We start from the raw sequence: 144,179 nt of genomic DNA, 5'->3' as shown, positions 1-144,179 counted from the left end.
AGGATAAGTCATGCTACATCCTTGTGTGATAATTTCATTTCAAGAAAGGGCTTTACAGAGTTGTGGTATAAAGAGTGCCATCATTTATTCCAGTCATATAAAACTCTTTTGTTCAATTTTTTCTTTTTTCTTTTTTTTTTTTTTTTTTTTAATCTCTGCTTTTGGAGAAAAACTCCAAAAACAACAAAATCACCTGCTGTTGTAGCTAGCAGTTTCATCTACCAGAAGTATTACACTGCATTTCATAGGTTATTATATCTTTTATTTCTGATAGCATCACATTAACATAGCACTATTGTGTTAAGAAAAATGTCCTGCACATGAACAAAGCTAAGAGAGCAGCGCCATATGTCATTCCAGCTTGGAATGAGTATCTGTTTTCACTGGTGATAACAAACGTAGAGCCTGCTCAGTCTGCATCCCAGGATAGTAGCTGTAAAGGAAGAAGCAGCTTTGTAAATGCTGTGAAATGGTTTCTGATTCTTTCCAGTGAATTTCACTGGAAATGAAGGCACAGGTTTTTTTTTTTTAATGGGTTTCAACAGTGGTCATTGGGTCAGCCCCTAAAACCAAGTTTTCTTGGGGGAAACAATTTCTTGAACACAACATGGCTCTGTCAGCTTTTTGCTTGCATTAGTTATTCTGGTTTTAAAGTTTAAGGTAATAAAGTAGATTGGGGGTTAGGTCTGTATCTGCTCAATCTATTTCATAATGAATTTTAAAATAATTTGGAGTGCTACAATGACAAATACTTTACCCCTTCAGAGAGACCTAGCCTAATGTACTTTTCAGGATTGATAAATAGAGTTTGCACTTTTTGACATCAGCCTATTCCCTTGAGTGAATTTTAAGTTGCATTGTATTCACTATGGGGCCATCTTCTGGTCAGTTTGCTGCTATAAATAAGCACATTATTTATAACTGTATGGAAGAGAAAATCTGCATTAGAAACATTTATGGTATCTACTGGAAGTGTTAATTAAATTATATGGTGAATATGTGCCTCACTGATTTAAATATGTTGAACAGTTCACAATATTATTTTAAATAAATGAACATATGCTCTCTTCTCCCTTGCTACCACTCTTCATTATCCTGTTAAACACCTTAATTTTAATTGACTCCTCCACAAAGGCAAACAAAAAATATAAAAATTCAAAGCTCCATGAAGAATCTGTGGCATTCCAGAAACAAATACCATCTTCTGTAGTCTTTTATTTTTTCTTGATCAGTTTTTCCCTTGGTAAAAAAAAAAAAAAAAAAAAAAAAAAAAAAAAAAAAAAAAAAAAACCATGGTGTATACAAAGCAAACAGTGAAATATCATGTATGCCATTAAATAACTGATTTTTCTCCCCTTGTCTACCTGGTTTTTCTTTTAGTTTTCATGAATGGAAAGCTAGTCAACAAAATGAAGCTATTTCTATGATACTGTACAGAGAAGAATGCTCCCTTGGTCTTAAGAGATACTTTCAAACTTTTAGAGGTCACAAACATGTCAGTCACAATCCATTACCTGTCCTTATTATCCATGAAAGCTATCTAAGAGAAAAGTTGTTTTCAGTCTTGTCCTATGTTCAGTCAGATTTTTACCCTACAACTATTGTTTTCTGTCTGTAAAACCAGCAGTGAATGATATTGCAAACCTCCAAAGCCAGGGTCTAGATTGAGGTATTCATATCTCTCAAAGGCATATTTTTATCCAAGCATGTGCAATAACTACAGCCTGTTCTTTACTCCTATATGTGTTCATCTGTGCACTTTCAGCAGAATAATCATTTTTAATGCATGACAATTTTTTAAGGGTTAAGATGTTGATTAACAGCATTTTCCAAAACTTGCACTGGAGTCAAAGTATAAAACACTGGAGGGAGTGATTCCTGCCCACTCTGTGCTTTGGGTTCAGCCAACAATAACTGGAAGAAGTTTAGGATAGAGGTAGTTACCTAGGCAAATGGCCTCAAGGTCATGATGATAGTGGGTTATGATGATTATTATTATTATTGCCTGTAATTACAAGTGTTAAATCAGCAGTGATATTACAGGTGACATGCCCTGCCCTTGGCCCAAGGAAACACTGATAGAGCACAAAGAGTAAATTCCCATCAGACATTGTTTGGAGAAAGGCATCAAAATAAGATGGGTTCTAAACATTCAGCCCTGCTCACTGGGGAGGTGCTGCCATCAAAGCTGTAGGGAAACCACTATAGATTGGGGTTTGTAGCTTGACTGAACAATCCTTTAACTACAGGCTTGCTGTAGGAGACAGAAGGTGACAAAACCCTCCACAGCTGGATTAGGACCACCTAGATTTGAACTTTGTGCTCTTCTGTCCCTCTTACCATCTATTTCCTTGGCAGTCCTGAATTGTGTAATCCTGAAGTGTGTAATGTCTTGATTGCTCCTTTTTTTTAGTTGTTTGTTTGTTGGTTTGTTTGGGGTTCTTTTGCAACTTATAGCAATAATTTTGCAGGGATAAAAAAATAAATTATAGCATACCTGCTTTCACCTGCTTTCATTTCCTCATGGTGTTTTGTAGGTTGTGTCTAAGAAGTACCAATGATCACATTATGTGTTAGGATAAATTAGCACAACAGCTGTGTTCCGAAATAAACAAGAAAAAACTACTGCACTTGATAATGCATTAGTGAAAGAACACTGTGGAGGTGCAGATTACAATAATCAGGATGATTGGAAAATTAGGGGGATCATGGTTGGTTTACATTGTCTGTATAGATTTCCAATTTACAATGTTGGTTTTTTGTGCTCCATTCTTATTTTGAATGAGATTGAGATTTATCACTGAATTCAGTTCTGCATTTGGGATTTCTTTCAGACTCCAAGCCATTTGTTCTTTCTTGTTGTCTCTTGATTTTTTGGTGTTGCAGCTGAAGTGTTTTTTCTAGAAAGGATTTTTACCTGTTGCAAAGGCTGATCCTTTCAAGGAAACTGTTGCCAGCATAAGCATAAAGTGAGGTTTTGGGCATTTAGTGAACAAAACATGGACAGGGTTTTTTATGCCACAAAGCAGAGGAGAAAATTTGTGTACAGGCAAAACACTTGCAGAATGTCTGAGGGATAGATGAAGTTCTAAAGACTTTTGTTACAGAGTGCCTGGAGGCAAATGAGAAGGTGAGGAAAGGAAAGAGAATTGAAGTTCCCAAAGCAGTGGCAGTTCTGGTGTTTTTTTAGCTAGCACACATCACTATAAAAACTTAGTGGTGTATTTATGTACCTGCATGCACACATGGAGGTGCTGCAATGGAGATTTAAGCAAACACTATTGTACAAAACAATAGCATAGGTTATTCTTTGCTGGATTATGCTAAAGAAGCATCTTTATTTATTAAATGTTGGGAAAAAAATAAAGAAGCAAAAAGGACCTTTACCTCATAAAGGAAATTGTAATTCTCTCTTTCCACGTGCAGCTCCATGTCCCTTCTTGAAATTTTGGGGAAAGCCTGGGAAACTCTCTGTGGTGGACAATTGTGCAGGTGCAGTAAACCTCTTTTGGGGTCTTGTATCAGGCTTGGTGCCAGCACTGCCACTGTTAGCACAAGAGGGGGAAAATTGTTAGAAAGTGGGGTATGATGGGCCCAAAATCTTGTAGACTTAATATCCTGTAGGTTGTAGCCACCCATCTTTGAGAAGAACATAATGTTGGCAGTGTAAACAACATCTGCATGGTGCTAAAAGCAATAAGGAGGAATGATGATAACCCATTATGCTGTGGGGTTTTTTGGTTGTTTGGTTGGGTTTTTTGCTTTTTTTGTTTGTTGTTTTTTTGTTGTTTTTTTCTTTTTTTTTTTTTTTTTTTTGGTTGTTTGTTTGTTTGGTTTTTTATTCCTGGCTAGAATCACGCAATGGTACAAAATTAAAAAATATTTATGTTTATGAATTTCACACTCTTACGTCAAGAATGCTCTAAACTATGATATATGTACATTGTGGCAGGTCCCTCTCAAACACTGTGTTTGAACTGTTCTCTTCAGGTAACCAGAGGCTGAGATCCAAGGGTCCCTTAACATCTGTAGAGCTAAAAATCTCTTCTATAAATCACTGTCCATGACCCAGTGGAAAATTCCCAGGTTACACCAATTCATCCCTGATGAATTCAGTTTAGGGACACTTACTCCTAAGTGCTCAGGGGCCGTATCTGCTAACAGAAGTAAACAGGTGTGTATCATAAAGAAGTCAGATATTCAGCTGAACAAAACCACGTGGAGTTCCAAAAATGGAAAAAAATATGACATTACAGTGTTCAATATTTAATTGACTTTTTTTAATAAAAAAGACCTTTGTCCTTTATATCTGCATAGAAGCCACAAAGGCTGAAAATCATAGAAGAAAACTGTTGTAGATGCAGATTGTTTCCATGCTGATATCTCCCTTTTCCTGCAAACCTGGCTGAAAATACATGGCTGAGTGGTGCTGTGTTTTTCATTTTCTCCAGAGAAGTGAAATTTTGGGGTCCCCTCTTTGTCTCTGATTTCTGAGAGGCTCTGTGGCCCCCACTGCAGTGCCTGAGCCTTTCAGCAGCATAGTGAGAGATGTCACTGATGCCTGTAACATGTCTCATCCTCTCCCCTCTTCACTTCTTGGCTGGGTTTTATTAGATTTCTGTGTGGTATACATATGTCCAATTCATTAAGACAGGTTGAAATCTGGTTTTCTCTTGGAAGTCTGCAGAAAATGTTGGAGCTCGTGATAGAGTCGAAAGTGTTGATGCTGCAGGGTTGTACTTCACAGCCTTGTAAAAGCCCCTCAAGGAAGTCTGTCTCCTGCACAAATGAGATTTACCCTTTGCAAAGACAGTTCCTCTCTGCTTGAGGAGTAGCAATGCCTGTGATCTTCCTCTCAAGTTCTACATGCCACCACCCTCCTGGATATCTTTCTACAAGAGCCCCTTTTTGCATCCATGGCCTAATGAATCTCAAATCTTCATATTGTACCCTGGCAGTGCTCAGACAGAGGAGGATGACTGCTGCAGGCTATAATTTCCTCTACATATGTAAAACAGGTGAGCAGCCTCCAGCCAGGCTGAAAATTTATTGCAAAAAGACTTCAGTAATGAGAAAAATTTCTCCTTCCTAGTGCTGGAGACATTGGAGCCATGATCAGTTACCTCTTGTTTTTAGAAATAACACACCTCTTTTAATATAAACTGGGCAAAGTGTTCTTTTTGATGTGTTGCATGTAGGAACAAAGGAAAACACAAAATTAAGCATTCCTTCTGGTTTCTTCATTAAGAGCATTGAGCACTGTTTTCATGTTTTATAGTCCATATAAACTCAGTATAGCCCTAAAACTCCCACTTACTATAAAAAATTATAGTGTTAACATACATGAAAACACTTATTCCCCTGAAACTCTGGGGCTGCATGCTTCCCTGCCTATGGAAAAGAACTGTCATTCTCTTCCAGGAGCCTGTTGCAAAGATTTGGATTCCACCTCCAAAATTCAATATGTTTCTTTTTTTTGCTCACAGATAAATGTACCAGCCTAAAAAGGTCTTGGTGGTCATTACATCCCCTGGGCAGCCTCTCATCTGCACCTGAAACACTGGGACAGCCTGCTGGGGTTAGAGATAGGATTGGTGTTAGGTTCAGGGTTAGGATTAAGGGTTAGGGTTAATGTGACATTTAGGATCGGGATCAGGGTTAGCATTTGTGTTAGAGTTAGGGGCTTAAGTTTCTGTTTCCTAAGAGAATATATTTTGAAGCTGGCTTCATGGGTCACCTTGATTCAGCTTGAACTATATCCATTTAAAAATATTTGCTGTACTGGCCATTTCAGCTTCTTGCAGTCTTACTTTTCTTGCTGTGGATATTGCTCTGTTTGCATGGATCATTGAACAGAGAACAGATATGCCCTTTGTTGCTCTCCTCTAATAATCAGTGAGGACGTTGTAACTTATGTTTCCCTGTAATGAGGTTCTGAAAAAACAAACAAGTGAACATGCAAACAAAAAATTTCTCTGTAACTCATGGGAACAGATGCTCTCTGAATTATCTTGCTGACCCATTCTCATTGTAAATGCTTATGATTCAAGTTCCATGGCATTAAATCATGGAATGGATTCACATTTAAAATTTGCATCTCTGTTGTTTTCACTTGCTTATCACTGTGCCTTTCATCCTCTTGAATACTGTAGATTCCAGTTTTCGTGCCTAAGAAAAGAGGACACATGGAAAAACAAGTTCTCATGTTCACCTAAACTTATCCATATCAAAAACCCTTATGCTTTTTGTAATCAGAATTGATTCTTTCCTTCAAGATCTTCATATAGCAATGGTGGCTCTGATGATACTTTCTTAAATAGCAAATAATACTTAATAGCTCTAATGAAATCTCATCAAGAAACTCATCCCTAAAAGGTACTTTCCTTGGTGTGTGCATGTAAAAATAATCCAGTTTCAAATCAAGCAAATTAGTTCATATCAATTCCTTTGATGTTACTGTGTTACTGAGAAATATAAAACCCTCAAGAACTGGCATATCATTCTTAGTCTGTTTCCCTCTCTAAAGAGAGGCACTCCTGTCTTATTTTAAATACTGAAAAAGTTTCTGTTTATGGGCATCGTTGTGGTGTTCTGCACCACTGTGGGTGACATGAGGCATCACATTGTTCCCTCAGATCCCTAGCCTCTCCTCTAACTGTTTCCATAGCACTAAAGGTATTTGCTGAAAAAATTAACTCAGATATGACAAATAGAACCATATTAAGAGATTGCATGAGAAATTAGTGATGCAGCCATCAGTAGGCAGCTTGTGTTTCCACCCCTTGTGTCTCCTTCCAATGAACAGGGCAGTGCAGCTCAGGCTTCCACAAAAATTTGCAGCAGACTCTGACAACACTTCTGTAGTTCAGAGTGCGGTATTTTCAATAGCTTTGGAAACAGGACCTCTAATACTGGGTTAGAATTTATCTAGATGGACAAGTGCAGAATTCACCTTCAGGCACTGAATTTAGGCTGATGGCAGCTTTCACTTTTGAGGTCACTCTCAAAGCTCTCTCTTCTTCAGGGATAGATGATTTGGCCTAGCTTAGCTTAGCAAGCTCTAAAACCACATCAGTGGGAGCTATACAGACCACTTCTTATAGCAGCAATCTCAGCCTTTTCCTTGCCCTCTGCACTTTGTTTCCTCTGGAATAAGTGGGAGTAATTGAGGTGGAGTGATTCTTCTTGTTACAGAATGAATGCACTACACAGGCTTATTTCTGTAGAGGGAAAAGCTTTTGTGTAAGGACCACCCTGCCTGTGCCATAGCAGGTAGTGGTGTTCAAACGAAGTTCAGCCTTTTGAACAGTCCTGCTGTCTGCCCAGGCAGAGCTGCAGTGCTGAGGGGCCACCTTGGGAAGTAGGGTTGTCCCTCTGAGCTCCACATGTCCCTGGATGAGCTAGTTCCTTTTCCATACTGCTCCTTGCAGCAGTGAAGCACAAAAAGTGAATGTCATGCTGGCTGTTCCTGCAGCTCTTCCCTAGCCAGCAAGCCTTGTGGCAGCAAGCTGTTAACCAGGATGGTCAAGTACTGGAGGAGAGGGAGCCAGCAAAAGCAGCTTTCCCCTTGATGCTGTACCTGGGAGCACAAATATGCTGTTTGCAAGCGAGTCTTCTTTGGAAAAAAAGGAGGAAGAAAACTGGGGAGGCTGAAGGATAACTGCTGTAAGAGAGTGAACATTGCAAAGATTCCTTATGGGGCTTTTTCTTTATGCTGGCTCACAAGCTAAGACAGAGGGCTTTTTCCCAGTCCAGAAAGCCAGGACTCATTCCACTCCCCTTGCCCTACAAAGGCTTGGTCATTCCTGAGCTTCAATTCATGCACAGGTGGTGCAAGGGGAAGTGCTCAGACTGCCTCATGTGCAAAAGATGTCCTTCCCCAGCTACTCCCTTTCTTCTCACAGCATCTGAAATCTGGCCAGGACTACACGTGAATTATTGTCATGGTTAAACACCAGCCAGCAACTCAGCCCCATGCACTCAGTTCCCTCTGGAGGAGCAGGGGAGAGAATCAGAAGAGTAAAAGTGAGCAAATGGGCAGGTTGAGAAAGAAACAGTGCAATAACTGAAATAAAATTAAAATAATGAATTTTAAAGAAAAGAAAAGTTGCAAAAAGAGAGTGAAATGAAACCCCAAAAAACAAGTGATGCAAATGAAAGATGATTTCTCCCCATTGGCTGACCAATGCCCAGCCTGTTCCCGAGCAGCAGCTTTCCCACAGTTTACAGGCTGAGCATGATATCATATGGTATGGAACATCTTTTGTCCATTTGGGGTCAGCTGTGCCCTCCCATAATCTTGGGAATCCCCAGCCTGCTTGTTGGTGGGGCAGCATGACAAGATAAAAAGTCCTTGACTTTTTCTAGGCACTGCCCAGCAACAATTAAAACACACTATGAACATGCTATTGGCATCCAAAATCCAAATACAGCTACTAGGGAGAAAAATTCCCTCTGCTTCAGCAGAAACCAGGACAGTATCCTTTAAATAACACCAAGAGTAGGGGTAGGAAAATCATAGAACAGAATCCTGGAAGGCTCAATAACAAGATTCGCTTTTGGATCCATTGTGGCTTTTGCCAGGCTGAACACTCTGGGGTCAGGGACAAATTGGACTGGTTTTGCCCTGAAAATATTATGGCTAATGACATAATGACCAAACCTTACTAGCAAAAAGCTTGATTTCTCTTTTAAACTTTACTTTTTTTATCCTCTCTCCCAGCTTGCTGCACATTCTTCACCAATAGTTCAACTGGAAGACAGAACAAACAAAGCAAAACCCAAAAGGGCTAAGCTTTTATGGTTCCTTTGCTGTAGCAATTAAATTACTGCAGCACTGTATTGCACCAAGTGATGTCAACATGGAGACTGTGGTGTGAACCTTTCTTTTGGGAGTAAAACTAGAAATATAAATCTTGATGAGGGAAGAGTTCAAGTCATCATTATCTGTCAATTTTCACTGAGAAAATGAACAAATATTGTTATATGTTTCATCTCAAGGTCTTCCTAGTTTAAGTGATCCTGGCTTTTGTAACATAAAGTGTTCTCTGAAAACAATAAAAAAAAAATAAAAAGAAAAAAATCTCTAAGCAAACAACAGGCTGTTATGAAAGGACTTTGTTCCATTTAGACTTTTTTTTCCACTGCTATTACTTTTTTTCTATTAAAATTCTTCAAAGCAAAAAAGCATTCCTCACTGCAGCTCTTCCCTTGAAAAAGCAGCAGTCAGACCATAATTGGAGGTAAAATATTTGGGTACTAATTCAATATAAATAAAAAATGAAGGCAAGGAACGCTGGGTTTACCACCTGCCTATCAGTTTTTCCATCAATCATAAATACTTGTTTGTGTTCTGAATTATAGCCCACAGGTAGGGAACTGACTTAAGCATGACCTGTGATGCAAAATAAGAGGAATTCATCTAAAATCATCATGTACCAAATATTCCTGCCAGGCTCAGGGTACAGCCTAAACCAATTAGTCCTTGGTTTCTGCAGCTCTGGCACCCATCACACCAGTTTGTATTCTAAGAGTTGGGATTGCCCAGAGCTGCAAAACCTAAGGTCTCTTCACACTTACTCATTCCTCTCTCAAGTCATTCCCTTCTGACATCCAGAGCACTTGGAGTGGAATACACTAAATCAAAAATATTTGTCCCTTATGTGTCTTGTCATTTTCAGGTTTTGGAATTGTCTGAGCATTTACTAGGTCTGAATATTTCATAAAAAATGCTGGGTGAGGTGTTTTCCTGCCTCTTTGCTTTTTTGTTTTTTTCATCAGGTTTCATTTCATGATGTGCTTTTCATCTGGGAAAATTACACCGTTTTAAGTTTATTTTCATTTCTGAGGCTGTTTACTGAGTGACAGTGAGTTTTTGTTTTTGTCTTTCTTCCTTCATCTTAAAATATTTATGTTACAAGCATGGTTGGACATATGCCTTAATTGTATTGTATAAATAACAAGACTTCTCCCATAGAGGAAAACATAATGCAGAGTTAATGTACTTGCATATTTTCACCCCAGGGCTACATTTGATCCACGCTGTTGTGACAACCACACTGGCCTTACCAGCTAAATGAGTCTCTTCCCCCTGAAATGCAAAATCCTTGCTAGCCATTTCAAGATATAGCAAATACCAGCCATGATTCTGCAAAAATATATATTGCTTCCAGATTATTGGTGTGTGTTGCATAGGCACACCAATCTCAGCCTTTGAGGAGTGTATTATTGAGGAATCTTTGAGAGAAAAGAATCAAGGAAGGAATGAGCACACAGCCCAGGGCACTCAGTTTCCCCTGAGGACTGGTCAGTGCTGAGCTGTGCCTGGGGAGAGGGGGAAAGCAGCCCTCAGGATCATGGCTGGGGAGAGCAGACATGTGCACGTGTAATTATCCTGCATCATTTTTCTCCTCCTCTCCTATAACAGACAAGGCTCCTGCATAGTTCTTTCAGTAAAGTATTTGATGGAAGTTTGGTTGGGTTTTTTTTAATCAAGTTTCTGAAGGCAGAGGCAAAGGCTTCAGCCCTTTCCGGTTCACATTTTCAAGTTTCGTTGCAGTGATGAAGGGGAAAAAACTTTTGAACAATATTTTTTTTTAAGTGCTGTAGTGGTGCCATTGGGTCAGCAGACTCCTGCAGAGCTGGTGGACACAGAGAGATTTCTCTGCAACCAGGAGGAGCCAGGAGCACATGAGATCCTCAGAACATTTTCAGACAATCTCACCAGGGTGGTTTCCTCGCTGCTGCACACCTGTTCCTAGTCCAGGGAATGCTCCACATCAGTAAGACTTGCTGCTATTCACAGGATTTCTTTAGAAAGCAGGAAGGAAAAACATTCCTATCAAATGTGACACTCCTTTAGGTCTGAAACCATATTCAGCCACTGTAGCTTTCCCCATCTCCTGCTTGTTTGATGTCAGATATTTCACCTGCACTTTCTGATCTGAGGGAAATATTGTATTCAATCAAGGTTTTGAAAAGCATCCTCCTTCACATTCCCCTCAAGAGGTCTCATCTGAGCCTGTTTCTCTCTGCTCTTTTGAAAGCATGAATGTTCTTAAAAGCCCCACTAATGTGAGGTTCATTGGTGCACTCTATGTTTCTAGTAATTTTTTTTTATGGTAAATTAGACTTCCTCTGTAATCACAGTGAAAGAGGGAAGGAATGGACTGTAAATGGGGAAGGTTGTCTGTGCCAGTTTATATGTCTGGATAGCTTTGCAGATGGTACAGGGTTTAAAAAGATCAAGAACATTGATCTTCATTCTAAGCCCCTGAAAAAAATGAATCTGATTTACGTCTTGTGGAAATCTCCCAAGTCAAATAACACAGAAATAAAGGGAGAACTGCTGCATTTTCTGCAACCTTATTTTGCTGAGAGAAAGCCATGGGAAGCTTTTTTTTTTTTTGAGGGTTATTTCTTGGTTGGTTTGTTTTTCTTAGCTTTGTCTTGCATTTACAAAACTGTTGGGACGGATTGCTGTAATGTGTTTTATCTTCTCATCTACATGAGAAATTTCATGCAAGCCAAACTCAGATAACAGAAAAGTGATAGCAGATTAGACCTGCTTGTTAGGTTCTGCTTGATTCTAGTATTTGACTAAGGCTTGGGACAAATTGTGTTAAAATAACTTGCCTTTCCATTTTAAATTATTGTATTATCCACACTGGAAATGTCAGCACCCTGCAACAATGCTGGGAAGGGCAGTGTCAGCACTGCAGGTGGTTCTAAACAGAAAGGGACTCAAACACTTTCACTCCTTAACCCTGCTGCCTCGTTTCTCAAGGACAGTCTTCTATGATCTCTCGCTGAAATCAGGTTTATCAGAGGGGCAAATAAATAGATTTTTCTGCACTCATGGCAATTCAGCACATTTTTGCTTGGTTGCCAAACTTAGGTTTTACTGCTGGTAGACCATTGCTTGCTGTGCCTGTGCACCTGCACTGCTGCAGGGAAAAGCTTGCACTGTTGTCATGCACAGGTCCTCCGTTTTCAGGGCCACTGAACTCCAAGCATCTCACTGGCAACTTCGACCACAAGTTCAAAAAATAATCTGTATTTCAAACTATAAAAAAGATGTAATCTATCTCAAAGCCAGAAACAAAATGCTTTCTAATTACTGTCCATCTTTCCTGGGGTTTGTTTGGGGCATTATTTTTTTTATTTAAATGAAATTAAATTTTATTGTTGAGAGGAATCTGGTGGGGGGAAAAAAAACCCTTGTAAAAATGGTATTGAAGAAAGCAGTGCTGAACATAACAATTTATTTCTGCATAGCTAGGGGGGGATTAATGTATTTGCCTTAAGCTCTTGCATTAGTATTCCCAGCTACTGAAAAACAAAAATCATAGGGCCTCAGTTTGGTTTGGGTTTTTATTCTTTTGAGCATTTTGCCTAGCCCTGGGTGATATGCTTACTAGTTAGAATTAAAAAAGCCATTAATTTTTACCTAATTTATTTCTACCCCTCTAGGCTCTTACTTTCTCACAGGAAATGAGGAGGGCTCTTAGCAGCCTTTATTTGGAAGCATTATACATATTTTCTTTTTTTTTTGCTCCCCAAGCATGCTGAAGCTCTAGTGATTGGGCACAGATCCTGACTCTGGACCCAGACTGACCCATTTATTACCACAGACTCATGCAGGTCTCAAAAGCCTTTTCTTTGTTCTGGTACGTGTATCAGTAAATGCAGAAATTTTGGCATTACTATAGGGTGAAACTAGGTGAATAAAACCTTTTTTTTTTTCCAGTAAAACATACGCCCGAGAAAAAAGAGAATCAGGTGTCTTGTGAGCACTATTTTCTCCCCTCTACATAACAATTGCAGCATTTGCTCCCTGAATTTCTTGGGGGATGTTTTATCACAAACTGCTGCTGCTTTCCAACGCCAAAATGGGAGTAACTCAGAGAATGCTGAAGACAAAATATTTCCCACACAATATACAAGATTTTAGGCTAGCCCAGTATTTGGGTTCCCACTTGAGACAAAATGCAGAGGCTTTTATTTAACAGGAAGAAAAGTGCTCATTGTGTCTCCCTGTATGCTTGTGCTTGTCGTGATACACATAATTCCTACTAGGTTTTGCCTTTCTTTCTTATTCTTTAGGCTAGGGAAAGATGAGAGTAGAGCATTTGTGAAGGTCTACACAAAGATGATGTGTCTGCTGCAGTGATCTGGTGTCTGCTGTTTCCCTCCTGTGATCACAGCGGGTGTGATGCTGGGAGCCCTGCTCCCATCCAGGCGTAACAATCTGAAGAGAGCAGGGTGAGAAAGGGGCTTAGCACTCACCTGTGCAGGTGGCAAAGAGACAGACTGAGACACCCATTGCCTGCTCCTCTGGGGAGGATTAAAATTCCTCTGGTCACAAACAGCTCAGATGAGCAAGGATGGAGCTGGAGAACTGTTCCAATTTTGCTGCTTCAGCACAGCAAGGAGGTGTGGAAACAGCTTACCCCAGCCTGCTCAGCAATGCCAGGATAAGCCACTGCAGGGGCTGTAAGGCCAGTATCAGGTTGCTTGTGGGCTGGGGTTGGTTTTGGGAGCATGCTGGTGGTGCATCTGTACCCTTGGAAGGCACTTCTGCCAGATGATCCTGCTATGAACTGCATTATCCAAGGATTTGCATCAGCATCTGGCCTTTGGCTAGAGACTCTGAGCTGTTTGTTCCTCTCTTGGGAATCAAGAGGCAGTTTTCCTTGAGAAATTTGGGTGACAAATTCATAGGTGCCAGCTCCCTCCTTTCTTCTCTGCCTGACTCCAGTAGCAATCCCAAATTGGTTTCCTTTGGAGAGATATTTTTGGCAGTATGCAATACCAGAAGCTCTTGTTTGTACTGGGTAAAATTCATCCAACGTGCTTTGAAACCATGGATTTGATGGTTGTCTGAGTCTGGAATGCTCAGGGAAGTGGATATTGGTGGATATTGATTGCTGCTTGGCAACCACAGCGTGTCCACACCCTGGAGCACGAGGAGCAGTTTTCAAAGATAAAATGGTGTCCCCCCATAGTGTCTTGTATTTGTGACATCAAGTTCTTGGACATGAGGCATTACAGGTGCTTCTTGTGTCCTAGGAGACAGTTATAGTGCAAAAATTGTACATCCTGAAGGATGCCAATCTACTAAGAGAAATATTGCCTTTAAATATAAGGATTAAAGTGAATGACATGAATCCCTAAATTATTGTAACATAGTTAATAAGATAATTGTGGCTGTTTATTTGTATTTTTAAGAGGCAGCAGGTACATTGGATGTATTTTATTTCAGGATATGGTGCATATAAACTGAATAAATTTGTGCTCTCTATTAAATCTAATTCACTTTATATTTATTTTGCTTTCCATTAGCAACTCAACTAATAAAGATGCAAACAAGCTAAACAATTAGAAATATTTATGCATCTATTCTACCTCATTTACTCAGACCTATTCAGGTTCCTTTTGGTGCTACCCTGAGATTTACCTACCTTCACCAAAAACCCACCAGAAGAAAACTTTAACCAGGCTCTGACCTTGAATATTATTGTTTAAGTCCATGGAGAAGAAGCCTCTGTTATTATTAAAATGTTCTTTTTCTGTAAGGGTTTCCAATCAGGAAGGGAAAGGAGTCCATCTGGAGAGTTTTGTGTGGGAGGCAGCCAGTGACAATGGCATACACCTGGTGGCCTCTCAGGTCTGTCACTGCTTCACCAAATCAACTTCTGGTACTGACTCCAAGCCAAAGAATTACCAGTCCCTTTCCTTCCTGGACTGCCATACACAAATAATGCTGCAATTTAGCACACTGCTCTCGTCAAAATGCAGTTTTACTTATTTTCTAGAAGGGGAGCTTCTACTTGCTCTCAGATTGACTCTCACTAAATTGTCTCAGCTGCCTCTGAGTAGCCAGCAAACAAAAATGTCTCTCCTACCAAGTGAAGGGCATTGCTTCAGAAACTACTCATTGAGAGCTAGGTCAAAAAGTGCTGATGTTTGACACTCTTGTAGCATATTGCCTTTTTCTTTTTTCTTTTTTTTTCTTTTGTTATTGTAGCTGTTGTAACTGTTCCATTTTCCTGGTAAATGATTAAGCATGTACTTGTTCTAATTTTCAGTGCCTGCAGGTGGTAGTGAGCAGAGCTGTCTCCAGCCCTGCTCTGTAAACAATACAAGTATTATTCTTCATGAAAATCACAGTGTAGCTTTCTATAGCACAGAAAGTAGCTCTAGGCACTAAGCTTTGAATTGTGAAATAACTTTATAATTTAAATGTGGGCTCACATTAACAAAAAGAAATACCACAGTCAAAGTGGCTACTATGGCACAAATTGCTCATTCTGACCAAGGAGGCATCTATAACTTGCATTTTTATGAGCTGATAAATTCAGACTGGAGGTGGTTAATGCCTGAAAAGGTACTTGAACCAGCAACTCTTTTCCTGCATGTCTACTATGAACCCCCATTTCTGGGCTACTAGGGGATGCCCTTTGGTTGCTGAGTTGGTTCTGCTCACCAACTTTCATGCGAAGGAAAAGGCTTCACAGCTGTACCATGTTCACTTCAGGATTGCACTGCTGTACTTTGCATTGGAAACAAAGGAGGAAAATGTATCTGAACCTGGGACTACCTTTCAAATGCTTTATCAGCCTGTATCATTGGTTATAATTAAATTGTCTCATCATTTCAGCAATTAAATATAGTGGTGGTGGTAAAAATAACTGAATCCAAGAAGTGGTTGTTGTCTTCACAAATGGTTTTCAAAACTGCAGCTCCAGAGTTGGCACAACAGCCTTTCAGCAATTAAAGATGAGTATAAAACACACCCCCTAGACTATGAATTAAACTAAATAGGGGTAATTTGCTGGGCAACAAACAGATGAGGAGATAAGTGTAATCTTGCCTGTAGCAGCCCTTCTGGATTTTCTAGCTAAGGACTGATAAGTGCTTAAAGGTAAGATTTGTTTTGATCAGATGGATATTACAATTTTATCTGTAGATAAACAAGTAACAGTAAGAAGGAAAATCAGCAGCTATATGCATCAATTCTGCCCAAACTGAGATGTGTGTGATCTGAATTCTCTTTTTGCTCGTATTCTTCTGATCAAGGTTTGTAACCACAGCATCACTATCACACAGGAGTGGACATCTGAGAGACAGGACAGTGCAGAGCCTTTCACTGCTGTAGCTTTGTGCTCACAAGATGGGATATCCCATGGACATTCATTCCTCAAAGTGAAGGGATTTCTTCCCCATAACTTTGAAACTTGTATATCTCTATGGAAACTATGCCTATTCTATTAAAATAAAAAAACAAAGCAACAATGCTTAAGTCTGTTATAATCATCCTTTATCTACAACAAAATAGTAGGCATCACTAGAGAAATTCTCCTGTTGTAAAAACATTAAAATATTAATCTCTTTTTACCTTTCAAGGGACTGTGGGAGGGAGAGAATGAAAACCAAGTGTTTAAGATGCCTGTGCAAACAACTTTTTAATAGAATGGGATCTTGTCTTTGTATTTAGTGTAGTAACTTTAGACTCTTAGCCCTTGCTTCAGTTAATGTTCATTAATCCATGCACTAATTACTGAGTCTGACAGTGAAGATGTATAAATAGTGAATGCAAAGTGTGGACAGATGAAAGTGGAGCTATCTGTGATGTATTTTCAGGTGAGTAATAATTGATTAAGAGATTAATAGTTTTAACTTTCCACAAGGTGTCAGAAATGGGGCGAAAGTGATACTTATCACAGGGTGTTAGAGACTAACTGGTGTAAATTTCCTCTTTCAAGAGGAATTTGCTCTGACATTGAGACAACAGATCAGCAAATTATTAGAAGCAAACAATGTAAATTCATTGACATATTTGCAATTCTTTGCAGATTCAGCAGTAACTTCTGCGCACAAAGTTATCTCCACACATCTCTTTGACATTAAGTATCTCCAATGACAAGCATAAAGAAAACATTCACTCCTAAGTCAATTTTTTGTGCCTTAGTGCAGACTAGTGCAATGCATTTTCTACCCAGTGAATTACTTTTTTGTGCTACATATATCCATAGCGTAATTGTTACAAATAGCAGAGATTTTTCTTATGGTACCTGGTCTGAGAATTCCACCTTGATATGCTTTGTTCATTTATTTAATTGGAAAAAGGAGATGGGAATTTAAAAGGGTACATTTTCATCAGTTGCACGTTGCACATGGACCCTACAGAAACACTGCCTCTCCCATCCAGGTCTGGTGGCAGAAAAGAGCTCACGAGTCCTCTCCATTGCTTCAGCAACTCTATGACAGAAATAAGATTTTAAACCCTACTTTCTGTTTTAAAAGCTATAACATGTCTAATAACTAATGTTGGTCTTGTATATTTTGTGATCAAGAAATTAAGAAATGCCCTATAATCCAAAGGATAAGAATTGTGAGAAAGTCAAAGGTTGTATATTCCCCTTCTCACCAAACTGCTTCCTTGGGGTGGGATAAAGTATTAAATTTCTCTAGGAGTGAACAAGAGTTTTCTCTGTTAATCCCAAAATGCATAAAAAGCTTAAATCCATTTGGGGTAGGGGGAGGGTCGAAGAGGCTCAATAGTACCAGAAAATTGCAAGCAACATAAAATGAGGTTTGAACAGAAATTCTGAAAGCACTGTGAAAACCAAGCCAGGCATATAATCCATCTAATAAGTCTGAATAATTCTTTTTTCTAAAATATGATGGGGTTTTTCCCCCTCAGTGCCCTCTAGGTACCTGGAATGGCAATACCTCTCTCCTATCCACAGCCCAGCAGGCAGCAGCCAAAATGCAGCATTTTCTGAAATGTGTTCCAGTCTCTCCTTCGAGAAATTAAATGTTACTTAAGAAACTGTGAGTAAAGGTAAGGGCTCTCACCAGGCTTCAGGAACCTTTTGAATATCTTTATTTGACAGAAAACCCAACTACACAGAAAACATGATCAAGCTTACAAGGCGCAGGAATGAGGATTAAAAATGACAAGAGGGATTAGCCCACTGAGACAAGAGATGAAAGTCACTACTCGTAACATGGGACTTCAAGTAATGATTTTTCAAAATCTACTGCTGCTAATGGATTGTTGATGTATGGCTCCTAAAAGTCCTGGCAGTTCAGCAGAGGTATTGACAATGTTTGGTTTGTATTGAAGTCATTACACTCAATTTCACTTTTTTACTCCTTATCTGTTTCTTTTTTCATCTTCTTCATCTTTTTGCGTTAGCAAGTGGCAGTTTATTGAGCTCTTTCTTTTCTTCGGACACTAACTAGACCTAGGCATACTGACAGAAGACAGAGCCATGAAGCTTCATAGTGTTGAGCCATCTCCAGCTCCTGCACCTTTAGACTGATGAGTGGATGGTTAAATGTGAAATGCCCCTACATATCTTTGGCAGGCAGCGTGATTTGGCTTTGTGCTGCACTGTGCTGGACTATATCAGAACTCACTGCCTTTTTCTTTAAGGCCAAAACATACCAAACAGATGACAGTGTTAGTGTTCCTGAAGCTGACAAGGGAAAATAGTGGTAAATATCCCATTCCGTGTAGGCTGTGCATCATTTTTCATCAGTGGCAGGCTCTAAAGAGACTGGATGTGGCACTAGGTGCCATGGTTTATTTAAGGTGTTTGGGGCATGGGTTGGACTTGATCATCTTGAAGGTCTCTTCCAACCTGGTCATTCTGTGAATTCTGTGATTGCTGTATTTAAATACAGAATACATGGTGTAGCTGTGTGACCAGGCTCCTTGCTTTGTTCCACTGTGAGGACAGACACCAGCTGCACTCCAGCTCTTACCAGACAGGAATCAGCTGGGTCAGCACTGGGTTCCTGCAGCCCGACCCTCGAACAGCAGGACGGACCCACAGCAGGAGCTTCAATCACAAAAGCACAGGAGCTTGCCCCTTTCTGTAAGGACAATAATTGTGACTGAATATCCATGGGAAGGCTCCCTGTGCCCTGTAACTCCCTGGGCTGGCGGCTCACACCTCCCGTGAGTGCAGCACTGTCTCCCTGGGAAGAGGCTCTGAAGATGAAAGGGAAACTTTAGGGAGCTGAGCATGGCACACTCCCTGTGATGAGCAATCTGCAGGGAAATAAATGCCTGGCTCTGTACAAACCACTCGTGCAACTGTACTATTGTGGTAGCCCCCAGTGGGTATTTTTAGAATTAAAGGTGTGCTCTCTATCAAGCAATCTTTCTTTATCCCAGACACGTTTTTTTTTTTTTTTTTCTTTTTTTGGATGTCAATCTCTCGTTCCCCAGAGTCCAAGCTCTTCTATCCAGCAAAGAATATGGTACACTAGCTGAAATCTTCTGACCTCTGAAAGGCCCACATGTGAAATATAATACTATGCACCTGACATGGTATTTTCATTATTTGGATAAAAATCCCACTGGTTCAATGGAAGTTATGCTTCAATAGGAACCCAGAAACAGAGAAGTTCCTGTCAACTCCCACCAGCACACAGGACATCTGAAGGAGGAGTAAAGGCACAGCCAGTGTCTGTACTAATCCTGTAACTTTTTGTAAACAACACAGCACCTCCTGGCTTGCAACTGGGCTCACCTCTCCTTCTTCTAGACCAGCATTAGAAGAGAAATTAATAGGAAAGCTAAAAAAAAGAAAAAAAAAGGAAAAAAAAGAAAAAAAAACCCAAACAAACAAAAAAGCTCCCCAGAACTAAGGGGAAAGGAGAGGGGAGTAAAGGGATTGATCAGATGAGAGGTAATGTCATGAATCACATCTTCATGGCAAAATTAGCAGCTGGTGCCTGTGGTCAGATGTAGCCCTATTAATCATCACACCTACCTGCTTTCAGGAAGGTGTGTATTGGAAGGTCTCCATTGGTTGATACCTTAAAAGATAGGAGAAAATGTAAATTCCTGGACCAGTCACTTCCTCCATTTTCTGTGGCACATAACTTACCAAAACTCACTTAATTTACTGAACCTCAAATTTCCAGAGTCACTGAGGTCTCATTTCAGCACAGTATCTGTGCCAAAAGAAACACCAGATTTTTGGTAAGCTGGTACTTACCCTCTATTCTGTAAATATTCTCTGAAGTGGATAATTCAGGAGACAGCTGCATTACATGATATAAAAGCAGCAATGTAAATGTCTTTTGAATTATGTTCTTGCAGTTTTAGTAATTAAACTGGCCTAGAAGAGAGGACGGAAAAGAAGGAATGCTGCTGAAGTTTATATGCAGACCTCTAGGTTTCATTAGCAGCATCAATTTTATGCAAACTTGTCAAGAATCCTGAAAATTCACCAACTCTGTAGGAGCAGTTTCACTGAAACCTAAGCTGTAAGTGCAGTTTTGATTTTAGGGTTTTTTTTCAGTTATGCACACTTCAGACAGATAAAAACTCACCCATGTCAAACTAACATGAACAGGCTATGACAACAAAAGCCTGCATCTTTTAGAAATAGAGCCAGTTCTCTTTCAGCTATACTTTGAACCTCTTGGTATAAATTAAGAAGAGTGGTGAAAACATCCTGAAAAACTTGGCTCACCGGGAGAGGATTTAACACCCTAGACGCTGTTTTTAAAAGGTGTTCATCTCAAGTTGCGTGGCCTAAGGAGGAGAATGTAATGATATGTGGAAAAAAATAATTTAGAAAAAGTTTCTGTTAGTGCTCTGTGTATTTCTTTGTTTTCTGTTTGCTCTTGGCTGTTGAGGCAAATGAGTAGTTAAATCACTCTCTGGGCCAAGCTGTCTGGTGACAGCTTTTCCTCTGGGTGAAGACTGCATGTGCTGGCTTGGTCCATTCTAGACACCAGACAAACAATCAAGAAAAGGGTATAAAGAGCCTGTCCTGGTGTGTGATGAGTGAAGGCTAACAAGGAGGGGCAGGCTGGAATGGAGGCAGTGAGCTGAATTTGTGTCTGTGTGTGCCAGGATACCTAATGGGTGATGGATGATGACAGCTGATAAGTGCAGCATATAGGGGAATTTTTGGGGCGTTTATGATTTACTTTTTCTTTTAACTCTTTTTCTGTAATACACAGAGTGACACAGAGCTTTCTGAAAGGCAATGGGGGTCCAGATTTTCATCCCTAAAGCCCCTTGAAATTACACAAAAGGAAGTATTGTGCCAAGGTCAGCTCTGTGGGGCAACTCCAGTGTGTCACCAGGGACTAGAAAGGTAAAATCTCAGACCTGGGGAAAAGGAAAGTGATGATCCTGGCAAGAGAAGGATGTGTTTATACATGGAGGCACTAATAGGAGGCAGAGAAAAAAAATTTAACCATAAATTATGGCACTTGGGAGTTCTCTTAAAACCATGGTGAGTTGCAGTTTTACCCTGAAATCAAAAATTAGGAGAGGAAGCCTATAATAATAATCAGTTTTACTCAAAGCATGGTAATTTATGTGAAGTGAGCATAAAATTTTGACACTGAATCACACCCACGATTCAGTAGGAGAGGATGGTTCATTAAGTCAGGGCAACCCCATCCATAAGTTGATAGGGCCCAAAATATTCCTTTTGAAGAAGATATCTCATTATTTTCTATGGCACAGCAGCACATGTTTGTCAAAGAGCAAAAGCTGGTCTCAAGAAGGGGAACATCTCCACCTGATACTTCAGCCCTTAGAGGCTACTGGTTCTCTGCTTATAATTAACACCTCTCTGGTGTGTAAAACACATCAGCACAAGTGTGGGGTCAAGCATTCAGCTTCTTGCAGCTCATCTTATTATCACCCTCGTGGAGCACCTCAAGCCATGTAAAAAAAGCACTGAGACCGCATGGCCCGTGGCAGAGCGCTTTGCTGCAGATGGGCTTCACAGCCCTGGACTTGTGCTGCCAGAAACAAAGCAGCATCAAATTCCCTTAACCTCTTCTCTTCTGAGACTCAGGGGGTGAATGGACTGAAACAGTTCTCATTAGTTTGGTAAGAGTAGCTCTTATCCAAAAAGGCCTCTAAACTGAATGCTTCACATTCGGGTGTCTGATGCGTTGAGGGTGATTCTTCCCTGAAGGCTTCACTGTATCAGAACAAACACCCTCAAATCAGCAGACAACATTCACAATTAAAATTCAAATGTCTCACATTCAAACTCTCTTTAAAGCCAAGATTTTTTTTTAATCATGTGATCAGCTGCAACTTTAATTATTATCAGCTGAAGACTACTATAAAAAATCCTCTTATTCTTTCTTCAGCATCCTTGTTTTGAATCAGCTGCAAGGACACAAAAAACTGAAGAACAAAACATGAATAGAAATTTAATGTCCTCAGCAAGGGAACATGCAGTACAAAACTGAAACTGAATGAAGAAGAGAATAAATATTAGAAGGCAAATTATTTTCTTCACCTTAATAATGCAAAAATATACATAAATATATATACATATATAAATATAGAACCTTTTTGGACTAAATGCAAATATAGATCAAGAAAATTTTTACTTATCTACTAAAAAGCATGTGTTTAAATGAAAGGTATGCTAGATTGTTTCTAGACCATTTCTCCTGTCAAGTATATTGGGTTTTACTTGGCCAATTTAGAGCCTTCCTGACTTCCACTGCTTTCCAGCAGATGAGGTTCTGACATGTATAAGTCTCTATTAATTCCTCAAAGGAATTCATCTCTTTTTAAAGTAAAATGCAATAAAACCAATCAAAAAAATGTGTGAAGGCAGCCAAATTTTTCTAGACAAAATGTGTCAGCAAAAGGACACATCCTCATCTGTGACCAGACACATGCCTGATGCTTTATTTGTTGCTGTGTGCTTGAATTTAGAAAAATATTACAGTGGAAAAGAATGACTTATTCTGAAATCAAAAGTAATTAGGAAAATTACAGATTTTGTCCTCATACATGATAAAGTACTGCTTTAAGTACCTGAAATACCAGGAAGAGTAAAAAATTAACAATTTCAGGACTTCAGGCTTAATATTATCATTTTATCATTTCTCCTCAGATAGAATATCATGGTTGTCCTCTTAGTGGGCCTTAAAGCTTCTATTTGAACAGAACTGGAATCTGATTCTCTTCTCTCCTGGTAATGGGCTCTGGCTGATAATCTCTCATAAAATGCTTGGTCTAATTTGAGTTTTCAGTACAGGGCTCCTGCCAGCTTGTCTGGTCTAATTAGCTCCTTCTGAAAACCTAGTCAAGAAAAAGCATGTGCTTTTAGTATGTTGAACTGGTTGATTTAAATCCTTTTAAAGAGAGCACAGTCATCTTCAACTCTGCTATGTGGCAAATTCATACATTTTCCTTAGTGGAAGAAAAACTTTCCAGCAAGCAGCCAAGTGAACAGCTCTCTGCTGTGGCCTGTGTTGGATGGGATGTGTTTGCTGTGGGGCAGGGGGTGATGTGGCACAGCCCATAGGTCTCACATAACTCACTGCCAAGTCCTGGAGAGAACAAATCACTCTCATTTTTTACGAGGACACAGCAGGATTGAGGAGAGCCACAAGTACTCTTCACTTGGTCTCTCTGGCTCCAGGTAAGCTCCACAAGGCACTCTGCTGCCATTAGGGTTTTATGGAGGTGGCAAAGATGCACTTGTGTTGGGAAGAACAAGCTGCCCTTTTGCAGTGGAGCCAGAAGCATCTCTCTGCTGAGGGAGAATTGCATACAGCTGAGTTTTACCCTTCAGATCTGCTCTCTCACATCCAAGAGCAGATGGCTGCTCCTGCTCTCCCAGTAAAATGGGACGGTCTCCTTGAAACACCACGACAGGGCAGCACAAACCTATTGCTACACTCCCAGAGGGGAGGGGGAGAAGGAGAACAATGCTCACACTGCTGCGCCAGATTTGCTAAATGAGGGGACAAAGTCAAAGCGACAATTTTGTATCTGGCTTATTCTGGGTAGTGACCCCAACACAGTGAGTACTGCAAGTCTCTTTGCACAAAGGGATTTGCCAGGCCCTGAGGAAGGAGAGCTGTGAAAACCTGAGCTCTCCTTGTATGTGTGAGCTCCCTCTCCCAGTGCTACCCAGTATTACCCCCCTCAGCTGACAAGTTCCCCACCTCAGGAGGATTTCTGTGTCTATCTCTGCCTACTGATATCAAGCTGAAACTGATGGGGCAGACACCCAGGAAAGGTATGTCTGATAGCTTGGTTGCAACTTAGCAAGCTGCCAAGTTTTCCTACCTATAGGGGTAGGACAGAGTTATTTAAATGGTTAAAGACCTCAGCCTCAAGATGTTCTTTCCCTTCAAGGGCATCTGAATCTCTGTGAGAACAGGCTGAATTTCACCAGGAGTAAAGAGTTGCCACAGATGTGAGTTGGTTCTTGTTTTTTCTGCTTCTCAGCTTCTTCACTGACCTCCCTTGAAGGGATACCACAATACTTGTGTGCCTTGGCTTTCAGATCTCCATCACAGCTTTTCCTGATGTTCCTTCAGCTCCTTCCAGTGCTGGCCTGTTTGGAAAGATCTTCCAGCCCTGACTGTGCACTGGCTGATTCAGCCACCACATCTAGCAAGTTCCCAACTTGTAGCTGCTTGCACTTATTGGAGCCTCCTGCGAGCCAGAGGTGTCCTGGAGATCAGCAAAGTGACAGGATTTGTCTTCTCTTGGCCAGGAGCCTTCTCTCTCTCTGTGTTTGCTCACTGTCAGTGCTGGTGATGCCCAGCATGCAAGGATGAGTTTGTTCCCTGAGTGTACTGAGAGGAGCTATGACTTTTGTGCCCCTGGGATTTTGGGAGACAATCCCTACCAGTACTGCAGTGATTCATATGGGGATAGAAGCCAGCCACATGCTGCCCACAAAAGTTCTTCCCCAGCTAGTGCTGATCCCAAATGCAAATATGATGCTTCAAAGCAAAGACTGGGAAAGGATGGATCATTTTTTTGTCCAGTTTTGTGACAAAATTGTATATATATATACCGAGCAAACTGAATTTTGCTCTACCAGCACACATCACGCTCTTCTCTGGAGAGAGATACATGTCATTAACCAGTCCAAGTGTTGATTCAGGGCTGCGAAAATCAAGATGGTCTGATTCTAGGTCCAAAGATTTCTGCCCAGTAATACTACACTGAGCAATTGGTTTTTTCAGTATTTTTGGCTTTTTCTCCTGAGGTCTCTGTCGAGTGGTACAGGAAGGGATAGGAGCTGTTTCTGCTGCTGATGCCAAGTAAAGCACTGAATAAATGTCAAAATATTTGCATCCCAAATATGCTGCCCATTCTTATTTTTCCTGAAGAGCATAATTATCTTTATTCCAGACAGGTTCTCTCACTCCATCAAGATCAACCTGGCCTACTTTATACGTAAACTTAAGTTTGCCTAGCTAGATGCTAATATATTTTTATTTTAAAACCAAATTGGAAAATCTGTGAACATCCAGGAAGAGTGAATATTGCAGAATGTGATTCTCCTCTTCTCCTATGCACACTTCCTTAGTCCTGTACAAAGTGGACTTAAGCTTTGCCAATCTGGTCTTCTCTGAGAGGATTTACAACCACACAGGGAAATAATCACACGAGTCACAGGCAAAACAAGCTGTCATCTTTAGCAAGAAATTGCCAGTGTGCTTTAATCCCCAAAGAGTGTTGTCTTCCTCCCCAGATACGATCAATTCACTCTCTTGTAATTGTTAAATGCAACCACGGCTGTTATTGTGCTCTGAATGATTTCTGTATTTTCATTATTTTGCTGCTATTACTAATGCAGATTCACTTGTTCCTGTGGAATTGCTCTTGGCTTCTATGCAAATACCTGTCATCTTTATGTCTCAATCAATCTCATTAGAAAGAGAAGGTAAAAAAATAAAATAAAAATATGCTTTTCTTCTTCATTTTTTGACAAGCAGATGCTACATTTCAGCTACTGTTCTTTGGTAACTAAGTGTTATAAAAATGATCAAAGAGATGGTGAAATATTAAGTAGTTACTTTCATTGCCTCAAGGACAAACCCAATGAAGCTTTAGTGAGCTGCTGGAGTGAGTTATGCTACTTGATATGCAGTTTAGTGTTTACCAGTTCCTATTCAATCAGATATCTTTATGAGAGGTAGCCTGCAAACCCTAAAAATATTGCTGGGTCGAAATGAATTCCTGCATGACATCATGCAATAATTTTCATTGGACTCGTTGCCAGATGAGGAGAAAAATGAAATGAGACCAACTGATGAAATAAGCTAAGAGTGAGGATTTAGATTAATGGCATAAAAAATCAGGCGCAGGTGGGATATGATGAATCCCGCAATTTTTCAGCATTAAGACAAGGAATCAGAAGAATCCTTCGAGAGGATGTACATGATGTTTATTTGTGCAAAATGACCTTGTGAGCCAAAAGCCATTAATTTGATAGCACAGATCACGATCGCCACCCTGTGGTTGGTGGGAGAATAAGTATTGTAAGGTGTAAAGCATTGCCTAATTAAAATGGCAATTAATCCTACCTGCTGCCTATAACAAAGGGTTTGCATGCGCTTTTTGGGAGCTTGGACGGGATGGAACAGTGCTGCTTGCTCCCTTGGGAGTGGAGGTTGAGAGGTAAGTTTCTAACATGGCAGGGAAGAGAGGATTTATTTTGAAGGTGGAAGAGTCTTCCCTCTGTGTGTGAGCTATATATTTTACAGGTTCCTGAGTTGACAGAATTTGGCTTGAGTTTTGCAAGATGATGAAAGACACGTCCAAGACAAAAGCCATATGGGAAAACTGTATTTTTTCTGTAATTCTACATCAAAAATTGCCTGAACATTTTTCTTAAAATTTCCCCTGAAAATATAAGCATACTATAAATGCCTCGAAGGACTATTAACAACATTGGCCATAGCTTAATAAGAAAGCAGCCTTACACTGCCTTAAATTTTTGAGAGAAAGCCCTGCCTCCCAAAGGCAATTTTATTTGCTCTGTATTGTAAGCTACTTTACCCGAGAATTCTTTATTTCTGTAGAGGAAGAGTGAGGAGATTGTGTTCCCACCCTGGGAGTGCTCCTGGCCACGCTGGATGAGTCTCTGACCAACCTGGTCTAGTGGAAGGTGTCCCTGCCCCTGGCAGGGGGCTGGAACTAAATGATCTTTGAGGGTCCTTCCAAACCATCCTATGAGGCACATCTAAACATTCAATGGATAAACATCCTATCTTTAAGCTTCAGATCAGTTTAACAAAATTATAAGCAACATGAAAGGAAATTCTCCAATGGGAAGTGTCAGGCGATGTTTTTAATGGACCTAGCTTCCAATACTGTCTGTATTTTTGTGCATGCTTGGTGTTCATGGGAGGGACCCACTATTACTGGCCAATAAAGCCAGGTGCAGTGCAGACAGGTGGGAAATTAATTTTCCACAGAGCAAAAGCACATGGGCAGTTTGAGCTGCGTGGGGGACACTTGGGCTTTCTGAGGCTGTGGACAATCTCCACATCTTGTGGTCCTAATCTGCAGGAAATTTCTGCAGTGTGGACTGCAGCTTCAGTGAAGGAGAAGGTTTTGTGGAGCTTAAAGCAACATCTGTTTGATGCTGCTGGATTGGCTTTCTCCATCTTTGCGCTGGATGATAAATATCTCCTCTCTCTTAAGAACTGGAGTTGGTCTCTTCTCAGAATACCTCTCTAGTGTCCTACTGTTCCTAAGCTATTCAGAGAGCCAACACAAGAGTGACCAGCACAAACTTTACTCACTTGTAATTAATTTAGAACTGAAAGACTTTAAAAGTTAAGTGAATGGATTTAACCCACTGCACACTTGACCTTCAACGCAAATTAGCCACTGTGGACTGCCCACCTTACAGTGGGAGCTTATGCTAACATTTTTCTTCTAGCAAATGCTTTTCCATCATACTGAGATCCTGTAAAGGACAGGAATAAATATAGCCACTCACCTCAAAATCAAGATTGGAGGTGAAGAAATATAACAGCAGTGCAGTGTTACCATAGTAACAAAAGCTCTAAAGTGATCTAATCTACTGTTAAATTCCAGCTCAGAGATGAACAAAAATCAACATAACAGAATAAATGTTATATTAAAAAGGGAACGAGGATATTTTGAGACTGATATTATATTTGTGTCCAAAAATATAACATGAAAAACATATTTGAAAAGAGAAGAAATTTTTAGCCATTTGAGTTGCACATTTACCATATTTGTTTCTAATTTGGACTGTAATTAATCTCTGGTGAGGTTGGCTGTCAGATGACTTTTTGCCATACTGCCCAAGTTTACTCGCACAGATATATTGCTTTTCAGAATATTCCCCTCCTGCCACTCCTGTAACGCAGATGGTGAACGATGGCCCATACGCTTTATGTCCCAGATTTTTCCAGCCATTAGAGCCTCACACCCATCAGTGCTGCAGGATCTAAATGAGTTCAAATGCAGAATCTCTTCAAAAATTGGTTTGGAGCATGAGGAGCCTCTGAAGGGTCTTGCATTGCAAGGCAGAGCTGTTTTCAGTGTGTGTTTCTCTTTCTGGTGAATGTTGGTATGTCAATGAGTGTTTTCACTGTGTTTCAAAAAAACCCAAAAACACATTATTAAAATTTCCCTTGAGGTTCATTACCTCCCTCTCCCAAATAAAAAGTCACTTTTGAAAAAACAAAGTGGAAGTTCTAAAATATGGCTATTTTCTGCACCTTTTCATGGCATACCACTCTAAGCATGGACACCATGAACAGGGTGACAGTAACAATTTTCTTTCAAGCTTTGCTTCAATAGCCTTAAGCACACTGGAGCTTTAGCTGTTAGTGAAGATTCACTCATTTTGGTCTGGGGAAATGAAGATAGAGGTTTTTTTATGTTAAGCTGTCTCTATTTGTGCTGCATGTTTGAGATTTTTAAATAGCTACTATTTAAGCATTTCCAGAGTAGATAAGAAATTCATATCAGTAGTCCAGCTGAGTTTGATGTAATTTTGACATATGCATAATAATGGGAAAGTAAAAAGAAAACTATCTGAACCAAGACCAATATATTTGAAATAATTTCTGAAGGAATTTGATAACTGATGTTTTAAAATGTTCAAGGTAAAGAAAATATATTCCAATACAAAGTTTGACCAAAAAAACCCAGTCCCGTTCAATCTAAGCACCTGGCATATATTTCATAACAAGGCATGTCTTCATGATCAAAGACACCCCAGAATCTCTCTCTGCTTCATACTGAAGAATAAATTAACTTTGTGTATGTTTTAAAAGTAGGTCTTCAAGTGTATTTCATCAGCAAGAAACAGATTAAAATAGAGTTTGCAGAGCATCACTTTCAGTCTACCTTAATAGCTCACAAACAGCATGTGAACAGCATGCTTTTCAGTTAAGTTTTCCTTTTCTAATGGGAGGAGATATGCTCTTAGAAAATGACAACTCATTTGCATGCAATTTGCACACTGCTTTTTTGCAGGAATACATTTGACTTTTTGCACTTTTCTCTAGTGGTTGCATTTCATTTTCTCAGTGCAGAATAGAAGCGTTAAGATCAGATTTTAACTCAAGAGCATTATTTGCAAAGACAAGAGGCTGCTCTTTCCAGCTCTCTCTTGCAAGCTGTGTAAAATCCAATTTTTTTTTTCCTGGTATCAAATCATGTATGTGTTTCTTTCTCCTTTATACCATGCACCAGACACTGTCAAATCTTCCATAAAGTTCTTGCCTCGTTATTGAGAGATAGGGAAAGTAGAGCTATTTCTGAGGCAATAATCTTTGCTTTTATGGTCTATTCTCCTTCACATTGATTGCTTGAATTTGAAACTCTTATGGCATTTTGCAGGCAATAAAAACCAGAGAAAGAATGTGTTTCTTTTTGCCAGTGTATTATTATTAAGCCAGGCAGATCTGCTTACAAACTTGGTGCAGTCACTGCCACCAAATTCAGGAAAATGAGGGAAAAAAGAGCAATTTCCATGGAGGATGGAGCTGGAGCTTCTTTCAGCTGATTCACAGGTGCTCTTTGCTCTTTTTTCCTTTTTTTTTATCTTTTCAGAACAATTTGCCCTCATTCTGTTTAGATGAATTTGAAAGCATGAAATTCACTTGGAAGTAAAAATAAGATCATTCTCATCTCTCAAGCTGGCCACTGAACCAATATTCTGAAGTCCAGTGCAGTTTCCAAAGGGACTGGGAAGGCTAGCGAGTCTCTGCCCCTCTATGTGCATCAAGATATGTTGCACTCTAATGGACATTTTTGAGGTTTTGCTGTATTCTTCACACTAATGCAGCCATGTAGAGTGCAAGATCTATATTGATCAGAGGAACAGAGTCAAATTTATGGTTCAATTTTCAGATATATTTCCTAAACAGGGAAAATCAGCATTTCAGTATTGCATGTGGGAGTCATAAAAGGATGCAAAAAAAACAAATCTTGCTTCTTTATATGTATATCTATATCTATACATTTATAGATAGATATAGTGTAGATTCAGGTAAATGCAGCAACATGAAAACAATCTTCTGGGTAAGCACCACTTTGACATCTTTTTCTCATCAAACCTGAATCATTATTTTAGCGACATTTAAGGGTTCCATCTACCATTTCAACCCCTATGCTTTCTGCATTTTGAAATCATATTTTAAATGGAAAAGTCAAAAATTGTCCGCTGGGAAAAGGAAGATCTCAGTGAGATTTAAGAGATCTGGGTTCACTGCAGAAGTAGCAAATGAGTTTCTGATGCCATGACAGGGTGCAGATGAAGCCTGCTCTTTTGGTCACACCTTTCAGGCCATCACAGGTCATTCTTTTCATTAATTTTTCTATTGTTTATGTGGTGATGGCTTACCTGTTTGGATGCTGCTTCCAAAGTGTCCTTGGCAATTAATTTTGACATTTTAGTTATAGATTGTGGTCAAAAAGATAAATCTGCTCTCTTTTCCTAGATATAATCTGCTGTCTGATAATGTTTAAATAAGAAACATCAAATCAAACTGGGGCATAATGAATAACTTGTTTTCTAAACTCCTTTGCAATGATAGTCTTTATTTTTACATAAATTCCTCCTACTTTTCCTTGGCTGTTGCTTTCCAAGTTTAAAAAACCTTAGACTGTGTGATCCTTCTTTGTATGGATTCTGTTTTTGGGGTTTCTTTTGGTTTTGTTTTTTTTTTTTCTGGGACTGTTTGATTGTCTTTATTTGTTTTCTCTGCTCCTCCATCCTTTTAGAGGTGGGGTGCCTAGAAAGACATGCAGAAGTCAAGCTGTGGGAACACCATGGGTTTATAAAGTGGCGTAACGATGTTTTTGCTCTTGTTTTTCATCCTTCATTAATGATTCTTGCTGCTCTGTTTTCCTTCTTCACTGCTCCTGATCCATGAACTAACATTTTCAGAGAACTATCAATAATGACTCCAAGATCTTTCCTGAAGGCTGGGGGTTAATTTAGAGCACATTTATATATATATTTAGACTATTTTTCCCTCAAATGTTATGCTTTAAATTTCATCTGACATTGATTGATTGTCCCATCATTCAGCATTGTGAGATCATTCTGCTGCTTCTTGCAATCAGTTTTCATTTTTAGTGCCCTGAATAATTTTGAATCATAAAGAAATTCTGTCACCTCACTATTTATTCCTTTCCTGAGCTTTAAATGCATTGGAGGCGATTCATATGGGCTCATAGTTTAATTTCCCTACATTATGAAAATTACTATTTATTTTCATTCTTTACATTCTGCCTTTTAATAAGTCATTTATCCTGGAAAGGACCTTCCTTGTAGTTCCATACAGTTTAATTTTTTTTAAATCCTTTCATGAAAAAACTTGTCAAAACCTCATTGGAAATCCAAGTATAGATGATCAATCAAAATGGCCTTGTCCCCATTTATCATCTGTTTCAGAGAGCCTGAATACCCTTGTGAGATGTGGCTTTATGTCCTGGCTTTGCTGTGTTGCATTTATTTGTCTGTGTGCTGGTTATTTCTTTATTGCAAATTTTATTAGTTCTTCTGGTATAAAAAGTGAGATTTGCTGGTCTAGTTTTCCATTGATCTGTTAAGGGATTACTCAGGACTCTGTATGTATGAAGCTTGTATGTATTTAAGCTAGGAGTACTTCCATGTGTGATTTCTTTCAGGACTCTTACTGAAATACTACGAACTTACTCTTTTCTGATCTAAAACCTTGCTTGTTTACATTTTGGTTTGAGGCAGTTGCTCTGGCTTTTCTCCTGAAGAGAGGCTATATATCATCTCTCAATTATTTCCTAACAGCCACTGACTGCATTGATTTCAATCCTCTAATAAAGCACAAACCTTTTGACTAATTGCTGCTTCTAGAAACTCTTCGACAGACGCGCTTCTATTGATAGATCATTTTGGAAGCAAATCTTTCCTTTTTGTACATTGATCCTTGACATCTCTTTTGCCTGTCCATACTATGATTTTCAGTTTTGACTCCCTAACATGCCCTTTACCATTTTCTTCAGCTGAGCATGGCTTCCAGTTCTTGATTTGTTGAGTTTGCTGGAAGCTCGAAACTAGGTTCCAAAGTGATTTGTTATCGTCCTTCCCTCCCTCCATAAGAAAAAATGAAATGGTTAACAGTATTGACGTGTGAATTATCTCTGCAAGACACTCAAATCAATCCTGTGCTGAGGGATTTCACATCCCCCCACCACCCTCTAGAGACTTGATGAAACATGAGGATAAATGAAGACGCAGCAGCGTGGGCTTCAGTGCATTGCTAGTGCATTGCTGGCTGAAGCCAGTGCTGCTGGATCTTCAGTACTGGCACTGCTGGAGATGTGTAGATTAAAGCTCAGCAGCTCTGCTGCCTTCTCTCTTGCCTGCAGTGCAGGCATTACTCAAGTATTTTGTACAACAGCACCTCTTGCCACCCCTCTTGCCAGAAACATGTCAACTTAGAGGGACACTAACTCCAAACCCAGACACCGTAATCAAAGTTCACTTTGTCTGCAAGTTTTCTACCAAATATCTGAGTGTGCTCTGCAATCAGTGTCATGAAAGAAGCTCCATGAAGGTGCTTGTTATTAGTGTGCCTCATTTCTTTTGCTGTTAATATGCCCTGTGCTGCTACAGGGCATCAGTAAAACCTTGCAGAGAAAATGCCCCGTTAAAAGGAGTCTCTGCATGCTGGCTCACCACCTCAGAAATACCAAGGGAGAATGCTGTAGGTGCACACTCTGAATGTGCAATCTCTTGTTCCTCAGTTTTGAGAAGAGGAGACTTTATCAATTCTTGGTCAGAACATGCAAGGTCAATGACAGGTGGTGGAAATAAGGGAATGTTTCTACAGAAAAAGGTTTTCCTGGCAGCAATCAGATTTGAGTTTTCAGCCAGTTCATGAAAAACCAACCCCAAACCAAAGAGAAGCCAAAAAAAAAAAACTCCTTCCCAAACCAGGTTTCATCAAGAAAATATTTAAGGATAGACCACATATTGAGCTTCTCTGGCTGAGATACTCTCTTTGCATGTATTTAAGGTTTGCTTCCTCTCCTGAAAGATCTAGCACTGCTTTTTAGATAGAATATTCTGCTGAGTGTCATGACATCTTTGTGATGAGGCACCCTGCTGCCCGCCACGTCAGCAAACCTTGACCTTAGAGCATTTAAGCTTCAGTTTCATGTCCTAAATGCAGGTATTATATCCACATAGCTAAATTTGCCTCAGATCTAGAAGACACAGGAGTTGCTAAGCTCATGAAGGAACATCCAGCATGTTATTCATGCAAACTCAACTCTGTGAAAAAGCCTTTCCAAGAAGATATCTAGTTCAAGAATCTTGCAAAGTTCAATAAGGTATTTGGGTAATAACATTGCAAAATTTTAAGAATGCAATGTCTGACTAAATTAGGAGTTTCTGATAAAGAAATAATATACCACTACCTGGATGCTAATAAATGCAGTACTTCAGTTTTCAAGATCATGTTCTGTGAAAATATTCTCCCACAGTATTTAGGGACTGTAAATTTGGAGTTTTTCAAAGGTTTATAAGAGTTTGTCTTGTACTTTCTGTTTGACACTAATATAAGTTGCTTTTAAAATGATTAAACAATCCTTACTAACTGAGTATGATTTCTGTAGTCTTGGATTTCTACCAGCATTGGTATCTTTCCATGTTATAGTATTGACATTTGTTGGCTACCTGTCATTTTTTATCAGTTCTTCTATTCACTTCAGCTTCACTTCTGCCTCACTTCTGCCTCTGAAAGATAATAATAGGGTTGGAAGAAATCTCCAATGGCTTATTTAATCTCCTTTTAACTCCAATAAAAGTAAGTTCCCCACTGCAGACCATCTCTAATCCATGGATATCCTAGTCTAGGATACTGCCAGGATATTATTAATTTGCATGATAACTTATTCCTAATGTTATGTGTTGCTGTCTGCATTTCACTGTATCTCTTCACAATTTTGATGACAAAGTGGGTATGGGTGCTTATGCACCTGGTCATACATTTTCTCAAGGACAAGCGGGGTGTAATTTAATAATTTCTGTAGTGTTTTAGGCTTTTTTTTTTTTGGTGCATCACACAGCTCTAATGTAGTCTTTGGACTGGAACATTGGTTTGCATTTGCTGTTGGCATTGAAGGTAACTTTTATTCCTTATCCTACTTGCACTCTCAAAATCTGATCCACCTATTCAGAAAATGCATTTCTTTCTCATAGTTTTTAAGATCTGCAGGGCCAACCTTGTGTATGGAATAAGAAAAAGAGGATTATTTTTACTTTAAACATTCTTTTCAAATATCTTTTCTTTAAACTCTATTTCTGCTGGTCTTTTACATATTTATACACAATAATCAAATATGTTTTTGAAATGTAAAATATTTTCACATAACTTTGAAATTATTTCCTTTTCCAGTAAGATATCTGGAACAGCTGCCACTTGTCTTTTACTCAGCCAGGGTCTTTCTCACCTCTGAAAGGAAGAACTTTGATACTTTGTTTTTGCTACATCTAATGTAGCTCTCTGTCTATGCACCAGTAGATAAATAGAATATAAATGTTGAGATCTGTGATGCAAATGTCACAGAAAAGGTTGCTCTAAAAGCTAGTAGGGAAATTACTGGAGCTCTATAAAACTTCCAGCAATTTATATTAATAATCTGACTTTGTGGGTAATTAAGCTTTTACCCTGTCAGCTCAATATGAGACTTTTTTAGCAATTTGCATGTTGATCCTTATCCATAAAAGACATAACACAAGTAATGATCTAAAGGCCTGTCTTAAGATGATAATGTTTTGACTACTGCACCCTTTTGCACAAAGTTAACAGGAATTTTTATGAATCTGGAGTTCTCCTCGAGTAACTCAATCATAGCACAAATAAGCATATGATCCAATCCCATTCAGGGAGAGAAAAGCAGGTTATGCTTGCACTTTTCTCTCTGTTGGGAATACAGAGCAGGTTGGTTGCACTTCTTTTTTACTAAAATAAGCCCAAATTTCTGTGTAATGCAGAATTCAACTCGGAGCATTCGCATACAACAGAACAAGCACTGTGTGCTTCAGAAAGCTGTAAATCCTAGTGCTGAGCTGAAACACAGCCCAGGGGAACGCAGCCTTGGCTGGCAGTGCCTCTTCAGGCTGACAGCTCCTCTTCTCAGAGAGGAACAAGCACCTTCCCCTGTTTCTCCTCTGGTTGTAAACTGGTGCTAGTTAGTATGCTGCAACTGTGCAGATTTTCATTTCTGATAAAACTTAGCCTGAGAGGTATTTGTTGATGATTGTCAACAATCAAATGAATTATAGATGATGTTGGTAAACAAAATGCCGCCTTGATGAATGATGACTTGGCTATACTATGACACAACTGCTAAGTCATTCAAAGCACTGATTAAACCCATTACAGTAAAATAATCACCATCCATTACCTTTAATGTCGTGAACTGACAACCTAGTTAAGGCAGCTGATGGTGTCAGCAAAATGATTTGTTGGTCCTCATGTCCAATGACAATAAATCACTTCGATAAATCAATGAACAGTAGCAATAAAACAATATATTTTCATTTTTCTTGACATTCAATTACAGAGTGTGTATACAGACTTATTCTTAAACATTCAGTGATATGGCAGGATTCAGCATCCACCAGCAACTAATACATACAGTTCTTGAGATCTTGTTTTGTCCAATTGTGTTTTACCCTTGGTTTTGTTTTCTGCTGCATCTGCTGCTGTGATACATCACTTGTCTTACACAGCCAGATTCATTCTCAGGTATAAGGGCAGAATTTTTATAATCCTTTTCACTTTGTTTGAAGAAGTTTCTTCTTCTAAATTGGTTTCTCTAAGTATTGCATTTTTTGCAAGACTTCAAGGATAATGTTCACATTCCTCTTTTTTCACATTTCTGTATCACCTCTGGGCTAATACAGTCTATAATTTGGCTCACAGGTTAAACTAAAAGTGAACTTAATCATTTGATCAGCCAGACCTGGGCTGAGGCTCCTGTGCTGCTCATGAATAAGCAGTGGATGAACACTGCTAAAAGCCTATTCAGCCAACAGGCACCATCTCCTCCCTGTTCTGCTGTCACTGGGGCTGTGCTGAATGCCAGTCCTGGCACACAGACAAACAGATTTGGGAGCACTGGATTTTATCGTAGAAGTATACATCTGTATCTACCCATTTCTCTCTCTTGTCATAGAGATGTTCATGAGGGGATGTGTGAGCAAATTTTGGGCATGCAGAGAAGTACCAAGCCCTAGAAATGAATCTTACCAGGAATTGTAAAAGGCAAGACACTTCCCAGATACTTGATACATACCTATCTCAAGACTGACAACCTCAAAATCTTTATTAATTCTTTTTGTCTAAAGAAAATGAAAAATAATTTTTTTCTCTGGGTTTCTTCCTCTTCCTCACCTACGAGCACACACTCCCCCAGACTTCAAAAATTCCCTGAGGAATTCACAGGGCATTACTTTTTAACATAATTCAGGTTACCTATTACCCAGGAGGGTCATAAGAAGGCAGAGATGGAAAATAAGATGGCTCTGGATTCAGTGGATTGTCTTTTCTGAGCTGTCCCACCACTCATGTGCCCTGAGTCTCTACCTTCTTGCACTGAGCTTGTTTGTGTCATTCTGGCATTTTAAGAAGTTTGCCGTTCATCAAGAGCAGGTATTTTCCACACTTGTACAAAGTGAAGATTCAGTTTTGGTTTCTGGTAGTGACTTAACATGGGATCTGTTTCCTTGAGCATTTGCCTGCTGCAGACAGAAAGAGCATCGAGATGAATCTTTTCCATGTGGCTAAGTTGCAAGGCATATGAAAGATTTTTCTCATTTCTTTCTAAAAATGGATCTGTCAGTAGAGAATGATTGGTCTCAGTGGACATATGGGCAGTTAGAACTAGGAAAGCTGAATGTCACTATTGGAAGGTAAAAATGAAATGTTTGACTGTAAATTATTTTTTATGTCATATTTAGATTACAATATAAAAAATGCAAGTAGTCAATATGAGTTATGTAGCAGACATGAGAACGTGTCAAGAAATGCTCCATTTTTGATGAAAGTGAACTATAATGGAGACTTGCAGCGACTTTGCAGGAGACATAAGCTGATCCTTATTCCAAAAGTAATATGTGCAGCAAATGCTTCTGAAACGGTGACTTTCAGAACTTTGTGGGCTATGTGCTGTGTAAGAGTTATTAAGAGGTCATTTTTGATAACAATCATCAATTTGGCTCTGCAAAACCTCAGCAGCTGCTCAGAAGAGAGGCAGTAAAACAGACTGCTGTCCTGTGTTGAATTGTCTGCGTGTGAGGTCTGTACAAGAAGTTAAAAGTTTGTAAAAGGAGGAATGCAAGGACCTTTTGTAGAAAACTCGCGTATTTTCAAAGCTTCTGTTAAATGCAAGAGATTATCTGTGCTACCATGAGTGAGAACTGCATTTTTTCCTGTAACAGTGCTTCATTTAGCTGATGACATCCCACCTCCCAAACTCCACACACCCCTGTATGTTCAACCTCATGGCCTTTTCCAGGAACTTCTTGACACTGAAGCCTTGCCTTGCAAAGCAGAGCCAGTGCCTTTAATCACTAGGTGTGCTTTCATCTAGAAATTTCTGCTTTTGGAGCCTGTTTTGGCTGGTTCATACTTTCATACTTGTTCTTAGTTTATCAGCTCAGCATCAGCATGGTCAGAACAGGGCTGGGAGCACAGCCTGGAGACTGAGTTTCCTTCGTAGCTATCAGAGGACCACCTGGGCATTGTGGATCAGTCACTGCTCCCTCTCCATGTCATTCCTGCTGTTGAAGGGACAGGAAGGGAGCAAGGCCCTCCACAGACCCTCTCTTCTCTTGACTAAAGCTTGAACCAAAACCTGCAGGACAGCAAGGTAAGGTGTTCCCTCATGCCAACTTTACCTGAAACATGATGCCAGTGGCTTCTGGCAAGGTAGCTGATATCCAAGCTGAAATCTGAGGACCCCAGAAACGTTGAGATGAGCACGGTGCTTGAGAGTCCTCACCAGAAACTGACAACACCAGTTTCCTCAGCTCTGGAGGAAAGTTAAGATGGAATTTCATTTTAACCTGGGTCAGCCTGGCCAGTTCTTAAGTTTGACTAGGCTAGGTGGTATTTCTGCTGGTGTAGACAATTTATTAGACAGTCTGCCCGTGGGGAATGAGAGGATCTAGTGGGCAATTTTCAGGATGTGCTGTTCTGTACCTTGTTAAAATTGCAAAGGACAAGAAAATGTGTGACAGTAGATGAACTTTGAAAATAACATTCATCTGATGATTCTTTATAGGATCCTAACTCTGTCTGAGAAGTTGTGTAATGTTTGGTTTGGTTTTTTTTAAGTGAATTCATCATGTTTTTTACTGTCAGTAGCTAAATTATGAGATTCTTGTAAAATGGTGGTACTTACTGTACCTTTGGAAAACATTCAGCACTGTGTACTGGCTCTGTCTGAGAACATATACCCCAAAGTGTTGTTTCAATGAGGCAAAGAGGCAAGTTGTTATGAAATTTGCTTTCCTACATTCATTTTAAACTTTTGAGAGATGACACTTCAATATTCCTGTTATCATCACCTTGAGATTAACTGGACTATAACAAAAAATATTGATGCAAAATGTGTATTTTTACTTAGGTATTAACATTTTATATAGTTTTAAAGTTTTCTATAAAACTACTTTTACTCAGTATATCTATATGATGACAGCCTATTATATGATGGTCTGTGGTCCTCCTTAACTCAAAATAAGATGAATGCATTAACCTTTCTCAAATGTCACCTATAAAATCTTTGCAATGAAATAGTTAAGCACATAAGCCTCAACACAATCAATATTTCTTGGTGAAACTGGCTCTGTAGCATATCTTTGCCATCTCTATAAACATTTGTATAGCAGCTTTAACATTTGTGTCTGTTTCCTTTCAAAACTGATGCAGACTTCCTGAAGGTGTCCTAGCTTGTTAATAGCATCAAATATTGAAAGCTGACCCCGAAGTTTCCTTCCCAAAGTCCTTCTGGTCTTGCTCATGGCTGCAAGAAATGAAAAATTAAACACTGAGAACACACAGATCCTGGTATTCAGCTTGAAAGCCCTAACAAACCCTGGTGATCCCTGCAGTGCAACATTATGTATTGCTGCTTGTGGCACAGAAGAGACTGGGCAGATTTGGCTCATTAGGGCAAGTACAATTTAAAGGCCTTGTCCTAAAATGGGAGGAGAAAGAAAAATTAATGCAACCACCATCAGCAGATTGATAGGGGATTTAAAAAAAAAGGGGTGGGGGCACTGAACAGCATCTGAAACGTAGCTGGTATTAGCTTTTTGGTCACATTTCATCTCTCCATGGGCCACTGTCACCATCAGAGCAGCAGTGTGTGAAGTCACTTGTGCCACAGCTGGCAGCCAGCAGTGCCTCAGGGCTCAGGCCAGCAGGGGCTCTGCCACTGAAGCATCCCCAGAGAATGAGCATCTCCATGGACTGGGACAAACACCAGGATCAGGGCAGAGAGAGGAGAGGGGGAGAGAAAGAACATCCAATTTTTACAACTCTCCCAGTGCTTTTCCTTTCTCTTTGACACCTGCCCTGGAATACACACAGCACACTGCTGATTCCCATCTTGTCACTGAGACCAAAGCAATGATTACATTCTGATAAGAAGGCAATTTTATTTCACTCTTGCCTAATGACTTACAGCAAGTAACTGCATGATAGAGATTATTTTCTGGGGAGAGAATGAGAGGTTCTTTAAATTGTCCAGGTTTTTTTAATACCTTCCCATTGAAGCCTCCAGATTGTCATACTATAGTCCATTACTAATATTAAAAAAAAAAAAAAAAAAAAAAAGGAAAACAGCAAAAAAAAGCCCCCCCTTTCTGTTTTCTACTTTGTCAGGTCAGCATAGGATGTTCAAAATCTGATAATTGTTTGTTTGTTAATTCTAGTAGGAGCTCAGGTAGAAAGATGTAAACAGCTTTTAAAAGCATTCTTCCCATGACTTGCTGGGAAAAAGTGCTGAAACTTGCATTTCATCATTAAGTTTGCTGCTTTGACTAAAATGTTCACTTCATTACCTTGTAACTCTCCCCCATTTACCAATAATCTCAATTTATTCATTTCCTCCATAAGAAGAATGTATTCAGGACTGGAAATGCGGTATAAAATGAGGCTATATTTGTATTTGAATTTTGAATTGGTAAATTGCAAATATATCCCAAAATATTGGCAAGATTCAGAGCAATTTAATGATCATCTGGAAATACAGGGTTAAGCAAGTATCTGTTTATATACAACCTACCTTGCAGAATGTCTTGCAGAATAGCTTTTCTATTAGATCTGTATTGGAATATCTCTGGTAATGGAGTTTAAGAGCACATTTACCTTTCTCACAGCTGTAGCCAATTGGTGACCCATAGTCCCTATGAAGTAAATTATGTTCTCGTTATTTGCGCTGCTTCTGGCAGCGAGACATCATTTACTTTAAAGGCAGGAGGGGGAAGGAGGAGAGCTTCAGAGAAAATGGTGAGTGAGCTCTCTGAAAAACATCCTCCAGCAGATGCAGCTGTACCTGGGTAAGATGCTCCTGGCTGGTTCTGGGTACGTGGGGTGCTTGGGCAATGCGACTTGGAAATCTCATTTCCATTTCTTGAGCCTCTTGACTTTGTTGATGCTGAGAATTTAAACTCATCAGTAAGTTAGTGTTGCTGCGGCAGGGACACGTGTCCCACTGAGCCATCCTTCTCCATTTTGGTAGGAGGGGCACTTGTGTGACAGCTTTTTCGCAGAGCCTGGAGCCTGTCTTGGCCCTGGCTCGGAATGTGGTACCTGTGAACAGCTGTTGCCAATGGGGCTGCACACGAGGCTCCCCTTGAAACCTGTGGGTACAGAAAACTTTTTGCTGGTATTAAACAAATTGGTGAAATGAGCAGACTGATAACCATTTTGTTGGCTCCAGGAATGGATCTGGTTCCCCTTGTCTGAAAAAGAAGGTAAAAGGTTGGTAGAAGGTTTTATCAATATAAGGAACTCCATCAGTAAATTCCCTATTTTTATACTATCCAGAGAACAAAAATATTTGCTATTTGTTAGGATTTTTTCTGATTTTCTGATTTTCCAGTGGTGCTTAAATAATCAGCACAAGTCACAGTATTTGTGTCATTACATCGTTCCCAGCACAGCCTTGTCCAGTAGAAAGATTTACAAATGTTATAAAACACAGGGGCTCTCAAGCCAAGCATTTATTTATAGAGGGAGCCACATTATCTGTCTCCATTCACACAGGATATGTTTTCCTTCTCCTGGTGGCCATTCTGCCATGCCACTCCCACAGCAGGAAGCAGCCAACAGTCAAAGCAAACAGGTCACAGATCAAGTATGGGTCCTTTAATAGCATATTTTCTTCCATATTATCTGAAAAATATTTGCAGACACACTCAAGAACAGTCAGGCTTGATTAGGAAAACTGTTTGTGTCCAGATTCTGACATGCCATGATTGAGGGCTGGCAAATGCAATTAAGATGTGTCCCAGCTATCCAGCAGGTGTGTTTGAGGATTAAAACCTTTAGGTTTTTGTTTCTTTTCTTGTTTTTCTTTAACGATTATGAACTGCATTAGCACAAAGAGACAATAATTGTAATCCCTTCACTCCATCTGACCTGTTTTGTGTAATAATTGAAATTTCAGATAAGGAATTAAGTGCACTCATGGCAGAAAAGAAGCATAGTGGTTGAGGAAAGTCAAGGAGTTTGATGTTCTTTCTTTGTGTTTTGGTTTTTTGTGTGTGGGGGGGTTTTTTTAATGGATAATGTGGATTATTCATTGCATCCTTTGCTTTGATGGTTAACAAAACACATTGTGCCCCAAGGAACACCATGGGATTAAATGGCTTTGTCAGAGGCATCCTTAGTTCTCATGAACCAGAAGTCCATAGGTCTCCATGCAGAACACCTTCACAGGCATTAGAATTTAATTCTTTTTCACATATATTTGTTTCATTTTGTTGTGCCATAGATATTTGAATTCCTCATTGTCTTAAAGCTCAGTTACAGAGGGTTGCTGTGTTGAGCAAGGGTGGAGAGCTCTTGGGAACTGAATTTTAAAGATGTTTCTGCTGCAACTACCAGGAACAATTTACTGCATGGCATTGAGAATGGCAAGTTACAGCATGAGAGGGAGTCCAGAGCCAGTGCAGAGTGAAGCACACTTCAGCAAGCCTGCCAGCCTACGCTGTCCTCTGATGTCCTTCCTGCCACACAACAGGAAGGCAGCACTGCTGATGTTGTGGTTTAATGCAGGAGTCTGAGATCTGCTAAACTGGTTAAAACCAATCTGTACCATGCAAACATAAAATGAGATGTAAATCCAAAGTAAAATGGTTTTTGATTCAAACACATACCCTCAAAGCAAGCTCATGAATATTCAGACTGAAGGTACTTATCCAGCTGTCTTGAAAGGCCCCTGAGAGTTTATGAAATATTCCAGCAGTGACACCAGAATGGGCTGAATCCTACAAATCCTATTTCAGAAATTACAAAGACGCTGCAGCAAATTGGTAGCATTATTTATACTTGGTCTTATGGCATTATGGTTACACATGCTGTCTTTATCATTGGCTTTAAGTTCTGTAGAACTGTCTCTTTAATCTATCACTGAAGTACTTTCACCATCCTCCTTCTATGACTCCATGCTAGGTCTCACATGCATTTGATATTTAATGAATGGTTCCTTTAGTTAATTATTCTGTGAAAGGTCTGTGATTTGTTTGTTTCTTAGGTACGCAATTCCTGTGGTTCTCAATCAACAAAGGGAGAAATCTGGAAAAAAAATAGAAAAATAGAAAAAAAGAACAAAATCCTGCAATTATAAGGTATAAGTGAGGCAGTCAAAAAGCTAATGAATGCTGAAAGAAACTTTAGTTGTATTTATTGACAATATATAATAAAAAACTGTTTAAATCTCTGAAATACTACTAAGATTACATCCTCTTCCATAATAAAAGGGATTTAGGACCAGTGTAAGACACAGTGCAAAATTATGCTGCCCACCCTCCTGCAAGACGGATGTGCAGTGTCAGCAGTGAGCACTCCTGCACTAAACATTGGTCCTGTTATTAGCATGGTCCCTGATACTATTATGTTCCTTTGGCACATAAAACTAAACAGGCTGTTTGTGAAGAAATCTATTTGTAAAGATGCCACAGCTATAGTAAGTCAGCCTGGGAATGCTCTGATGCCTCTTCCTTTCCAGGAAACTTCTGCAGTGAGCAGTTGTACCACCATGACAATCTTTGTACATTTGGGGCCAGTTTTTGCCTGCCTTTTCTTAATTGCTCATGTGAACATTATAGTTCTTGCACTGTGGCTGTGGACATCTTCACATCCTGGTGACTCTTAATGCTGTGATGGCAGCAGGTACTTCTGCACAGCAAGTGGGTAGGAACACTGCCTTGTCCTCTGGCAGGGTCTTGTTGGTCCTGGTGAATGGACCATTCACATCCTTTCATGGCAATTCCTCTATCCAAGTTTAAGGTCTTCCATGTTTTCTTGCCACTGATGACATTCACTCAAATTTTTAGCTAAGGAGCACAAGGATTCTAAGACCTCCACTGCTGCCCAAAGTCTGTACCTGTCTCATATAGACCAGTCCCTTTGTAGTTTCCCTTTTGCCTTTGTTTTGAGCAGCTATTTGGACCAGACCGGAGCTCTGCTCAGTGTGCCCAGTCATTGACACCTCTGCAGAAAGCTGCTTGCTTCACACAATACTTCTGCAGACAAGTGTAAACCCTAAACAAGATCAGATTTCATTTTGTGCAGCTTTTAACCACAGCCTGCTGCTGCCAGCTGGCCTCAGAAGAATTATTTTCCATCACCTGCAGTTGGTCACACTTGCCCAGCCTAAGATTGCTGCTTATCACTGTTGTTTTAACAGTATTACATCTGGCACCACAGCCCAGCTGGAATCAAAACATTCATTTAATAGTACAGCTGCAAATCTGGCAGCTGAGTGACAGGTGCCTGGCTTTGGCTGTGCATGCACTCCCTGCTTTTCCTGGAATTGCACTGCAGACATCATCCTCTGAACTCAAGCCCTCTGCATCCTTGGGCTGTGCACTCACTGCTCACTCCTTCCTTCCTGAAATAGCTGCAGCACTGGGGATTACAGATGGCTCTATTTCACATTCTCCTTGCACCTCTCCCTTTCTCACGCCTCACGGCTTTCTTTAACTTAAACCTCTTTCTTGTGTGTGTGTGTGAAGATTTTTGGGGGTTTTTTTGGTTTTTTTTTTAATTGTGTGGTTTTGGGGTATTTTTTGCCACCAAATTACAATTTTGTTGTCTTTTCTAATCACTTGAGTGGTCCAAATGGGGTGGTAATATTTGGATGTGCCTCTCTGGAGAGAAAGGACTCAGCAAACTCTCCTGTGGCTGGGTTCCTATATTGGTAGGGAGTCACCTTGAAAATTACAGGTAAAAAAGAAAGTTTAAAATTCTTGCTATTTATTTTTGTGTAAGTACATGATAGGTCTCTTCTGGCTTAATTTTTGGGGGGGATCATAAGGCTTATGCAGCATTTCTATCAGATGTCTGGTGCTACTCTTATTGTTCTTAGCAACGTTTTTTATCTTAATTTTCTTTTTTATTCCCTATGTGATCATTAATACATATCTTCCTTCTGGTTTTCAGCTCTTTATCTTTATTGCATCTATCACTAGATCTGAGTAGAGACTTTGCTTTCCCTGCATTTCTGTTTGTGCCAGATTCTCTTTGTTAGAAATTCAGCATGGCCAATGATCTCAGTCGCTCTATGCTAATCACCTTCCCTGCCTTCCTGGGCATCTCCCTGGCCTGCCTTCCCCACATTTCACACACCACACGTTGGCTCATAAAACAAGAGGGTTTCATGCTGGCAAATCTAAGTGGCTCTTTATTTAGCAGCTTTTTTCAGGGGTGCTGCAAATGCAAATAGGTGGATGTCATGGTTCTTCCCTCGGCCTTTCTCCTTTTTTGCACTTCAGGTCTGAACAGGGAGGATATCTCTAGGGCACAGACAGTCGTTTAAGCTCAGATTTCCATGAGTGTTTAGTACTTTTGCAAGCAGCATGCTTACTCTTTCTAGAAAAGGCAGCTCGCAGTGCATCCAACAGCCTATGCCAGACAGGCAGTCATCTGGAGCTGAGTGTGTATCATTTTCCTGTTCTGGAAAAAATTCCCCCTTTTTTCCACCCACTGGAAAAACTCCACTTTTCTAACAGGAAAAGGGTTTTAAAATCTGTTTGGTTCATTGGGTTTCCTTAAGTAAATGGTGAATTTAGTTATGTTGCATGCACATTTTTTAAATTGTAGTTGTACAGTTTATGTATATCTTAAAATGAGAAGCTTAAAAGAGATCAAGAAAAGTAACAGAGTTGTTGACCTTCTGACTGTTCTTATACATATTCTGTGTTCAGTGAAGTTATGTTTACCTATTTTCATCTTTGTTTTCCTGGAGAATTCTCCTATCTTATTCAACCTTTTATGCTAGGTTGTTTTTCTTTTTTATTTTGACTATTAAAAAAACTTTTGATACTGCTATCATAGAAATGGATGTAATATAGCAATCTATAAAATTATAAACTTTTGTGCCAAAGTAGCACAAACTGTCAGACCTGGCAACAGGTCTGACAAAGACAAGAGAGTGGGTGTAGCCATATGTAGAGAGCTGCCAGGGATTCATCATCTTCAACAATTCAAATCATTATTCCTCACTGTGGATAATCAAGGGTGGGGGGAATTAAGCATGCAGTTTTATTTAACAGAAATGTTTTGAAGATGTATGGAATTCTTTCTGAATAATTCATGTTCTTTAAGATCAGAAGCACTGAAACAAAAAAAAAAAAGGTGGGCAATTCTGCTGGGATGTGCCAGTTTAGAAACAAAGCAGCACTCTTGCCACATGTAAATGCAGCTGAAACAGAATGGCTGTAACATCAGGGAAAAAGTTCTTTCCTAAAAAGTCTGTAGCAATATAGATGATCTCTTCTTCAGAAAGTAAATTATTCATTTTGTCCTTGATCAATTGCAGTTAACTTGTATTTGTGGCTCACAACTGTTTCTGCATAACGTAGAAGTGGCTCACAGGGGAAAAGAAAAGTCATGCTTGGGGGAAAGAGCATCAAGAAAAGCCTGCCACAATGAAGCCTTCTCCATCTTGTGCCCCTACCAGGCATCTCTGATTAATCAACCCTTTCAATGACTTTGGCACTAACAAGTTATTTAAATTTTCCTTGCCTCTCCCAGTACATTGCTCTACTTATTTTTTTCTACAATATTAGATACAGAACGGAAATTGAAAAAGGAAAAGAAACACTGGAATGTGCTTTTCTTTAGGACAGCTGGAAAGCAGCAGGTGCAGTGTGGGCTGTTAGGGTGAAGCCCATGAGGGACAGGTGACAGCTCTGCAACTTCACATGAACTTTCATGTTCTCCTGCTCTCCCTTCTCTGAGCCTGCACCAGCAGAGCAATATTGGTATATTTTTTTTTTTTTAATATCTCTACATCAAGTCCCTGGCTTTGCAGTGCAAACTGAAGTCAATGGGTGGTTGCTGGTGCCAAAAAATCATTGCTTCTTGTTTGAGGAACTGGGACTCTGTGGCGCAGGAAAATTATCCCCCATTTGGTCACTGCAGGCTGCTGGGCAGCAGGGCACTGCTGGGGAGCTCCTGTCAGAGGACAGCCTTGGAGCTCTCTTCCATTTGTGGCATTCCAGCAACACCTGTCCTTCCCATTACAGGGAATGCATGAAGCAAAGTGTTCTCCAGGACTGATATTGCTGCCTGGTTTTCCCAGCGCTTTGAGGAACTTCTGTAGATCCATTTTATCTAGCATTTTAAACCTCTTGGGAAACTGGATGCAAACTGTTTGTGTTCAGTATTCAAAAGCTGAAATACCTCCATAAATTTTCTTGTGTACAAGCAGAATCCTTCTTTCCCCGTGTATGCTGGCTATGAGCATATCTCCTCCTCAGAGATGAGAAGATGACTCTCAGGAGAGGACACCTTTGGCTACACAGACATGGGCTTAGGTAGAAGCACAATGTGCCCAGTTACACCCTAATGTCAGGGCATTTTCACTGCCTTGGGTACAAAATGATACTTGTCTGGAGAAGCCAGACAGAACAGAATGCACCAATCTATTAAAACACTCCTTTTCCACCTCTTTGCTACTTTTTCCAAGCAGAGACAAATAAAACTGTAGTTTGGTGGTAAGGTTCAGCCAAATCAAAGTGTCTGAACACCGAGCTGTTTTTGGAACTGCCGCAGTGTGCCCTGCACCACTTCTTTTCCATTTTACATGCATGCACAGAAGGTCAAGCAGTGAATTAGCAGACACCTTTGATGGTGCCAAAGACAACAACCTGCTTCAATACATTATCAAATAATAGACTATAAATTATGTAAGCACTGAAATGCCAAGCAGAAAACAGCATTTTCAGTGCTAAATAGAATCACCAAAATGACTAGAAACTCCTAACCCCGATGATGCAATTTTTTTGAGGATTCTGAACATTAACTCTTTGTCACCACCATTCCTTTTCTTTCTGCCTCTCTGTCAGATTTGATTGTTTTTGATCACAGTCCCTTGGTATGCGATTCTGTGACACTGTGTTTCAATTCATGTTCAGACCAACTGCATAAGCTGACAGAATTCTAAGGCAGCTCGGGAGGAGCACCACATAAGAATAAAAATGTTGAGTATGCAAAGCTAGGGAGCAAAATCCCTGAAAATGGAGCTGACAACATGGAGCTCTGATCCTTTGCGTGCTGCTTAGCTCCCTACTTTCCATAAGCAGAAGATGGAGAGGTGAAAAATCCAGAGGCTGTGCATGCTTCAGTGTGGTACCTCCTGAGATAGATCCTGCAGCCTCTGGGAGATGGGAATTGCAGCCGGCCAGGGCTTTCAGCATTCATGGTAGTGAGAAATCAGAAAAAAAAAAAAGAGAATGTAAAAGACAGGTTTTATTAAAAATTCAGTTATAGTTTGGGGTTTTTATGGGTTCTTGGTGTTTGGTTTGGTGGTTTGTTGTTTTTAGATCTTTTTTTAAATGGGATTGATAGAAAAGTACTGAGCACCTTGGTTTCAGGGAACACAAAAACCTTGTTACTAAGAGCTTGAGGTATTCAAGTAAAGGGAGTCTTCTAGAAGTTGAAGCATCCTTGGGAAGGGAAGAATTTTATCTGCAAACTTGTTTTCAGAGTTTCCCAGAGGCTGTGGGCAGATAGTGTTCTGCTAATGCAGTTTGTTACACAAGGGCAAGGAGTGCCACATGTGCAAATGACCATCATCATTTATTGACAAAATGTCTCATAGGCTCAAAGAACTAATTAAAAATTAGGTTATAACCATACCCAAAACCTAAGGTAAATATTAATGTACAAAAATCCATAGTCTAGCATGCTGCTTGGTCCCTGTTTCAGCACAGCAAATGTGATTGTTGGGTGCATAGCAGGACTCAGGCAAGTGCTGAGGTCTGGAGGGAAATGCAATGGTTCACAAACTCTTTCTATAAAGGCTGCTATCAATATGTTATTTTGGAAATCCACAAAAATTCATGGAATCATTATCAAAGGATAAAGAACATTAAGTTAAAATACATCAGAAGTTCCAAATCAAGGCATTTGCCACTGAGCCTTTTACTTGCTAAGGCTTTTTCTTTCAGAGAGCTCTGCAATTCCTAAAAACAACTCTTTCTTTTTCATGATCACATATAGCTTTTAGGACCAAAAAAAGAAAAAGCATCTTTCTTTGTGTTTTATCTCAATATTTCACTGAACAGTGAATGTTTTTTTAAAGCCTCCAAAGCAAAGACAATTTGCAAAATAATTTCTCTACCACTTTGAAAAAAGAAACCATCGAAAGATCATGCCATGTCCTGTGCTTCTCTGAGAGAAGCTAGGGTAGGGAACACATGTAATTAGGTGTTTCACAGCTGAATTTTGCTCTGATTTCTGTATTTGTGATAATTTGCTAGTAATGCTGCTTAAGGCAGGGCTGCAGTTGTTCTACCTCCTAGTTCAGGTGCTCTTTGTTCCTTCTTCTGCAAGCAAACTTGAAGTCAATGATTAAAGAAACAACTTTTCTCCTTTATTTACTCCATGCAAAAAAAAACAGGGGGTCTGGTGATTATAGGTGCCCAGAATTAGATTCATTTAAGAGAAGCAAAAAAGGAATACTTTGCTACATCTCTTCAGAACAGGGCAAGCTGTCCCTCGCCAGTGGGAGTCCCTAATCCAGGAATATTCTCCAAGTTTAAGCATGAGTTGCGATTTTGGTATGTATAAAACATTTCTAATTCATAAAATTAGACATCTACTTGGCAGGCAATGATTTCAACTCTTAGTAAAGTACCACTGTCCTCACATGAATCTGGAGGCAGTAGAGCTCTGTGACTCAAGAGCTCATTACTAGAAAGTGTCTCCCATTCCCAGAATTGTCAGTTCCAGAATATTTCACTGTTATAACTTCTATACAAAACAGAGAGAATGTTGAAGAGAAAATTTTGGAGATTAACATAAATTAAGTATTTCTATTATCATAGTAGAAGGTCTTGAGCTACTTCAGCTGCTGTAGAAAGCTAGTTTTCTTTAAGCCAGGACTGGCTGTTGTGGAGTCTTAATGCTGGTGACAATATTCAAACCAAGGATTTGTTATTCTGTCTCCAGAAGCGCTCTTAAATAGACATCTAAAGCAGGCAAGCTTATGTAATACCTTCCCCTCATATTCTCAGCCCTCAACATCTTACCTTTCTGGTGATTTCCTAAGTCTCTTGTGGCTTGTTCATTTATAACCCTAAATCATCTCTTTTTCAGGTAATCATACAATTTTTCTTTGAATCAGTGCCCACTCTTGCACTTACAATAACAAGGAATTTTCCAGATCTGCTGTCTGCTGTGTTCAAAACCAGCTCTCCTGGCTTCATGTGATAACCCACAGCTCTTGGAATGGGAGAGATGGCAAAAAAGTTGATTCCAATACTTCGCTTCCATGCCAACCCTTATTTTGAGGACTTGTACCAAATTCTTTCAGATCTGCTCATTTTTTCAGCCGCTTTATTTTGAACCTAGCTTTTTTTTTTTAAAACCCAGTCAGAACTCTTCCTTTTCTCCTTTAGTTATTTGACTTTGGTGAAGAATTTTGTCAAAAACCTTTTGGAAATACAAATATAAAATAATACAATCTCCCTTTTCTGCAAGGATCTGCAAGGCAGGATTTCCTTTAGCAGTTTCTCACAGCTCTGGCAGATTTCCACACTCTGTAGATGCATCCTTTATTACAGTTTCTGCTAACTTGCCCAGTGTTGTCACGATTACAGGCCTGTGATTCCTGAGATTTCCCTGGAACCTTATCTTAAGGATTGATATTGCACCCATTCTTTAGATTGGAGGATATTTTAAGTGGTTGGTCTGCTTGCAAATTGCCATTAATAACTGCTTGATCTGAGTTCTCTTACAGCCCCTGGGTGACTGCCATTGGTTTTTGCAAAGGTTACTGGTCATGTGGAGCTGAAGTTAACCAGTGTAATTGTATTATCTGCCCTCACTGGCACTCTGATTCCTCTCAGCACAGAGCAGCCACTGCCAGCAGCTTCCTAAGGGACATCCTCACCACTACCTGGATGTGGTTCAGCATGGTCATGTGCCCCTCTTCCTGTTCTGATGATGTTTCTGGAGCTAATCCTCCTCTACAATCCTCTCCCCATCCTCTTCCTGGGAAGATGCACTTAAAAATAAATGGAAGAAAAGTTGGATACTGGACCTTTCTCTACTTCCAGCCTGCTCCTGCTCCATGATGTGTCACAGTCAGTTCCCTTTGTAGGTGGCATCTGGCTTCAGCATTAGGGTTGAGCTGAGAAATCAAGTACAGCTGGGACTGTGGGATCTATTGTTTCAAGTTTTTTGCAGAATGGGGCAGATTCAGAGTTTAATATCTGAGAAATGTTTGATTTTTTTCTGTAATGAATCTGGAGCTCTAATCTCATCACAGGATCAGAAAACTAAGTAGGATCAAATAGTATTTACTCTTCTGCTGCTGTCAGAAATGTGCCACATGACATTGACAGATCAGTTGAAGACAAAGGAGGAAAGAGATGAAATAGGAGCTATTTACAGATGCTTAACTTGGTGCTGTCACCTTCATAGATGGCAGAAATGTCACCTTCTCCTACACACATCAGAGAATGCTCCCTCCAACAGCTGTGGTCTGTCAGTGACGAAAACCAGAGTTTGTGGTAGGATGTGAAAGTGTGAATATTGGCCATGATCAGCCTTGGGAACTTTTTCCTCCTGCTGTTTCTGGCAAGCTTTCTGCCCAGAAGCTGGATGACTTTCTGGTGTTCTGTCAATGATGTAGCTTTAGATTTGGACAAATATCCTATCTGAAGGGCATATTTGGTCTTGGTTTCTGTTTCTCCAAAAGCTTTATAGATCTTTGTAGTGGCTTGACTTGTGTACCTTGAATGTTACACATTCATTTCTTCTTTTGCATGAGTGTGCATACTGTTAATGCCAGGATGGCAAGCTTGCATAACAACATGCAGAGGCTAAATATTTTAAATTTTTTTTCCTCCAAAGAGAGTCTTTGTAAGTCATTTTATTCCTCATTCAAAATTCAATCCTCTTCCCACAGTTCAGTGTCACTGCTAGCATTTGGTAAAATCACTCCTATAATGAATTTGAATTGAGATGTATGAGGGTGACCAGTGGCTTAATGACACAACTGTAACTACTCCTTGAATCAGCTCCTGGGTAATAAGCGAGGTAAGAATAGCTCCTCATCTTGTGTGCTGCACTACCTGAGGTTCCTGCAGGCAATCATTATTACCTGCTACTTCATACTCTGTTTGGTCAGATAATGTCTTGCAATTAGGCCTTAAGAGCAAGCGATGGAAAGCTCTCCATAAAAGCTGATTATATTTGGGCCCAGCAGCACATCCCTACCACCATTCGCAGAGATTTATGACCTTTTTGATGTCTCTCTGCTGCTGCTCTGATACAGAGGCAAGCTGTTTATCCAGGCTGCTGCAGTCCAAACCTTCAGCAGTGGTGCTCTGGCATAGCTGCACTGAAGTCAAGGACAGTATGGCCTGGCTCCTTCTCACATCCCTTCATATTCTGTAATGTGAGCTCTATCCTGCTGGAACTTTTTCATGTTTTTTATTGCCACACTCATTTTCAGTGGGTATAAATACCATGTCCACATTTATGCAATGGATCCACCACTGGAATAAGCTTTGCTTGGTGGTTTTTCCATGATGATGCTGAAATGTTTTTGGGGGCTGTGGAAGATAGGACAAACATAGAAAACCCTGAAAGTCTGGTGAATGTCAGAAGAGTTTGGAAATTAATCTACCCTAACATTGACGCTTATGGTGCCATGCATGGAAGGGATGGAAAGTTAAAGTGGCCCCAACAGTAGCCCCACATCCTGAGGGCACACAACTTCCTTTGCTCCTGCACAGCAGCAAGCAAGCACAACTGGCTCCCAAGGACAGGCAGCACTGCAAGCCCAGGCTTAGCAGATAATTCAGCTGGGAATCTGCAAGGGAATTTTCAGCCCTCCTGCATTCTACACAGGGCATGTATACGAGGCCAAGTGCCTTCTTTCCCCTTCCCAGAGCTGCTGTGATTTGGGAGGATGTGCAACAATATTCTCTTGCTTTGTATTTGGACAAACAGCATTCAGTCCCCAAGGCTGACAATGCAGCCTCCACATGTTGCTCTGCAAGCAAAGGCCACATCACTTTACCCACAGGCCAGGCCAGGCAGGAGTTTTATCAGGAGAAACACTGGTTAGCACTGAGCATGAGCTAATGAGCCCTAATGAGATTTCTGTTCAGCCTGGAGCACATGCAGAACAGGCTTGTAAAATATAATCATATCACTTTCTAAGAGGCAGTACAAAAACCTCACCTCCGAGAGTTTTTGGGCCTCCAAGCACTTTGAAGTTCATCTGGGCAAGCAAAAATTAGTCAAGGTCTGGTCTTCATTTGACAGTGTTTAACAGATTGTCTTTCACCTTTGTGGTCCATCTTAAAAACACCAAAGTAAGGTGGCCATGAAAGGTAAAACAGTCTTGCAGTTTGGTTTCAGGTTGTTATGCCTAAATTGTGCCCAAAAGTATTTGTTTTTTTCATCTCATACAACAGGATGTGTCAATTGTTTATAAATTATATCATGTTAAACCATGTCATGTGAGGGAAAACTGTAGTAGAGATAGGAAAAAAGAAATATATTGAGGTAAGAAAAGTGAAATATGTGGTAGAGTATGTCCTTTTTTTTCTGCTTTTAGCTTACAGTACTCAAGAGATTTAAATGCCGTTTCAATATCTAAAACTTTTTTTCTCTAACCCATCAGTGAACAACATCCCAGCATCGTCACAAGGGTGGCAGCAGCCACAGGAGCCCTTCTGAGTGAAAGACATGCAATCTGTCAGGGTGGGCAGGCTAAAACAAATCTGTTAGCACTTGCTTTTCCTACACAGGTCAGAGTCTTCGGAACACTGGCCAGATTTCAATTTGGGTAGCTGTACATCTGTTAGGACTTCAACTGTGGCTTCAACTGTAAAGTTTGTTTGAATCCTTTGAAGAGCAAGTAAATCCTGTGGAAATGTCAGGTGGAATGGGGTTTCAGAGACAAGGGAAATTAGAGATCTTGTCTGGGATGTGAGGAATAACCACAGTGCTTCTCTGTCCTTCCTCAGCTTCCCATGGTGCATGCCAGTGAATCCCTACAGGCAGCAGGGTTGCTTCTGCATTTCCAGGTCACAGCTGGATGTGCACAGAAGTAGAGTGCAGATGCCAAAAGAGACTGCAGGTGGGCCAGGGGGAGGTCAAAAGCCCCATGTGTATGTTTGCAGCTCAGGAACCCAAAGTCCAGCTTCCCAGCTTGGGCACATCCCTTTGGGGTTATACTTGTTGTGCACAAATTTGCACCTCTCGGGGGTCTCTGGCTGCACCCCAGGGGATCTACCCACCACCAGGCAGTAGATGTGCCATTAGTTTCCCTGACATCATCTGTAAAATGATGTTGGAGGTCTTTCTTTGCTACAGAAGTGGGGACAAAAATGGGCACTGGAGCTGCAGAGCACTTTGATAGCATGGTAATGAGGGCTATAAAGCACCTCAGAGATATGGACACGCTTCTTTTTCATCATCTGCAGAATCTCATTAGCCTACCTGCCACTCTATTCTGTGCCTTTAGAGCAAAGTCAGGACCTTATTCTTCTCCTCTTGCAGCGAGCTGGGCCTGACCTGCTCCCTCTGCATCGAGAGCAATTGCAGCAGATCAAGGATCAGAGGCTCCTCTTTGTCACCTTCCATGCAATAACCTGCTTCCTGACAGAAAAAATGTCAAAGGACAACTATTCCAAGGATGAATATATCACTGGGCAGTCTTACAGCACTAATTTGAGCTTTCTGAAGAAACTTGGAGCTGTTCTTTTTCATTTTTTCCAGGGCTACAGCTGTGTAAAGACTTAGACATGCCCATCTTTCCTTCAATGCTCATTTTAAGTGCATGTGTCATTTTTCATTATTTTATATGCTAATGGGAAAATCCTGAATTTTTTAACCATGTTTGGCAGAACCTTCTTCCATAAGTAATCCTGTTAACTCCAGTGGATCTTTTTGAGGAAAACAGAACTGTTCAGCAGCAGCTGAGGAATCCCAGCAGGAAGCTCAGGGAAGAGTGGAAGAGGAAAATGGCTGCCAGAGATGAGAACAATATTTAGGTTTTAAAGTCATTCCACATCAGCCACTGAATGAAGCAAAATATTTTTTTTTCTTTGCTGTAAAAACTCCAGCAAAAGTAGGAAAAACCTTGGATGACCTTCAAGGATGCTTTAAAGCAAATGTGCAATATTCCTTCTCACTGTATAGTGCTAAAAGAAGACTCAGTGACTCTTTGGCTCCTAATTGTCACCTCAGGCAGCTTATTTAGCCTACCTGTCATGAAGGTAAAAGTATACAAAACATTGTTCCTGCAAAGTAATTGGGCCACTTTTTTAACCTCTTTCTATCAATATTAATAATCTACTCTAATTGCACAATGCTTCTTTTTTTCCTTTCTCCTTCCTCTTCAATCTGCTATAGGGATTAGTTAGTCATCTGCATCTTCTTTAGAGGCCTTAACAAATGTTAATTTTTCACTCTTGCCTCTCTGGTGGTTTTTTGGTTTTTTTTTGGTGTTTTTTGGGGGTTTTTTTTTTTGGTTTTTTGTTTGTTTTTTAATGAAGTGTCAGAATGGAATTAATTTCCTGGAAGGATATTTAGTGTCTTTCATGTATCAATCACAGCTGAGTTCTTCCTTTTCTCATACAGAGATGATTTCTCTTAGGCTGTATGAGGTCAAAAAAATAGAAGATAGGTATATTGTAAAGATATTTACATTTTAGACCTTTTTAATGTATTTTAATGCTGGAAATGCTCACCCAAGCTGAGTGAATTTAAGGAAATTTGGTTTTCAAATGGCCAAACAACTGGTTGTTAGCACTGTCTATGGGCCAGTTTTAAGTATGAGAGGAATTAAACAAATTTTCTCTTTATAGAGAAAGTACTCTGTACTTCAATCTTTGAAACTTCTCATGTAAGCTCTGCCAGGCAGCTCTCCTTCTTTAATATGAGATGATAATTATGGCATGTGGCGGAGGCATCATTAAAGTTTCTTTAATTCATTTTATGTCATAATAAATTGTACTTGAAAGAATTAATAGCCTCTTGAATTCTAATGAGTAAGAACTTCAAGTTTGTCACTAAACTGTCCTGAATGGCAGGTTTGTGAACTTTGAAATGCTGGACAGAAAGCATTGCCAGCCTATTTTGCTCATGCTGATGGACATTTCTCCTTTCTTTAGGAATTAAAGTCTAATAGCTGACTAGTATATTGTAAACATGCTCAAAAGCAAGTGGCAATATAGATTTAAGGAAAAGCATGAAGAGTCAGTTCCTATTTTAAACATCCTAGGGAGATTTTTTTTTTTTCCTCCTTGAGCCATAAGTAGAATCACAAAAGAATTCAGGTGAAAGAGGGACCTGGGGAGGTCCCACATGTTGCTCAATGTCAGGTCAAACTGGGCTGCTCAGGGACTTATTCAGTCTGGTCTTTTAAGCTTCTGTGGAAGGAGAGAATATGACCTCTCTAGCAGCCTGTGCCTCTGCATCACTGTCCTCAAGGTGAAAAATTTTCTCCTTGTAGCCACTCTGAATGCCACTTTTTTCAACCCAAGTCTGTTACTTTTTGCTCTCCCACCCTTCATCTCTGCAATGAGCCTGGGTCCACTTGTTGATCACCATCCTGCAGGCACTGGGGACTGTTTTTATGTGTCCACAAGCCATCCCTTCATAGGCACTGGGGGCTACTTTTAGGTGCCTACAGGCCATTCCTTCCCTAGGCTGAACAAACCATGTTCTCACAGCTTCAGGTCCCAAAGGAAGCGCTCCTGCCCTGACCATCTCAGTTCCTCCCTGCCCTCCCTCTGTTAAATGATGTCTGCCTTCTGCTGGGCATCCCAGAATGGATGCAGCGCTGTCCACGTGGTCCAAAAGTCCTGAGTAAAGGGGAATAATCACATCTCTCAATTTACCAGCAGATCTGCTCCCTGAACAGGCAATGACCATCACTGCAAGGAGTTTGTCCTCCACAGGTTTGGGGCTTTGTGTTTGTCTGTCCCTGTTGGATTCTGTGGGTTTCCCCTGGTGCTGACGTGAGCAGTGCATGGTTATTGATGCCCGTGGGCAGGCTCCTTGACTCCACAGCCAGGCAAGGTTTCTCTTGCCTCACATCTCTGACCTTCAGGTACCTTTTGCTGGCTGGAGAAGGCGTCAGAGGAGAATATATGATGCAAAGTGTGATTCTAGGCAGGCTTTGGTGTCTCTTGTGCATTATTTTGGTCTAGTCAAACCCACTCATGGACAGTGCAAAGAAAAAGTACTTCTATAACTGTGCTTCTACAGACATGTGATAGAAACCTAGCAGATGGGCTGCGTCTTTTATTATCGGCTGGGGATGAACAGACCTGAACCCGAGGAGCAGCACTAGATGGAGTGACAAAGATTATTCTCTAACTTCACTCTTGTCTCTTGCATATGTCTCCTGTGCTATGAAAATACACGAGGTGCTTATATCCTCAGATTGCCTCAGAAAAATCACACAGATAAAGGGCTGAGTGGGAGCTTGTTAGCCATCAAAGCTATAAAAGTATTGGGGCAGAGTGAAATAAAGAAAGTCAAAACTCCCCTGCTCCCCCAGTCCATAGCACAAGCTCATGAGAAGTATCAGCAGAAAAATTAGAAGTTTCTGAGACCTTTCTATGCTGGGCAATGTCCTTTCTGAGCTAAATAGATAGGTAGGACTGTTTACACAAGATCCCAACTCGTCTTCAAGCAGGAGGGAAGAGCCACGGTGCAGCTGCTTACTGCTGCATTGGCCACAGCTCCTTGTGATGCACAGCTCTGGCCTCTGCGGGGGTGCAGTTTAACAAGGGAGCAACTCATCACAGCCCAGTTGTGAAGTCAAGAGTGAGACAGCCACGGGAAATAGTCATGAGCATAATTCCATGCAATTTCTGATCCTTTGCCTTACACGTGTGTGCTCTATTCCCGAGTCAATGCACTCCCTCTGGTGGATGATTTACAGTCTCAGCTCCACTCCGATTTGGGGTTGAGGTTTCATGTGAGCAGATGGCTAAAGGAACTGAGAGAGCAATAATATTGCTTTTATTAGGCTACTTTATCGTTTTATGTTCTCGGCACCGAGGGCACACATAAAGTCTGTCCATTCAAATGTATTTAAAAATAATCCCCATTCACAGGAAAAGGTGAAGCTAAAAATATTCTGTTCAGAATGGCTGTTTCTGGAAAGCTCTAAAACATTACATTTTTATCAGGTCAATGATCTGTTTGCCTCAATGATCTGCTGTTTTAAGACCCATGTTGGTCATTCACAAAAGTGAAATATGAGATGTGTCAAAGTCCTTTTTAGTAATTTCCTCTAATTTCCTTTTAGGATCTGCTCCAGCTCACATTGCCAGCTTTTCTGGACAGAAAACACCTTTTTCTTCTCATAAGATAGCAGTCAGGACAATGGAGGGTATTGCAGCTTGTAAAGCCACAGGGAGAAACTCTGTGCTGGAAATCCTCAAAAGAGAAAGAAATATCTACTCTGAAAGGATGAACCTCTTTTGGATGTGTTTTTTATGTCATCTGTTCATGCAGGTGATTGATTTGCCTACACATTCTTAGAGAATGCTTATTGTTAAGCAAAGCCACTGATAAAGAGGCATTCAGTAATTAAACAGAATTCTGAGGCTGGAAAACATCAGTAGAAACAGTATTTACTTAATTAGCTGTCATGCTGTGTTTCAGAGGAGAGAAACACAAGCAGATGCTGCTGTGAACTTGCTTGCCTGTAGGTTGATGCACTCCAGCACCTGGTGACCCTCCTGCCTTAAGGAAAAGAGCTGCTCCCACACATCCAACAGCTGGATTTAGGTGCTGACCTGGCCACATGTATACTGCAGTGAAAGGGCTCAGAGCTGTCTTTGAAGCAAGTTTATTGAGGGCAAGCAAGAGAGAGGTAGGATGGCTCATTTTATTTCCCACTGTAACTTCGTCCATCCAGGTGAAAGCATGGTCAAGGACAGGCACTGCTGCTTGGTCAGAGGATGGAGTCTGCAGATCCCCTTGGTTCCTCTGGCTCTGCAAAATTCAACCAGAGCTAATTTTAGAGGCCAGTGCTGATTTTAGAGGCCATTCTTATCAACCAGACTCCCTAACAACTGTCTTAAAAAAGATCCCCTGTTTTCTACATAACCTTGAATTAACTGTTTGTCTCAAACACCACCCAATTTCATAATCTGTAACATCACCATTGAATATCTGTCATAATTTACTTAATTGCATCTCTGTTGCTACAGTGCTTCAATTTGGGGAAATTTCTGTTTTCTTACTCGGGAAAACAGTTTACACTCTCAAGACCAATTTGCCAGCTGGAGCATAGTTCTTCTGCAAATGGATGCAAAGATAAGGCTCTCATAAATATCTGAAAGCACCATCATCTCTGCATTTACACATTCAACAGCATGAATCTCAATGACAGTGCATGCTTGCTCCTAGCACATGAGGCTCTGATGGTGGTCCCCTGCAACAGGTCCTGTGGGTTTTCAGGCATGGTCATAGCTCCAATCCAGCTTTCAGGAATGACGTGGGAGTGCAAATTCCACAGAAAGATAACAGGATTTTTTTCTCCCCTCTTTTATAAGAATTTTCTTCCCAAGAGGAGATAATTATGCTCCTGAACTGGGAGTGAGGGGATCACCAGCTGCTTCATCAGTGCAGAGGACTAAGCTGGTGTGGCTCTGTGCCATTTGACAGTCATGTGCAGAAATAGGACAGAGTTTCCCAGTTCAAAACATTAATAGACACCAGAATCTATTCTTTAAGAGCTTGGATCATATGTTTAAAACAACTCAGAGATCCTTCTGAATGTTCATGTATCCTCAGGGAGTTTTAGTGTGGTCCTGATTTAGTGCTTGTTCCAATATGAATGAAATGTCAGTTCCCTTTAGCATACTGGCCTGATTTTATTGGATGTAATGATACTTGCATATTTCCATCAAAATCTTATCTCTGCAGTATTACAAGAGAAGCTTGCAGTCTGGATAAGGGGTTTATATCATTTAATAATTGTCATCTCATTCTTAACTGATGTAAGTGAAAGTGGAGCAGTGTGTACTGTACTGATAAAATGGTCTCACCAGACAAAAATGGAAAGGAGACAACCTCCCTCCAATATTTGTTCATTATGTTCATGATTTTCTACTGAGCCTGACCTGATGTTTTCAAATATCTCTATTTTACTACTTGTATTAAAATCTAACATACTTATTATAGTTTTGGTTTCCACTAATTAATTGAAAAAAGTCCCTTGTAATTGTTGTGATTTTTTTTTTATCTCCTGACTTTTATATATAGAAGAATTATTGCTATCATTTGAAACAACTTTTGTGGTTTGCTATATGAATCCCAGAGTTAATCAAATTGTGATGTCTTCATATCAGTGAAAATTGTTTTGACATTCAGAGAATGTTACTACTTTTTCAACCATATCATAAATATTACTATCCATTTCATCACTATAACATGACCATTTATACTGATATATTTCAGTATGAAGAGATACAACTTAAATTCCTTTTTATCCAAATACTCTTGTACCTTTTATATGCCTGAAACTTCACATTTTGTATTTTGGAGATTTTCTCAGCCTGCTTTTAGTCTACGACTGCAGGAGTTAAGGACTTTGTATTGAAAAGACAAAATCCCAAAAGCCTTAAATGATTTGTCTTCCTGGCATTTGTTTAAATCCTGAAGTGTGTCGTTATTCCAACTTTCAGTGGGCCACAGCAAAAATTTAACTAAATAGGAATTTGTTTGATCATAGGGTGCAATTCTGCAGTTTTCATCCTATTGGGGATGAAGGTGACTGAAGGTTTTACTTATTTCAGAAGACCTTGTAGATTTAAGATCTTTCAAAGAAAAGGGAAGACAGAGAGATAAGGAAAAAGTCAGTCAGGAAGGTTTTAGAAATTCTTTTTTCTTGGCAGTCACTGTCTTTCTCGTGAAGCTTAGAAAAATGGACTCTGTTTAACACGTACGACTGTAACAATACTCTTACAACTTGTTATAAGCCTACCATTGTTAGAAAAAGATTGTCATTATTTTTCTTTACTTTTTTTCTATGTGAATCTAAATTCTCATCTTGAGTAGGCTTAAATGACTGGGGAGAAAATAGCAAACATTTGGTACAACTGGGGTAAGTCTTAAATTTAAGAATTATTGTAATTATTTTAAAAAATCTTAATTAATTCCCTTTAGAAATATCTATATTATGAGGCATGTTTTAAAAGTGAGAATGATGGAAACTTTTGGTCACACAGTTCAGAGAAAAGATGCTGTCTTTTGTCTCATTACATTTCTTAATGCTTCTTGATTATGAAAGAAAAAAAAACCCTACAATTTAAAAAAAAACTATGAAAAACAAGCTAACAGCAGCTTTTAACAAGATTAAGAAATCCTTCCAAGCAATGGGAAGGATTAAATGTGATTCAGGTTCACCAGAATCACCCATGGCTCCCTCACTTACTTAAAATGCACATGATTTATAAGCTCTGTGTGTCTGCAACAGCTATTTACAGTTTAAAAGAAAAACAAACAAGCAAAACACTCAAAAAAAAAAAAAAAAAAAAACAACAACAAAGAAAAAACCACACACACAAAAAAAACCCTTTATGTCAAAACGCTCTTTTCAGGTGTCTTGTAGAGAAGCTCTGGTTCCAGGAGATGGCCTGGTGCAGCTTGTCTCAGTGACAGCAAAGAGTTCACAGGGCCCCTTCCTCAAGGATTAATATCTGTAGTGAGATAAATTAGCTCAATCAAAAAAGTAAACAAAACAGATAGGGACTCAAAGACAAGATTCAACATCCAAGCCTTCTGATGATATTCTTGAGGCTGTTTTCCTCCTGCTGTGTCACAAATTGTCATCTGGCAATATTTCTGGGATTTCTGTTCTGGATGATGAAATTAGTTTACCAGTCCACAGGGACAATTTGGATTGTGGGGTTTTCTTCTGTTTGGGTTCCAATACAGGTGCCAAATGAAAAAAGGAGATGAATCAGCAACTGCATGAAAATCACAGTTGTGACAAAAAAGGCATTATTTACCTCTGGCTTCAGGTCTATAGAGCTTTTACCACACATAGTAGACTATATAAAATAATACCACCTTACTTTTGCCTAGGAGAAATACAAAAGCGGGGGTCCTTGGATCCATGAATGGGAGCATAAATAGTGCCATAAATAGAATGTTTCTCCTTCAGGGACAAAAGGGTCTGGGCTGTAGAAAGTAAAAATGCTTTGTTGTCTCTTGGTCTCACCAAGAAAGACATGAAAAGTAGTGTAGCTGAGAAGGAAGAACCTTTCCCCAGCATATTAAAAGAGGCCCTGGTTAGTACAGCTGGGCCCCCTGATTTCAACACCACTTGAAATGCAAAATACTTGTGTCATGAAAAATCAGCATTGCTCTTCTCTATCCCCACTCCAACACCATAAGGAATCTGGGGTCATGAAGTGAAACTTGCTGAGAAGTCATCCCCTAAGAGCCACATGGTTTGTCCCAGCTTTTGGGGCGGATCTTCCATCCAGGGAGCTGGCCTGGGAGGTCTCTGCGTTCTTCCCTTTCCGATAAAGGGGACGGGCACAGATGTGAAGGCAGAGATGTCTCCAGCCCTCGGCTGCCTGCTGCTGCTGCTCCTGGCGGGCTGCCTGGGATGCCAGCACCACGCCTGCCGCTGCCTGGGCAGGGTCTTCATCTGCCAGGAGAGCCAGGTGCTCCAGGTGCCCCGGGACATCCCTGCCAACACCACCGAGCTGTAAGTGGGGAACGGGAGCGGTTGGGAGCAGCAGCCTGGTGGCTGGCTCTCCAAACGAGCTGCTGCTTGGCAAGCCAAAGGTCAGGTTTGCAGGGAGTCACTTGGGAGACTCCATGCCAGCTGTTTGCAGAGCAAAGCCCTTCCTCCGACGCTCGTTTAATTACACCTTGAAACTCCTCTCCATTTCTCTGATTGTGCTCATTGTAAAATGTCTGTTAAGAAACGATTTTGCTTCTTATAATACAAAGTGCAGGCTAAATTTGAAACAAGCATCCTTGGTGCTGTGACAGTAATTTGAAGCATAAAGTCTAAGCTTTCTTTACAGCTTTGCTTTAGTGTTGTCGGAACGTGCAGAGCAACTTGTCTGCCCCAAACAAGTCGATGATGAGTGTTTGTTTGTACTGCAGGAGCTTTCCAAAGGTTTGTGCTTGTTTGCCAAGAAGCAACTTAATGTTTTCCCTTTGAAATCTCAAAGGCATTGCAGAAAGGACTCTGATAAACATTCAGAGAGGGATCCTCCTCCACCAGAGGAGCAGCGTGGTTGTGGTTGGAGAGAGTGAACAATGTGAAGATAGAGGAGGGATTTTGTCTATCTTAAAGCTTCTCATTATTTTTCATAAAAGTAACATGAGCCGTAGTGTGTGGCAGCTGTTTTCTGTGTCAGTAGCACAGGCAAGCAAACGAGCTTGTGCAATGGAAAATATCTAACTGCAAGTGATTGTTTTCCTTTTGATAGTTTTAAGGCAAATATCACCCTTTGCCAACACCCCCACAGACATCTGGCATTATTACAATGTAAAGCAAAACCAAAAGGAGTAGTCCTGGATGAAGCCTTTGGATAATAACTGGAGTGGGAAGTTTGAAGGGAGGATACAATGAAGAATGATGTGTCACTAGTTAGAAAAATATACCCCCATCCCAGTTTTACACACCACAGTATATCCATGGTTATTATGCCACAGTTTTCCTAGGGCAGAAGTTTTGTTTTCTTCAGAAGGAGGAGTTGTTATGCTCACTGACTAAGCAGACTGCAGTGAAAACTTGAGAGAAATGTCTGAATTAACCACAAAAGGTCAGTAAAAGTTTAAATCATTCTCACAACTAGAGGAAAAACTAATCCATCTGTGATTTAGGTCATCTAAATCCTGAGTGAACTGTGCTCCAGGCGTGTACAGCTAATTTTGTTTAATTTTGCTTTGATTGTTTCTTTAGATTACAGAGTTAAGGTCTGCCTTCTAGGGATTAAGCAAAAGCATTTTTTAATTATTTCTGCAAAGAAGTAGAGTATCACTGAAAAGCACCTGTTAGTAAAATGGGATTTGTTTTCTCCTTGTTAACTTCTCAAGAGTTTGTTGAGGATGCTAATTTGTGGGTTCTTAGCATGAGTGTTATTCTCTGAAACAGGCAGAATGCAACATTAGTGTGACTGAAAACAGCAAACAAATCCTTTCTTCTGCCAGTGCTGTGCAAATACTGGATTTAGAATTTCTCAACTTGACTCTCTTCTCATTTTCTCAAAATAAACCAGCTTTTGGTTTCTCAGGAAGCAATTCAGGTCCCATTCCATCAGTATAGCCCTGGGACTGATTTCAGCATGCCTTAAAAATTTGAAAACTGCCTAGAGTAGCTTTGAATATACCAAACCTTAGCATTACCAGAGCCAGATACATTAGCTGAAGAGCTATCAAGTGACAAATAAATCTTAGATTTTTCCTTCAGGATCAAAGGGGAACTCTAGAAAAATGCTTTCCTCTGCATCTCTCCACTGAGTGCCCAGTGGGGTGATTCAGGTGACTAAAATAGATTTTACTGCTCCAGATGACACTGCAGGTACACTTCTGGCAGCAGGAAAATCTTGCCTTATGTTTTCTCAAAAAGTCGTAATGGGTGAAATGAGTTTTTTGATCAATGTACCAACTTAAGCACAGAAGGCCGTAGTGTCTAAGAACCCTGTACAGGACACAAGCAGAGACTTTTTGCTACACACAGCTCCTGCAAGGTACTTTTTTCACTTAAGAGCTCATTCTGGGAGTCTGGATGCAGTCTGGTTTTATTTAATATAAAGGAGGGGGGTTCACTTCAGTACACTTACAGCTCTTCACCTTCCCTTATGTGATCTTGATAGCTTTCCTAAGTTATCTTAGAGTCCTTCCCTAGTGCCTTAAAAATGTTGAATAGCATGCTGGTGAATGCTTTAGAGTGAGAACAGGAGCCTGATCAGCCTCAAGCACTACCCCCTTTGCTGTGTGTTTCTATTTCACTACAGCTGTGTCTGAAGTTGGGACACTGGCATGTGGCAGCCAGCTCTGACACTTGGTAGGAAAACTCATGATAAAGGTAAAAATAGGGCCCTCTCTAACAATTATCTTTTTGCCATTGCTAAATTTTTTAATTGTCATTATTTTCTAGTGTTTGAGTGCTGGTCCTGAACACGTGCTGCTGTGAGGGATTTCTTTTGGTTGGCTTCCCAACAGAGAGAGCTTAGGCTCCCAGGGAAACTTGAGCTCTGCAGTGTGGTGCATGAGACAGGGGTTTGTTCCTGGCTGGATTAGCATCTGCTTTAGCAAGAGTGTTGCACAGGGAAGGCTGGTAGACTCTCAGGGTGAGTGATTTCGTTTTGTACTCACCTCATGGAAATGGAGCAGGGATCAGAATACACACACTTCCATCACTCTAATTTCTGCCACATCTACTTTTTCACTTACAGGCCAAAATCTCACCAGAGGATAATCACAGCTTGGTTTGTCCATTGCTTTTTGCAGATTTCCAAGCACTCTGCAGCTGACATGTTCTGAGTGTTTACAGGGGAGGCTGTGGTTATTAGCTGCTTTGCTTTATAATCTTTGCCTGGATAGAAGAATTTTTGGTATTTTTTGTACATACCAAAATGCCTGAGAGATGGCTCTGACTTACAGCTTTGGAGTCAATCCATTAGAAACTGGAGACCAGCAGTTCAGATGGGAAATGTAGGCTCACCAGTGTCAAGTATTAACAATTATTTGCCTCGGATGAAGAGAGGAGGGAGTGACTCCGTAGCAACTGCAGGGAGTTTGCTCCTTGAAAATCTATTCCAGCCTTAAAATCCAGTGTCAAGTTTTGTAATCCATCATCAGCATTCAGTAGGATTTCATTTTTTCATTAGAGGTCTTGCTTTGTAATGCAAACAGAAATAAACATTCTCAGAAGGGATCCTTCTTAAGATTTAACAAACTACTTTAAGCAGAAATATTTGGATAGCACCAAGTAACAAGAAAACAGGAAATGGCCTCAAGCTGTGCCAGGGGCAGTTTAGGTTCAATATTAGAAAAAATTTCTTCCCTGAAAGGGTCATCAGGCATTGGAATAGGCTGCCCAGGGAAGTGGTGGAATCACCATCCCTATAAGTGTTGTGGATGTGGCACTTGGGGACATGGTTGAGTGCTGAACAAGATGGTGCTGGCTTCACAGTTGGACTCAATTATCTGGGGGTTCTTTTCCAGCCATAATGATTCCATGATTCTAGGAGGCAGTTTAGCCATTGTCAGAGCAGTTTAGAGCTATGTTATATAGAGTGTTTTCTCCCAAGCATCTGCAAACTATAAACAGCAGGGTTTTTTACTTGCTTGCTGCATAGGTGTTTTTTTACAATTGCTCAAGGATATTTACTTTAGACTATCAAGTCAAGGCTGAGTAGATGTCTGAGCACTAAAACATCAGCTGCCTAGAAATAGCAAGTCCTGTGTTGTGTACTGAGGAGTCAGATGTACTTCCCAGCTACAGAAGCTGCAAATGATGTGAATTGTAGCTGCAACACTGTTATTGACAGCTGCAATTAGGATGTTTCTTTATTCTTTCACACTTAGAGTTAAAATTACACTGAAACCCGCAAACAGCTACACTTCTTGCTTGGGTGTTTATACTGATGGACTGACCTTAACCTAAGAAAGGCAAGGTGTGAGAGGATAAAGTAAACTAACAAAATTAAGACCCATGAAGCTTTGAAGTCTCTGTGTTGTGGTGGTAAATCATACAGTCAATCAATAAACCCACATTTTTTCAGGAATGAGATGAGAATGTTTTCACAGCAGAGCATATTGAAAATGTATTACATGCTGACTAAAGCCTTTTTAATTATTTTAGTTTTTAATTCAAACCAGCTTTGCATCTGTTAGGGTTACATTCTTCTCTTCCTGAATTTATGATCAGTTCCTACTTTGAAACAGAAATCCACAGAGTTGCTGTAAGATTGCTGTCTGTATATCAGTGCAGTGGTCCAATGCTTAGGCTGGATTCTGTATTTGACATTTTAATTGGGAGGATAAAAAGAAATAGGCAGGTCATAAGAAAGGAAGAGAATGAAACGGAAGAAAATTACACAAAAGGATAATAAACTCAGCAGGACAGACACTTGGCTGGTATAAATGACCAAAGATATATATATATATTTACAGAAACATTCAATTTCTAAACCTCCAGGAGCTTTTGAACGCAAGGAGTTACACTGCACACAATGGAAACTGCTTTGCAGTGCAGTACTCTGCTGGCTTACTCCTAATGCTATAAATGAATACTTGCACATGGCTCTCACCTTACTTATAGGGTCTGCAGCTTGATGCATGTATGATAGAAGTATGGCCAAGTCTGATGTATAGTTGTGTATATATATATACACACGTATGTATGTATGTATGTATAAAATATATCTTTGAAATGAAACTGCATTCACTTAAAATTCATTGACTTGCTAAATCACTGAGCTTTTTACAGGGAAACAGTGAAAGCCAAGACTTGATTTTGTTTGCATGCAGCTTTGGGAGGGTACCAAGCTGATGCCCTTCACTGGGGCCAGGTACAGAGAGATTCTCTCAATGTATAATTTTTTTTTCCAGCAGTCTCTGTTATACACATGCACACACACACAAACCAGCCTGTGTCACATCCCCACACATTTGAAATCAGGTAAAATGGGCTCCTGGGCTAATGAGCTTCACGTCCTGAAATCAAGCCTCTCTGTTAGACGTTTTAGATATGTTCTGGTTCAGTTCCTACAAAGAATCAAAACATGCCTAGTGAATGAGATAATAATAAATGTTTTTCTAAAGTGTTTGAAAGATTAAAGTAGTCATTTGTAGGAGTTACATTTTCCTGTCTCAAATATAGTGTCTTCATCTTGTGTCTCCCCATTCAAGTCATTAATATAGTTAAAAACCCAGGAGAGTTTGTCAGTAATGTTATTCATGAGATGGGATCTGGTAAATACCGAAGTTAGTGTTGAGGCACAGCAGGAAAGAAAAGCCCTACTAAGATCTGAAATTAGTAGTTTTAAACTAAAATGCGGTAAAAATGGGGAAGCTGGTTAGCCTAAGGGACATTGCAAAGTAGGATGGAGGTCTGTCTTTTGCTTCTCCAACAAGAACATGAATCACTAAGCAGATCTGAGGAGTCATGAATTCACTGGTGTCACACAGCAGTTAATTTCCTTTGCTCTGAATGGTATGTTAGGCTAAACATTTCAACAGTATGGATGATTTCCTAGCTTCATTTACTCCCCTTACAACAGTTTCTCACAACTCATCAGTTTTCACTCTGCAGAAGTAAAGTACTGTATTTCAGACTTTGTTGCCTTCTCGTGTCTAATACTACAATGTATTAACTCCATCCCTCATCCCATGCAGGGACACTTTGGCACAAGGAATCCTTTGAGTATCACTCAAAGATGACTGCTGCTAGCTGGGAGAGCAGAGCATAGTCAGAGCTCTAGGGAAATGCTTTCATGAGTTTGAGTGACATTAAAGTGCTTATGTGGCTCAGTCTCAGCTTCAATGAGCTGCCTTCCCATCCCTCACATAGGGAGCTGAGGCTATTTATGAGGACGGGGATGCAGACAGGGGTATGTGTGTGGGTGCCACTGATGCTCTGACCCAGCAGGGTACAAGCTGCTGTACTCTAAGAGCTACCAAGCCAGGCCAGTTCATCTGTTATCCTTGTATTTGTCCATGCAGTTGTGCTTTCAGCTCCTCAGTCAGGTTTACACATGGCATTTTGGGAATTTGGGTTAATATTTTTTTCTAGATCAGACACTTAGCAGATTCATATAAGCATTGCAGTCTTGAAGAGTAAAGCTTATTATCTCCCTCAATATTGCAGGCCATGCCACTTAAATAAAAAAAAAAAAAATTAAAAAAAAGCTTCTCAAATACTTGATAATCCAAGATAAACTTCTGAGATGATTTCTGGAGAAGAAATCCCTAGTGGGACGTGTCTTTAAAAGCTGCAAATCACATTCCTCTGGAAGAGTATCACACACAAAATGCGCCACCTGATAAGCCAGCAGGAACAAGTCTGCTGTGCACCTCCAGGGTTTTCTTTGCAGATGCTGAGGGGGTCTCATCAGGCTGACATGTCACTGGAAACACTGCTTGTGTGAGAGTTTAACAAGGGTGACAGAAGAGAATGGATGAGGAATGTCACAAAAAGCAGGAAAGGAGTTGCTCAGAGGAGAGATTATAAGAATATACATCCCAAAGGGAGAGCTGCTCTAACTGCCAGCAGTGTGTGTGCAGGAGGGGGTCCTGCAGAGGCAAGCAGAGTTATCTGCCAAAGAAAGATAAGCAAACCTGTGAGACATCCAACTGAGGAGCAAAGAAACCCATGCAGAGTTCAACATGCCTCACTCTCTCCTCTCTTTTTGGCAGTTTAGTTTAGTTAGTTCTGCTTAACTTTCCCAAGTCCTTGTGCAGGCAAGTTAAAATATAATTGGGGTAGGCTCACAGTTAATTTAAATTGTCATGGCTTCATTAACTTCAGTGAAAAGAGCTCCATTCATTTTCACCATCTGGCAATGGGGAGCTCTCTCAGCCATGTGTTGTTCATTTTAGAAGCAGCTGATTGGGAATGAGTGTGTGTGTCTCTGTGTGTGTGTGTCCAGTAAACAGGATAGTTTAGGCACAAAAGACAGGTATTATTTTTCATAGCAGTCTATTAGTTTTACACAGTGAGGGGCAAGCACTGTGGTAGGGAAAGACACTTTTCTTTGTTTAAGACCTTGACCTTTTCAGACAAAATCTGTAAATTATTTCACACACTTTGCCTGTGGTTTGATTGGGCTGCTCTTATTAGCAGTGAAATTTAAGTCATTAAAATGAAGTTTATTTCAAATTATAGGTCAGACCAAGCATGGATTTCATGTAAGAGTATAGAAAATTATTTCTTGTAATTGTCTCACGTAGACTGTAATAAGGGGCCCAATTTTTGCCTTTTACTCAGGTCTAATTTCTTTGATCTTGGGGGTCTAGGGTCAGAAAAGCTTGTGGTTTGTTTACTTTTGCTGGATGTTTTCCTCTAGCTATCCTTAGATCTTTCAGGAGCTCAGCCTGGAAGGTAGGGATGCTTTTTATATCCCATTACCTTATCATGCCACCTACAATCATTGGCTCCTGGGTAGCTAGAGGAGAACTTACAGACTGTTATTATATGCAGAGGGAGGTATGTGTCTGAGTAAAAAGAAAACAGCCCCCAACCCAGCTCAGCTGAACAAATCCTTGTTTTTCATAAGTATATTGAGCTTGCTGAGCCTCCCTCTTTGCCTGGACTAACTAAATAATGCTGCATCCTTAAACGTAACATACTCAGATCTCCCTATAGACAGGACAGCCTCAATTTTAACCATTTACCCACTGGGTGAGCTGCAGGCTGAAGCTTTCAGCTCTGCTCACTCTCTTATCTATTCAAGAATACTATTACTAGTCAGCATTTTAACATATTTGCCTGGAAATTCTGTTTTGTGAGTGCCTGTGGAGCATGATTCTGAGAACGGTCCTATTGACATAAAGTTTTCCCATATCCACATACATGAGGATGTACTTTCTGATATGGATCCTTGTCCAAATACAGCCAGTTAACTGGAATTTATGTATAAATATTTATTAGTCAGGAATCTCTGAATCTTCAGTGATTTTCCAAACACTGTGTGCATAAACATGCAGTGGGGAAAAAAATCCAAGATGTTAGTGTTTCATTCATCTTTTGTTTGAGAGTGGAGCTAGGGGGGAATATACTTGCAAATGGAGATCAGAAATTTTTTTTATTATTATTATTTGAAATAGTAGTATGCAATGAAGAACTGGATGGTCTAGGTGAAGATTGAAAAAGAAACTGGTGCTTGTTTCCTTGGGAGACCTTTCTGGTGTCCTATATTTATGTTCTAAAACTTTGGGATACCATGGGATACTCATAAAGCCATCTTCCCTTCCTCTTACCCCAAAACCAGATCCTACCCCAAGAACTGTGCCCACACCTGTGTATGTGCACAGGGTTTCTGTGTTTAACTTCTTCCTACGCCAGTTTGGCCCTGGGCAAAGAGGATGAGATTGGAAAACACTAGTGTGGATCTATAGCTGTAACTCCTAAAATGGCCCAGGCTGAGATGAGAGAGCAATAATGGTAGGAGGGATCCTCTGCCTGTCCCTTTTTCCCAAAACCAGGAGCACGGGATGGGAAGAAGTGATATGTGGTTATTTGAGGTTGATTTTCTTCACTGAGAAGGAGGCAGACTAAGAATTATAATGGTTTTCTTTTCGACACACCTTTGGAAGCCTTTTAATGGTTTCCTATTCTGTGCTATGTCATGTGCTTAGGAATAATCTCTGCTGTAACAACCTTCCTACACTTGGCTGTGAGAGGTTTGGATTTTCGGGCTTACCTTCAGCGTAAGCTTTGATTTCTTTTTTTCACCATCACATGGTACAAACACATTAGGCTATTGCATTTAGTAGCCCAATAGGCATTTTTTGAGGGCCAGACCCTTTGTGAAAGGGTATCCAATTCTGTGGGAAACATTCGTGCCTGTGAGAGCCACAGACATTCACTGAGTTAAGAAAGCACATCTGTCTCCACCTGTGCTGCTTCCTCTGGCATCTCCAGTCTCTCCACAGCTTTAAAAAAAAAAAAAAACACCATCAGCCAAATCCATTTTTTCCTTCTTGGTAACTACTGGGAAGCAATCAATTCTGAAGAGTCTTTCCTTGGAGTCCAGTCTCCCAGCAAGAATATTTGTAGACACGCATAAATTTCTGAGCAAGGAAGGTATAAGTAGAGGGGCTATAAACCCATGGAAAGACAGTGGGGTTGATGCTGAAAAACTTCTCTTGTCCCCAAAGTTTTCTTTGGCCAAAAGTGCTGCTATGGAAATTTTTGCTTTTCATTTCTGGCAAGTGAAGAGTCATAAAAGCAGCACAGGCTGCGCTAGGAAATGACAGAAGACCAAGAACTGTCTTGGCAGAAAACTTTCTAGGTGGAATTACTGGTTTGGGGAAATACTCGCTGCATCCGAATCCCACGAGCTGCAATTTCCTATCTGCAGTATATTGTTGCCATGGCTGATGAAGCCCAGACCTCATTCTCCAGTCCTTTGAAATCAGCATTAGTGGCCCCTGTGAGGGAATACCCTACAAGAAAATCCAGGGTCTGATTCCACAGGCATTCATACACATCCTAATTGCTTGCCCAGGCTGCTCCGCTGCTTCCCAGTGGGACAAATCACAAGTGCAAACTTACCTGTCTGCACTGATTTGCAGATTCAGGACTTTGTGCCATTGCAGTAGGCAGGAAACCACTGTGGGGAAAAATAAAATGGGTGTTGAACACGCAAATGAAATAATTTTTTAAAAGATTGCACTTGTTTTAAATTATTAGGGGAGATCTTAATTGTTTTAATAGGCCACATGGAATTGATAAAGCTGTCTTAGGGCTCACAAAGTTCTCTATCTTAACAGATTTCACAATATTCCTGGTAAGTATAAGTATGTAAATGTAATTTTATCCATTACAGTAACTGCAAAGCTATGGGTTGCAAGAGATGAGCAATTTCCCAAGATTACAGGGTATAACGCAGTGGCTTAAGCTCACCTTATTCACCAGACTGTTTTCCTATGGCAAAATGTTTCCCTTTTCCAAATAGTAAACAAAAAAAAAAATACCTCTTGCATTTTTGTATTTCTTTCTTATAACTATTTTTGAGCAGAGAAAATCATATCTCTACTAATTTTTAATGTCAAGTGAGGCGTAAAGTTTCAGGCCTTTTTCTCTCAAATGCATTTTTACTGACTTGATACATCTGCATCATCACCTTTTCTACTTTCTTCCTTTCGGTACTTTTCTTGTATCAGTTTCTGTCACTGTATTAGAAGAGCAGCATTTCACAGCAGTGTTACAGTCTGTAATTTAAAGACAGCTGAGGTGGAGATTTTGTGAGTATTTCAATTATGGCTAACGGTTGGCTCCGTTATGGTCAGTAGGGCTGCCTATGGAGCACTAATTGGAAGGTTTTCACCCTTTTATGAGTTTAATTGCTCTCTGTATATTTCTCCTTAGCTAAAGATCTCCAAAAATGCATGAATGTTGCATCTACAGGAATTTTTTAGTATATGTTTACAGTATTCACATAACAAACAAACAAACAATACTTCTTTGACTTCCTTCATTTCTCTACATGTTATTGCTGTGTTATATCAGTGTGGCTGAGCACGCTGCCTGGACCCACACCCCAGAAATCATGTTGGCTTTTGAACACTTTACGCTAGAAATTGGAGCATGTCCATGCTGAGCTTAACAGAGCACTGTACAGGCTGGACAAGGAGCCAGCAATTTCCATGAAGTTCTCACTGAGGAGTGGATTGATTCCCATTCCCTTGCATGTACTGATGCTCTGATCTGGTGGGGACAGCTTGTAGCCTCAGGGCTGTGGTCCAGCACCAGCTCAGGCTTTTCCATTTTGTTTGTCTGGTGAGAGGCGTGAACGCTGTCTGGAAGAGACTCTCTGGCGACACTGGAAATCAGGGAGTCTGGGTCTTTGTTCAAGGCTTTGAAAGACTTTGCCTTTTTTTTGCCCTCGGTGTCAGGCTGCCAGGAGCCGGCCTTGGTCCTAGGTGTGGATTCATCTCTTTGGTGTCCTCCGGGCTGAGCACACGCGGTGGTTATCAGCTGAAACGGGCAATGAGGCAAGGGGTGCCTCAGAAGTTCCTGCTTACGTCTCCTTGAAGATTTTCTGCATTCCACAGAAAGCTTGTTAACCTCTGATCTGGTGGGGTGGCAGACTGCTATTTTTATTAGCCTGATTTGCCAGCTAGAGTACATCTTTATAATGCCCATTGTGTAACGGAGTTTATAGATTTCCGTAAAACACCACATGCTGGTATCCTACTTTTATGAACAGCTTTGGGCTTCAGCCTATGTTGCATAGCAACACTCAGGATTTTGTTAGTCTGACCTCAAGAGATTCAGGATGGTTCTCAATCCTAGAAGCCCAAAAGTCCCAGAAACCTTGAGCTTCAATAAGATGCCAACTGCTTTTCTAAAAATGGCCCAAAAAAGGAAAAAGGTGCACCCAGGCTATGTGGAGGTCTAAATTTCACCTTCAACAGCTAGTATAGCATCAGTGTGGGAGTTTCCATGGCTTTGAGTTCCTTCCTAGTGAAAGGTCTTTTTCCAGCCTCAGTATCTGTATTTCAGCAGCTGCCTAATAGAAGCTACTGCTCATGTTTCCTCTTCCAGCCTGCCTAGGAACATGCTTTCCAAGCTATGCCTAGCTTGCGTAGTCATCTGAATGGTCTTTGCCCTTGCTGATCTTATGGAACAAGAGGTGATGGAAAATACTGCCCAGAAAGAAAACAATGTCAAACCAATCACTAATCATTCCCCGCTATCTCCATGCTGAAATAGCAATACTCACAGAGAGGCTACTTCTGCTAGATAAAGGATAATCACCTAAAACATCTGTGTGCCTTGGAAGATTACCCTTGAGTGAAGGAGATAGGGAAATCAAAAAGCATAAGCAAAGGCAGAAAATATTTTGTTTGTGGTTTTCTATATTTTCAATGCTTCCTATATAGAATGAAGAAGAGGCTGCGATACTCAATTTCTTTTTTGCCTCTTTGACAGTAAGACCAGTTTTCCTCAGGGTAACCAGCCCCCTGAGCTGTAGACTGGGGTGGCGAGAAAATAGACCCCCTGTAATTCAGGAGGAAGTAATTAGTGATATGCTGGGCCACCTGAAAACTCACAAGCCTATGGCACCAGCTGTGATTCACCCAAAGACACCAAGGGAGCTCGTGGAAGGGCTCACCAAGCCACTCTCCCTCATTTACCATCAGTCCTGCTTAACCAGGGAAGTCCCAGACAGCTGGAGGTTGGACAATGTCACATCCATCCACAAGAAGAGCTGGAAGGAGCATCCGGGAAACTACAGGCCTGTCAACCTGATCTTGGTGCCAGGGAAGGTTACGGAAGAGCTCACCTTGAGTGTGATCACAAGTGCTCACAGTGTGAGCACATACAGGATAACTAAGGAATCAGGCCCAGTCAGCAGGGGTTTAGGAAAGGCATGTCCTGTGACCAGCCTGGCTGTTTATGACCAGGTGACCCTCATCCCTAGTGGAAAGCCTGTGGATATAGTCTGCCTGGACTTCAGTACAGTCTGTAATGCTGTCTCCCACAGCATTCTTCTGGAAAAGCTGGCAGCCCCCAGCTTGGACGGGTGCACTCTTGGCTGGGTTAAGAACTGGCTGGATGGCCAGGCCTGGGAGTGGTGATGAACAGTGCCATGCCCAAGGTGCCTAGTAATGTCACCCAGGGCTCAGTACTGGGCCACTCCTGGTCAATATCTTTATTGATTATCTGGATGAGGGTATCAAAGGCACCCTCAATCACAGACCACACCAATCTGGGTGGGAGTGTTGATCTGCCAGAGGGCAGGAAGCTCTGCAGAGGGATCTGTACAGGCAGGATAGGTGGGCTGAGACCCAGTATGAGGTTCAACAAGACCAGGTGCTGGTCCTGCTCTTAGACCACAACAACCCCATGGAGTGTTAAAGACTGAGGGCAGAGTGACTGGAAAGCTGCCCAGCAGAAAAGGACCCAGGGACTCCTTTTCTGGCAGCACTGAACCTGAGCCAGAGTGTGCCCAGGTGGCCAAGAAGGCCAGTGGCACCCTGGCCTGGATCAGCAGGAGTGTGGCCAGCAGGACCAGGGCAGTGACTATCTCACTGTACTGGGCACTGGTGAGGCCACACCTCAAGTGCTGTGTCCACTTCTGGCCCCTCACTACACGGAGACATTGAGGGGGTGGAGAGACTCCAGAGAAGAGCAGTGGAGCTGGGAAAGGGGCTGGAGAGGGAGTCCAAAAGAGAGAATATTCTTTGAAACAATGCAGCCTTGTAAACAAAGCCCTGGGAAATAAACATCCTTTACAACTGTCAAACTCAGAGCAAATGTTCATTTTCTCATTGCCAGAGGCATTTCTTAATCTGAGAAAGTGAGAGAGAATGGCTGCGATCATACCTACTCTTTGAACAATCTATTTGCAAGAATAGATATGAATGTCACACTAAAAAAAAAAAAAAAGTAGTTGGCGATTGAGGTGAAATAATCAAAAGGGCTGAAATAACAAGCACGGAATCTAACCCAACAGGTCAAGGGGTATAAATTAGCAGCACATTCTCTTGACAAAGTAATCAGCTACAAAATCCATGCATTCTCACATTTTTTTGCAAGGCCAACTTGTCTTTGAAACTTAAAAGACTTTTTGCCATGTAAAACAGAGGAAAAAGATAGGAGATTCTGCAAAGAAGCTACAATTAGAGTAATGTTGCAGACCTTTGAAATAAATCTGAAGGAACACGTAATGATTCTTGAAGGGTAAGTGTGAAACTTCACAGGGACATTTCTGGTTCAGTGGTTGATGCTGACTGTCATTTTTTCTTGCCCTTAAGCTAAACCAAACATGGTTAACCAAGCCTCTTGCAGCAAATTCTATCACCTAGATAAGATGTGCAGCACTTAATGTACAGAATGTTGGCTGATTGTGGATGTCGCCAGAGAAGAATGTGAGGCCAAATCATTTTTTGTTAGAAACTCTGATTGGGACAATTCCATCTCAGCATAAAGAGATTATCACTGCACCAGTGATTGGTTAACCTCTGTTCCCATTATTCAGGTTTCTGCATGCAATAAATTGTCTGTCCAATACATATTGAAAAATCAGTGGCAGAATTCCTATTGATTTCCCGTGGATTGTGTCATAATATTGGGCCCAGTCTTTTACTGCATTGCTTTAGCACTTGGTCATCAGCACTGAAGTGTCAGCTAACAGAAGCCAAGGAGTTGTGGCAATGTTTTTCTCATGTGACTCTATAATGGATGTTTAGAATAAAAGGAGAGGTTTAGAAATAGCCAGGTTCTTATACAACTTATACCCTTTAATTACCTTCTGTCACAGCAAGTTATCATTGCTTTTAATTTAGCAGATGCCCTCAGACTGGCAAGATATACTGTTTCATCCCTGCTGGAAATGTTGGTTTGTTTTTTTTTGTTTTTTTATTTTTTAATTTTAATATGAGACATCAAGAAGGTGGAAGGAGAGCAGGGGTTTCAAGCACCCTGACATCCAGTACTGTATCTTATGTTTCCCTAACTCTCTCTTCAAGGTGAGCAGCCAAGATAAGCCAATGATCTGCAGCCCATCTAATTTGTTTTTCCATCATTTTCTTAAGTTGCCTTATGTGCAATAATCATTACAGTGTAAGTGACACTGCTGGGAAAATCAATTCTTCCTCACTGAATAGAAAATAAATTACACTACGCTTGAATCATAATTGGTATTTTGTTTATTTTGTTAGACTTGAAGTTAACCACTGGGTACTTTGGCCAGGAAAGTTCTGTGTCTTCTGGCAAAGGCGCTGCTTGCTATAAACATTAAGTAATCTACTTCCAATCGAAATGTAATAAAAAATGTTCATGGATCTACACTGAATTTTCTGTCAGATGTTCAATATTACGTCCTTGAAGACTATAAAGTCTCTGAATATTTATTAGCAAGATGGAAGTCTATTCCAGATAGGCTTTGAACCACGCTCACCACTGAAGCATGCGAATGACTTTCAGTAGTACATCTGTCATATATTCTATTATTACAAGATTACTATTCCTCTTCTGCTGTTTATCTATAATTCAACCACAACAATGAAAAAGACTCTTATGTGCTATTCATGAGCACAAATCCCACATAACTGATGCCAGCTTTTCAGCCTGAGGATGAATGGGAGTTAGCAGAGGTTATCAGCACCTTGCATTGTTCTCACACATCTAGGGTGTTATACCATAGTGTGCTCTTCAGTTTTACTATATTTGATAAAATAAATTCAGGACTGCTAGTTTGTACTTGGCTTAAATTTAACAAAAAGTTTCATTGGAGGGAAAGAAAAGGGGGCTGGGGTTGTTTAAGTGCTTTAATTTTCTATGTGGCACTTATCCTTCAGAGCAGATGCTCGGGGTGCTCAGGATGAACTCCCTGTAATGAAAGGGGAGCTCCTCAGTGACCAGGTCCTCCCATCCGTAAGACACTGCAGCTTCCCAGGAGCAAAGTCCCTTTGGAAAAAAAAGAATGCAACAAAACAAACAAAAAAGATAAAGGAGAAAACAAGGTGCCTGTGTGCACCTATCCCCTCCCATTGCCCAAAACCTGATTGAAGTTAGTTCACCTCCCTTGTTCCTCTCCAGTGGATAACCCTTAGTTGAGCACTGGGGTTAGAGAGAACTTCTGAGTGTTCCCCAACACCCTTTCCTAACCTACTCCGTGGAAATAGACTTTTCCAGTGATCTGACCAAGAATATCTTCACCTGAGCATTAAATCCCATATATAATGCAGGATACTTGGTGCTTGCTTATCTATTTAGTTCTGTCCTCCCTGTAAATTCCTGCATTTATCTTCAGGAAAAAAAAATATTATTTTTGGGTTTTATTTATTATTTTGGGTTGGTTTTTTTTTTTTTTTCCTTCTGGGGAAAAGGAAAGGGAGTCTGTGTTTACGTTTGGATAACCTGGAGTATTTTCAGTATCCAGCTCTGTGTACAGCTGTTCTGGGAGAGATACTGAAAAGCTGCAAGTGGATTCTTTTGCCATCTTATCACATTCAGACAAGAGAAGACACCCCTTGGCTTATAATGATAAGCAACAGCCTTGATCGATTTGATCTGTGCTTTTGTTCTTCTTCATAATCTGAGCTATTGATTCTATTTATTAAAACTAATTTAAAAAACACAAGCCCTGAGTGCTCTGCTGTTCCAGATCAGGCTGCTCCAGGCAGTCTGATCTGAAGCTAATCCATTCACTGCTGATTTATTTTCACTTTGTTTTCAAGCAGAGTTCTGTTCTGTTTCAATTTTTTTGGTTCTCTGTTTCTCTCTGAGAAAAAAGGCATTTTGTTTCACACCTCCAGTGCAAGCAGGGACATTTAGATTTCTTTTTCTGATATATGAAGTGAACTCAGGAAAGTTTACCTGACTCTTTTTCACACAGGTTTTTGTTCAGAAGGTGGCCCACTGTGTGTTGTTCTCTGTTGTCTTAAATCAAAGCACTACCTTTATGCTAGAAAAAAAAAATTATTTGCTTAAATGCACTCAATCTTGCCATCTTGGAGTTCATGGGAGTCACCATGTCCCTAAAATAAGCACCAGCAGAGGAAATCTTTCCCCTGCACTTCCTGGGAAGCACAGGTTTGTCTAAGGGCTGATAGTTCTCTAAAAATAAACACCTTTATTCAGACTTAGATAAATAGAATGAAGTCCTTATTATTCTAAACAGATTAAAAGAAGAACCTTAAGGAGACAGACACTTTTCATCACCAAGCCGACTTTTAGTTTCTGGGTAAAGATCAGCATTTAGTGACTTCATGGTATATTATTTACTGTGGGTGCATTTTGTTAGCGATGCTATTGGGCTTTCTCTCCCCTAGTTTAACACAATTATTTAAATATTTAACCTTCAAATTATTTGGCTGGTTCAATGTTCTCTGAGTGCCCTGCTTGTGCTGGGACTATATTTTGTGCCTACTGCATCTTTCAGTGTTTGCTGCTGGAATGTATTCTTTCCACGGTAAAAAAAAAAAACCCTCATAGTCAGTTCCTAATTCATGCTGAGATCTGCTTGGTCATCCTCACAGTCTAAAGCCTGCAATTTCTTTTGCAGCCTGTCAGAGCTATCAGCTGGAATCAATCAGGCAAAACATAAGCCTTGATATTGTCATGAAGGAAACAGGCACAAGGTAATATAGAGTAATATCCTCTGAAGCCTTGGTCTGGCTTTGAAAACACTGGGCTTTACTTCAGAATCAATATGGGCACAGCAAGATGGAGTCAGTGCTGCTGAATATATCTTTGTAGGTTAGAAATGCCTTATGTAGTGCATTAGGAAGATATCTTTGTTTTGACTTGGGAGCCACAGGTAGATTATTGATGGGATACTTGCTATAAACAACATTTAAGCAAAACCACAGTTGTTCAGATGCAATAAGAAAGAAACTCCCCACAGCTTGTTTACAATGTGATCTTCAAAATCTTCACAGAGATCTTGCATAGCCCAGAAAGCATCTTCTGCAAGGGGTCAGCAACTCAAATTTGACCCATCAGCTCCAGCTAAGGCCATGCTATTCCCAGTTTCCACTTCCTTGTCCCTGGGTCTCCAGGCAGGGTTACAGCCCAGCAAAGGCAGATCATGGTAAGTTTTTCCTTCTGTAGGAAGGGACCCTTTCCTTTGCCTGCTCTCTCCCTGCAATATCAGCTGTGGCTGTAAGTGAATCAAGCATCCAATGCACAACAGGGAGTCTTAGGAGCTGCTAAGGGTCGCTCAAGAATCAGACAAGCATTCAAGATACGTTAACGCAATACTCCTCCAATGTCCAAACAGTTCCAGCCCAGGGGGTTGCCTGGAATTTGTGTTGAAGCATCAGTCCTTGCCCACCCTCTCCAGGACTTCTGTGGACCTCTAGAATGCCTTTAAGCTTTCCATGCCAAAAAGTCAAATTGGTTATTCCTCTTACAAAAGTCCTATCGTGTCTTTCATCAGCACTAGTGTCCTCCTCTTTACCTTTCCCAATACTCAAATACACTTTTTTGAGATGGAAGGAATCAGAACTCCACCCTCTGTTTTTACAGTAGAGAAGGGAGAGAAAAGTTTTAGAAAAAGAGTACGGTAAACATGTGACAAAAAACCCTTAAGCATTTAGAATATTATGAGCCTCAATTTGCCTTCTAGTCCACCTCCCAAAGAGGGCCTGAGAGAAGAGTAAGGGACAACTTGAGACTTTGCACTGGCATTTCAATTGGCCTGATTTTACAAAGATTATCAAAATTACCTAGGAAAAGAATTTGTGGCGAGCTGAAATATTCTTTTAATATTTCCATTATTAAGGTATGCTGAACAGTTCTTGTCACATTTATTTTTGGTAGTGTCTTGTGCAGCCAATTCCGTGCAATGAAATAGGAGTCTGAATGAGGTGCTGAAAGTATTAAATCCTATCAGCAAGTGCCACATCCACATGCCTTTTTTTACCCAGTTTTATGCAAGGAGATGCCTATCACAGTCATTTAGAGAGCTGATGTCACAGTCAAATCAAGAAATATGATGGAAGGGTGTGTAGGAAGGGGGCAGAAGTCTCATCCTCTGAGGTTAGATGTTGCAAAGAATATATTTTCCCAGGCATAACTGCTAAACTCTTTCTTAGAGGTCTTCCATAATCTGCAGCTGTGGCATGAACAGATTAAGTTTCTCCCATCTCTATTTCACTCTTCTATCACCCTTTTTTGGAGGACCATGTATGTTTATTATTTTTAAGTGCTCTGTGGAGGGTTCATGTCTGAGAAGCAGTCTGAAGGTGAAAGCAGGAAACACATCTTTATTCTGAACACAACCTAGCATTTCAGTTGCCAGTGTGGTCAAGCTGGCCTCTTTCTGAAACAATACTACTCACTTTCAAATACAATAAAGATCCATGCTTGACAACAGTGAAGGCTTTGTCCTGTGTATTATTGAGAAGAGACCTGTCAGCCTTAAAGGAAATAGTACAGCTAGTATTTTTAAGGATAGTGGCACACTAGCTGCCATGCTATATTTAGTCAGGAACATAATTTTAATATGTGAAAATAAATCCTTGGCTAATGGAAGGTAGATAGATAAATTCAGCTTTTTGCAGTGGCAAGGTAATTCCTGCTAAAATAATAGGAAAATCTATTCATTTATTTTGTTTTGTACAAGGAGAAGTAAGGACAATTCCTTGCTTTTTCATTCCCTATAAAATTGGTGATGTCTATGGGGAAGGGACCTCAATAACAGAGAAGAGAGAAGAGATACTCTCAGGAGAGTGCAGGACAATATTGGAAGAGTCCAGGCACCTGCATCTGATATCCCTGTGATTGTTTCCCTCAGCAATCTCCAAGAGATGAGCTGAGAAAAGCTCTTGACATGGGAGCTCTGTAACTGGGAAGAGGACCAGTGATATGGAAGTGTGTGGTGAGCAATGGCAGTGACCAGGAATTTTTACAGGACTTGAATAAAACGTGCAAAGTGCATTAAATTGTGAGGACTGTGAACTCTTTTACAATTACAGGAACCCATTGTTGACTTTAATCTCATGGGTACTCCCATTCTCATTGTGCTTTATGGCTCACCCCCTTTTACAATCAGCAACAATTCCAAGAGCCAACCCCTGAAAGCGTCAGCAGAGACATTCAGATTAGAGGAAGGTATGACCAGAGGAGATTTCCTTTTTTACATAGTGCTGGAGTGATCAAAGTTGGGGATTTTTTTCACTTTGTCACTTTCAGTGTTATTTCAAAACTTGAGCATTTAAAATTTAAATGCGTGCTTCAGTAGTTAAAAAGAAGTAAACTCTCCACTTGCCATGGTGCCAGAAAAGCAGGAGCATGGGGCACAGGCCCAGTACATTTCTGTACTTCAGGATAGCTGTGTCAGCACAAGTCTGGCTGGTGCCCTGGGAAGAGCAGAGTAGGTGCTGTTTGCCTCTGGGACCCCTCCTTCCAGAGAGGCTGTTTTTCCAAAAATTCCAGTTGAGTTAGTTGTGTTTGACACTCACGCTGCTCTTTGGAAAATACAGCACGTTGTAGATATCAGAGAGAATATTTACTTTTGCAAAGCTTATATTCAGATAGGAAAGAGGAGTACACTCGAGTCTCTCAGTGCTGTTTCTTAAATGGTGTCTGACTGCTCTGGCACTGGGAGTATCTGATATCTCATTACAACTTCAAACAAGCCTTTGCATGTATCCAAATTAATCCAAATATTTGGTGGGGACTGTGTTACTTATTAGACTGTGTGCTAAGTGGGGAATGTAACAGTAAGTGTCTTTCTTTTTATTTCATTAATATTCTGGGATATTTCAGCTGTGTCCCATGAAGCAGTGTCAGTATAATGCCTATGAAGATATGGATGGGAAAGATAAAGAACACTCTAGCTATTTCTAATGAATTTATCAAGACAAAGTGACACAGTTACAAATAATTAATTTGGTGTTTCGCTATCCAGTGATGGTTCAGCAAGAAGCTCTGCAGAAAAGCTTCCTTTTCTCTTTTACCTTCCCTAAGGCACCCAACACAGAACTGAAGGGATTTTGTCCCTGGAGCATTTGTCTCAGTCCATAAAAATAACATCATGTATAGTGGGCCTGCCAACATAGAAAGTCCCAAAGTTTTAGAGGCAGAAACACTACACACAAAGAACACTTGTCACCTTTCAGGTACGACCTCAGACAATGAACAAACCCCAGTTCTCTCCCTGCTGTGAAGTAAGATCTTTTTTGACTCATTCTTGGGACAGGAAGAGTCTAAGTGACTGGCTGTGTGTGAGCAGGATGGCTATTCTTGCACTGAAGCAAAAGAGGGGAGGAAAGTTGTGAAGACAATACCTAAAAAGCTTCCCATCTGATTGGACTGTGGACATTTTCCAGAACCGTATTTGCCTTGACAAGTTGCCCATGGGAAAGAACACAAAGTGAAACATTCTTTTTTGCAAGAACAAAATACCCAGAATTTGTACAATGCTCCTTTTGTTAGGGAAGTATGCAGAGATATTAATTTAGAGCTATTAATATAAATAGATGTAACACCAAGAATGTTGCTCAGAGTGAATGAATTTTTAATGGCTCCTCCTCACCATAAAGATGGTTGCAGATATCAAGGTCAGGTTTTAAGGAAGCTGTACATTCATCACATGCTGTACATTTCTCAAAGGCCCCTGTGAGTAAGCTGTGAGGAACAAGGATGTGCTCTTCTAAAAGTAGCACAGTGTCTTACAGGATAATCAATACTAATAAAAGTATAGCTATTTGTAAAAATAAAGCAATCACTATTTCCTGGCTCTCTGTAACCATGATGGGATAACTTAATTCACTTGTGTTATTTATCTTGCACAGAACACTTTTCACAGCATGCTTTTGACATTAATAGAAGCAATTTTAACTGTTCTTTCAAGCTTACTGCTGGCCTTTTTTGTGGTAACTCATTCCAAGCAGTTAAACTCTTCCCAGATGCGAACATGATAACTGTGATTCTGCTCAGAAGCCTAAAGAGGTTTGTTGCAATTTGTTGTCAGCAGCAAACCCTTTTTCTCTGTATGTGCATGTACTGTAGAGGAATCCAGAGCTCCAGCTTTGCTTTGCCACAGCTCTGGGTAAGCTTAAAGCAGGGAGGAGATCCTTCCTGCCAAGACAGCATTGCTTTGCCTGCTTTACCTGATGTCATTGTGCAGCTACTGCTATTTGCGCCTAAATCTTCAACAGAATTGATTGTCAGGGACTTTACAAAATCAGTTAACACACAGGCAGCTGGTCTGAATAATCACAACTCTTGTGCATCTCCAGTTTTGTCTCAGTGTAAATCAACCCAACATAAATACACTGAAATAACTACAATAAGTGTAGACCATTGAATATCTCAGAACGAGTAAAAGTCTTGGTGTTGCATTCCTTTTTCTAATTGGGAGTTTTGCCATCTCCCCTTTTTATTTCTGTTCCTCCATATCCAGATTCCTCCCACCCTAGCCAAGCAGAGCTATTTAAAAGCATCTTGGAGCTTTATTTTTAACTGGCTGCACGTGTGACCTCAGAAGGAAGCTATCTGCTCCAGCGTGGGGGGATGAGGCAGCGCTACTGAGGACAGAGGGTGCTTTGTCCAGAAATGAAAAGCTATCAGTGCTGAGACTAAACATGCTTGGCTTTGGAAAACTAACTCAGGGAGGAGGGAGAGTAAGCTTTACAAGCCCATTGCTTGACCACTTTTACAGTCTTTTAGATGCTTGGTTGTTTTGTTGGGTTTTTTTGGTTTTGGTTTTGTTTTGGTTTCTTTTTCTCAATAGTTTTCTGTTTCCTTATCTCTCCTTATCAGCTGTTAGCTGCCTCTGGGCACTGTGGGCAATTAATTAGCTGACCTAAGCAAGGTCCTCGGGGAAAAACAAATCCCACAGCAAATCTGCTGTGTGCCTGTGGGAGCAGCATCACAGCTCTGCTGAGAAAACAGGCATGTTGTTATCCATGCTATGGTGTTGTGGGCGCTCTGCAAGTGAAAAGCCTACAGGGCATTGGGGGTGTGATCTTGAAATGCTTCGCTGCAGCTCTTTGTGGCTGGGGGCATTATTACACTGGGTAAGTGTTAACTAAATTTAGAATATGAATGCAATCAGTGCTATTAATTATCCTTTTAATCTAATTCCAAAAAGAAAAGGAAATTGATTTTTATGGGAAAACACAGATAAAGATTAAGAGGTGATTTTTCACCAGCTGCTGCACTTGTTCCTTTTAGATTCAGACCTGCAAAGCAGATGAATATCACTAATAATTTTATCAACATAGTTCTAATTGTATTTACTTTGTCTGTACTATATTTAATAGCTCACAAACCAAAATATTTTCTTTCTCATAGATGCCCTTTACATCACTCCCAGACCTGAAGAGATTCCCAAGTAGCCTTCCTGAAAGGAGGACACTTTCTCTCCCAGATTAACACTACATTTTCCGTCTTCTTCATCAAATGTGCATTTCCTAGATTTTCCTTTGAATACTCACCTTTACCAGCTTTTATTATCCCACAAGAGGAATAAACCAGCTGCACTGTCTAGATAACTTCTTTCTCAAGCATTTAAAAGGGATGGGGAGCTGACTTAAGCACATTAGGTGGATGCAGTGATCAGATGCTTCAGTCCAGATTGTGCATGTTAGCAAGGGATTATGCTCTTTCTCTCATAAATCCATTTACATGTGTATGAAGTAGGGCCTCTCAGACACTCAAATCCATGGATCATGTCTCAGTTGAACAGATGAATTGCAAAGCTCTTCCTCCGTTATTCAAGTGTGCCTGAGCTATCAGGGTCCACTCTTTTAAATGAATCTGTAGTTACATGAATAGTGATTATTAGAGAAATATTCCAGTGGCTTTGGGTTTCTCTTAAGATAATGCTATATCTTTCTGAAAAGATGGGTCAGCAGGAAGGTGGGAGATGTTTTTGTTGTGACAGCCTGTGCCATTCCTCATGATCCTGCTTTACTCAGCTTTACAAAGTCCCTGCTTCAGGGTCCCATGGAATTGAGGTGACTAATACAAATCTTTTCCCATTCTTAAATTAAAGCCTCATGAGTGTTGAAAATAGCTTAGCAGCATGATATGAATGCACTCTAAAGACTTTAAAACCAAAAAGCAAATAAACCCAAGCTTTTTGCATTTAGCTTGATGGGTTTTGAAGCCTGATGTTTAGCATCCAATTTATGACTTTTGTACTTCTCTTTGCCTGCTGTTAGGAAAGGGAAAAGATAGCTTTGTCTGAAAGCACCTACAACCTACTTAATAGATTCCAGAGATTTTCCACCTAGGCAACTGAGTAGGAGAAATACTTTAATGTTCATATATATCTACATATGCCCCTTCCCAGTGAGAGGTTCACTAGAACCAGGCCTTAGTCACAGTGAAGTCATATGACAGTGTGAACCCATTTCAGTGAGCTGGAGGCTTACAAATGTTCTTCATAAATTTAAATTAAATCACGTTCAGCTCTAAGGAATCTCATTATTCACTCTGGTGAGAATTAGGACAGAAGTTTAGGGCCAAAGTGACACAGATCAATTGATTTACACCATCTGGGATGTGGTCTGCAGTATCTATTTGTCTCCTATTACAGCATGAAAAGCAAAATAGTCCTTCACTGTTGTATTGACTAATCAAGCAAAAACAGAAAAAAAAAACGCCTCACCAGAATGCAGGATCTTGTTGATTTGTGCATTTAATCAAGAGCACATTAAATAGGTCCTAGAATCATTATGCCTTCCCCCTGATGTAAAGCAAAAATTCATCTGTTGCTTGTGCAGGAACCTCCAAAGCAAGAAGAAAAAACAAAGAGACAACAAAGAAACAACCAAAAAGAATTACAGAGAGTAAATTAAATTTCACTGTAAATCTTTGTTTGACAAAATGCACATTGCTGCAGAGGATTAGAAGGTGATAGCATCAGTCTATTAGCTCAGAGATTAAAGTAAAAATGTTCTTCAAAATCCTATCACATTTATTTCTTTGCAACCAAAGTTGGTGATTTAGCATTATGGTCACTGAATCTTTTTGGCTTTTTATTTTATTTTCCTTTGGTCTTTAAGTTATAAAGTTTATAGTATCTGCTTGATATAGTTCATTTTAACATCAAGAATTTGCAATTTACATGAGGCAGAGAAGATAATTCTACAATGCACACACTTTTCTGATTAACTGTGTGTGACTTAAGTAGATCTAAGAAATGTGTTTTAACGAGTGTTTTGAAAGACCTAAATTCAGCCAGGCTTTATGATGCAGAAATTATTTTATTTTTTTTAACCAGTCTAATTTCTGACAATCAGTGCAGTTCTTTGTTGTGCAAGGTTATTGCCAGTGGCAGGGGGAGGTCTTTGCCAAGGAAGGGAGCTGGGAGGAGGGGACACAAAAGCAGTGTGGGAGCAAGTTCTAGTGGAAAATTTGTGCCAAAGAGCACTATATTAATTGTTCTAGAAAAAGCTGTGGGACCAGGGTCTGAGAATTCTTTTGATGAATATGTAAAGTGCACCATTCTGAACACAAATGGCTAACCTCACAAACACAGTGTAGCTATATTGGCTTCATTCCACAGGTTTCCTTTGCCCTTTTTTTCAGAGAAAATTAGCAGAAATTACCTGTATAGGTCCACTTTTTTATTTTCTAATTTAACAAGCCTTTTGAATCACCCATATCTTGAGCATTAGATATTTGAAAAATGACATCCAGTCCACCATACTTTCATGAAGAGGTCCATCTCCTTTCTGTCACTGGAATCATGTGGGGCTGCATGAGAGAACATTAATTTTTCTGAAGATTTTTTTTCCTTTGTCTCTTATGCTGTCCCTGTCTGAACTACTTCAGCTGAAGAAGACTCTATTTTAAGAAAAGATCAATAAATCTCTTCATAACTGGAAATGTTAGAGGGTTATTCCAGAACATTTTAGCAGCATCTGCTAATTTCTGTTCTTTGCATCATGTCCTCTATAGGCTTTGAGATTAATTTGTCACTGTGATATTTCTGTGATCCTGGACACAGCCATACAGAAAAAAGATGCATTTCTATTGTTTGTTCTTCATAATGGTATAAAGTGCAAATCATCTTTGTCAGTGGCTTCATATTAACCAAGATGCGACTGCTTTAAACATCAGGTTTAAATGTCCTGTATAAATAAACAAATCTATAGGAAATAGTTCTGTCCTCATCTTGACAGGCCTAGCTTTAAGTTGCAAAATTTTTTTAGTAGCTTCAACACTCATTCATGGGACAAATGAAAATGATACAATAGAGATATGTAAAACAAATGAAAATGAGAAATGGAAAAAAGCAGTGGGAATTTTGTGTGTTCAGTTCAGAGAAATATAGAAAGTATTAGTGTGATTGTAAAACTGGAGCAGATAGCTTCAGTCCCTACCAATAAACTCCTCAAGACTCTCTTTCAACAGATATTTAAGTCAGGATTTAGAAAGCTCTCTTGGATATCAGGGATATTGAAGCAATGGGCCAGACATAAATCTATCCTCTTACATAGTGAATAACAGTAGTTAATATTTTTCTATTTCCAGTTATGTATACTGTCTTCACACAATGTAGGACAACCATGTGACCATCTGGGATTTGTTTCCTTTTCCGTGCTTCCTGCTGTGTCCTTAGTTAAGTTTTTGGTTTCTCCAACAGTGGAGTCCTTTTTGGGACTTTCTCATGCCTTGTGTTGGGCATCTGGCTTTGGGTTTTCAATTTCACACTATTTACTGAATGTTTAGGCCTTTCAATGCTTTCCTTGCTGGTACCTAAGTGCCAACATAAATTTTTAGGACCAAACACTGCATCTCTGTCTTAAGTACACATTTTTTAAAGGAAGTTTGTCTTTACTTGCTTCTCTTGACATGAAACATACTTGAGCAAAGGTGGGCTGTATTCATTTATTTGACCCTAAAATAGTGCAAGAAACAAAACCTAGGAAATGCTTTCCATTTATTTTCTCCATGTACCTCAGAAAGAATTGGTACTGAACAGCCAATATCTCATGTTAAGTACAGATTGATTCTTGGAGACTAATTGGTGAGATTTATTGACACTAGAGAATTTGGCTAGTTATAATAGATTCTATTCATTATACAGTTGATAATCCAATGGGTAGCTAATTCTAATTTTCACTGTTATGCCTTTAAGTCTGACTTTCTATTGCTCACATAGAGATGTTTAAAAACAATTAACCTTAATTTTTTTTAAGTGGAATATGAGATTTCAGCTATTAAACTTCAATTCTGTTTTAACTGCTTCAGGGCATTAGACACATGGATCCTGAATTCTGGCACCTTATTAGCACAGGATATCAGGATCTTCAACAAAGAAATGCAAGGTCTGATTTTTAGTTTTATGCATGTGTGGCTTTTCTCATATCAGTAACCCCATCTATGAATGAGGATCCTTTCTTTTCATTAGTTTCTGTATCAGACTGTAATTTCTTGTTGTGGCGAAACACAGCATAGGCCAGTGTTTAATTAAAAATTGCAAATGTCCTGATGACCTGTGCCTGCAGATAGAGGATTCATTTTAGCACATTGCCATAAAAAAATGATAGCTGGCTTTTCAGACAAAGCCCTTTTTTTAGGGCTCAGAAATTAGGCGTGCATTTCTACAAAGCAGAGTTTGAGAGAGATTTCAAAGCAGATCAAAGTTAAAGGGTTTCCTGATGGTTCAGCTTTGTAGCACTAAGCCTGCTGGGTGTTCTGCAAGGATCCATTGTACCCATCCACTCTGAAAGCACAGCCACAGCTTTGCATGCATTACACCAGCCCCGTTTTCAGTCGGGTTTTACAAATTGCCTAATCCAGGTTAGGCCTTTTCTGGAAGCTCTTTTATCCTTCTAACATTTGCATAATGATCTCAATACTGTAATTCTTGTGTGACAGTGTGTTGAAGCTCTTTCTGATTTACATTAACGATAGTACAAGAATAATGAAATACCAAATTGACTTCATCGTCTTTCACAACTGAGAATACCATAAATTTCAATGTTTAAAAAAGTGTGGGACCAAGTTCACTCCTGGTGTAATCACTATGACATCTCTGGAACTAGGTGAGGTGTGCATTGACTTTTTCCTGCTTGAGTAAATATTAACTCATGAGGGGGTAGATTCTATTAAAGACCTACAATTAAAAAATGTGAACTTGTCACATTGATACTCTGACAGAATAATAGGCTTTTCCCCCTAAAATTTTGATTTAAATGTGATAATCTCCTATGAAAATTCTCAGCTAATCATCTGAAATAAAACATAGATGAGGATTGCATGAATACTTTATGTGAATGGTAAGGAAGTAAGTCTCTATTTTGAGGCATTGTGTTAAAATTTGCAGGACTGCACAGCAGGTAATAGCAGGCTGAGTTCCCACTTCTGTCCTCCTGCAGACCTTACAATGAGACAGCATATGAGCTGAAAGGTGATCTCAAACAGCCATGCAAAACCAGTTCTGAGATTATGAAAATCAGGGGTGGTCTGGCAGATTTATTCACTGGAAAAAAGACTTCCATGGTAATGCAGAAAAAAATTCATCTCCACTTCTATAATAATAGACTAAGAAACTGAATTCCAGGGTGTGATGTATGTATGTAATATGTTCATGTGTGTAACTTGGGTGGGGTTTTTTTAAATAAAGAAAAAACCTGTTTAACAATTGTGTCTCAATGCAACCAATATTATCTGATGGCTTGTGATGAGCAGGTCATGTTAATATATGCTTTTTTTTTGTGCTAGCTTCTTATCAATGATTAAATGTGTGAAAGACAACAATCATGCAGATGACACTTTGTTTCTCTGAGGGATAGTAGAAACCTTATATATCATTTGCTGAGTTCAATCAGAAGTTTTCAAGTCCTTTTTATTTATTGTGATTAAAGGAGATAACTCTAGGTTAACAAAACTGCTTACATTTCAAATACTTCAAATGGGTTTTCTTCATAAAGCATATTCTGTGACCTTTAAAAATAATAAAAATTATTAAAATTATTAAAATTATCAAAATGTTGTTCCACCAGAAGCTGATGCATGTGTGATTGAGTATTCCAAAGTCCCAATTTTGTGGCACATTATGAACTAATTAGAAGAGAGACTGTGAGAAGCCATAAAGTTATTAAAGTTGCAATGATGGGAGACAGTAGCTGACTCCTCAAATTATCTGTGCAGCAAGCAGGTCAAGGAATTTTCCTGCATGAGCTTGGATGGAGCACTTTACAGCCTTGAGGAAGCACCTCATCCCAGTCTGGCTCCATAGGGCTGCTTCTTCCTGTGCTTCAGCATCACTCAAAAGAGCAGTTGAGATGAGAAAGATGCTGTTCCCTCTCAGCAAACAGAGAAGCTGGAAGTTTGGATTTCTTCCTGGAGCAAATTGTAGGGAAATGGCAACTACTAATGATGGTTTTTCCCCTGAGGAGTCCCAGTGATGTACTGTGATTTTGGATGTTAAAGCTGTATTTAGATGCCAAAGCCTTCAGCCAGGAGACCATCCTTGTGCCTGTGAGAAAGGCTTCGCCTGTGCTGGCAAGGCTACTGCACAGTCCTGTGTGGTGAATAGTAAATAATCACTCTGTTTTCTCTATTTTCAGGAGATTTGTCCTCACCAAGATGAGAGTCATTCCCAAAGGAGCTTTCACAGGACTTGTTGACCTAGAGAAAATGTATGTATTGTGTTAATATTTACTAGGAAACAACTATTTTACTCCAAGCAGCACTTTATGATTGCAACTCCTTTTACAGCCTGTGAGCAGGTTCCTATCACAGAACTTCATATAGTTTTATCTTTCTGTTTAAAGAAAAAAATTGAATCCTTTTTATTGACACCTTGTCATAAATACATTTTCGTATCAGCAATTAGGCAGTCTTCAGTCAAAGGGCTGGTTGAGCAAGGAGTGTCATTGCAGTTAAATACAGTGCCATAGCAGAAGATCACATGAAACTGAATATTTTGTGAGTTTTGGAATGAAGCAGTTCGAAAGATTAGGGAGGAAAGAGCTCCTGTTAATAATAGGTCAGTAATTCTCTTTTCACTAATGAATTAACTAAATAGGATTGTTTTGTGCATGTTCAGAGGCAGCTGGCAGGATGTATGAGAAAGTTTTCTTACAGGTGATAGACCCAAAAATCTTAGTACACAAAGAGTGTAAGCAGCTCATTTCTGTGAATTTTAGTGATCAGCCTGGAGGTGCAATTATGAGCACCTTTGATGAACAGATGTATCTTACATTCATTAGTATGCTATTGTGGAGGCATTGCAGCTCCACCACTAGAAGGGAAAACCCTTAGCAACATGTTCCCTACCTCTCTTTAACAACAGAAAATCTATGACTTAGCAGGTGCTAGCACCAGAAATTATAACCCTCACTGTCCAACCTGAACTATTCTGCCCGTGTATGATTTTTCTGAAATATTTCATATATGGGCAAATCACATTTTGCTTAGAAACAGAACAGCACTTGCACCCTGACAGGAGGGGATCACAAACAGGCTGTTCACCCAAGAGCAATCTGAGTGGGAGTGGGGAAATGTACTTAAAATGCAGTACCTTTTTCAGTGCTGTGTGTGCAATGGCAGAACTCCAAAGGAGATTTCTCTGCATCATTTCTACCCTTCTCCCTCGTACTCCTGCATGAATAAGGGATTTAGCAAGAAGGTGGTGAAGGTTCATTTTAGCCTCGTCCTTATGGAAAATCATTGAGCACTTTGGACTGTGAAGTGGGTTGCAAAGTGCATTGTGAGCTGCTTTTGTTATCTTTAATTACTCGGAAACCATATGTCAGATGTGTATGAAGGCATTGAATGGGATGTTTCTAAGTGGTGATTTATTGTTGACCAAAAAATTATATATGGAAATGGGCTCAATCTGAAAATACATCCATCTACTAATAGTACATGGAGGAGAAATGGGGACAGTCAATTTATAGCAAAATTTCCTTGAAAATAAAAGTGTGATAAATATGTAAATGCGACCAATCAACATCAACAAAACTGTGGTATTTGCAGATGATATAGCAAACAGATAAAATTTGAAATAGCTCACAAATCCTAAACCTAACCCATAAAACATTCATCAGAAATATTCATGATAATGTAGGGACAAAAAAATGGGTAATCAAATAATAGATTTGCATATAAAAACACAGTCTTTGTATGAAAGCCTTTTTACTCTTGCAAGATCATGCACAGAAAGAAAGATTAAGCAAACTGTAGCCTATTTAAGGAAAACAGCTATTAATATGTGATACCTCCATATGGTAAAATGTGGATGGCCTGATGTATACAAATGAGACACTTCAATGTAGTGTATGTGTGTGCTCCCGTAGAACTGAGTAGGCTAAAAATGAAGAGTGACAATATTTCCTGAACGTGTTACTGAAGAAAAACAGAATCTTCTTCAGTCCAGCATAGTTCTACTCGTGATCATCATTCCTAAGTGTGTTTCTGAGAATAGGGAGGTGTTAAAGCCCAGAATTTGGAGGGAAATGGTGGTCTCTGGAATCATCCTTAGGGAATGAGGCAGTTGATTACAAGTTGGAAATATGGTAAGATGGTCAGAGGCAATCTTGGGCATAGCAGATTTTGGCCTGTTTAGGACACTGGTTCAGAGAGTCCTTTGGGACAGAGTCCTGAATAACAAAAAAGTTCAGAAAAGTTTCAAGTAGGAGATCTTAAAGGCATAGAAGTAGTGTTTTATGTGCTGAAAGATGAGCTGTTGGGGAAGACCAACCTGGCTAACATGGAGCTTTCGCAGCAACCCAGGGAAAAAATAGTTTATGACCTTTGGAAAGGTCAGGCAACTCAAGAAGAATACAAGGATGTCATTAGGTCATGTAGAGAGAAAATTAGAAAGGCAAAAGCTCAGTTAGAATTCAATATGGCCACTGCTGTGAAAGGAAATAAAAGGGGCTTTATAAATATATTAACGACAAAAGAAGGGCCAAGGAAAATCTCATTCCTTTAGTGAACCCAGGGGGAAAGATTGACACCAAGGATGAGGAAAACACTGAGGTGCTTAAGACTTTCTTTGCCTCAGCCTTTAACAGAAAGACTGGTTATCCGCAGAACATCTCCTGAAAAGAGTTTGTAGCCAGGTGGGGCTTGGCCTCTTCTCCCAGGCAAATAGACAAGAGAAAATGGCCTCAAGGTGTGCCAGGGGAGGCCAAGGTTGCACATGGGAGAATGTCAGAATTTACAGAAAGGGTCTTAAGGCATTGGAACGGGCTGCCCAAGGAAATGGTAGAGTCACCACCCCTGAAGGTGTTCAAGAAACAACTGGACATCACTGGTTTACTTGACATGGTGGTGTTGGGTCAAAGGTTGGACTTGATGATTTTGGAGGTCTCAGTGATCCTTGAAGGACCCTTTCAACTCAGAATATCCTGTGAAATATCTGTCTTTTCCAACCTTAATAATTCTGTGATTCTAGGTTAAATCAGAAAGGAGTCCTCCCTAAGAATGCTAACTCTGTTATATTTCCCTTCAGAATGAATGAAGGCTTTTGAATTTTCTGGTTTTCAAAGAAAAATAATTCCTTGATATTTTCCTGCTTTCACTATGCATTTTAGTATCTTCCCAAACATTCAAACTGCTGAGACCTTTAAATAGATGTATTTTGCCAGAAAATGTCTAATAATTTTCAGTCAGAGTATCCAGGCAAGGTCTCATTTTTTTTCTATTTGGACTGTCCAAGGACTTTCCAGAATGGACACTAATGACCATGATTCATGAAGGAAAAACTAGTGTGACTTGGAAATGTTGGCATGGAGGTGTTGATCTGACCTCCCTGGTGAATGCCGAGTTTAATTACCAAGACAAAATCTTTTGGGTTTCATCTGATTTTTGTTTTTTAATTTGGCAATATTGTCATTGGAATACTTTTGCCTTTTTTTTTAAGAGTGAGAGCCAATTTGAACAATTTTCTAGTTTGTCATTTTCTTCTCAACCATTTAAATTCCTTCAGATGCTGACAAAACATGAAATGACCATTCTGCAGACTATCATATGGTACAACAGATTTCCTGAAGTTTGATCTGGGAGAAGGATTTTTTCTTCTTAAATAAAATGTTTAAAGTCATGAAATAAACTTACAGTCTCTAATTATCATAGACTTCTCTTACTAAACATGAAAGTTGAATTTTCCTACAGAAAACCCTTTCAGAATCCCACAGGTCTGAGGAGCAGCCTTGCCATCTTGTTGCCAGCAGCTCTCTGACTTCTGCACAACTCTGGCTTCATGTTAATTTAGCAAATAGGTGTTCAGGAAAGCAGATTGGTTATTTTTGCCACATGTTTAGTCTACTCCTAGGTCTTAGGCAACTGGAACGTGGCAGTTCTTCTGGACTTCTGCTTAACCAACTTGTTTACACTCCCAGAACTAATTAACCCTCCAGTTACTAAATTAAAAAGCAGTCCCATGCAGGCACATACCTGGCAAAATCAATCTGACATGCTCAGCAGAAGCTGTGTCATTCTCAACCTGCACAGAAAGAACTTAATTTGGTGTAGAGACAGTCAGAAGCTACATTAAGTGTCTCTTTTTCTGTTTCTGAGTTTCCTGCTGTTACTACGAGGTGGCAAAGTAGATTTGTGAATCTTGATCTAACAAGGCTTGATTTGGACATTATATTTATAGGAAGTTTGATCTGATTGTGTTACCCTGTGCAAGCAAAAGAGGCTCCATGTCTGTACCCTGAGGCACAATCCCCTTGAAAATTCATCATCAGTTATTTGTTGTTTTTGAAGGGTTTAAGCTAAAATAATGCTTTGGTTCATCATTTGGTCTCAAACCCAAACTATGTGCAGCCCAAGGAAGCTCAGCTGTGAGGATGAAGTACTTCTCGAACTAGAAGACGTCACAGAGGGAAAAAAAGCACCATTACTGTCCCTGTTTTTATTTTGGAGTAATTGGAGGGAAGCATTTCTTTAACAGATGCTGGCAAAGTCACATTTTAAGAGTATGAACTGTGCTATGGATAACAGAACTTGATGAGCTAAACCCATAATGACCTCTGGGGATCATGGAAAGCTAAAGCTTTTAGGGTTGAGGGAAGCCACCAGCCTTCCTTTTCCTGGAAAGGAAAGTATTCTGTCCATGGAAGACAACAGCTATCTACTGCTTCCTCATGAATTTATAGAGAAAAATAGCCCTCAATCAATTTACTCAATTACTTAGTGCATTCAAGATTTTCTGGCTTTCTCTTTTTTGAGACTGTAGATCCAGTGACAGTTCCTAAGGAAAATGCTGCTGCTCTGTGACCTAGACTCACAAGCACCAGCTTATTTCACAAACAGCAACCAGCCTGATGGATGATGCTAAAACCTCTCCTGTTTGCCCCTCTATGCTAAATGGCAAGTCTCACTTTCCTTTGATTCAGTTGGATCACACTAAGTGATCACATTGAGATCACCTTTTTTTTTTTTCCTAAACTCAGAGGGGTTACTTGTGAACAATGGTGACCAGAAGACAGAATTTTGAATCAAGGGGTGTCTCTGTGACTGGGGAAGGACCAGAATTCTTGAGTGTAACTCTCACCTAGAAAATTTGGCAGAACACAAAGACTTCACTTTCTCTAGCAAGTTACAACAACCTGGCAAACTGATGCATTCACCATCCAGATCTTCTTCAGCAGTAGCCATCAGGCTGCCTGGGCTAGCAAGTGGCTGACCCATCCCATGTGCTCCTAAAATCAGCTTCATTAAGCTCCTGCAGGTGACTCTGTGACACTTTCCAGCATAGAGCCCAAAGATGTGGGAGGGAAGGGGGGGAGGCAGGAATCACAGGAACATCTAAGGACAAGCAATCTGTGTCTTCTGCTACCAAGAAAGCTGTTCAGCATTTCACAGCTTCTCCAGTTTTCTTGTATTGTGTGCTACCTCATTTGATATGCAAAAGTCCAGGCTTAAATAAGTTCATTAAAGCCATTTTGAGAAAATGGTTATGATTAAGTGTAGCCAAAGCATTTGGAAATTTTATCTAGGCAGGAGTTGCTTTCTACCTTTCATTGCATCATTTGGATTAACCTGCATTTTATTTTTTAGCAAGTGGAAAAATATGGATTTTTAGGATCTGCTGTGATATATAAGTTAAATAGTGCATGCTTATAAAAGTATTTATTTACATCCCTAAGGTGAAAGTGGTACACAGACCATTCTGTGTTCCAAAATACCTACTGAATAAGGTAAAAGTCATCCTTTGGTAGCAAATACTCCAGGGTATATTCTCAAGGTGTAACTCTATGGATATTAAATTCTAATTTACATTATAGGAACTTCTGTGTAACTTTCTGCATCTTAAGGGCAGGCCGTGAAAATAAGTACGCTACTTAATGCATTTAAATTAGTCTATGCATTTTCTCTCAGGGAACAGAGGACTACTGATCAAAAACATTAAGGCAAGTAACCAACACACGCAAAGAAATTCAAAATTCAGGCTGTTATCCAAAGAATAAATGTTTGAATGGGGCCATTACTGTTATGTGGAGCTTTCCCTGCAGCCCTGGACAAGTCAGCAGACTGGTATTTGGGCAAGGAGCTGTCACAGGAGGTTTCCTGGCTCCTGCAGCTGGACTTGCAAGTCCCAGATGTCCCCACCCCAGCTGACAGTCTGTGTTTGATGGTGATCAGCAGGTTGGAACAGGGATTTTCCTCAGAGGAGGGGTTGGTTGGTCCATTCCAAAATGGATCCAGCAAAACCACATGAGAAAGCTTTTCCTCAGGCAGATGTGCATTTCAGGGTGTGTCAGTCTTCTTTTGCCCCCTCTGCCCTTTGAGATGGGTTCCCACAAATGGCATGTGGAAGGCAAGCAGCCACAGGAGCTTCTCCCAGGGGTCCTGTATCCATGGTGGTGGAGCAGACGGGCAGAGCAGTGCCTGTGCCGCTGTCTCTCCATGAGCTGCTGGGGTACTTCTCCTTCTCCAGGCAGTGCCATTCCTTCAGACCACCCTCCTGCAGCCCTTGGAAACATCACCCCCTGGATGGCAAACGTTTGTGTTTGGTGTGAAAATATAGGAAACCTGGTGTTCAAAATTCAGTTTATTTCACGCCAGAAGAAGCTATGCTTTGCGTTCTAAACACAACAAGGCATGAACAAAGACTGGGTGGCTTTATTACAATCTATAAACCTTTTGCTGCATCATCACTTTGTATCCTGCTTTTCCCTGCCAAAGCTTAACTGTGGAAGAGATCTTGCACTTGCATTTACTGTTGTCATCCCTTGCAAAATTGAAAAAAACAAAGGAGAAATTTATTATCCACGTCAGTTACTCACTACTGATGTCAAAGAGCAGAGATTTAATTACAGTTTTGCTACATTTCAGGGAAAGATAATCTGATCTCAGGATTTTTCTAATGCTTGGGTGGAACAAAATTACAAATAAAGTAAAAACCCTTAGAAGAAGAAGCTAGGAAATGTAAAATCAATTAATATTGTCCATATCAATATTTTCTAAATATTCAAAAAGTCACCAAAAAACACCCTAATATTTGCATATTTTAATTGAAACACATCAGAGCACAAGAAAGAAATATTCCATAATTCTTTCTATGTGGTTTACTATCTTGATGCTTGCTTTCTTTGATAAAATAAATTTAGAAAGAAAATACATTTTGTTATTACTTGCTTTTGTTGAACAAGAATGAGCTTTGTGGTAATGAACTGTTAACAGAATCTTTATTTGTTAAATGCATTGGTGTGAAGCCAGCATTAAAGACTGAAGTATTTAATGGGAGAATCATCTTGCACATCATCTCAGGTCCCTGTTCTACAGCTGTCTAGACAGAGTGAGAGAGAAAAAAAAAGGGAACCAACTTGTCTGAATGTATGCTAAATGCTTTAATGCCTTTCCCCAGTGACATACTGTTCAGATTACCTGAATTCATAAAACATGAAATGTGGTCAAATGCTTGTGTGAATTCCCACTCTGTTTCAGAAGGAAACTTTGATCCAGTGTTCTTCTGCCTTCCTCCATGATAACAGATGAAACTAAGTGCATGCTAAATTAAGACAGCTTTTTTGCATATATAAATGTAGGCTCTCAAGTAGCCTCATTCATCCAAAATGAGATTTGGGGTTGAAATGCACAGTTCTTAAAGAATGTTTCAGCCCAGTGGGGAAAAAAATCCAACCAAAAAAACCAAAGCAAACACCACCTCTGCAACTGAAAATGTGAATTATCAAGATTTTTTTTCTCAGTTAGTAAGATTATTTCTCAGTTGGCTTGCCCTGCTCTTGCACAGTTTGCTGGGCTTCCCCTGCCACCACTAGGGCAAGAAGCTGGGCTGGGGGTTCAGCGGAGACATTTCCTTCCCCTGCACCATTCAGTTTTGCAAGGCAGCCCCAGTCCAGGTCTGTGCATTTGAGGCATGAAGCTGATTATTGTGACTGGCAAACCTAGCGAGGAGCCTCAGAACTGATGGTCTCCTGTGGTGCAGAATTAATCCCATCATCTTTCTTCTTTCCTCCCGTGGGTATGGTCACTGCATGCTGAGGAGGCTGCTGTGTTTGCTTTCTGGCCAGCTTTTTGCCATTCATCTCAGGTGCGTTTGGGTAGGATTTTGTTCCAACGGGGAAGGATGGATGCTGGCAAAATCAAGAATTTTTCCCCAAAATCTGTCACTTCTACAGTTTTCATCTCTTTCCTCCAGAAGATTCCGCCTATTTGGAAAGAAAGGAAGTTTAAATTTGTATTTTATGATGAGATTCATGTGCTTTCAAGGTAGAATAAATGACCATCTAAGTGACTTTGTAAATATAAAAGTACTTATTTACTAATTAACTTACAATAATTCTTAAGGTGGCTGAGTGGTACACTTATTAAATTTGTTTGCATATGCCACAGAACTAGGAACTCCGAATTGCCAGTTCTGTTTACATTTCACATTTTCAAATATAATTCATCACTCATATATGGCAAAATATAGGTTTTTTTCTCATGTGATGTGTCAGAATATTGTTCTGAATTAAATAATTATCTTTTTCTTTATAAAATCAGTATATGCATTCTAATATCCATAAATGGTTTTCAAAAAGTTTCCCTTTGTGTGCTAGTTACATATTAACTCCCAAATTTCTTGATAGAATTTAGAATTAAAATGTACTGACTTTTAAAAAGAACTGTAAATACAAAAGTAAGTTTTTTAAGAAAAAGAAAAAATATGTATTTTCTAACTATTAAAAAAGGTTTTTGTAGGATTTTTTATGTTAATCTTGTTGAGTGTACTGTAACTGTACCAGTGAGTGAATGCAAAAGGTGTGACCTCCTTGAAACTGTGCCCAATTTGCTCTAAATGGGATTTGCCTCAATTTTTACTGTTGCCACTAGTAAATATTGTTTGTAGAAAGAAGAAGTCTGGCACCAGATTGGAAATGGCAATTCCATTTCAGGAGGATTTCAGAAACACCTTCCCATATTAATTTTATCCAGCTTTTCTGTTTATTTTAGGAATAATGCAAGTGCAATTGACATGTTACAATGAAGGAGTGTTTCCCATTGCTATACAAATGCTGATATAAACCTCAGCATTTATGGAAAACAAATGTTGAGATGAAGTCAAGACATTTGTTTTCTAAGCAGGAGATGTTGATTCTCTGACAACATTACATTGCACAGCCTTTATTTTTATTATGCCAAATGATTGATGTGGATTTAATCATTAGTTTGATGGCTCCTTTGCTCAGTGGAGAGGCAACTGAGCATTTTATCATTATTAGTGAGCTGCATTTTGATTTTTCTATCAAAGGCTCTGCTGGCCCTAATTCATCCCAGGTGTAAAACCAGAGATTCATTTTGCCCATTGCTTGTTTTGTGACCAAGCCAAGAACAATTTTCTCACAAAATACTGTGAATATTTGTTTTGATTTTTAGAGCAGGAACCTGTTTTGGATGAAGACTCCCATATATGTGTGTGATTCTTTAAAAATAAGAAAGAGTGGTGTACCTTTTGTGACTAAACTACTCGCCACATGGCAGAATATATATACTTATATACTTAAATACATGCATGTGTACTGGTTTATACATAGAGAGTAGTCTGGGAAACATTTAAATTGCTAGGATTTAGAATGGTAGACAGATACTAAGCCAGAAAATATTTTGAATGCTTAGGGAGCCAACACCACAGATGGAAATTGCAAATGGTTGTGAGGGAAATGCAGAAAGCTGGAGAGCTCTTGGTGTCTGTAAGTTTTCCAGAGTAGTCAGCAGAAGACTGGGAGCTGGGGACAGGGACAGCCTTTTGACTTTCCCAGTTCAGAACCTCACCTCTGAGAGCTGCTGATGTCATTTTCTGAAGGAGGATGTTCAAGAGAACATTTCTGGAACAACTGTGGGATAGTTCATCCACATGGAGAATGTATTTTGTCCACCTCATAGGATGTTACCTCCTCTGAGCAGAAGAAATGCACGTAATAAATAGGGGGTCTCTCAGCACAAATGCCAGGAATGGTCTCTCCATTTTGTCTTGTGTTTGGAAGTTTATTCACTAAAAGCAGAAATAATGCAGAATTTCATGTGGGGACAGAATTAAACCAGTTTTTGTTGTTTGAAAGCATTGTTTACTTCTGTCTTGCTTTTCTGCTCAAGAGCACAAAGATTTACATCTTTATCTGGAAATGTTTATCCTTCCCAATGTAATTATGAAGTGAAGGTGCTCATTAGACATGTCTAATCCCTTTGTCAATCTTATCTTTTATTTGGAATGAGGTTTTTATAGTGATCTGTTTTTCATCTTTATTCCCCACCTTTTTAAGGCTTCTTGTGCTGGATTTTTAAGATTTATGCTTTTCCCATCTGTGCTGTGAGAAGGGGTGAGCACGACGCAGTGAAAAGAACGTGCTTATTTATTATTCCTGTTCCCAATTAGATGAGGCTCTTTGGGAGAGCTGGCAGCAGCAGAGCTCCCTGGAGGAAGGGCTGTTGGGTATTTCCTTTGCGGGATAAAGGGGCTTTGCAGCTTTCAGGGGCTGCAAGTGGAGGGAGAGTTAGAGGCCAGAGATGGATATTTGTCACTCAAGGTCTGCCCTGGAGAGCAGGGAGCAGCCCCAGGGGTGATGGACAGGATTTACAGCAGGTCTGAGCAGAGCTTACTGCCACAAGCCATTGAGGAACTTGGCCCTTCAGTGTTTAGAGATGGACTGCACAGAAGAGGAGGACAAACTTTTCAGCAGGGCCTGTCGCAACGGGACAAGGAGTAGTGGTTTTAAACTAAAAGAGGTTCGATTTAGATTACATATAAGGCACTGTTTGTGTGCTGAACCACAGGAATGTGTTGCCCAAAGAGGTGGTGGATGAGCCACCCCTGGCAACATTTAAGGTCAGGTTGTTCTGGTCTCTGAGCAACCTGCTCTGGTAGATGTCCCTCTGGGAGGTGGACTGGATGACCTTAAAAAGTCCTTTCCAACCTGTACATTCTATCATTCTATGAACTCCAAACATCCAAAGCCATTGGATGTCAGGGTAGGGAGGATATAAAATCTTCCCAGTTCTCTTCCAATATCCTCTAAGGTTTTTCTGCTTTGAAGTTAATTATCCTAGTTGATATTCTAATAAAAGCTGCCTTTTTTGAGCTTAAAACCCTCTCATCCTTCTTGGAGACATCCGGCGCAGAGGAAGGTCAAGATATTGCTTCAAAACTCATAACTTGGAGTGCCCTCACATGGCACTGTCCAGACTGTTTTGTCATTACATTTTCACCATGTGCCACATCCTGGCTCCTCCATTCCCTTATCCTGACCCTCTGTTGGGGGACCCGGTGCCATGAGCTGAGGTTGGAGGCACATTTTTAGCAGAGGAGTAAACTCCAGGGAGGTTCAGAGGACAGAGCCAAGGGGCAATGAATTTCTACAGAGGAAAGTAAATGGATTTCAGCTCATCTGCGACAGCCATGTGCCCAGGCATAATTGACAACACAAACTGTTTATTTAAAAATAAGCTTGGTTTTGCCTGTGTTTCTTGGTAGCAGACCTAAACACACTAACAAGTAAAGTGGTTTTTCACAAGCCTTCATCTGTCAATATCAAGGATCCTGTTTGTATTCCCAGGACCCAGAGTAGCTCTGAACAGCACATTATATTTCCATCCTACTGTGCTGCCAGGCACTGTGCTTTCAGGGTAACAGATAACATGTTAACGACTGCAACAGGCTGCAAAAATGAGGGGGGAATTGTGTCAGCAGTGGGCAATCACTCAGGTCTCCAGACAGAGGGCCTCCTAATGGGATCTCAGCTAAGCACTGTACAGGCTTAACTCCCAGGCAGCACCTTCCCGTGAACTGGACACTCTCCACGTTTCAGGCACCTTTCCCACACAGGGAGATTGATTTCATATTAATAAAAGTCTAGGACATAATTGTTCTTGATTTTGGTGGTGTGCAGTCAGCATCAGCCCCAGCAATGTGACAGTAAGGTATCTTTTTATCTGCACACATAGGGATGCTTCTATTCCCCATATTTTGTGAATCTGTTGGCAGGCTGAAAGCTCTCTGCAGTCAAGAGGCAAAGTTCTCATTTGCCACAACTCCTTTGGTTCACAGGAGACTGAGTAATGGCAGAGCAATAATTGTTCTTTGGGGAAGACCACCACTCTTTGAGGAAGACCATCCAGGAGCCATCTTGCTGTTATTCACTCGCAGTGGCCTTTTTTTAAATCTATAGAGCTTACTCCAGCTCTTACTCCAGCGCTGACCTTGTCTAATCGTATTGATTGTTAGCAACTGAAGGCTAATTAGGAAGCAAGTTGCTATGGCAATTCTTGAGTCATACATATAAAGAGAAAATACTGCTAAAACCACTAGTGCATGGTAACTATTAGCATAGTTAAACAAATTAAAAAATATAATTCATTCAGATGTATGCTGGAATTCAGATGAAGACCTAATATGCTACAAGGAAGTTTTTCCCTTGCTACCACATTTTCCTCTTTCGTGGTAGTTGTTTGGTTTTTTTTTTCTTTTATTTGTATGTTGAATGAGTTATACATAATTTTAGCACTAAATGACAAAGTAGGCTTTGGGTTGTTCTCCACCCCCACCCAGCAGCCCACACAAAATATGTCACAACAAGTTTCGTGTGACAGGAGAATGGCTCAGGCAGAGGGTAATAGGACTTGGAACCCCCCAGATTTCTGGGTCATTTGTTCATATCCAGTCCGCATGTGTGTGATGAATGTTTTATTTTCACTTGGGTAGGCTGATGGCTGGCATACCATGAGAGGGTGAGCTCAGCCTGTGCCCTCAGGAGATGGTGATTCATTGCAAGCTGAGGCTGTCACAGCTGGCTGTCAGCAGCAGCAGCCTCTCTTGGCCAGACTTTGAAATGGGGTCTCAGTGGGTGTCCACACTCCTTTGTGGGGCACTGTGGGAAGGTTTGATTGCTTTGGCCATGCTGTGCCTCATCTGTGGATAAATGGAAGATTTTTGCCATCCACATCAATAAAGTCTTTTTACCTGACTTTTAGCTAAATGTGACCTAAAAGAAAATCAAGCACGTTCTCCCTGTTTAGTGGGGGGCTTCTCCTTTGGCACCTTCCTAAGTAATCATGTCACCGACATACCTGAGCTCTCCTAACAGGTCTCCACCTGTACATTTTTAAGGAGGAGGATATAAGAGCATGAGTCCTGGTGCCACCCTTCTGGACTCTTTGAATGATGAGGCAAAATGGATATAGGAGTCAGAGGTCTAGAAGGCAGAGAGTCTTGTCCTGAGCTCAGGTCATACCCTGAACTCCAGGGGAGTTTCTCTGCCCCTCTCAGTCTTCAGTGGATGAATGTCCTCAAATTGACCTTGGCAGCACATGGAGAAAAAAGGGAGCAGAAGTGGAGTTGTTTTGTAGCATTAATCTCTTTTAACAGGTCTCATAGATAAGTATTCTCTGTGTGGCTTCTTGGGACTTGCATGCTCACAGAGGTTCATTCGTTTAACTGAAAATAAGTTATAAAATTGATTAGAATTGTGTGCCAGTTGAAAAAAGACAGCAACAACAAACAAACACACGCACATGAGAAAACACATACCAAAAAAATCAAAATATAGAAGTATGTTTGAATTCATGGGGATCAACTAACTCTGAAACATCTGATGTGGGGCTTTGTGTGGTCCTGAAGTTAAATAGGTGCCAGTGTCCTGACCTGCCATTTTGAAGTACAATTGCATGATTTCAGGGCAAAGACAAAAATTAAAACCCCATGTACTTAAGCTGCTGCACAATCTGTCCTCACCAAAGGCATTCATGTGGAGCACAGGGGATTCACTTGGAGAATCTCTTAGCCAAAGCCACACTTCAGAGCCATCTGGGAAATGGTGGAAAGAGTATAATGCAACCCTATTACTTTTGTGTAGAAGAACGTGGTGTGTGCAGGTGCTGCTGGTTGCTTTCTGTTTGCTGGATCTTTCTGCATGTAAGAAAAATGCTCTTTTGTCCAGGCATCTGGTCCAAATTTGAGTGATTCCAAGATAAAGTATCTTTCAGAAAGAATTCTGATCATGTTCCATAATATTATGTTATATTTGTTTCTTCATTTTGCCATTAAAATAATTAAAAAATGCATGCTTTTTTTCCCATCTCGTGGAAAAAGAAACAGTATATAATTTTTCTTTTAGTTTTAATTCAGTATTTAACATTCCTTTAAATCTGAGCTAATTTGCTGTCACAGGATTGCCTCTAAGTTTGTGTACTTCCGTGTTCTGTGTATTGAGCTGTGTGCTTTCTAGAGAAAATGCTTATTCAAAATTGCAGGAAAATATGCACTCCTCTAAAATGTAGAATGCTAATGTAAATACATATCCACTATTAAAATCAATGGATTTTCATTCCTTCTGCTGCAGATTCTGAAATCTTCTTCAGTCTCAACTAAAGCAATGATATTTATCAGAAATTATGTATTTAATTTTATTTATTTATCTTTTAAGTGTGTTTCATCATCATGACTTTTCCAAATGGTGATTTTTGTGGTTTGTGACCTCTTCAGGAGTTGTTTTTCCCCCTTATCAGTAGTATTTTCTCAGAGGATTTTACCAAGCGTGAGTGTTGTGAATACACTCTAAGTTCCATTTTATTTACATCAATACAGGAAGTCTGACAGAAAAAATATCATAAATACATGCAATATTGTTCAGCAAATGAATAGACACAGCAACTTCTAAGGAAAACATGATATTTTTTATTCAAACCACATTTCTTTTTCAGACTCCTTCTTTAGTGCTGTGGCTAGGGAGGAAGATTCCTCTTTTCCCTTGATGAGGAAGGAAGAGCTAATCCAATAAGGCTTTCGGCATCATCTGTAGGTCAAACTTCCATCTATGGCCCAGGATAGAGGGGAGGAGAATGGTTCCCAGGTAGATCAAAGTACTCTCACACAGGAGGAACAGGTTGTTCCCAAGCGGCTGAGAATTGCCTCTGGGTTCTCAAGGGTTTTGCCTCATTCCTATGGAATGGTTTTTCCTGAGGCTCCCCATCAAAGGGCTGGGTCCAGCTTGAGGATTTCCTTGTGGAAGCTCCACAAGAGCAGAAAGCCTTTGTTTGTTTAGTACTTCTCCGGAGTGGGGTACAGAGCAGTGGTGGCAGCAGCCTCCTCGGAGATGGGGTGAGGTGTGCAGCAAGGCAGCTGCTGCCTGCTTTCAGTGAGTAAGAACCATCCTGTGCCCATGGATTTATTATTGTTATTGCTTTTATTGGAATACTGTGTGTATACACTCACAAACACATATTAACATAGAAATATATTATTATAGGGAATTTTGACCCAAGCTTTATGACATCTTCCCTTCCCCCTGTTCAGACTTTCTTATCTGTGTGCAGCCTTGCAGAGTTTGCTGATAAAGGTTGTAACTCAGGTGGAAACATATGATTTTCCAAGGTTTCATAGTGGACAGCTGTTCAGTTATTTGTAAAATAAGACTTGGTATCTTGATTCAAGTTCCTCTTTGCTGCCGCTTGACAAAAGGGGATTGTGTGCAATTCCCATGTTTGCATGTCATCTCTGCATCCTCCAATACAGAACCTGCAGATTTGGGATTAACAGTAATTTTTTCTGCTCATGATGATATCATAATTAGATAAATAAGTCTCGTTGCACACTTGTTTTGTAAAGCTTTTGATTTAGTAGCTTCTTGATGGTGTGCGTTTTTTCTCTGGCAATCTGTTGCAAGGCAGATTTGGATTTAACTTTGGAAGCATAAAAGAATATCCCTTTCCCTGGTTAGGCTGTATGTAATCATACAAACATTTATGCAGTACCATCTTAGCTGAGCCTGGTGCCAAAGCTCAAGGATAAGAGTTTGTAGGGTCAAGGCTTCAGTTAGACACAAAACATAAGGATAGTAAGTTGCTTTTATGGAAGAGAAGAATGAATGTAAATAGAAATGAGGTGGCATGGAAATCTCTGTGCTGGAAAAGAATATTTCGCAGGGAGAGCTCTTAACACTGAGTAAGAGAAATCTAAATCCTTTCAGGAGAACATTTGAAAGATGCAGTGCATGGTGCTGGCAGCTCTTGGATGATGTCTATATTCATAATTGGGCTTAACATTAGGCAATGCTAATATTTTTCTGATGATGGGTCAAGTCATGGAGATTTATTTTCACTGAAGTACTATATGATTTCACATATGTACTATATGATTTGCTCTGGTGAATAATACTCAGTGTTCTGGGAGGATTTTTAATGCAAAAATTGAGGAGTAAGAACAATATTTTTTTTAGAATTTCCTATCTTAGCTAAAATGTTTAATTGTGCCTATCTGAGGCACTTGTTATTCAGGATATTCCTGTTTCTGTAATGTATGTGAATTAGTAATGAACTGTCCTCCAGAGGCCTCTCATAAATGTGTGCTTCCTTAAAGCATTTCAAAACTGTCTGCTGAAGGATCTGGGAGCATCTGCTTCAGGAGGATCTGTTTGGAAAAGCTGTCAGTAGACTTTGGGTTCTGGAAGCCACATGTTCTCCCAGCCCAAGACAGTCTGCCTATTGATTTTTCCCAGAAATTATTTGCTGCACTTCCTTGTTCAGCTGCTCTCCTGAATGATTGCCTCCAATGTAATTTCTTCATCTCCCCAGGTCATCTTAATGAACTATTCATCATTAGCTGGCTACTAAAGCCAAGAGAGGAGTAATAAAAGATAAGTGGCAATAAATGTTGCTTGCCCATTTCCATGGAAGGAGTTACAACCTAGGAATATCAGCACCTCTGAAAGAGAAGGTCCCTTCCTGAGCTGAACACCCATCCTTGTCTGCCAGCATGGTCTCAACATCCTCTGGAGCCCATCATGCCTGAGGGGAAAAAGTGCCATTGACTGAGTGGGTGTTTCTACTTGACACACATTTTTCTGTCTTCCCTGCAAGCTTTCATAGCCAAAGATAAAATTTAGTAATTCCTGAAGCGGAGGGCAGCAGATATGTCTGTCCCAGGGGCTGGAGAGCACTGAGTTCAGAGCCCCATCTCTCTGGGCTGCCTGTGTGGAGCCAGATTTCTGTGGAAAGTTGCCATTTCCTCCAAAGACCCTTTTTCTTGTTTGACCCTACAAAGTTTCATGCATTTTCAGCATTGCTGGCAATAAACTGAAAGGAGTATAATACACTCCCTTAGTGCTGGAGTATGAGGAGATATCTGTCCCCCCAAACTGTACTGATTACAAAATCAATTCTTGTAATGATGTAGCTTCGTCTGTTGGATCTGGTTGTTATCAGTCCCAATTCTGCAGACTAATCGTGTGCTTTTTCAGATTAGAGAGACCAATTTAAAACCTTTACATGGACAATTAATTTTATGCAACCAAACTCTCCACAGACTTTCATCTGGATTGCTGGCATGGTGCTAAAGCACTGATAGAAATAAAATCCCCTTTGCTTCTGTCTGCCGTGCAGAAATTTGCATTTTGGTTTTTCCCATGCCTTCAGGGATTTATTAAACCTTATGAGAACAAGGTTTCATGCCCTTTGGAGAAGGAAGGCACAGCATTGGCACCTTCTGATAATCTCCCTCAAAGACTGATGCACTATCTGATTCCAAGTGTGGAGTTGCCATTAGTGTTCAGTTGGTTAAATGGGTTTTCTACTTATTTAGTAAGGCCAGTACAGCATGTGTGTGTATCTTCAGCAAAGTAAAGAGATGATGAGAAGAGTCAGTCCTTGATTTCATTTCTGAAACATCAATATCTGCTAAGAGATATTACCCTGTAACTCCCTGGTGTTCAATAAATCACGGCAGGGAGACAAGTTTTTCATGTTCACAAGGAAAAGTGACAGGAGAAAGTGTCAACTATCTATTTTTTAAAGGTCAAAAGTCTCTAATATTTTTAAGAAAAATGGCTTTTCTTTTGTAACCTGTTTAAATCAATGTAGTAGCATTTTGCTGTCACTTCAGAGGGAAGTTTTCAGAAGTAGATTTTAGACTGGCTTGTTTCTGATCAGGCTGAAGAAGAGCCACTCCATCCATGACAGAGAGACAGAGGAGGCAGAGGTAGCCAGGTGTTTATTTTTTCAGTTCAGACACGTCTCAGGCTGGTCCCGTGGGGGCTCACCCAGTGAATGCTGGGCAGGATTGCCTGGGCGACACCACATTTACTTGTGAAGCTTGACATAAATTGTGGCATCAGTCAAAGCACTGAGAAAAACTGACCTGGAAAACTCTCTAAAGAGTATTTATATTTATAGAAAGGGGGGGAAAATAAGCATTGCTGGCCTTTTTTCCCTTTTCCTTTCCCTTAAGTGAACACAATGCTGTTGATTTGCAGCAGTACAGAGGGCACAGTGAGGCCACCTGCTCTGGGAATCAGTACCTTGAACCTCCAGTATCACTGCTGATTGCAGGTACCTACAGAGTGAAAGAAAAGCATTCATGGGAATCCACAGGATAGCTATGCCACAAAAAACTGCATCAAAGGTGAAGGATAATAGCCAATAAACACCCAATTATAATGCATTACAGGAAATACAAGGTGAACAAATCAAGTGTATAGCCTGTGTATATACCTGCTCTGGAAGGGAATTTAAGGAAGGCTGTGGGAGTTTACAGGGATGGAGTCACCACCAGGACCACAGAGTAGATCCTGTGTGCCTGGAGCGGGGTGAAATCCCTTCTTCACAACATGTGCCACATCTGTGTACAAGGTGCACACACCAAGCAAGGACCAGAGAAGCCTTGACAGACAGGGCAGTCCCCTCTGCTAGTCCCCCACGGGGAGAAGAAATGCAGAAATCCATAGATCCCACATTTACTGTGGCCATCAGACAGCCAAACTCACCAGATGGAGAGCAGTCTCTCTCTGTCATTCCTGATGCAGGAACTACAAGGTCTCCTTGCTCAAAATCACACATCCCTGGGCATCATGGGAGGGGCTAATGCTGATGCAGGTTGCTCCTCTGCCTCGAGTATGCTCTGCTCTTCTTTTGACACGACTTACCACTCACTGATCTCTGTTAACCTTCTGTATCTATATATAGGCATATATAAGCACACATTTTTTAAAAACAGTCACATTTCCAAGTAGGAGAAGAAATTACCTTGTATCCTATCCCTGTGTGCTCCTCTCTGATCCTGAAAAGAATTCCTACCATAAAAGACATAAACTTCCAATCTATTAATCTTTTGTTATCTTGAAACACTAGACCACTTGGCCCCAAGAACATTATGAGTTTAATAAAGTCTTGTTTTTTCTGTAAGACTTTTTAGCCTAAGAGACTTTTCCTTTAGTGGACTACAGAGGAACTGCCATGAACTCTAAGTCCCTTGCTAACAGAATTGTTTAAAAGGCCATTTTGATGTATTTTGATTTTTACAGGTTGCATTCAGGGTGCAGCTGGTTTGAAGAGGATTTCTTCCTCTGGATCACACTGGGCTCTGCCACAGATGTCATGAAATTGTACCCCCAGTCTTGCCTAAGGGCAGCTTTGCAGGCAGATTAAATGATTTTCCATCTCCCTCTCTTCTAACACAGGCTCTGACTGTCACAGGTGGAAATTATACACGGCACTCAGTTGCTGGGAATGGGGAATAGTGATTCCAGCTTGCTGCTTTAGTGGGAAATTAGAGGAGATCCCTTAATCATGTGATGTCACCTCTTAAAAGTCTTAAATTCTCTTTGCAGAATAATAAAAAAAATGTTGTCCTTTATGCCTTTGGAAAATGCATTTACTGAATGCTTTTTCATCTTTTAGGCTGTATTTGAGTAAACAATTTATGCTTTCAAGGATCACTGGTGATTTCAGTACAACTCTGCATGCAGTGAAAACTAAGCTCAGGCAGATGCCTAAGCACTTTGCAACCACTGGGTGGTTTGGATATTTGGGGTTTTCTTTAAGAAATTGCCCCTGACTGTTTTGCACACCATCTATTCCATGGCTTGTCTGTTTCAGAAGTGATGCTGGGATTGTTGGCTGGGTTTCCTGCCATAGCTACCAGTAGCACTAATAGTGTCATTCATTCCAAACAAACAACATAATAACAGCCTTATCTTCTCTCTTGATGACATATAATCAGATCTGCATTATGAACAATCATCTGTTTGTGTGTATTTATACTGCAAGACAAAACACTTGCACAAACACTAGCCAGGAATCCCTTTTTTCTCTTTGTAGCTGCTGCCTCAGGTGTTATTTGCTCTCCTCTACAGAGGATCTGAGTCTGCTGAGCTGGTTGTTTGATGTGAGCAGCAGTGGTTTGCACTTTTAATGTCATGGATACCTGTATCCAAGATAGTGTTGTTTGGGATTTCCAGGAGCAGGTGTGCACTTTCTGCTGGGTATGAATAAATAGTTCACACAAATTATGCAACCAAACCCCAGATTCGTGTTGCCTATTGTTCACAGTATGTGCCTGATCTCCTAAAGAGAATGGTTTTATTTTATTTACCTTCTTACCTGAATGACAGCCCTGTCAGGTGTATGTGCAGCCCAAAACTGGGATTCATCTGCAAAGAACAATGAAGAGTAAGGTCATCACCACCAGGATTTTCTGGAGAGAGTATGGCAGAGGGTACAGTTCATTGCAAGGGACAGAGGGTCTTTTCCCTCACCACTGCAATCCCCTGAACACGGAGGATGCAGCCCAGCACCAGAAGGGTTACTGCCTTCTGCCACTGACAGTTTTCCCTTCTGTTCCTTTTACTGGAGTTGAGATGCTTATAACCTCATTAGCTGAAAAAGAGGTTTGGTTCAGCTTGAAGACAAAAAAATGACATTGTAAATGGACATATTTATATATGTCCATATTTTTATTACTTGTTTAAACAAACCAAGACTGTTGCCTGTGTTCCTGTGAATGGGAATGTTAGAATGAAAGCCCAGTCATTTCCCACGTCTCTGAATGCCCCCTCACACAGGTGTTATTTAATTCTGTCTAAAACACAATCTCTAAAAAACTTGCTATTTTAAAAACCTAATCTTGCAAAAACAGTTTAGAGATTCCTATCTTCCTCCCTCTCTTCATTCCTTTCCCTCACCGTGCATTCTCCAAGCCTTCCAGAGTGCCATGGCCCACTTGTGCCCCACCTTAATCAGATCTGTATCTTCCATTTCTTGAATCAAAACAAAGCCAATAACCTACCACACTCACAGGAAGCCAAAACACTGCTCTGATGCAGAAACATTTATTTTTAAGCAATCCATTAAAAAAGCTGTGTCATCCAAGTTGTTCCAAAGTTAGATAGCAGATTGGATCATAAAAAAGTATTACCCTCAGCAGCACTATCTGCTGGGTGAGGTCACAACTGTATTATGGTTTCTTAATAAACCATTTTTGCCTGTATAAGGCCAACACATCTGCAACATTTTTTTCCCTGAACTTCTTAGTGGCATGAAGTATCTTCTGGCCAAATGTATTTGTTGGTATTAAACATGATGCTTTTTCTGAAGATTTTCTTTTTTCTAGACAACTGATTTTTAGATTGTGGGGAATGACAAATATACACCTGACCACCCAAAAAGAGCATGAGGAAAACCAAACCAAACCTAAAAAGTGTGAGACACCTCCCACTTTGTTAAATCTTTGAGACTGTAGTTAGGCAAGTGAATTTTGTATTGTCATATAAATACTTTATAGGGAGTTTGTGCTTTGCTTCTATTCTATTCTATTCTATTCTATTCTATTCTATTCTATTCTATTCTATTCTTCTGGATATTTCTACTTATAATTATTTTTAAAGAAAACAGGAAGATGATAAGTCTTTGAAGCATCCCTTGCAATGGCTGTGTATCTCACATGGCATGAAGGAATCCCTGTTTCCATTGAAACGTTTTGTTGCTGCTGAAAATTAAGTAATAAAGAGGAACACACTCACATGTGAGCTGGTGGTTCAGCACTGCTAAACAAACCCAGTCCTCAATGCACCCTGTCAAGCACCTATTGTCATTTCTCATGTACTTTTATTTTCTTATTCTCCAGCCAGTCTAGAGCTCCTGGAGCAGAGCAGAGTTGGATTTCTTCCATAAAAAACACTTGAGGAAACAGAAGGGAAAACTTCTTATTAAACTAAAAAATATTAAACCACTAAGGCATTTTTTAAAACTGAAAAGGTCAGGTGAAAAACATGTCTTGTTTTGCAAGGCTTCTGTTTGTCTTTAATGGGCAGGTAATCTGTCAGCTATGGTTCAGTTGTTACTTAGAAGAGAGTGGAATACATTTATATTCTTCTGATTAATTTTTCTGATCATTTTTTGGCTGTGCACCTGGCATTACAATCTCGTTTTTTACCTCAGGCCTATTTGAATCTATTTGCAACCATCATAATTTCAAAAGAATAAGATATCCAGGAACAAGAGTCATTCAGTTTCCAATCTATTTATCCAAGGTTTCATTCCAAAGATGTGTGCAGTTACCTTATGATTAAAATGCAATAGACCATGACACTATCACTGAATTACAACTGTATTACAAATTTTACTTCCTACAGCTGACCTCAGCCTGAGGAAATAACATTTTGGCACCATTTCCGAAAAAATGGCAGTGAGGAATCTTTTGGCATGGCTGTCTTTACCTCGACCTTCCTGGTCAGTGCCAGGATAAGTGATGTGACTGGGACAGGGGACACTGCAGTAATGCCCACTTGATTCACCAGGAGAAATCCTGAGCTCTAAATTACACCAGAGCCCGAGCCCTGTTTTTGCCATCCCACAGATTCAGGAAGCAAAGAAATATGTGTTCTGAACTAGCAGGAGATGCATTCTGGTGTGGTGATAGCAGTAAAACTGGCCATTTATATTCTGCAGTTCTCTGGCTGTAAGTGGGCATTAACTCTGTACAGCCCAGGTCAAATAAGGTTTGCTCCAAGGTGTGAAAGACTTCTTCACTTCTGTGGTCTCCAGCTGTGGCTAACAAGGGCACATCTGCTGGTTAATTTTAATCTCTGTTCTTCCCATTGGGTCAAGACAGCAGTGTCTGTTGCTGAAGTTGTGGAATATTTCTTGGGAAGTTTTGAGCTGTCTTTGTTTTCAGTCACCTTCACCCCTCTCTTTACTGAGTTAAAAGGTTTCATTAAATTTCTATCAGTAATTAGTAATGTCAGAAGTCCAGTAGCCCATGATGGATAGACCCTGACTTCCAATGCACAAGGAATGGTGACAGCAGGACATACAGGGCTGATGCTGCAGATACAAATTCCAGCCTCAGATCTCTGTTCCTGACTGTTGTTGTTGCTTGCCCCAGCAGCACTCATCAGCCTTTCTGTTTTCTTGTCTGATATCCACCTTGTTTTTAAAACTCATCAGTAATCTGAGAAGAAGTTCCTTGTGAATTTTTCACTTCTCCATTTTCTGCTTCACCATGGCTTGAAATATCTTGACTTCTAAATTATTTTTCAGAGAGATCTCACAGAATGATGCCTTGGAGGTCATAGAAGCAAATGTGTTTTCCAACCTTCCCAAACTACATGAAATGTAAGTAATGAGCAATCTAAATGCAAAGGAGACAATTATAAAGATTCATTATAGGCAAGTATCAAAGATTTTGCAGTTTGGTTCAGGTAAGCACTGAAGAATTTGTAGCATTATAAGAGCTTTTGAAATCTCCCTTTGTCTTTTCCATCTTGTTATCTAGCTGTTCCTTTCTTTATCTGCTCAGGCGAAAAGTTATCCTCAGATCACTGCCAGGATCAAAAGGTGGTGGGGTCTGCCTGTCCATGGTAGGCTGCTCCCTGAAGTCATCCAGATTTTCTGCTATCAAAAAGAAAATCTCAGCATATTGTTCCACTGCATCATGGGACAAACACAATTTTAAGATCAATGTATTGATATATTTTTCTCTGATGTTTCATTTCCTCTTTGCAGAAGAATTGAGAAAGCCAACAACCTCGTGTACATTGATAAAGATGCCTTCCAACACCTTCCAAGCCTCAGATATTTGTAAGATCTTTTGCTCTTTACAAGTCCTAGAGTAACTTTGAATTACACCCCTGCGTATTTGTCCAGCTGGTGCTGAGAACTTTGGGTGGTAAGACAGGATGATTCCCTCTCCTCACTACCAGTTGCACATTATCAAGACACATTTTCATGCCTACATAGTCCTCAGAAAAGCTGAAGATAAAGCTTCCACAGAGGAATCCCACATGCAAGTTCCTCGAGCCTTTCTAAGCAACAAGTTGAAAATGAGTAATGAGAAGAGGAGCTGGAGCTTTCTTTCATCTATACAAACAATTTCAGGTTGAAAATCCTTCTGGGAGCTTAGGGAAAAAATAAAATCTCTCATCGGTCTTTGCTATGGTGCTGCCTGCTGTTATATGCCACATACGTGATGTTAAGCATTCAGATTATTTTTCCTTTGGCAAAGGTGGTGTTATAGCCATGGTCTTCATAAATGCCTGATGTGAGATGATTAGATCCCCAAAATACAAACATATAGTTTTATATAGAAACAAAATCATTGTATACAAAATACAAATTAAAGCTGTATGTACAGCTTTATTTCCTCAGCCAGCCTCATCAAGAATGTGATTTGCACCGCTGGGGGTGCCACATCTGCTTCTGTGGAGCTGCCATCAAAATTCAGTGGTAACTGAATGCATCCTTACAGGAAGCTGGTTACTCAAATATATTTTCACTGCTTTTAGCACATGGTTTTAACGTGACTGATGATCTCTCCTCTAGGTTAGAACCAAATGAAGTCCAATGGACTCCATTTAAAACTAGTTGGTTTTAATGGTGGCAGCTTACACAGCTCAAATGGTGCCCTTTGGTGAGCAGGATACCAGTTTATTCACCCAGCAGAATACCAACTTAACTTTTGCATGTCCATCCACCTGAACACATAAACCCCATCTGATTTCCCTGACTGACACAAGAAACCTTACTCATACAGGAAGCCTTGTCTTCCTTACTCATGCGAGAAGCCTGGTCATGGTTTCTACATTTGGGTACATAAAAGGAAATATTTAATTGTCTGGTTAGAGATTTCATAAAGACAGTATGAAATCAGGTCAGTGGTCTGATAAGAGTAGCTCCCAGTAAGCCAAGGAGTGTTTAAAGTCTTGAAAATCACTAGTATCTGACAGGTTCTGGGCTCAAAAATGCCAAGGGGCATTGCTTTGAATTTTTACTTTAAGATTTGAGATTTTAGACTTGGACTTTAGGAGATAAGGTGTATTTAGCACTACAGAAGCCACTACAGTTTAAACCCTCATTGAACTGGAATATGTGTCTAGATTTGGAGTGGGATGTTTTGCTCTTCCCAGTATTTTGACTGATTCCCACTCCATCAAATTCATCAGGAACCTTGGTAAACTTTATCTTTTGTGTTTTCATAACTGAAACACAGATTTTGTCTGGATAGTAGGGCAATAAAGCTCTAAGTTTTCATTGTCATGAGGAGATATGTGCCTTTTTCCTCCCATTTCAAGCCTGAGTCATTCAGCAGTGACTGCTGTCTTTGAGTAGCTCTGGCCACCTAAGAGCAAAACCACAACATTTGTTTATCCCATGGAAAATCCCCAGAAGAAGCTGCCTTGGGGGGTACAGTTGTCAGATGTTCAGATGGGTAGAAAGAAGGAGAGCACATTTATCTCACATGAAACTGAAGAAACGTGAACATGCTAAAGAACACACAGTGAGCATTTAAATAAGGGACACAGAAATCATAGGTGAAGGTAAATTCACGCTTTAAATATCTGAAATAGTGAAAGTTTTTCTCTTGGCACTAGTGGATGTTGCCTCTTCCGAGCACTTGCCATTCCACGCTCCCATACATGTTGACTCAAACATTCAAAGATTCCACCTATGTAAAAATTCAGCTGCAGCAGCAATCCTATGACCTATAGAAGCATCAGGTTGAAAATACAGAGGATTGCTTGTCTACCTGACCATTCCCATGTCCTCTTCAGCTAGTTTTACTTGCTAGTTGATCTCAGATAAAACTACATTTTGAAGTTTTTTTAAGGTTTTTTCTGTTGTGAGCATGAAGGGCTAGAAGAGACTCTCCAGCTGCTGTATCCTATTTCTTCCCAGATACACTTCATATATCCCATTAATTAAGGGCTTTATTGTAATTCCTGAGGCTCTTCACTGTTCCCTGCTTTCCGCCATTTTCCAGAAGAGACTTTTCTAGAAACTTAATGATTTGGTAACTAGAAGATTTCCTCTAGTTTATTCACAGCCCCTTAATTCATGTTCATTCTTGGGCCAAAGCTTTTCTCTGATTTATGTTCATAAAATCCATCTTTGGTGTTTACTCCACGAATGGATTCATGCTGCATCCCCTGTGTGCCTTCATTTTAGGAGGCAAAACCCCCCCAGCCTTGCATGAGTATAGAGTACAAAAGGTGCAGGTTTCATGGCTGGGAGCTTCTGAGCAGATGAATGTGGAGTTTGTTCTAATAACAAGAACTGAGGAAGATGTGCTAGGGGTATAAATCTGTGCAATGTTTTTGGTTTCAGTGGAACTGCATCATTTCCCAACACAGAGACCAGGAGCAGGATACAAAGTTCTTGTTGGGGACTTTCTGCTTCCGATGAGCAAGGCGTGATGCTGAGCAACATCATGCTCAAATCAACATGCTCAGATCACCTCTGTACATACAGCCACACCTTCATGTTCTGCCCTACATTTCTGGAGGAAAGATGCCATTTGCTCCATCCCCTGGCTTCACTGACTGGTGCTCGCCCTTTTGGAAACTGAATAGGCAGAAAGCTTTGCTGTTTGAAAGGGTAGAATAGTTAATTTAATGAGAAAGCAGAAACCTTGATGGAAGGCTGTAAAACACCATCTGATAAAGGTAACCCAGTCCTCATATTCCTTCCTGTGACATGGAAGGAAGAGGCAGTACTGAAAATATAAGGTAAGATGTTGAGGAGGTTAATAAATTGATGGTCTTTGTGTTCAGTTAGGGAGGGTTTTGTGGTGGTTGTTCAGGCAAAAGGTTGTAAACCTGTGAGACTATAGTTTAAAATAATTCATAAAAGGGTAAAGCATCTGTGTGGAACAGCTATTGCAGAAATGATAAAAATTTTAAGGCCATGAAAGGAAACTTGTAAAACCTGGAAACTTGTAAACCTGTACATCATTGCCTAATTTTCGCATTAATTGCTGTAAGTTAGGAAGGAATAGCACATGGTTTTTCAACATCTTGACACAGAACAGATTCTGTCTGACTGTGTAAGGAGGTACAGAGAGACCAAGCTGTAACCAGCATCTCGAAGCACAAGGATTTGGGTACCTGCCCATCCTTGGATCATTGTGGTTCTTCTGAAGTTCCCAGCTATGGGGACAGTCTGGCAGGGTACAAGACACATGCTCTGATTCCTTACACAGTTCTGTGGTTGTAGCAGAACTCTTAAAACACAATGCAGAAACTCTTTCAGAAAAAAAAAATACATTTACTGGTGGTTTTCATTTAGAAAACACGGAGAAAAAAATTATTAAGTATCAATGTCCAAAATTGAGCCCAGGTACTACAGCCCATTAGATTAATGACCTTTGCAGCACATTGTTTGCAAGGCTTTCTCTGTGTTTCTACAAAAATAGTTGTATAGCCACTGGGTCATGTTTATGGGCAGGCAAGAAGCTCTAGCTAGCCTTGTCAGTCCCCTCATCAGTTTCATGGGCTCATTATGGCCACCAGCTGTTGAATATTAATATGCTTTTATCTCTGTCAACTTGGAGACAAATATTTTTCCTCCTCAGCCCCTTTGCCACTCCCTTTGTCTCCTGTGTCATCATTACCAGTATTGCAAAAACACAAAGGAGAGGAGAATTATGAAAAAACACAGAGCTGGAATAGCCTAAACCTTCTAGAAACAGGCAACCTTAACTTTCTCACCAGTCTTTTAGAAGCAGTGAAGAGAATTGCTAATTGGTTTTCTTGGGTATATGCCAGAGAGACAGACTGCTTCAAAATGGTAACTTGCTGACCTTTTCATGGGTACAAGATTATTTATCTGGCTCTCATTAGGGAGACCTGTGGCATAGTCTCCTTAATAATGTAGTGATGGCTTTTCAAACTCATTTTCTTTCCAAAACTAGTTCTCATATGTGATCTATGTCCTTTCGTTTATTTTTGAGGGGTGTCCATGTCCTGTATTAAGCAATCTCAGCTTACAATACAAAGATTTGAGTGTAACACTCCTTTCAGGTTAATTTTGAAGGCATAGAGCTGAATTGTTAGAGGGGAAGGAAAATGTAGGTCTCAAAAATATAGGTTTTGTCTGCAGAAGGAGCAGAACCGAACTCCAAAGTCTAACAGCAACTTGTACCTGTCTGGTGCTTCCTAAACACAAATCTGCATTTGCTGCAGGTGCAGCAAACCCCACAGAATTCCTGACCCTTTTCTTGGGGTTGGCTTTTCAATAAAAAGAAGTGATGCTCCACTCCTTCCTTTGGCATGGCATCCTCACAGTTAAAGACCTTTCCCCAGGAGTGGGGGCTGCAGATGTAAGAAGCTTGGCATACCTCAATCAGAGGAATGAATGTCCAGCTGCAATCAGGCTCACAAGCACCATCAAGTGACCAGTGTGATTAAGGGACACAAAGATAATGCTTCCTGAGTGAAGTTGTGTTTATCTCTGCCTACGTTGAGTTTGCAATTTAGCAAATACCCACAGTAAATTGATGAGGTAAACTGCGTTCCCAGATTTGTCAGAATAGCTCCTATAATTTGGCACCAAAAAAAACCCCAAACTTAGATGAGTTGTTATATCTGGAGATAAGCAGCCAGAATCTTCCAGGAATTCGTTTCTGAAACTTTTTTTTTTTCTCTGTTGATTGTGGTGCTCTGTTTTCTTAAGTGCTGACTCTAGTAAGCCTTTTCAGAAAGACAATTAATACCTTGGAAAGCAGCCATCAGCAGTCTGAAAAAAAAAAATCTCACCAAGCTGTTTATGCATGGCAAGGGGGGACTCAGTTATAACACAGATTAAAGAGGACACTTGTTTAAAGTGAGGTTACTAAGGATGTATACATTGTATGGTAAATATATTGACAAAGCTGTCCTGCAGGAAAGATATTCAGTAAATTGGATTATCTACATTCTAAAAAGATTATCCACTTAAAGGCCTCTGGAGATTTGCTGGTGGAATAAAAAGAGAGAGAAGATCTAGGATGCAGTCTAGCTGAATATTTTTTCAGTTCTTTTTTCTGCGTTTAATTAAAAGAACATCCTCTCCTGCTCCTAATCACCATTCTGTGCCTCTGTGCAATCAGTGCCTTGTACCACCTGTAGATTTACTTCAATATGGAATGATTTGTCAAAGATGCTTTCCTCTTCATTTCATGCTGCTCAGTTGACACCAGTGAAAATTGAGCCCCGAACACTTTGGAATTACTGGAAAGATTGGAACTAACCCAAGGCATTGGGGATGTTTTTTCTCCCACGTGTGGTGAAAGCCCTGATAACCAATGTGGAATTTTGATATGCTGGGATTAAGTTGCCCTTGGGAGCAGTGTTTGAATAGCAGATGCTAAAGCCCTGTCACCTTTCATTGCTGCACCATGAGGACTGAGATTTTCTTGGGAAAGGACTGTAGAAAGAAAAGCTTCTTATGTCTTCTCTGCCCTGCAGTAGCCACGCACTGCTTGGCAGCAGTCTCCTCCTTCATTTTCCTACTAAGGGAAATGTATGCCATAATTTGTGTTTAAAAGGGGCTTGTAAAATAAGATTGTGTGAATTTTTAGCATATGAATCATTTAAAATTAAAGGCAGCTTACCACTAAAACCCTGTATATCTCCAGTAATTTAGAAAGTGAATTTTAAAATATTGTAAAATGGAGTTACAGGTTCTTCTCCTATTGCTTCTAATTTTTTTTTGGCAAAATCCTTTTACGAAGTGTAAGTGCAGAGATGTTTTATGTAACAAGGACCTTGTATAGCCCACCTGCTTCATTAATCATGCTTTCTATTTAACTATATGTAATAGTTTTTCAGAGGCATTTTTGTGGAGCTTTCTTGGTCACACGCGATAGCTTTTTTTTTTTTAAGTTAATGCAATATCAGACCACTCTGAATCCTGAGATGAAACAGTCTTGACATTTCAGCAACTTTCCCAAATTGACTTCTCGAATATTCACTAATACTACTTTAATTTTTCCCTGCATATGAACTATTGCTTTCTGTTACAAGATGAGACAGATCAAAGTTGGCTTTTCAGCATCTGAGGATACCCAGATACCATCTCAGGGAGCTCAGAGCAGTACTTATGCAAGTGAATGACTTTTTATGGACTTATGTGTCACCCTGAGTTCCCAAATGTAGGATTTGGTTGTCACATGGAGGAGTTCAGTTTCAGTTCAAATTATGAAACCTGAAATATTGCAACTCTCCTGAAATAATCTAGGTTAATAAAAAAACATCATATGAACAATGTTACCTTTTTCCAGTCTCAACCAGTCCTTTGATCACAATTCAGCTATTCAGGAATGAGTCTGTTTAAAAAAAAAAAAAATCTCATGTAATAATAAAAGAATGTTGTCCTAAGTGCCAGGATAAAAAGCCCTCACATATCCTGTGTTCTTTAAGAAACCAATTCTTAGTGAAAGGTTACTTTCTTTACCATCTCATCTATTAAAAAAAAAAGATATAATCAAACTTTCAAGAATCCACATTTTCTCTTTCTTTGGTGGGGTAAACATGAGACTTTTTGGTGTCTGGAGAAGCTCCCAAATGCTCAGAGGCCAGTCCAGTCCAAGTCCTCCCTCCAGCACTGAGCCCTCCTTGCATCCATCAGCAGCCACCAGTCATCTCCTGCTGCAATGCACCATCACATTTTTCCTCACCTTGCCACTGCTCTGGATAACAAAATTTGACTAAATTAGATGTGGTCCATCTCTCTGGATACCTGTGACCTCAGTGGCTGTGAGCACAGGGTTGTCCTTCAGAATCAGCAGTTCTGGGGTGGTGTTTCATGGGCAGGAGCCACAGTGCAGAGGCCAGAGATGGTCACTGCAGAGGGAGGGTGCAGGTATCTAAGGACAGAGGCCTGGGTCCATTTCCAGCTGCACAAACTGCTGAAATGTCTCCACGGTTTTGGCTCCTCACTATCAAAGGTGCTGGGGAGCAAAATGTCCTAATTCTGTCCTAATTTCATCAATTAATTGCCCCTGGAATTAATGTGTCCTCTATTATAGTAGAAGGTTAAAATTGTGGTGGGTCTATACTTTTGTCTTAAAACATCTACTGTGAAAAAAATTATCCCATGTCAGTGCAGTTGATTTCTTAGAATATGTTGGGAAATTAATATGGACAATTTACTGAGATCATCAGGAGGGACCGTGTTATCATCCAAGGTAGGATTTCTCCCTTTACGTCTATCGTCAGAATTCAGCTTGTATTTTGGACTAAAACATTTTTAAATTACAATGTCAAGTTTCCTACTGGAAAACCCCACTTCTCTGCCTTTTGTGACAACCATTTCAAGTCCAGTGTTCTCTCTTCTCCATTAATTGCTGCCTTCTTTCCAGGGCAGACTGAATAATCTTCATCTTCTCTTCCCCTTAGGTTGATATCAAACACTGGCCTTCGGTTTCTGCCTGCTGTCCACAAGGTTCACTCTTTCCAGAAAGTTTTGCTGTAAGTTTGAACGTTTGCTTTTCACTTTTTGAAAGCTGCCTTTGAGTGTTCTTCTGCTCCAGCAAAGCCTTTCAAGACATGATTCCCCATGTGTTCATTTATTAGCTCCGCAGTGGCGTGTTGATTGTGATTTTCCAGGAATTAATGGTCAGAAGGTCTCAGTTCTCTCCAGGTCTCCCTTCTACAAAGCATCAAGACTTGCTCTTTACAGACCACTCTTCCTTTAACTGCAGTGTGAGCATGTGTCTGGGGACAGATAACAGCCTTTGACTCCTCTTTCAGAAGATGAAATCCAAACCAGGATGGTGGCAGTGGAAATTTGTTGCCACCTGGTGAAAATTTTCTGACCTGCATGGGAAGAGTCACTGATCTCAGAGCTGAGTTCCATCAGAAGTGGCCACATCACAAAGAAAAGAAAAATAACAACAACAGCAAAGCACACCAAAACCCAAACTCAGGGGATTATCTATCATACCCTTTTCTATTTTCCTCTGTCAGTAAAACTGTCCAGAAAATTAAAATTTTTTACTATGGAAAACTCCAGTGCTAACAAGGAAAAAAAATTTGTGCAAAATTTTGTGTGAAAACAGGCTGTTAATTTCCTAAAGCACTTCTTCTGCAGAAAAAATGCATATCAGAAAAACTTGGTTTCTTTTTCACTGAAAAATATTTTGACATACATTTCTCAGTCAGTTCTTAGTATAACTGAAAGCATTTTTTAGGACAAGATTTATTGTTAATTCACATACAAATTTCTGTGTCTTCAGATGTTTGATTAAAAGATTTCAACCTGCAGAAACATTAATCCTGCAGTTATTAATGGTTATCTTAGTAATACCCATTAATATCAATAAAAATGCATATAAAATATAGAGGGGATGACTGAATATAGTATACAGACTATAAGATAAGGAATACACATTTGAGGTACATAATTCTGAGAACTTCAGTTCATTGCTCCTCGAAACCATCAAGGAAATGCAACAACTATGGCACTACAGAGACTTTCACCTGTGCACCTTTATGTTTATCATCACTCTTAACTAGACAGGAATTACTGAATCCTGTACCAGCAAGAGCTTTTAATTTTTTTGGTGCAGCTCCTCACTTCCCTGTAAGAATAAATAGACCTTGATACTGATTGAGTCCCAAACTAGACCTCAGCTGAAACCTTGCACCCTCTGAGGTCAATAAGAGAATTCCCCTTGGCTTCAGCTGTGCCAATATTTAAGTCCCAAAGACAGGTCTTGAAATTTTATAAAGGGCAGAGCACACAGACTTTTCTCAAGTATATATTTCCAAAGCACTGCACAACAAATACTAGTAGAGGGATGCAGTTCACTTGCATGGGTGCTGTGTTCCCTCCCTATTCCTGCCCCTGCCGCCCTCAGTTTGCTGAATGAAGCCTCTGTGTAAGTGTCACTCTGTGCAGAGTTGTGGCTCTATGGAGCTGTCAGCATGAGATCATTTTGGAACCACACTTAATTTCAAGCTTTGCAGATAATTAATTTTGTTCCGTGCTTTCCAACAGAAACAGCATGGAAACAGCAATATCTCCAGTCTAAATTATGGGTAACACTATTTAACTTCTCTGAGGCCTATATTGAGCCAGCAACAGAACAGTTTTTGTCTTTTGGTTTTTGGTTTTTTGGTGGTTTTTTTTGTATCAGTCACAACCGAGGAAAGACAGAAATTCTTACTTGTCCATTCAACAAATTGCACTGACAGGGGTTCTGCATTTAAGTTCTTAAGCACATACAAAGCTCATAAGCAACCCTGTTGACATCAGCTGGGGAATGATTCATGGGCTGGTAGGTACCCTGCTGAATCAGGCCAAAAAGGCTAATGGCTTTCCTCCTTCTGGTTGGGAGGCTGGGAGAAGGGATGGCCTTGCAGCCCCTCCAATTGCATTTTCTGGGGAGTATGTTTGCTGGAGGAGCTATTTCATCCACCTCAGGGTTATAGACCTGAGCTTATATGCATTTTAATGTCTTCAGCCTATTTGGGAGGAAAGTATGGGGGTGTTGAAAATGTTTTGCTCCAGCCTTTTTTATCAGGAAGGTTTGTGCTCTGTGGGAGAAAAATGTCTTGGAAACTTTGGTTATTACCCTCTGTCTGTAGTACTTCCTCAGATTGAATATAAGGAAAAAATACTGTGTTTGAAGCAGCAGATTGTATTGAAAGGCACATAGAAGTACACAAAGGTGTAGTTTCTATTGTATTTTATTTTTCAGAGATATTCAAGACAATATCAATATACGTACAATTGAAAGAAATTCATTCATGGGCCTGAGTTCTGAAAGTGTGATTCTGTGAGTAAACATAGCAAACTCATTATTCTCCTTGTTAGCTCATTTCTTTTCCAGAATAGGGTCAAGGATAGCAGGAGTTGGGCACTTTTTCATACACTTCCAAATTCAATTTGAGATTTTACATCTCTCCTTGCCCCTGAGATCTCTGTATTCTGTTTCCCTACCATGAAACAAATGAATGCTTTTGGGGTTGTTTTTTTTTTTGTTGTGTTCTATTCCTGCTCTTTATTTTAGAAGTACATCACAGAGTGAATTTAATAATTACCAATGCCAAGGTTAAACACCTACAGCTACAGTTCCCTGTGATACAAATTGTGTTCAAAAGGACGGCGCGACTCATAAATATTTACAGTCAGACACATCACTCAAAGACATTTATTACTTGGGCAGAATGTATGAAGATGTTGTGGAAATGTGGTTTCTTTCTACACAATGTTAATGCACTGGTATGAGTGGGTTCACAATGCAGTTTGGAGCTGCATGGTTAGCTGGCTCTACATTTGATTTGAACAACCATGTATTTTAATGAGCTAACTGGCTTCTTTGATCCTTTCTCTCTGTATATCAAAACATGCTGTTTGCTTGCTAACAAGCTGCCTTCCTTTCACTTAGCCAGTGGCCAGACTGGAAAAAATTCCCACCATGTGGTTTACCTGGCACACTGAGAGAGAAAAGCGAGGTTTGAATTGACTGAGCTCACGTCATTCTGGGGGGAGCAAGGTCAGACCATCAATAATGAAGAGAGGCCAGTAACAAGTCATTTGGATTTATCTCTCCCTTTTCCCTATCAGTTATGCACAAGCTCTCTACACTTTTTGAGGTTTTGAACATACACACACGTGTACACACAGACTTTTCTCAAGTATATATTTCCAAAGTACTGCACAACAAATACTATGTTTTCATGATACCACTGGCGGGTAAGATAAATATCCTAGAGTTTTGCTGTGTTTTGATCTCTTTGTGCCACCTGAGCAGCTTGAAGTTGGCTTTCCCCTTTCTCCCCAAAAGTCTTCATTGCTTATGTCAGGAAGAAATTCTTTACTGTGAGGGGATGAGGCAGCAGAACAGGTTGCCCAGAGAAGAAGTGGATACCCCATCCCTGGAAGTGCAAAAGGCCAAGTTGGATGGAGCTTTGTGCAGGCTGGTCTAGTGGAAGGTGTTGTTGTCCATGGCAGGGGGTTTGGAACTGAGTGCTCTTTAAGGTCCCTTCCAGCCCAAATTTTCTGTGATTCTGTGATTGTCACGGGCTCCCCACACCCACCAGTGTGTGCAAGCAAGAGCTGTGTGAGCAGACCTGGTGTCCAGTACCCTGATCAGGCAGTGTCCTAACTTTATTCTGTTTGGGTAAATTTGGGACATAGGCCCTGCATGCACCCTTTGAGAGTCCATGATTAGCCTTTCCTTGTGCTGTGGTGAACTTAGTTCATTTTAGGCACAAATATGCCATTTTTCCATACAAAACTGAAGTCCCAGGAACTCAACAGAGTCACAGCAACATCATTTAGTGAAAGCAGGCATATCAAGATGATTAAAATCACCCAGGATTCACTGAACCCCCACATTCTAGGAAGAAACAATTTTAATAGTCTTAGCTATGGAAGGCTCCAAGCATATTTCCACCAGTAATTTGGTTTGCATTTGATCTTCTGCTATGCATGGCATCAGCACAGTTGGGAGCTGAGGAAACATTTGGTAATGAAGTGCTAGAAATCTGTGGAAGAAATCCACCTTGCTTCCAGGTCTGCATGCAACTTAGGCTCTAACATAGACCTTTCCAGTCCTGAAATAGGGTGTAAATTCCTGTTCCTCAGGGACAGTGACCTCTTGCACTGGGTGAATTTTAGAGTTTTAAAAATCTGCTCTAGCCATGAAATGATAAGGAAGAGCCCCCACGTCCAAGCTGTGCTCTCTGCCTCCATTGTCATCTTGCTAATGTAGGAGTTAGTGGAGTCAGTAAGGACACTGATTGAAGTGAGGGGAGAATTTGCCTCAACAGGAATTCATCTATGGGTACTATAATGAGGTCTCAGGATTTGGGTAATTTTTTTTGCTCTTTTTACTACTCAGATGCTATTAGCCAGGTGACAGGAGTATATAGTCCACACTGTGTGGCTACAGTGACTGTTTTACAACCTTAGTATCTCATTGCATTAACATCATGTTCAGTGAGAGAATGCAGCAAGTGCTAATAGTGTGATTAAAAACGTATCTATCAGCCTGGCAGCTACAAATTTATAAGATCAATGTAATATAATAAATGTTTCAAATGCTGTAAGCAGGGACCTGTCTCTCCTCTGTGCCTGCTCACTCATGTCTAATAGTGCTGGCAAGTGAAGGGGACGGTGACAGTTCTCCTGATCCAGCCTGACAGACATTATAGACACAGAGCTATGTGCATCTGCCTGTCATGGTCAAAAGAGCAATCCTTTCAGCCAGACCGATGACTGATTTCCATGCTGACCTTAGCTCACCACCTCAGACCTCAGATAAGTGGGTCACTTGTATGCTCAGCTTTCAAAGTGAATTAGAAAAGAGTCCAGGTTTGGTGACAGTTTAATTAAATCAGGCCATTTCTGCCATCAATCAGTCCTGTCATTGCCTGTTGGAGAGGGTGTGAGCTGAGAAGTGACGTTTAAGGCGAGATGAAAGATTGCACCGTAAAGATGATAAATATAACTGACCTAAATGTAAATTTTTAGCACCTGAAGGGACAGAAGGAAGGTCGTTAAACCTTAATTAGGTAATGCACCAGAGTAAAAACTTGGCAGAGAGCCCCAGGAGCTTCAATTGCCAGGTTCACTACCTGTGGCCTCCTCCCGGGGAAAGGAGCCTGGGGAGGAAGGACTGGGCAGCAGAGCAGACAGGGAGTGTAATTTGTCAAGGCAGCAGTGTAGGAGGAATCACCTGCTTTCTAGGCAGTTTGGCTGCCCCCTCCTGCCCTCCTGTCTGGCTCAGTGACTATCAGCCCCCCTCCTCCACCTGCCTGGCTGTGGATGTCAGCCCATGGCACACAGCAGGCTTTTTCCCTAATAACTGGCAAAGGTGAAGCTGTGGCCCAGCATTTCAAAAGCATCTTGCTATGAGCAAAACTGAGTAGCACTGACAACATCAACAGGAAAGATTCTGGTCTCCTTGGCTCCTCTGCTGCCTTCCCAGTGGAGCCATGAGCAGTGCCAGCATCTTCAGCAGCTCTGCCCTTACTTCAGGAACTTACTCCAGCTGCCATCTCTGATGGTAGCACTCATCCACCCTATTCATGTCTGCCCCTCCAAAGCCTTCCTCCACTACTGGGGTCTTACAGGCTAGGATTTGCAGAAATTTCACTATTTTAATGTCCATTTAAAGATTTTATTTTTTTGAGATTCCCTGTTTTGAATTGCATGCATTTTAGTCATGAAACATAAATAAGAACACAACTCTCTTTTCCTTTTCTCTGTTGCAGATGGCTCAATAAAAATGGAATTCAAGACATTGAGGACCATGCATTTAATGGAACATACCTAGATGAGCTGTAACTATTTCTGTTGTTTGCAATTCTGAAAAAGGAAGATAGTGACTTCTGCAAGTTTTTTTCTTTTTAGTCTCAGATTGTTTCAGCATAAAATATTGTGTTTTTCAGAAATCTAAGTGATAATCACAACCTAGAAAAATTACCAAATGAGGTCTTCCAGGGAGCCAATGGACCCGTTGTTTTGTAAGTAGTAGTTGGATAACATTTTTCTCATTACTGACTCCTTAGAAAAGGTCAGAGAAGAACATATGAAGGCCAGTCTGGATTTCAACCTCTTACAAACCTTGGAGGTCAAAACCAGAGGTCTAGTTCTGAATTTAAAAAAGGAAGCTATAACTGAAATTTCAATGTAGAATTTTATTTTCACTTTGTCCTCAAGTTTTTGAGTATTGAAGGTGAGAGATTTAGATCCAGGTTCGTCTCCACAGTTTGTTAAACTGTGCAAGAGAGGAGTCATTCTGATTTGTTTTTTCCGCTTAAAAAATATGCTTTTGGTTTTCAGTTTGAGCAAAATCAAGACTGGATGAGTGGTTCTTAGTGCTGAAATCTGAATTACTTGCCATTGAAGATCTGCCCCTGCATCTGTGCAGCTTAATTCTGAAGCAAAATTCCCATCCTGTAGGGATGGGGATTGGGATAGGTATGAGATACATCCCACACAGTCACAGCAGGATGTTCATGATGGTCGATGAGCTGGGAATCAAGAACTCAGCAGTAGAAAATTCAGCAGTAGGATGCTCATGGATCTCAGCCACCGTTACCTCAAGCCACAGTTTGCCACAGGCTCCAAAAGTACATAAGTTTGCACAGCTGCCTGTGCTTCTGAGCACAAGGCACCACATGTAAGGGCTACAAGAGAGATGTGAGGTTCTTTTTTCATCTCACTGATTCATTGGAACCTTTCTCTCTTTGCATCTACCTGGTTGTCCAGAAAGGGCTAAAAGTCACCCCGAACAAGTGAGAGGGGTCATTGGTGATGCTGGAATATTTTGCACAGATGCTAGAGTGGTTAAAAATCTGAAAAGGAGGGAGAAAAAATGTGTGATTAATCTTAAGTTGAATCCAGAGCTCTTCTGAAGGCCTCATTTTCCACTGTGTGATGATCAATGTACCTATGATATAAAGAGTTGGGCTTACTGCATTCTGCTCCACTTTGATTGTTTCTTCAAAGCATCTTCTTTTTTTTGGAAAAGACTGACACTGGAGCATCTTTGGACCAGTAATGTCATAGGTGTTTCTTTGGGAAATCATTGTTTCTTATAGCGAAAAGTAAGTGCATTTTCTTTGCAGGCTATACTTGATACAATCATATTCTGGAGGTTTATCAAATTGATTTGCCTGTAGTTGAGATTCATTTGATAGTTCAATTTCTAACACTGAGTTATTTGTGTAAAAAGTTTTCTGTTCCATTACCAATACACTCCCTATTCCGTGGATGGAAAATTACCTTTTTATCCTGGATGAGATCATGAAAGAGCCTTCTTACTCCTCCATCACCAGGGATGTGCTTTCACTTGTGGAAATGATTGACCCATAATCATATCTTTGCTGGGACAAATCACATTTTTGCTGTTCCTGCAATCAAATCTGTGTTGCAGACTGCAATGTTCTAATAGAATGAATATCGAGGTGGTTTAACTCTTGATCTTCCTGAACCAGTGTTAAGGAGTCAATTAATGCCAACTTCTGTTTTATAATTCATCATGTTAAAGTAATGTGAAAGAAACACAAACACAAATAGACAGCACTAATCATAGGCCTTGTGCAGGCTACAGAGTTTCACAAATTATTTCCTCTCTCAGACTTACAGCTCTTGGCTGAATTAGAATCTCTCTCTGGGAAAGGCTTTGAGTTAAAGGATTTCAGCATTGACAGCAGACCAGTACATCAAATAGCTAATAAATCCCACAAGTATACATATGCCTTCTATACAGATATACATTCTGTTTCCAACTTGGAGTTTCATAGCTTCAATTTTCAGCTGCACTGTTTCATTTAATTGTCTGCTGCTCCTCTCAGAGCTGTAGTGGCTTGCACCAGCCTTTGCTTGTGTCCTTAGTTCTCTGGCCGTGTCCTGGCTCAATGCAGAGTGAGGCATGGCTGTGGCCCATCCCACCCTTGCAATTTTTCTTCACTGGTGATCCCACATATGGAGGCTGCAGGAGAGTTCCAGCAGATCCCCAGCTCTGCAGCTGAGCTCCTGAAGTGCAGCCAGAGATCAGTTTAGATACAAGCACGAAGAAAATTGTTCTCCTCAGTCCGCCTATCCTGCTCTGATTTCTGCTCCAGGAGCTATTTTTTGCCATTTCTGTAGGTGTCTTTCAGGCCTCATCAGCTGGTCAGCACTTCTGCTAATCCAACAGAGACTCCCAGTGGGAAAGGGGAGTGATTGGAAGAGAAGGTAGATTCATTTTGCTGTTCCTGCACCGGCTGCTGTCAAGGCTGATGACTCACAGCCAAGCAACAATAACACAAGAACACATATTTCAATTGCTGATGCCTTCTGGTTTGATTTCCTACTGCCACTTTATAATCCTGTTCATCAGGCTTATTTAATTTATCAAGCCTCTAACGAGAGAACAGCATCCCAAAGAACCTCTGCGCTGAAATGTGTGTGGTAACTCAGTGGAGTAGTTTACTAAACCACCTGCACAATGTCTGTGTTTGGTTTTCAGGGCTTTTCAGTGGTGTATCCATAGCCATTCCCCACAGACATATTGAAAAAAAACCCCACAGGGGTGTGCAAAGCACTTTCTCTAACTCTGTTTATGTGTGATAATGAGCATAAAAAAAAAGCTTCTTAAATAAGAAGTAACATTTTTTTGTGGAAAAACAATTTAATATCTTTGAAACTATTTAGAGATAAAGAAAGATTCAGAAAACTTTTAGATATTTTTAATTGCTATTCCTATTCATATTTATTTCCACTCAGTGTAAAACCAGTTTGGATGCAGTAATGCTTTTTAGCTAACAAGCCAAAGAAAACTTTTTTTCCTGTGGTCTTGTTTAGAACTATGAAGTTACACATTCTCTTAATGATGCCATGAGAAATGCTGGCTGTGGATTTAAGCAGGACCCTGCTGTTTAGTTTTTGACTCATGAGCACACACTCTGGGTGACAGTTTTCATTAGGCAGAGCACTGAGGGTAGTAGTCAGCACGAGTGAAAATTGAGGCTGCTCATTGCAGCCTAATCACCTCTTCAAGCATCCAAGGTAGAAATCGATGGCCCAAAGTTTCTCATCAGCTGCCAGGTTTAGCTCCTGTAGAAACAGGCCCAGGACCTCAGGACCTCTTCTGCGAGAAGTGTGGCTTCTCTCAGCCTGCCCTGCAGAAGTTCATAGCACTTTGGAATACCCCAGTCTGTCTTCTGTAAAAGTCACAGTCCCAGCTGGGGCAGTGGAGTGGAGTTTGTGTTTGCTCCCCTGCTGCCACAGCCCATTGTCCAGTTGTTGAAGGTGGCACATTCCTTCAGAGCCTGGATGTAAAGCCTCAACTGTGTGCACAGCATGGACACATCTTTTCTTTTCTTGGAGAACAAGGAGCAGAGCAGCCACAGAAAACATTGCATCCTGGATCAGTCTCAGGCTGTGAGAGAGCACAGGGCTTAAAGGAGGAAGAGTGATTTTGTGCAATTCACTTTTACCTTTGCTCTTCAGAGAAAGGAGTTGATCTCAGGCTGTCATGATCTGAGGGACATGGTTTGGGTCCCAGTAAGGGAAATGTAGAGATGTTTTGCCTCAGCTGCTATAGTCTTGGAGCTATGGATTTCCAAGTATCTCTTAGCCTGGAGATGGAGCACCCTTGGTCCTTCTTCCCTTTCTTCATTTGCATGGCACAAGTCAAGATTAAGAGTATGCAGAACATGTTTCCTTTTAAAAGCTCCTCTAATGCTCTCTTTAGTTCATTCATGGCTGCTGATTCCATCACTGCCTCTGATAGCCTGTCCCACAGCAATTGCCTTCCACATAAACACATCTCTCCCAGCCTCCTGCAGTCGTGCTCCTTTCTTCGCTTCAGTCTCTGCTATATTTTTTTTTTTTCTAAACCTCCAAGAAGGTTTTGTTGGGATTTTTGTGTTCCTAACAGCCTGAACAATGCCACCCCTACTTCTCTTTAATGTTTTTCTTCCTAATGAGTACAAAATCTGATATCCCCAACCTGTACCCACATGTGAGCTTCTCTCTTTGTGTTTATTGCCTTTTCCACAGCAGCCTTCCCATGATGTGATGTTCATATAGCAAAATTCTGTTGTGATTTCATCAGCCTTTTTTTTCTTTTCCTTTAACAGTATTATGGGATGATTTCTGCAGTTTCTGGATATTTACTAAACGCAGCATCATATTGCAGTAATAGCTAATATGCCTTCTAATTTTTATCCAAAACATTATGGGATTTTTTTCTTCTGTTCTCACAGACTAACATCGCTTGATTGTTGTTTGCAATAGATATTAGCTCAGTTTGCTGGAGGAACACTCAGTTTAGCACTGGATCATCTTTTCAATGTAGATTTCCAGCTAATCTGTTTCCATTCACTACTCTGAGAATGAGTAGGACAGTCTAAAACACATATCCATTGTTGAACAGTAAATTTGCTTTTTACCAAGATTTTCATATGTTTTCTTAAAGGGATATTTCCAGCACAAAAATCAGTTTCCTGCCAAGTCATGGATTAGAGTTCATTAAGAAGCTAAGAGCAAGATCTACATACAATTTAAAAAAGCTTCCTGACTTAAGCAAATTTAGATCTTTGATTGAGGCAAACTTCACCTATCCTAGCCATTGCTGTGCATTTACAAACTGGAAAAGACAAAAGTAAGTGATTTAATTTGTTTTTCTTTCTGGTGCTTTTCAGCAGTTGATAGTGAATTAAATAAAATTCCTCAAAATGTGGATAGAAAAGGTCTCTTCAGTGCAGGTAAGTAAATGGATGGAAAGACATGAATACGCAATACGTACAGATTTATGCATGCTACACAGTGCACTGCCTCTCCATTGCAGGGAATTATTAAATTTTGATAGCATCAGCACTTCCCCCAGACACAGCTCTGCCCTCACTTCTCATGAATCCATCTTCCACTGGGACCAGCCTGGAGCCACACTGAAGACATTAACCAGGAAACATTTGATAACTCTTTCAGAAGGTAACTGGAGGGAAGACTGTGCTTGCAGAGAAGCTGGTCAACACTTGTTCATCAGTCCAGGAGGGCAACAGGACCACTGAGTGATCCCAAACTCTCCTTTCAGAAAGCCTCATTGGTGTTGGAGCCCTGCCCAGCCAAGCATCACAGATACCTTATCTGTTGAGTTCAAATTCACAACAATTTGGGACATTTTTTCTGAGCAGATCCATTTCACACAAATCAACAGAGCAGGGTGGGAGGCTAAGGTGCCTTTTTAGACTCCAAAGGCAATTTTCCATGCTGGTTTTAATTTTCCATTACCAAGTTGCAGTGAGACTTTAGGTATCAGTGATTCTCATTGAGTATTTTCACCTCAGTCATACAGTCTTGAAATGTTCACATTTAGTAGTTAATGAACCTCCTGAATCTGCATCACTGGAAAACATGAGGAACTGGTACCTACAAAAACCCTTGGTATTGTTTGAGATTTTTCCTTTACTAATGTACTGAAAGGCTTAGACTTTGCCATAAGAGAAAAAATTATGAATCATTGTTACAATTCAAGACATCATCTTCAGAAGTGGCACAAAACTTTGAATAGTAAAACCATGCAGAGAAAGAATAAACTCCTTGTAGCTTCTATTTTAACACCCTTTAATAGCCCTTTATTTTACTTTTAGCATTGTATTGTCTCCAGACAAGGGAAGATAACTGAGTTTGCTGATAGCTAATAAATATCATCTACATGTGTCTACAAAACTGCGTAAAGAATGCAAGTGTGATGGTGGAGACTATAGTGATGACAGAAGTATCTGACAGAATCCATTCTCCATCACCCATTTTTGATCCAAATTGCTAAGTTTTCACTAGAACAGTTGATCAGCAGGCAAGATTTTCACATGCTTGTGCAATCTCATGCAGACACAGTGCCTGGTGGCTTCTAAGCAGAAATGGGTCCAGTCCTTCCAGAACTGGTGGCAAAGTGTTGTTTTCCAATGAGTCCAGTGAAAGCATGTTTAGTTCTGGATCTGCAAAGGAACACTGATATCACTCTGATTCATATTTTCAAAGGTATTTGTTTTCTGGGCGACTTGGGCCTTATCAGGACCCAAATCCCAGAATCCACCCCTTAAATTAGGCAACTGGACTTTTCAAAAACAAAGAAAGAGTTGCTATTGAAGGGAAGCTACAGGAGGAAATAGTCCTGATCCTGTGGAAGCTCTCAGTATCTAGGGTCCTCACTTGGGCTTTGAAAAACTTCCATGCCACACATTCACTACACAAAATTGAAGTCCACAGCATTCACTTCCCCCTTAGTACAGCCCCACTTTTGGAAGCCTTTCCCTGGATAACAAGAAGGCAAAGAGAACATAGCAAGAAGGCAAGGATGACATAACACAGCCCTTTCCACAGCCTGGGTAAGTGTAATTTTGCAAAGAAATGCCAAGAAACCTGTGAAGAGCTCACATAGCCCCAGTGCGGATGTTTGAGGCTGGGCTGGAACATCATGCCATGGTGGGACTGCTTCTGGAGCAAGTCTGGTCACAACTCTACCTCCCTGGTCAACAGAACAAAATTGAACATATTTATCCATGCCTTTAAGAGTTACCATATGTATTTTCTACCAAACATTAATGCAAAATTATGAGAACCTATTACTTAGATGAACCTCTCCTGTCAGCTTCTTTGTAACATAATTAAAAATTGTCATTTCTTTCATACAGTCATGTCTCTTGTAGTGAAATTGGTGTGAAACTGAGCTCCTCTCTCCAGATTAAAGAGAGAAAGTGGATGCATGTGTTTGGTTTGAAGACTGAAAGTATTACCATACACTTCAGCAGAGATTAGTCACACATACAGTAGCTACACCCTCCTTCATTTCAAAGCACTTTTCATGACAGCTGGCACAAGCTCTGTGTGTACTGAAGGCTGCTCAGGCTGTTTAGAAGTTATTAATAGTTTGCATAGTGCTTGATCACACAATGTGTAATATTCCTTTGGTGAGTGCTTGGCTCAGAGCAGCAGGCATTGCTTGTGGTGGTGAGAACCCTGGTGTGACCTGGCTTGTCGTGCACCTTCACAGGAGATGGCCATTCCTTGTGGCCATTGGCCTCGCAAAATACTTCCAGGTAATCCAGGGAGTATAAAAAGGATGCCCCATTCCCCCCAGAAGTGCATTTCTAAGGATCACAGCAGCAGCTGGCGTTCACATGAGAACTCTGGGAAGGAATTAAGATAGGGATGTGTGGCCCCTTTCATGTTTGATTTCCCCTTTTTGAGACTTTTACAGCACTCAAATCCCTAGATAAAATAAGTTACTGTAGTGGATCATGCTCAATCACCTCTCCAAAAACTGTCTGCAGCAGCTAACAGGTGCTGTTGTGATAATGGAAAGCTTAAAACTGTTACAGCAACAGTGCTTTCTAAGTTTTGGAGGATGCCACATCAAGCACTGTTCTGCCAGTCTAAGAAACACAATTAAAACATAAGATAGTTTTGATTTTTTTTTTCTCATTCCAATAAGGATTACATGCTAAATATTGATCTGTAGTTCAAATAATGTGGTGCCTAAGAAAAGGTAAGCTGCATTCTTAAAACAAGTCTAGTACAGTATGTTGAACTCCCCTCACGTTTTTCTGTGACTGGAAAATAATATCCTTGTAGTATGCATAGGGCAGAGGCCGGATGTTAAAACCCTCAAGTTGACACAGGCCATTACAAACTTCAGCAAGATTTTGGCTTTCTTTGGCATAAACATCACCTTCTGCCTAAAAGAATGGCATTGATATGACTCTGTCCTTACACTTGATCATTATTCTTTGGAGGAGCTGTCACTTGAAATCCTATTTTTTTCAAAAAATGTGGCAGCATCAGGAATGTGGTGTTTGTGCCTCATCTCACAAGAACATACTATCAGTTGCTCACAACTCACTTAATGGCACTTTTTGGTGAGGATGATTGGCTTGAGATAGGACTTATTACAGAGCACAGGTCAAGACTGTTTATTCTGCTGAGCATGTTTCTCAGCACACAAGATCCTGCTGCCAGCAGATCCAGACAAGGCACATAAAATAACAACTTAAATAACAACTTGAACAAAGGTAGTAATTTTTGTTTATTTTTGTCAGAGCACTCTGCCAATTTCAATTTTGTTCTCTAAGTTGCCCTTTCTTCAGTTTATTTTTCTAGTTTACTTGAACAGAAGAATGTTAAACAGTAAGGAAAGTTTACACAGAGAGGGAATGAATTAACTGTATTATGACACCCAGTCACAACAGGAAGCAAGGACCCACACATCCCTTGGGAAATAATGTTTTAACTTGTTGCTCTGAGTGCACTGCACAGCCCAAAAGGTGAGAAACAGAGGGCAAAGAGATGACAAAGAGTCAGTATCAGAGGATGGCTCTTCCTTCCCTTGGGAGTTTCATCTTACCTGCTCCCAATACAGGGAACCAGCAGGACGGTCCCCATTACCATTCCCTGGAGCAAACACCTTATTCCTTGGGACCCTGCTTTTATTTGGGACACTGGCTGTAAAAATAAGACAAGAATTAATGAATTGCAATAATCAGAAATATTTAATTGTCCTTATGAATCACTCTTGCCTGGGTATATATTTAGGTCCAGGCAGTGCCTCCAAAATTTTAGAAAAAGTTTATTTTTCTCTCATGCTGAGAAATGATTGGCTACAAACATTTCCCCTCAGTTCATTTTCAAAGAACCACCAATTGTTGTAGCTTTCAGTGCCCCCAAGTGTCTGTTGCACTAAAAAATGAGAGACTTTTTCTCCTGTTATTGCTCCTTGGAAGCCTATATTCCCTTTCAGCCAGAGAACTGTTGATATATTGATCAATACTCTGGACCCTTCACTCATCCTTATGCGAGTAGAACACACGAGAGCAAAATGTAATGCCTTGTTATTGCTACTGTGACCTTCATAGTGAATATTTGACCTCACAGAAAATCAGTTTTCTGACTCAGTTGACAGGCAAGATAAAAAATATTGATAATAGTAGAGGATGTTCAGAATCTCATAGGAAATGTCCCTCACCTTCTGGTGCTGAAAGTTTTCCTTTCTTGCAGACCCTTTAAACTCAATTTTCAGAAGATGTAGTGAGTGCAGAAAGTCAAAAGTTAAAATTAGGTTACAAAGAAGAATTCTCCCTTTTAGGCTGCTACCAGTTGTTAAAAATTTTAACTTTACTTGCCAAGGGAGTTCTTCTCTCAACTGTATTCAGAGTCAGGGTGGAAGATAAGCTGGGGTCCTGTCCTAGAAATTACACACCTAGACTTCAGTCTGGGTTGTAGCTGAATTTAGGCAGAGATGAACCGGGTTTGTTTTACAACAAATTGTCAAGTGTTTTATTCCATAACTCAGATTAGGTCTGCATCCAAAACTGTGGATGCAAATTCATGGGGCAGCCAAATTCTAAGGCAGCCAAAGAGCAAAAACTCACCATTCATTTCACATTTATACTTGATAGTTCTTGATATTTACAATCTTGTTGGAGCTGATCATCTTGCTATCATCAGCCAAAATATTTGTTTCTTCTGTAGGTCTATGCATGGAGAAGGACACAAGGCTAATACTCTACAAAATAAAGTCCAACACAAAACTATCAAAAATGTTAGTGTTTACTTGTGCTACTAAAAAAAAATTAAAGTGTTTAAAAAATGCTTTCTGACAAAAACAAAAGCAACTACTGTTTTCATTAAAATGTTCAGTTTAATTTGGTTTGGTTTGGTTTTGTTCACTTGATTTCTAATCCACTTATTTCAAAAAGACAGTTTTTGAGCAAAATGGCCTCCTATGCCTTGTGTTTCTGTTGGCATCTGTCGTCTAGAAACTATCTGGAATTCTGCATGAATTTATTTGTGCTATTTACTTGTGCTACTGGCTAATCACTAATACAATATGAGGTACTAAAAATGAACATCACAAAATGGAGTTATATGCCCTGGCAGATTTACAAGATGGTGGTGGTCAAAACTTTTAGGAAAAAAAGGAATTTGAGAATTTGCAGCTGATTTGACTCATTCCTCGAAGCTCAGTCTTACATTGGTGTTCATTGTCATGCATTTCCCCCACGCTTGTCACAGACAGCTTAGGTGAGAAATTAATTTTAAATGAGGGAGGCTTCTTACAGAGTGTGTTATCCAGGTGGATAACTGCATCCTGAGCATTAGGCAAACATTAGGTTTTCCTTTCCTGCGCAGTTTATGATGTTTCCAAGTCATTTACATGTTCTTGTAGTATTTTATAAATAGGGACCAACCGCACTATTAATTTCAGGCTCCAGGGTAATCTGTATAATCACCTAACCAGAAAAACTGTGCTGTTAATGGAAACTGGAGGATTTCGTGTTTGTTTTTTGCCTCATACTGTGTTTCTTAGCTTCTAACTCTACTCTTTTTACAATTTCAGGACTGAATTACATCCGATATGTAGCATATCTCAGGTGAAGCAAGACTTTGAGGAGAAGCCTGGCAAAAAACTACAGAGAAGGTCTGCAGTGGAAGATTATATTTCCAACTATGGCATAGGATTTGATCCAGCAGAGAATGAATTTGACTATGGTTTATGCAATGAAGTAGTTAATGTAGCCTGCTCTCCTAAACCTGATGCTTTCAACCCCTGTGAAGATATCATGGGATACAACATTCTGAGAGTCCTGATATGGTTCATCAACATTTTAGCTATTACTGGGAACACTGTTGTCCTCATTATTTTAATAAGCAGTCAATACAAACTCACTGTTCCTCGCTTTCTAATGTGCAATCTTGCCTTTGCAGACCTCTGCATAGGGATCTACCTGCTGTTTATTGCCTCTGTAGACATCCAGACCAAAAGCCAGTACTACAACTATGCCATAGACTGGCAAACTGGGGCAGGATGCAATGCTGCAGGATTTTTCACAGTGTTTGCAAGTGAGCTCTCAGTCTACACGCTGACGGTGATCACCCTGGAGCGCTGGCACACCATCACCTACGCCATGCAGCTGCACCGCAAGGTGCGGCTGCGGCACGCCGTGATCGTCATGGTTTTTGGCTGGGTGTTTGCCTTCACAGTAGCGCTCCTTCCCATATTTGGGGTCAGCAGCTACATGAAGGTCAGCATCTGTCTGCCCATGGATATAGAAACACCGTTTGCCCAGGCTTACGTTATGTTTCTCTTAGTGCTGAATGTGCTGGCGTTTGTTGTTATTTGCGTCTGCTACACCTGCATCTACTTCACCGTGCGCAACCCCAACGTGGTCTCCTCCAACAGCGACACCAAGATTGCCAAGCGCATGGCCATACTGATCTTCACCGACTTCCTCTGCATGGCACCAATCTCTTTCTTTGCCATATCGGCCTCGCTCAAGGTTCCTCTCATCACGGTGTCCAACTCCAAGATCCTCCTGGTTTTGTTTTACCCCATCAACTCCTGCGCTAACCCTTTCCTCTACGCCATTTTCACCAAGACTTTCCGCAGGGATTTCTTCATTCTCTTGAGCAAGTTTGGTTGCTGTGAAATGCAAGCTCAGATTTACAGAACAGAGATCTCCTCGTCTGCTCATACTTTCCACACAAGAAATGGCCATTGCCCTCCTGCATCAAAAAACGGTGATGGCAATATTTATTCTTTGGTTCCCCTGAATCACTTGAACTGAAATGCTTGCATAAATTTCTGTCTGAGGCAGTGTGCTAATCACTTGCAAGCATGTGAATTTGAATAATGACTTCAGCATAACATGCAAACTTATTTTTTATGAAAAGAAAACTCTTTCCAATTCCTTATTTTTGTTCAATGAACAACCATCAGAGATGACATATCATCTTTATCAGTTCTTGAAGAACAAAGTGCCAAAGTGTTCATGTAGAACTGTCTCAAGAAATAAATGAGATCATAAACTGGTGTCTCCCACCATGAAAGCAGATATTCCCTTCATTCTAGGGAGATGTTAGTTGCTTTTTGAGAATTAAGTAGTGGTTATATACAGTTTTAAAAAATACGTAGAATTAATTTCTTTTCCTGTGAATTGTGTTATAGCAATACAGATAATTAGCTTTTTTCATTAATCACATCTCCTGGGGTTACAGGAGACAGAAGGCCAATTTAAGCCCTCCTCCAGCACAGGCTTGCTAGGAATGAGAATATCTCATGATGTTTCCATTTCTGTTGAGCACAGCAGGGAGGCAGGAGGCATCTCCAGCTATGATGGATCTTTGCAGTTCCACACTGTGTAGACCTGCCTTACCCTGCACAGAAGTGTCCCTTTGTGTGGTATTTGTGTTGGTTTTGATTGGCAGGCTCAGAGAAACCCGTTTCCTCTGAGTTTGTATTAAAGAGTTGATTTGGTTTAGGGTTTGTTTTCAAGGCAAGAAAGAGCAAGAATGAGGGCAAGAGAAACCCCTCATAATAAAAAGGGTGGTCTTTAAAGCTGTTTTCACAAACTTGAGTTCACTTGTGTGTCTGGGTGCCTCGGATATGCCAGCATGGGCCAATGGGCTGCTCCATCCACCAAGACATGTGAGGCAGGCTTGCCATACAACAGCGTTTGTGTACTATACTCCCTGGGCTGCACAAAGAACAATGGTTCTAGATGTGGCTTTTAAATCCCTGCACAAAAGTTCATGTGAAATCCTAATTTTTTGTATACTCCTTTTAGGATTTCTCCTTCCCTTCTAAAAAAAAATCCTTTGTGCACACATTATTACGTTCTGGTCCAGATAGGAAGACCTGAAATAAATCATAAGCTGCAATATGTTGAAATAACAATGCAAAAAAAAAGTTAAAAAGAAAAAAGATAAAAAATTTTAATCAAGATTTTCTGATTTTACAGGGGTTTTTACTAACATCTCAATGAATTTACAGACTTTTTACGTTATTTGAATATCTAATTTTTCCATGGTTCATCATTCCAAATTGTAACAAAGATTCATGGATGGGTAAGGTTTTCTCATGCTGATTATATGTCTGTGTGTGGATATGTGGCATAAAGAAAACACCAGGAGAGCAGTCTGGGCTTCATTCCCATCTCACAAACAGCTCACAGTTCTGCCCCATGAAATTATAAAAGCTTGGAGTCTCCATGGTTAAATGTGATGTGCTTTAAATGTTTCCTACCTACAGCTCATAAAATTTCAGTAGCAAATCTTGATGCTTCTATCCATAATTTCTCTTGTCATCAGTTTCACATTTCAGCATCTGAATCTTATGTGAATAACAACAGGAGGTGATTATTCATTCAGTCCCAGCCAGGGAAGGAACTATCAGCTCCCTAGTGCATAAAACAGGGGAGATCAAAGACAGTGTGTTTTGGCGGGGGAAATTTCATTACTCAACACAAGTAACACTCCCTCCATGATCCAGGAAAAGGAAGAATGAAAGAGAAAAGTGGGAGAGACACTTCATCTCTGGGAAGATCATCTGACTACTCAGAGGAATCATTTTTTTTCACAAATGCTTTATGTCATATACTGTGTGCTCGTGTGCAGCCATTAAAACCCATCCCGATGGAAGTGACTGAATGATGATGTCCCAAAATGACAAATAATCTAGTTATATTTTTTAAGGATCCTGAATCTATTATTTGCCTAAAAATGAGGGATGTTCTTTGGCAAATGCTACCCCACTTTTGATGATAAATAGGGAAAATTCTTGCAGTGTGTCATGTCACATTTCTTGGCTGAGCTCTGTCCATTTACCGGGAATGAGACCTGGCAGCTCAGGAAAACAAAAGCATAGTGGTCTAGAAGCCAGTCAAGTAAACCCTCTCACAGATACATCAGGCACATGAGCTTGATACAGACCATCTACTTCATGCAAACCCATTGCCTGGACATTTGCAGAATCAGAACACAGTTAAACATGTTTTTATAATTTGCATCCCTGAACAGAGACCTTGCAGGGCTGTGTCTTGTACTCAGAGTCAGACCAGAGCCTGGGATTGAGCTGCCTAGCCCATGGGTTTTCCTCCAGAGGAGATATGAGCTGATACATGAGGAGCAGGTAAAGCCTGCAAAATTGGCCACCTTGCCTCATGGAGGACATGTAATCCTGCCCACACGTGCTGCTCAGGAGCTCTGGAAGCAGCTGAGAGACTGACTGTGCAGTTACCAAGACAAAATTCTTCCTCTTCTACTCCTTAGATCTTCTTGGCTTTAGCTATTCTTTTGATTTTAATTTCAATAATCTTCCAGATTGTAAGGGATACTGTGGGACCTGTGTCTTTCCCTGTGTGAGATATTGGTCTTTTGGTATCATTTTTTTTATTTGAAGAAAGCAGTATAAAAAAAATACTCAGGATACATTTTGTCCATGCTTGTAATGTACAAAAAAGCCTGCTGGAGTTTGGTGTGGGTTTCCTCAGCTCTTGAACAACATGTTTATGTTGCAATCTCTAAACTATTTTACATTTCCCTTTCTGAAATCTATTTTAATAAAACCAATATCAAAACAGAGTGCCTTGAGAACAAGTGTGCGGCCAGAGATATGTTGACAAAGTATGCAATAAATGTTGCTGCTTATCTGGAGAGTTCCATTTATGCAGTGCAGCCCCCACAGTCAGGTCACTGTGACCTACAGATGAGAGACTGCAGAGAAAATCCTCCTGTAGCCTCCTGGAGAGTTAACAAAGCACAGAAAGGTGTGCTTGAAACTTCTTCAGCAAATAACACAGGAGGACTGACCTGTCTTTGTTTTAACAAATCTCTTGTCTTAACCCATATTTCTTAGGAAATAAGATATTAACCATTGACAGAACTCAGGCATATTTTTCCTCTTTAATTCATATTAACAGCTCTTCTAAATTTTTACCCCTCATTTTTAGAGGCAGGGTTTGTAATTCTCTTTTGTTTAGTATTTTGCTCAAACAAATAAGTGTGTGTCTGTGTGTGCACATATGCTCATGTGAGTAGGAGAGACAGGCCAAAGGTAACGAGGAAACTGAATCAAAGCCTAGCTCTGATTCACAGGAAAAACCTGGGAATTTTTCTATTATGGGTAGAATTGCCATTCATTGTGGCCATTAATTGAATTTTAGTCTTCATCAAGCCCCCAAAAACGCTGAGTTAAAGAGTTATGATTCTGTTTGCCCTTATGGTGCCATCACCAGAG

General features: G+C 40.2%; 1 protein-coding gene and 3 long non-coding RNA genes across 13 annotated transcripts; 2 read left to right on the top strand and 2 right to left on the bottom strand.

The window, feature by feature from the left end:
- Positions 1-3,436: 3,436 nt before the first annotated feature.
- LOC135298243 (uncharacterized) lies at positions 3,437-14,583 on the bottom strand. Its single transcript, XR_010360260.1, has 3 exons — positions 14,463-14,583; positions 13,288-14,066; positions 3,437-3,545 (listed from the first exon to the last, which is right to left on the bottom strand). It is a non-coding gene; the product is annotated as an uncharacterized LOC135298243 (long non-coding RNA).
- An 11,819-nt stretch (positions 14,584-26,402) lies between these two features.
- Positions 26,403-54,908, top strand: LOC135298242 (uncharacterized). The gene is made up of 3 exons (XR_010360259.1): positions 26,403-26,449; positions 54,048-54,160; positions 54,583-54,908. It is a non-coding gene; the product is annotated as an uncharacterized LOC135298242 (long non-coding RNA).
- Positions 54,909-58,901: 3,993 nt separating this feature from the next.
- On the bottom strand, positions 58,902-66,169 carry LOC135297523 (uncharacterized). 2 transcript variants are annotated; one of them, XR_010359490.1, is made up of 4 exons: positions 65,654-66,169; positions 65,398-65,561; positions 61,616-61,751; positions 58,902-59,040 (listed from the first exon to the last, which is right to left on the bottom strand). It is a non-coding gene; the product is annotated as an uncharacterized LOC135297523 (long non-coding RNA). The 2 variants fall into 2 exon arrangements; XR_010359491.1 differs by lacking the exon at positions 61,616-61,751 and having other exon boundaries at positions 58,941-59,040.
- Positions 62,594-143,524, top strand: FSHR (follicle stimulating hormone receptor). Of its 9 annotated transcripts, none has more exons than XM_064415168.1 (10): positions 62,594-62,770; positions 91,747-91,818; positions 114,944-115,018; positions 115,409-115,483; positions 123,058-123,129; positions 125,364-125,441; positions 128,887-128,955; positions 129,064-129,138; positions 133,584-133,769; positions 139,503-143,524. In XM_064415168.1, exons 1-10 carry the CDS (start codon positions 62,616-62,618, stop codon positions 140,728-140,730), a joined length of 2,085 nt encoding a protein of 694 aa, XP_064271238.1. In that variant the 5' UTR covers positions 62,594-62,615; the 3' UTR covers positions 140,731-143,524. The 9 variants fall into 9 exon arrangements, with proteins under 9 accessions (XP_064271238.1, XP_064271239.1, XP_064271243.1 ...); XM_064415172.1 differs by lacking the exon at positions 62,594-62,770 and adding an exon at positions 63,607-63,842; XM_064415171.1 differs by lacking the exon at positions 62,594-62,770 and adding an exon at positions 84,815-85,233.
- The last annotated feature ends 655 nt before the right edge of the window (positions 143,525-144,179 follow it).

This window comes from Passer domesticus, chromosome 3 (assembly GCF_036417665.1).
Source record: "Passer domesticus isolate bPasDom1 chromosome 3, bPasDom1.hap1, whole genome shotgun sequence".
NCBI lineage: Eukaryota > Metazoa > Chordata > Aves > Passeriformes > Passeridae > Passer > Passer domesticus.
The sequence above is the reverse complement of the archived record's forward strand: the minus strand, read 5'-3'. Positions and strand labels throughout refer to the sequence as shown.

What these genes read in the sequence shown, in the direction of transcription:
- FSHR (XM_064415168.1), top strand. Translation starts at nt 62,616, where the DNA reads ATGTCTCCAGCCCTCGGCTGCCTGCTGCTGCTGCTCCTGGCGGGCTGC. An exon ending in CTTCCCAAACTACATGAAAT is followed by an intron (nt 115,019 to 115,408) that starts GTAAGTAATGAG and finishes TCCTCTTTGCAG; the next exon opens with AAGAATTGAGAAAGCCAACA. An exon ending in GGAACATACCTAGATGAGCT is followed by an intron (nt 128,956 to 129,063) that starts GTAACTATTTCT and finishes TGTGTTTTTCAG; the next exon opens with AAATCTAAGTGATAATCACA.